Source organism: Cetorhinus maximus, chromosome 22 (assembly GCF_964194155.1).
Source record: "Cetorhinus maximus chromosome 22, sCetMax3.hap1.1, whole genome shotgun sequence".
NCBI lineage: Eukaryota > Metazoa > Chordata > Chondrichthyes > Lamniformes > Cetorhinidae > Cetorhinus > Cetorhinus maximus.
Genome location: NC_135900.1, coordinates 21,708,867 through 21,853,045, shown reverse-complemented (window position 1 = coordinate 21,853,045; position 144,179 = coordinate 21,708,867).

Below are 144,179 nucleotides of genomic sequence, written 5' to 3'. Positions count from 1 at the left end.
CCTCTCCACATCCACCCTGTCAAGACTCCTCAGAATCTTATATGCTTCAATCAAGTCACCTCTTACTCTTCTAAACTCCATCGGATACAAGCCGGGTCTGTGCAACCTTTCCTCATAAGACAACCCGTCCATTCCAGGTATTAGTCTGGTAAACCTTCTCTGAACTGTTTACAACACATTTACATCCTTCCTTAAATAAGGTGACCAATACTGTACACAAGAAGATGTGAAGCCTTCATATCTTCCCCCCCCCCGCTCCCTCAATGGTGTCACTGCAGCAAGTTGCTGCTTTGAAATCCAACCAGGGGTCTGGAACAGGCATCTGATAAGAGCTGTTAAACCCTTAGCTGCTTTTGCAGAAATGGCACTATTCTCATTAAAGTAAGATAGATGAGTAGAAGGTCTTTCCTGCTGCACCTCTGGCAATGCAGCAAGACCAGCAGAAAGTGTAGGCACAATCTTCGGCAACTTGGGTCCCAAACAGTAAAAGTTCAGAAGTACCAAGAAGAATCCTTTTTAAGTGAGAACAAATTCCCCAACTGCTATCCGTCCTGGGATAAAGCTGAAAATAATGTTTAAAGGTTTAAAAAAAAAACTAAACTATTTAATTCACAACATGAGCAACCAAGGAATCTTAACATATCAGGTAAGATTTTGGAGGCATCTATGGGCCTCAAACCCTGAAGCAAATTGTACTAGAAAGAAATCTATCTAGAGGAAGCATTGGTTATAATTATCTTTCTGTATTTTTTTTTCAGTTGAGTCATGTTCTTAGCTCAAGGCCAAGGACCTACAGAATCTTCATCACCTTTACATTACTTGGCAATGAAGGATTATCATGGATTCTGATATCTGCTCCAGCCCACAGCGTAGTATTATCTGTACTAATTATCCAGACCCACACAAGGTTCAGATTCTGTCTGTGCATGTCAGACTGTTGCTCTCCATACCCCTGATTCTCTCCTTTTGTTAAAATCCTAATGAAATAGTAAATTTAAAAAAAAATCATGCAAGACCAACCTTAATTACTTAAAGTTGTGTCAGCAAAAACTGAGGCATGTCATAATAAATTCATACAGCTATGCTGACACACCATGAAGGGTAACCTAATTGAACCCTATTAAATGAAACATCCTGATCTATCCCATTTAGAAACTCATCAACATATGAAAACCTACATAAGTTGAATCACAAGCTGTCATAGTGTTTCAACAAAGAAAAATAAAAATATTAATTTTCTAAGTCTTTCCCCACTTCTTTGCTTTTCCTTTTCACTTCCATACTGCATCGTTTTATAATTCTTTTGTCCTTAAATTCCTTTTGCTTTATCTATCTGCTTTCAGCTATCTCATTTTATTCTCTTATACCATAAATCTATGTTTTTAATCCCTCATCACTTATCTGTTGCCCCTTATGTCATCATTTTACCTTTTCTCCTTTCTCCCCATTACTCTTTGTGCTGTACTTTGATGAGGCCTGGCATCTATATTGGAGTTGCATATAGTACCTTAGCAGTTCTATTGATGGAATGCACTGCCTGAAAGTGTGCTGATGGCCACAATCAAGGCCTTAAAAAGAGAATTGGATAATTATCTGAAGGGAAATGATTTTCAGGGCTATGGGAAAAGGCAGGGGAGTGGGACTAGGTAAGCTACTCTTACAGAGAGCCACATAAACATGAATAGGATGAATGGCCTCCTTCTGTACTGTAAGCATTCTATGAATCTGTAATTCCATGTTGGCCAGAGAGGGAGAATGTTCCTCTTCACCTTACAAGGAATTTTTTTGGCCTCCCTCCCCTGATTGCTTTTGGCCACTGGTCCCACCCCATCTTACCACATAGCTGAATGCCAGGGACTGATCTTGCGAGTGTCCAGCTGTAACTTCCTACCTATGACCTTCTACTCCTGCTCATCCAGAAGTTCATCTGGCCAGGTTAGGGAGAAGCTCCAACAAAAGGTAGGGAATGAGGCCTAGTTGTTGAGATCAGTTGGGTGTTACAATTATGAGGCTTATAAGATTGCTATGTTTTGGGACTTTGTCTTTAACCCAGGTTAAAATGAAGGGAGTTTTATGACCTATTCTGAATTCTGCCTGACAACAGGCCTGAGTGACATAGCTGGTAAAGATTAAAGGGAAGCCTGGGTTGTTTTGCTGGGAATAAGGTGTAAACTGTTCACTCTTGGAACAATGGCAGCGGCATCTGTGTTTACAGTGGTTAGACTGGTTACCCCAACATCCCAGGGAGGTTTTGAAAATGTCAAGTTGTGAATGGTTAATACTTTAAACTGTCCATTTACTTCCAAGATAGAATAGAGTTGTGTCTAAAGAATAGCTAATCAACATTATTACCTGGAAACAAGACCAATGTGATTCATGTTGCCAAGGAGGTTGGTTTTGGGAGGGGAAGGGTGCAGAGGAAGCTATTGTCAGGTCAGGTGTAGGCTTTCCTAAAATATCACTGAATATCACTGCTAAAATTCATCTGCCTGGATCCGGGAGAGAGAGAGAGAGAGCAACTAGAGGCTGAAAGTCTCCATGGTTCACTGCATAGAAATGTGGCGAGAACTTGTTCTTAAATTGAAAAGATCAAAAAGTTAAAACCGGGCTAGAAGGTTTGTCTAGCTTGCACTAGAGAGATAGACAAAAAAACAAAGAAAATGAACTGGACTAGCTATATAAATACTGTGGCTACAAGAGCAGATCAGAGGCTATGAATCCAGTAGCGAGTAACTTATCTCCTGACTCCCCAAAGCCTGTCCACAAGGCATAAACCAGGAGTGTGATGGAATGCTTTCCACATGCCTGGATGAGTGCAGCTCCAACAACACTCAATAAGCGTAGCACCATCCAGTACAAAGCAGCCCAATTGATTAGCCTGCCATCCACAAACATTCACCCCCTCCACCCGACACATAGTGGCAGTGGCGTGTATCATGTACAATATGCACTGCAGGAATTCGCCAAGGCTCCTTCAGCAGCACCTTCCAAATGCACGACCACTACCATCTAGAAGTTCAAGGGCAGCAGACACATGGGAACACCACCACCTGGAAGCTCCCCTCCAAGCCACACACTATTCTGACTTGGAAATATATCGCCGTTCCTTCATTGTCGCTGGGTAAAAATCCTGAAACTCCCTTCCTAACAGCCCTGTGGGTGTACCTACACCACATGGACTGCAGCGGTTCAGGAAGGCAGCTCATCACCACCTTCTCAAGGGAAATTAGGGATGGGCAATAAATGCTGGCCTAGCCAGCGACACCCATATTCCATGAACTAATAAAGAAACCTCTCACCATGAAGGACAATTCTGGGGTTAAAAATTACCAGGCCAAGAAAGGGAAAGAACAAAGTAAACCCTGTGAAGATAAGAATCACTATGCACCAGTTCTGGGAGAATTGAATATCTCCTTAAAGGACAGCCTAATATAACCAAAAAAGTCACTTTACGAGTATGTTTTAAAAGTAAAAGGGGAAAGTTCTGTTCTAATGTAAAATGAAAACAGAAAATGCTGGAAAAGCTCAGCAGGTCTGGCAGCATCTGCGGAGAGTGAAACAGCGTTAATATTTTGAGTCCGTATGACTCCTCTTCAGAGCTGAAGAGAGGTGGAAATGTGATGGATTTTATGCTGTTTAAGAGGGGGTGGATCAGGTGGAGCAAAATAGGTGAGGGAGAGGTGGGAGCTCAGAAGAGATTTGACAACGAAGCCATGGACACATGACACATGGACATGGAAGATTTTGCTCCACCTGCTCCACCCCCTCTTAAAAAGCATTAAATCCATCGCATTTCTACTTGTCTTCAGTTCTGAAGCAGAGTCATATGGATTTGAAATGTTAACTCTGTTTCTCTCCACAGATGCTGCCAGGCCTGTTGAGTTTTTTCAGCATTTCCTGTTTTTATTTCAGATTTCCAGAATCTACAGCACTTTGCTTTTATTTTCAAGTTCTGTTCTGTAGTTTAAAGCATAAGTTGCCTACAAAAATAGTGTTTAGTCAATGGTACTTTTAGTCTGTCTGTTACAGTAGCCTTAAAACCTCTGAAATCTGGTTGTCTTATCCTTTCAGCTCTTAACTGAAAGTTTGAATTTCTTTTTAAAAGTTATCAGTCTCTATGGGGATTGTAACATGGGCCTTTTGATTCCCCGATGCATTGCCTACATCAGGGCTGACATGCACCATACCTACATCCCCCATTTCAAATGGGGGTCAATGAATTAAGTTCATATGAATCATAAACATGCTACATAAGGAATATGGGGACCTGACAACTGACTGAAAAAAGATGGCACCCAACTCGGAACCTATGCAATATCTCATTTGTGACATGCTCATGAAAAAAGTCTATGAGATGAACAGGAATTGTACAACTCCATGGATCTGATAGATCATTTTCGTGATAACATCAGTCATCACCCACTAAAGAATAGGAGTAGAATGTAATTAGTTTCAGCAGTGCTTGTGTCTTGCCTGCCTAGGTGGACTTTTAACTAGACGCATTCAATCAAAATAAGGATTGTGCGTGTGCAGTGCTAAAAGGAGACATTTAAATTGCCGGGATCGATAACCTAGGAGGTGAAGAAATGCCCAGCCTCAGGGCTTCTAATGACTGATCTGTAAAATGAAAAATATGTTCAACCACCTCATCACTCATTGTAAATTGCTGACAGGACTTCGGAAGACTTGGGTAAGACACGATGACCCACTGCAAAAGGCACAAGTTGCAAGGTGACTGAAAACCATGTGTATGCATGTCAGGATTGTCTGCCAACATAATTCCCCTTACCTTGTGAAGAAAGTTCACTGGACACCTAGTGCCAGTACTAATGCAGTTCATTTGAGAAGTTCTATTACAATGAAGCTCCAATCAGTCACTGATGAAAAATCAATCAGCTTCAGTAGCTCTCTGCTGTTTCATCATGGTAAAATGCTTAGTAAATACAGTTGCTGTTTGACAGCCATTGTGAATTTGATGGAGAGCAACGATGATATACGAGGTTGAAATGAAATCCAAAAAAGTGCAAGCTGTTTGTTTTCTTCTTTAGTGTGTTTTAGGAAGCAGTTTCTTTTCAGTGAGGACCAAAGAACTCATTAGTCCTGTACCCTCGCCGGTCTGTCTGTAATGGAGACAAATAACATCCATAACATCATCCTACTGGAATAAAATGTCAGTGGCTTGCCAGATTAATATGTAAAAATGAAATCACATTTCAGGGAATTCTGACTTACATAGTAGAAAGACAAATCTCTAAAAATGTCCTTGATATAGATTGGTTTCTGAATTACACAAGAACATTATGCAAATTTTTTTGAGTTTCTTTCTTGATGTCATTAGCTTGAAACTGAATCTTATCATTGTCTGGTATGAGACCAACATGTTGACTTTAAACCCAACCTGCAGGTGTAATAAATACTTTTATGACCGATAGAAGTCTATAAAATAGAAAGTGTATTTTGTTAGCACAGTACTGAGGGACTGCTGCACTGTCAGATATGTTCTCTTTTAGATGAGACATTAAAATGAGGTCTTGTCTGGCCTCTCAAGTGAATGTTAAAAATTCCATCTTGCTATTTTGAAAAAGAACAGGGAACATCTCCCTAGTGTCCTGGCCAACATTTATCTCTCAACCAATCCTAAAACAGATGTGATCTGGTCATTTATTTCATTGGAATTGGCTGCATACAAATTGGCTTCAGTGTTTGCTACATTACCACTGAGGCTACATTATTTTCATTCGTCCATGGGATGTGGACATCGCTGGGAAGGCACGCATTAATTACCCATCCCTGATTGTCCTTGAGAAGGTCGTGGTGAGCTGTCTTCTTGAACCACAACAATCCATATGGTGTAAGTACACCCACAGCGCTGCTAGGAAGGCAGATCCAGGATTTTGACCCGGCAACAGTGATAGAGCAACACTCTATTTCCAAATTAGGCTTAGATTGATGCTGGGTGGCCCATCCAGTTTTGAGTTTTTTTTGTAGTGGTTTGATACAACTGAGATTCAACCTCATTGCTGTGGACCTGGAGTCATAATTAGGCCAGACCAGGTAAGGACAGCAGATTTACTCCCCTAAAGGAATAAATAAACCTGATGGAGTTTTACAACAATTTAGTAGTTACAGTGCCACTATTACTGAGACTAACTTTTTATCCTCAGTTTAGTTAATTTATTGAATTTAAACTCCCCAGCTGCCATGGTGGGATTTGAACTCATGTCTCTCAAGAATTAGTCCAGTAACATAATTACTATACGACTACTTTATAAAGTATTTCATTGGTTGTAAAGAGTTTTGGAATGTCCTCAGGTGATGAAAGGCTTGATACAAAAGCAAGTCTTTCTACTTATTCCAAAAAAAAGTTAGTCCTGACATGAGCATTTCAAACTATTGGCCACCGCAGATATTATACATTTGACAAGATCCTCTGCCTGAATTGTTGAGGATATGTGTTGTCATGCGTTTTTCACAGTTTAGTTGCATTATTAGATTTCATGCAAGAGAAGAAAAATTGCTATTATCAAACAGGGAATGAACACACTGTATCACAGTTATGTGCTTTACACTAACATAAACTGACTTGGTTCTAAACAACCCACAAAGTGTAGCCAAGTACATAATTCTATATTTAAACGCTCTGTAAAGCAAACCAATAATATAATCCTGACTCTGATATAATGCCTGGCAAGCGGAGGAAACAAAAGGTGACTGCACAAACATCAAGCAGGTAACACCTGTATCAGAAACCCCGAGCTTTATTTAAGCAGGTGAGAGGTCAGCTCTTGTTTTGAGACTGATTCAAGTTGTACTGATTTTCATCTGAAGTCGATTGAAATGAAAATCAGGAAAGGTATAGAACGGGTGGATGAATTAGTAGTGCCCATCATTCAGTGTTAAATTTACCCATACTGTGGTGTCAGGAGGAGCACACTTGTTCCTCCAGGCTCCAGGTAAAGGTCAGTATATACAAGTAAATGGTGGTTCGGCTGGAGTAAATGACAGAAAACATGAGCAGGGCACGTGCCAGGCATGCTCCAATCAGCATTGACCAGTGTAGGAAAAGGGTCCTGAAATAAGTGCTTGGCCCTCTTTAACATATACAAGGTGACTAATATCTGTTTTAAGTCAGAGACACCGAGATGTCATCCAACCTAATATTGGCTCCCATGAACTCAAGTCATTCTTACCCTTACCTTATTCCCAAAAACCTGGCAAAACAGGGCCCAATTTCGTGGCCAAGGAGTTTTTTAGATGAGTTTGGTGCTGGCCATAATGTAATCCTTTGTTGATTGTGTCAGTCTTGCATAATGCAGCCATCTATTATAATGCATTTATAGTTTGATTGTTTCAAAGATTGAGCTATATTTACAATGCCAATTCCATGCAACATGGGGGAAATGTTGTTTGTAGAGCACCACTTCAAGCAATGCTACACAGACTACATTGACTCCCCGGGGTCAGACACTGCTGTGGGCCACTGCAGTGTGTCATTAATGTAACTTAAAATGGTGCGCGGCCCATACAGGTAAGAGCCTATGCAAGGTTTCCCCCAGGGAATCAACATAGTCTGCACAGTGCTACTAGAAACAGCTCTATGCAAACAAATTTGCACTCCTACTGGGCAGTAAATGCCTATGGGGGAGGGGTTGGGGGGGTGGGGGCAGTTTCATCCCTGGTGAATGTGCCAGTATGTCCCTGCTCAGGATCCTACACCCCGTTGGGGTTGGAGGGAAGTACCCTCATTCGTAAGACAAGGGAACATTTTCACCATGATCCCTGGCCCTCTGGACCACAAACTAAAAATGTAGAGTGGCTATTTGATGGAGAATCATACCCTTCATCCCATACCCCCTCCCTACCCCACCACTGGAAAGGAAAATGTGGTGCTGTCTGCCCTTCTTTCTAAAGGGGCCACTTTGAACAGCCAGAAGCAATTGTGCCAACTTTAGACCTTTGAGGTCCAGAGTATACTCCTGGAATGGATGTGCAGGTGGAGGCCAAATATATCTTTCGACAGTTTGAAAACCACTGTGGATCATGCGCTTAGCTGAAAGGAGGTCAGCAAAGCAGGAACACCTAGAATTGGGAATCCCCTCCCCTCCTTCTGCACTGTTGTAACAGGCAGGCTGAGACCTTTCTCCTTACTAGGCCCCATGGAATCCCTAACATAAAAGAAAGAATAAAATTGCATTTGTTTAGAGTCTTTCATGACTTCAGGTCACCTCATAATCAATGAAGTACTTATGATGTGTAATGACTGATAGAATGTAGGATAAACAACAGTGCACACCAAAGTCCCACAAATAACCATGAGTTAATGACAAGAAAGTCTAATTTTGTAATCCTGGCTGAGGGGTGAATGTTGGCCAGGACACCCTGCACTTCTTCAAAACAGTGCCATGAGATCTTTCACGTCTAGCTGAGTGAGATGACAGGGCCTCAGCTTAGCATTTCATCTGAAAGGTGACATACCTGACAACGCAGCATGTCTCCAGCATGGCACTGGAATGTCAGCATAGATTTTGTGCCCAAGTGTCCGGAATGGGGCTTGAACCCACAACGTTCTGACTCAGAGGCAAGATCTACCACTGAGCTACAGCTGACAGGTAGACCTGATATATCCAGATTTCGATCTACTTTCCAGTTGCCTGGTTTTCTCTCTGCAATTAGAGCAGCTGTGCTATACAGGGTCATGAAGTTTTAGCCCCACTGTATTATATATTTCTGAAAATGGTTATGACACAATATCCTGTTTCTCTTATTTTATAAGCATTCCAAATATTTCTTCCTATTTTATCATTTTAATATATTTTAATAACTGATGTTATTAATATTAATCACAATCTAAATTATTCTGATATTATTTTGTGATGAACTATGCTTAATGTTTTCCCCTAACAGACAGTGGCCCACTGTAAAATAAATGGGCTAACCTCTCTGTTAAGTAACAGAGAAATTTATTACCGATACCTAATTTCCGGGATACACATCTGTGATTAGTTTCGAGTTTTCCAGTAACGTGAAATGCACCTGCCAGTGACCTCTAGCATAAGAGGCTGTGCCCCTCATAAATCAACTGGTGTTGAGAGGAATTCAGAAAGAAATTCAGATTATATGTGGATATAATTACATTACTTACATTAATTTTAAGTGAAGCCAATTTTGATTTCTGTCATATATGTCATGCGTGTATAAAATGTCATAATAATTGGTGCTCTTATGTATATAAATATATATGTGTATTTATTACAATTGTGAGCATCTTTCCATCTATGTGCCATGATGGACATGCAGCAAATCCATTGGTGATGGGATAGTTTCATAAGGTGATGACACCAATCCATGGGAGGCAGGTTCTGTCACAAAGTGCTGCAAATGAGATTATCAGGTGTCATTGTGGGGTGCGGTTTTCAGTGTTGCTACCTGTTGTCAAACCGCTGTAGCCAGTGATTGCCATGGTTACACATGCTGTCCCACAGGTAATGTCACCATTTTCCATTGTTGTTGGCTAGTGCCTCCTACATGTAAAAATCGATGTTTAGGGCTTCCATACCATGCTTGCAAGCATCCTTAAAGCAGAGCTTTAAGTGTCTTATTGGTCTTCTGGCTCCGGCTACCTCCCCAAACGGAATACCCTTGGGAATGTGTCAGTTCTTCAATCCAAGCCAGCAAAGTCACCTCTACTTGATGAGTGCTAGCATACTTGGGAGATTTGCCTATGATAGGACTGGTGCATTCATGATTTTGCTCTTCCATGAGATGCCAAGAATGCACTACAAAATATCAAAGATGAAAATTGTTGAGCTTTCTTTCTCAAGAGCTACATGTAAGTCATCTATGCTTCATAGCCGCACAACAAGGTGAGAGCATAGGGCAAGGTGCTGGTTTAGAAACCTAAGGGTCAGCTTGATGTTTTTTACATGCATGTTTTATGAGTCGGCTATAGGTCCTTTCCTTATACGTGTATTGAGTTCTGCAGCAAAAGTTAGATTGTCTGTCACTGTGGACCCAAGATTACAGATTTGCTAACCACTTTTCCAGTGGGGTTTTATTTAGTGATCAAGGGTGGAGATGTGACAAAAACAAAAAACTACTGCGGATGCTGGAAATCCAAAACAAAAACAGAATTACCTGGAAAAACTCAGCAGGTCTGGCAGCATCGGTGGAGTTGAAGAGTCGTGAGGACTCAAAACATCCACTCTTTTCTTCACTACCGATGCTGCCAGACCTGCTGAGTTTTTCCAGGTAATTCTGTTTTTGTTTTGGAGATGTGACACGCTGTCTCATTGCCACAGTTTTCTTGACATTTATAGTCAAGGAGAACAGGTTACAGGTATGGGAGATACTAGCACCAGCATCATCAGCATAGAGGAGTTCGTTGATCAAGAAAGGTTATATTTTTGTGTTCACTTTCAATCTGGACAGTTTGAGGAGCTTGCCATCTGACCTAATATTTAGGCCAACTCCTTCTATATCTACAGGAAAGGCAAAAGACAGGATCATGGAGAAGAAAATGCCAGACAAAATGGGAGCTAGGACACAGCCATTTCACTCCATTCTTCACCCTGAAACAATCGGAAGGAGCTTCTGTGGGCTGCCAATTTTTTTCCAAAATCTTGAAGGGTGGTGCTCTGATGACCATGTTGAATGCTTTCGTAAGATCTAGGAAAACAGGGTAAATAATCACTTGTTAGTACAGAACTTGAGCCTTGCTGAAAAAAAGAGACATTTTTTGTCAAAGCATTTGTCTTACACTCATCGGGACAATTTGCAAGCAAATGCCAGTGTCAGAGGTAACAACATATTTATACTATATGAGAAGAGAGGAGAGGACCAATCAGAGTCCACTTGCCAATCAGTCAACACTCTCTTCTTATACAGCATAAATATGTTGTTTCCTCTGACCGTGTTATTTTCTTGTGAATTGTCCTGATGAGTGCAAGATGAAAAGCTTCAACAAAAAAATCTCTTTTTTCAGCGAAAGCAGGTTAGAGAGGTATGTCCTGCACCCTACATTTCTCTTGTAGCTGGCGTATGGAGAAGATCACTTATATCTTCCAGCATGGAAACCTGTGCTTCTAGATTCACTGGGTCTGCAGTTTATGGAGTCCTTTCAGTCAGGGCCTCCCCAGTGATGCTGAAGAGTGAGATGCCCCTGCAATCTCTCCTGTCACCTTTGGTTTTGTATAATGCGATGATTTGTGCATCACACTTATCCTTTGGAATGGATCCTGTCCTCCAATGGAAAATGAGGAGGACATGAAAAGTGTGGCAGTTGTTACAGCCAGGTGAGAAATGGTAAAATAGTTAATCTCACATTCCATTTCTTGGTTGACTGTAATGGGTGTTTTAATAGGGAATTTACTTACCTATACAGAGAATGTTTAAGTGCTGTGACTGTAAAAGACATGCAGACATTTTTTCTTGTAAGTTTTTAAAGAAAAGGGAATAGTATTTATTGTACTTAACACCCGGTATGTAAAGATTACTATTGAAAAATGCCCCAAGGTGCACACATACACATACACACACACACACACACATACACACACACACACACACACACACATACACACACACACATACACACACATACATGCGCGTGCGTGTACATTGCAAAGAGGGAGAAAGGAAGGTAGGTGAATGGTTTAAGAGTACCAAAAGAGTCATATATGGTTCTTGCAGCAGGATGACTTGGATGGTTTCAGGCTGGGTTTGGTGATCTTTTTGGATTCTGTGTTGAGATTATTTAAAATGTTGACGGATGATCTCTGCCTCTTCTGGAGCCCGCAGCTGCTTTGTTTATGTTAAAGAGGCATTTCTGTGATGTTTGACTGGTCAGAATATACAGGCAGGACACACTTGTAGAATGGCTGGGGAGAAAGAGGGGTGAGACTATGGCCAGAATTTTCCCGTCGGCGATTTGGGGGCGGGGCCCGCTTGCCGACGGGATAATGACTCGGGATGACATGGGGAGGAACTCCCGACATCATCCCGCCCCATTTAAATATTCAGGAAGGCAAGCGGACAGCGAAATCAGCTGTCCGCCCGCTGACCTGTCAATGGCCAATTGAGGCCATTGACAGGATAATTAAGCCAATTAAAGGCCCTGCCCGTCCAACCTTAAGGCTGGTGGGCAGGCCAGGAGCCCCAGCAGGCTTCTGAAAAAACATGAAACCTCATCCACCGGCGGGATGAGATTTCATGTCCGTTTTAAAAATCTTTATTAAACTTTATGTCATATTTATTAACATGTCCCATCTTGTGTGATATTGTCACATGAGGGGGACATGTTAATTTTTTAATTTTTCTATTTTTGAGGTTTTTTAAACTGTCACCAATCTCCCTGAGACAGCACTTCATCAGGTCATACGGACTCGAAACGTCAACTGTATCCCTCTCCGCAGATGCTGTCAGACCTGCTGAGTTTTTCCAAGTATTTTTGTTTTTGTTCTAGATTTCCAGCATCCGCAGTATTTTGCTTTTATCCACTCTGATGGCCTTGTAAATTGTTGGGTGTGGTTAAGTAAACATTCGGCTATTTTGAGACTCATTTGAGTCTTTTTAAAACATATTCTGTGGCTTCAGCCCAATCAATAAACAGTCATTTTTTGATATAAAACAGGGTCTTTCCACACGGTAGATGGAACCTGCCGTGCTTAAGCAGTTTTGGCTGAAATTCCATCCTTGCCGGGTGCCTTTCTCCTTGCAAAGGAATCATTGGCCTTTTTAACCTCAACGGATGAGGTTTCTGTGTCTATCTACTCATGAAAGGAAGTTGCGGAAGGGTTTCAAGTCCAGACTGAGAGAAGTCTGTTTCACAGGAGTACAGCTCACAATCGTGCTCAACTCAGTGGGACATCTGTTTAATTTTGTCAGTGAGCACTTTACCATCAGGTGATTTCAGAGAAACCACTTTGGTAATGGTAGGACCAATGCTTTCTTAAACTAATCATACATAGCCTGTAGATTTCCACTGTCACAGGCAGTTTGGATTCCTCGACATAGGCTGATCCAGTGTCTCCAGTTCTAATGAAAGGTAATCTCGTCCTGAGCTGTTAACTCTGTTCTCTTACACAGGTGCTCTCTGACATGCTGGGCTTTTTCAGCATTTTCTGTTTTTATTTCAGATTTCCATCATCCACAGCATTTTGCTTTTGCTTTAGTGTTGATCCAGCATCTCCCTGTGCTTTGCAAGACTGTCTTGGCTACTTTCAAGTCATGCAGTGTTCTGGCTGTTGGGTTTATGTCATGCATCAGGTAGACTTTGTGCTTTGCTTCAATGACAGATGCCAACTCTGCTGAGTAGGCCTCTAACCAGTCTTTGTTGTAGGTTCCACCTTTATTAAATGTTGCTGCTGCTGTGTCAGGGAATTTAGGAAATTCTACACTTCAATAATGTTGTAACGGACAGGAACTGGAGAGAATTGAAACCTTTGTACCTTTTTCCCTACTGTTCATAATCAGTGTGTTTTTGAAAAGGAAGATGTGTGTGTTTCTTAGCCCCCTGATTGTGTGTAATCAATTTAAATGACAGGATTAATCTTTCATATGTTTAATTAAAGAGGATTATTTATTCACACATTCACCCCAAAAATCTAAATGCTATGTCACTCATGTATGCATACGAGAAATTTACTGTTAAAGAGAATAGTGCACTTTTACAAGTTGTAAGCAAAATAATAGCTCATGGGTTTGGCTCATTGTTGGAAAAACAGTAGTTACAGGCAATGTTTCACTCCAAAATTATAGTTTAGGTTGGTTCAATAGCTGGAGTTGTATATCAGGAATATTGCAAGATTCCCTCGAAGAGGTGGATGTTCAGGAGGTCACAAAGTGAGGCAGTTGTAGTTTTGTTACTAGGAAGTCAAACGTCTGTTCTCGGGGACTTTGAAAAGAAAAGAACAGGTTGGGGTGACTTTCAAGATGTAACAGTGTCCAGGTTTTTAAAAAGATATGGATCTCACTGCCTTTGATTACTGTTGGTGTTCTCTGAAGACAGTGTTCTTGTTTAGATTGCCTGTTTCTTTCTGGTTCTTGGGATAATAGATTTGTTCCTGAAGACAGTTTTGATCACATGGTCAACTGCCATTGTCCACCCAGAATTATTTGGAAGTCGGAAGCCATTGCTACACAGTAGGAGTTAGATGATGTCCATTCATACCTACAGGTTCCTGCAGCTCTCTTTTGTTAAATTTCACACTTAGAGACATGAAATCTGGAAGCCTATTAACTTTGAGGTTTGGGTAAACCACAAACAATAGCACACATAAATTCCACAAATGAGTTCTATATGGATATGTCCTTTCAAGATCCCCAACCAAGGTTATCCAATTAGGAACTTTCCGGAGACTTGAAATACTTCTGAGGCTATGCAGAAATTGCAAAGGTCATCGGACCTTTGGCAGCCATCTTAGTCACCTTGTTTGTGTCCATTTTTAAATAAATAATTGTTCCAGAAAATGATATACTGAATGTAGTCCGTGTTTAAAGGTATGAATGTGAAATATCTTCACTCGGCATGACAATATCAACATCAACATTTCCTGGTAAGCCTTCAGAAGATGGCATTCTAATCTCTGTAAACTTGAGGTCATCTAAACCTCTGCTGTCCGTATCTTAATTCACACCAAGTCCTATTCACCTGTCACCCCTGCGCTTGCAGATGTACATTGGCTCCCAGTCGAGCAATGTCTTGATTTTAAAATTCTCATCCTTGTTTTCAAATCTCTCCACGGCCTTGCTTGCCCCTACCTGTCTAATCTCCTTCAGCCTCACAACCCTCCAAGATATCTGCGCTCCTCTAATTCTGGATTCTGGAGCATCTCTGATTTTAATCGGCCCACCAACGACGGCCGTGCCTTCAGTTGCCTAGGCCCCAAGCTCTGGAATTCCCTCCCTACACCTCTCCGTTTCTCTATCGCAGTTTCTTCCTTTCTAAAACCTACCTCTTTGACGAAGGTTTTGGCCATCTAACCTTATATTTCCTTATGTGACTCAATGCTACATTTTGCTTTAAAATGCTCCTGTGAAGCACCTTGAGAAGTTTTATGAGCTTAAAGGTGCTATATAAATATAAGTTGTTGCTGTTGTAAAACAGTAGATTATAATCTGACGTAAATTCACTGTTGTGGTTTGAAAGATAATCATGAGTTACTGTCCTTCTAGTTGATTTAGATTGGTCTGTGTGCTGATTTGAGTGGCATTACATGGAGCCAATTGTGCCTTGGATTGGACATTTAAACACAAAGCTTCTTTGTGTACGAAGAAGAGCTCTCATCTGCAAAACTGATGTGTCAATTGTGTCACTTTGTTGCTGCAAGTTATAAATTGACAACTCCTGGATGATCATTCGAAGCACGTCTAACGTAAATTACAACCGATATTGCCTTCTGCAGCAGTGTAATTAAAAAAATAATTGAACAGAAATTATGAAAGCGCCAAAGCACAGTGTGTGATCTGTTATGTTCACTATTTTCCTACAGAGATGATGTTGACAAATTGCTTGTTACTGCCTCTGATTTATAGTCCACCATCAGTGATCTCATCTGACCCATTCCTAGATCATACATTTTTAATAATGCATTCTTGGGGAAGACTGATATAGAAGTACTGAGTTTTAGTTTTTGTCTTTGAAAGGCAAGATGATGGCTGCATATGTGAGATAAGAACACTCGCTGCGTATAGGATGAGAAGACCAGTTCTCCAGTGTGTTAAAGTATATTTAGACAGTTCAGGGAATTATTTAGCCACTAAACATTTCAAAGTGACTGTTGAAAAGGAATGATCAGTTGAAAGCAGGAGAATAATGCTATGGTGCTGTCTTTCCAATCTGCTGCTCTCCTAACTTTGGTATAAGTTACATTGCTTGACATGCATTGCGACATCCAGATATTTTCTTGTGACAGGTGTTTTACCTTTCAAACAGGTCCTTGATACAGATTGCACTACATAATAACACATCTCTTCTCAGAAAACATCTAATCGGTTTAGAGTTCAGTGACATTCCAATCTTCACATTGAAAATTTTGCCATAATCTGTAGTTGGAAATTTGACTGTTATTAGGAAAGTTCTTTTTTGTTTGAATGAGGAGATAATAACAGTTGTAATTTGTCTTTGAGGGATAGCAGTGTGCAATCACTAGAAGCTAAGCATGTCATGCGGTCCAGTCTCAGTTTCACTCTGGCCTGTGAGCAGACCACAGTTGCGGCCGGTCACCGGTCAAGGTCTCCCAATTTCTTACTTTTCCAAATAGGACCCAAATTTTGTTATGCTCCTGGATGAGGAGGAATGAGCTGGCTCCCCTCCTTCATTCAACCCCCTCGGTTGGTTGCAACAATGTTAATTTAAATGGGATCGCTTCCATCGTAGATACCTTTTCCCAGTTCAAATGTTTTTTTTCAAAGGAGCCAATTTAAGTTTATTCTCACTTTGACTTGAGTCAAAGCGAGAGTAAGTTTATTAGTTACTAAAAACCCAAGAAAAATATAAAAATGCAACACGCAAACAGGGGCCCCACATAGTCCACTAACACCTTGCTGAATGGTTCCCCAAAAGCCAGCATAGGAATCATTGATGCAAGTGTTATTGCAAGCTGGGGTTCTCCCACAACTTGGCAGATGTGGCAGCTTCTGCAAAACCTTACGACATCCCAGTAAAAATGCTTGCTGCTGCAGGCTTGGGTTTTGCCTATACCAACATACCCAGCCACCGGAATTACGTGAGCTAGCCGTAATATTTCCCTACGGTACCTTGGCAGCACCACTACCTGGTGGATCACTGTCCACTCCTCGTTTGCAGATCTGTGAGGGGGTTTATATTTCCTCATTAGCACCTCATTTTTAAAGTGGTAGCATTCAGGGACTGCTTCTGCCTCAAATGGGGGCCACCAGTATATCCTCACCATCATGGATGTGGCTACCTGCTTCCCAGAGGGTTGTTGCCCTGGGAACCATATCTGCCAAAACAGTGGTGAGGGGATTAACGCAGTTCTTTACCAAGTATGGTCTGCCCACCAAGATGAAATTGGATCAGGGCTCAAATTTCATGTCCAAAATATTCCAGGAGGTCATGGGTAACCCAGCTGAAGTCTTCAGCGTATCACCCGCAGCTCCAGGCGGTGCTATAATGGCACCACCAGTCCCTAAAAACAATGATCAGGGCCACGAGTACCCCCATGACTGGGATAAAGGACTAGGTTTTCTTCTGTTCGCTACCAGCGGCTCACCTGATGAGTTCTCTAGTTTTATTCATTTGAATTAGTTTACAGGCACCGAGTGTGAGGGCCTCTGAAACTAATCAAGGAGAGGTTTTTAGAACAGAAGGATGCAGTCTGAGCTAATGTTTTTAACAGGGGGTCAGCTTGCTCGGCTGCTACCAAGGAAGGTCTGTTTATTACCTACTTAGGGTCTTATAGACGCCCGATAAAGGTTTCAGATAACCAGGTCATAGGGTGTTCTGTCTGCAATGCCACTTCAGCCTCCACTGATGGAGTTTGTCTGGCTATAGGCCACGTTACCACACAGTCAGAGAAAATGCCAGGCACTTTCTCCTGCAGCTGTTCTGTCTCCCTGACCTCAGTTGGCTTCTCTGAGACCTCTGGGGATGCTATTGCCTTGGATCAGGCCAGGTCATTGCTGAGGAGCAGGTTGACCCCATCCACAAGCAAACTGGGGATGATTCCTACAGTCACTGGTCCTGACACAAGGTCACACTCCAGATACACCCAGTATAAGGGGATAGGCATGTACCCTCCTTCAAACCCCTTTACCAATACTTTGGCACCTACTACACTCTCTGGTGAAAGGTCTTGCCTCTTCCCACCAGTAGAGCTTGGCTGGCCCCTGTAACCCTCAGTATCATGATTGGCTTAATCATCTCACCCTGGAAAATGTGTCCACCATTCATTTGGACAGAAAATCCTTGTAACTCTCAGGGATTTGTTTAACCTCACCTGCACTCTCAGGAGTGCATCTAAAGGGATTTGCAGCTGCAATCAGAGCCATAGCCTGCTCTGCTATGCTCTCTGACTGACTCCCATTCTCTGCATGGGGTGTATGTGCCCCAATAAATCCCACTGGCTTTTCCTGTGACCTCTAGCAGTTGGCCCAGAGGTGCCCTACCTTTTGGAACTTAAAACACACGGGCTTCTTGGCCTCACTTTTCCCCTCAGCACCACCCTTTCTGTCCTGAGGTGGGCCCCTAGCATTTCACTCTCTCCCATGGGTGCTCAGTTTTCTATCACTCTCTTCACCTCTATGCTTTCCTGTTGGTTGGGGGTGACTAGGGAAGGGTCTCGTCTGGGACAAAGGTTTGTGTATCTGCCCATAAACATCAGCCAATGGCCCCTGTTACCCTCTGTTCCTCTAGGTGTGTTCTTATTGGGAAGATTATGGAGTTTTTAAACTCCTCAAGGAGAATTATCTCACAGAGGTTTTTGTAAGTCGCTTCTGTTTTATGTGCCCAGACCCACAGGTCAAAAACAAGTTGTTTAAACCTTTCAAATTCCAGGTATGCCTGATCAGGCCGTTTCCTGAGGGCATGGAATTTCTGACAGTGCGCCTCCGGCAGTGACTGATACACACTTAAAATAGCCCTTTTGACTGCCTCATAGTCAGTGGCACTTCCCTCAGGCAAGAGGGAGTAAACCTCATAAGCTTTTTCCTGAAAGCTTACTCTGCAGTAGTCGGGAGCAATGTTGGACTGGGTCACTTTAGCTGCTGTGCTAACCACTTGAAAGAGATAAAGCAGCTTCCACCTCTGCTTCATCAAACCTAGGGATTAAATGAGCAAATCAGATTGCCTCAGCCTTGTGTCTTCAAGGGGCACAATAGGACCCCTGCCCCTCAGCTCGAACTATTTTAATTTAAACTCCCTTTCCCTTTCTCTGTCCTGAAATTCTCTCTCTTCTCTCTGTGTCCTCTCCTGTCTTTCCTCTTTCTCTTTTTCCTTTTCCTTTTCTCTTTCCTGAAATTCTGATTTCCCCTGCTCCAATTCTAATCTTTCTACTGCTACTCTACCTGTTTTATTGTCCTCAATTTCCACCCATAGAGCGTTGACCATCCCCTTTTTAAAATTTCGGGATTCTGACTTTCGGGTGAAATCCTAATCCTAAGTGCCTCGCTAGCTCTTTTAATTCTTCAAGGGAAAGAACTGCTAAATTTTCATTACTAACATCCCTTCTGTCTGTAAAAACACTGGCATCAGATGTGGACATTTTTACACTTTAGTAGGGCAAACTCAAGAAAACCCTTTTGCGCTTTTTAAAAATTGATTTCAAAGGAACAATTTACTTTCCCCACTCCGATTCTTAGGTTTCGTCTGCAGGAACGATTCCGGCACTGAGCCCCCAATTTGTTACGGCCGGTCCCTGGACAAGGCCCCCCAATTTGTAAACTTCCCGAATGGGAACTCCATGTTGTTATGCTCCCAGGTGAGGAGGAATGAGCTGGCTCCCCCTCTTTATTCAACCCCCTTGGTCGGTCGCAACAAGGTTAATTTAAAAGGGATCCCTTCACCCGTGGATACCTTTTCCCAGTCCAAGGGCAGAATTTTGCCTTTGATGGGCGGGCGGGCCCCATTGGCTTGGCAGCGGGCGGGCAACCGATCACCGCCGCCGAAACTGGCCCCGCCGCCATTTTAAGCGGGTTGGCCAATTAAGGCCCCGCCCAGCAGTCCGCCCAACGGGAAGCGCTATGCACACCAAAGAGCGCGCATCTCCCTGAGATTAAGTGCAGTCTCAGGGAGATTGGTGAAAGGTTTATAAACTTCAAAAATAGACAAGTAAAAAAATTATTAACATGTCCCCCTCATGTGACAATATCACACAAGATGGGACATGATAATAAAAAAGCACAGAAACTTTATTAAACTTTTTAAAAACCCGCCGGTGGATGAGGTTTCATGTTTTTTCAGAAGCCCACTGGGTCTCCTGTCCTGCCCACCAACCTTAAGGTTAGACGGGCAGGGCCTTTAATTGGTTTAACTACCCTGTCAATGGCCTCAATTGGCCATTGATAGGTCGGCGGGCGGACAGCTAATTTAGGGGGTTCCCCCCGACGTCATCCTGCATAATTTTCGCGTCGGCGAGCGGGCCCCGCCCCCAGCTCGCCAACAGAAAAATTCTGGCCCAAACGTGTCTTTTTTAGAAGGAGCCAAATTAACCTGGCTTTCTTGAGGCAATGAAGGAGTAAATTTATTTGTCACTAAAAACTCTAAGAAAAATAATAAAAATGCAACACACACATATACACAGATCAGAAACGATAAGTTTAAGAGTCCAAATAAAATTTAAAAAGATAAACAAATCAGTCTTTGGCTTGTCCATGAGATATAGATGGTGAAACATTGCAGCTGTTAAGTTTGGTGATTCCATGTAAAGCTGACTCTAGCAATTTAGCAGTTGGTTTGGAGACACTTGGTTCTGCCAGTTGTCTGAAGAAGCTGCCCTCTTTCCTCTTTGATTGTGGCTTTCCTGAGCCTTGCCTCCAGAAACAGAAAAGAGAGAGAGAGAGAGAGAAACTTCACCTGCAACTGCAGGGGTGATTAGTTGGTCTTCTTGTGCTGTCACTCTCACAGCACACCAGCACTGCTCTGGCGCTAGGTTTTTAGCCCATTTTTCCCTGTGCACTCCTGTCGGGGAAAAGAAACCATGGCTCGAATTTCTCTCTCATCGGGCGGGCTCGGCGGGAGCGGGCGGGGTGGTCACGGAGTCAATCCACTCCAAACCGCCAATTCACGTGAGCGGGCCAATTAAGGCCCACCCTGCATGGATCTGGAGCGGTAGCACTCAGCGCTACCTGTGCGGGTGGGGGGGGAGGAGGGAGAGTTGGGTCTAGCGCGCAGTTCGCGCATGCACGCGAAAGAGTGCTTCAATCTCCTTGAGGCACGGAGCTGACCCAGGGAGATTGAAGCGCTTTTTAAAAAAATACGTAAAGACATTAAAAATTTAATGAAACATGTCCCCTCATGTGACTGTGTCACATGAGATGGGACATGGTTTTATTTTCAAAATAAAGTTTTTATTTAATTTGTATTAGCTTTAGGAAACCTCATCCTACTCGTGGATGAGGTTTTCTAAAAATGTAAAGGTCGCTTGGCCTTTTTGCCTGCCCGCCAACTGTTAGGTTGGATGGGCAGGGTAATTTTCAAGCTAATTGGCTTGTTAATGGCCTTAATAGTCCTTTCAACTATCGGTGGACGCGCAGCCGACTCCAGCGCATGGCCACCGAACGAAATGTCACGCGAGTGCACAATGACGTTGGGATGCACGCCCGACGTCATCATGTGTCATTTACATTCCGGCGTGTCAGGCACACGCCCACATGCCAAAGGTAAAATTCTGGCCCATGTCTCACGTCCAGAGTCTGTTTTATTGATTTCCAACCATTTTACACATTCTGAGATATGAATCAACAGGAAAAGGACTTTAGATGAATGCTGTCTCTTTTGTCTCTGCAACCATAGGAGATTAAAGTTCAGTCTTTTGTATTTTTCCTATCTCCCTTATAAGTGTCTTTGCTTGAAGAAGGTCATGACACCTTTTCAGGTGCAAGATTCTATGTTCTCTCAGGATAGGTCTGTCAGTATAATCCACATTGGAATTTTTCCAGAAAGTGGTCACTTTATGTTATCAGCCATCTGTTGCTCAGTGTCCTTGCTTGTATTTCTTTCAAAACACACACATCTTCCTTAAAAAGTTCAATATGTCCATAAGTAATTCATGGCTGTAATCGGTTTTTCATGACAGCACACACACGCAGCTCTGCTGCTGGTGTTTTCATTCAGGTTTTCTACCTTTGTATAAGTGTTCCCATGTGCCTAGTTTAAATAAATGAACCCACAACCCCAAATTTACACAATCCTTTATGAGTGATTGGTGGCTGTATATCATTATAAAAACACAAAAGCAGCTGGATTATTTTTGCTGGGGTTATTTTTATTGTTAATTTATTGTTAATTATTTTATGACACAGGTGACAAGTTCTTCCATTTCATGTGGGAAGTGAATCCAAGCTGCCTGGAAGCAAGCTCCAGGGATGTAGCCAGCAGTCTCTCCCCTCCAGGAGAAATAGACGTCAATAACCATTTCCGTCCCACAAGGCATTTATTTTTTAGGATGGGTAGCCAACCATCTCATGAGATCCTGCCCCTCAGGTAAAACCAAGGAGTTGGTCAGAGACTAGGAATACTAAGGCAAGTAACTCACCTCGTGACTCCCCAAAGCCTGTTCACCATCTACAGGGCACAAGTCAGGATGGAATACTCTCCACTTGCCTGGATGAGTACAGCTCCAACAACACTCAAAGGGCTCGACATCATCCAGGGCAAAGTGGCCCGCTTGATTGGCAACCCATCCACAAACATTCATTCCCTCCATCACCGACACACAGTGGCAGCAGTGTGTACCATCTACAAGATACATTGCAGGAACTCACCAAGGCTCCTTCAACAGCACCTCCTAAACCCATGACCGCTACCATCTAGAAGGACAAGGGCAGCAGATGCATGGGAGCACCACCACCTGAAAGTTCCCCTCCAAGCTACACAGCATCCTCACTTGGAAATATATCGTCGTTCCTTCACCGTCACTGGGTCAAAATCCTGGAACTCCCTCCCTAACAACACTGTGGGTGTACCTACACAACATGGACTGCAACAGTTCAAGAAGGCAGCTCACCACCACTGTCTCAAGGGCAACAAGGGCTGGGCCATAAATGCTGGTCTAGCGAGCAAGGTCCAGATCCCATGATGAATAAAAAAAGCTAAAGAATAAGATTAAAAAAGGCATATTTAGAGACTCATGACAAGTACCCTATAAAGAATACTTGTGTGCATTTTCTAATCGAAGAGAATGTGCACTGATGTAATGCTTGTAATCGTTAGAGGTTGGGGGCACACTGAAAAATGGGCGATAGGCAAAGGAAAATCGATTCATTGTAAGCCGACCATACTTTAATTTAAATTTTTAGGCTGTAAAACTTTGGCGCTGAAATTCCTCAGATTTTCTGCTGTCGCCTTCCATCACTTTGTCAAAGGTGCCACAGAAACTCTGTTTACACACGTAAGCTGCAGACCCATTTGAACAATGGAGGTGGGACCCTTGGGAGTATTTCAGGCTGAGCTGATGGCCTGGAATAGCCCAAGAGTGAATTTTTTACCCCAGTTAAATCAGCCCCTCTTATAAACTCGAAATTCAGCTGTCTTCAGCCAAATCTACTGGATGGCCACCCAGGAGGTGGGCCATCGCAAATCTTTTCTGCCCATCCCCTTTACCACCCATCTTTGCAGTGTTTACACAATGTTCCAATGCCCAATGTTCATACAATCTCACACAATGTCCCAATATTGGTGCAGCGCCTACCATCATATTTCAAATGGCCTGACCCTGTGAACTCTTACAGGATTGGTCAGTGAGGAGTGGCTCCTGCTCAGCCAGCAATGGAGCAGGATCACATATTTTCAGTCAATCTATACCTGACATTTCTTATTATTCTTTCACAGGATGTTGTTGTTGCTGATTGGACAGCATTGGCTGCTCATCTCTAATAACCCTTGAGAATGTGATGGTGAGCTGTCTTCTTGAATCACTGCAGTCCATGTGCATCTGCAGTTCACTGCACATAAGGCTACTTCATAAGATAAGAGTCCATGGTGTTGGGGGTAGTATATTAGCACGGAGAGAGGATTGGTTAACTAATACAAGACAGAGAGTTGGGATAAGGCGGGCATTTTCAGGATGGCAACCTGTTAGAATGCCACAGGGATCCGTGATGGGGGTCACAATTATTTACAGTATATATTAATGATTTGGATGATGGAAGTGAATGCCAAGTTTGCGGATGACACAAAAATAGGTGGGAACGCAAGTGGTGAGGATGACACAAAGAGTCTACAGAGGGATATAGTGGTTAAGTGATTGGGAAAAGGCTTGGCAGATGGAATATAATGTGGGAAAATGTGAGGTTATGCACTTTGGCAGGAAGAGTAGAGGAGCTGAATATTATTTAAATGGAGAAAGACTGCAGAAAGCTGCAGCACAGAGGGATTTGGGGGTCATTGTGCATGGATCACAAAAAGCTAGCATATAAGTTGAGCAGGTAATAGGGAAGACAAATGGAATGTTGGCCTTTATAAAAGTAGGGAAGTCTTGCTAAAACTATACAAGGCTCTAGTTAGACCGCACCTAGAATACTGCAAACAGTTTTGGTCCCCTTGTCTAAGGAAAGATATACTGGCATTGGGGGAAGACCAGAGAAGGTTCACTAGGTTGATCCCAGGTATGGAGGGATTTTCTTATAAGGAGAGGTTGAGTAGGTTGGGCCTGTGTTCATTGGAGTTTAGAAGAATGAGAGACGACATTATTCAAACATATAAGATTCATAGAGGGCTTGACAGGGTAGATGCTAAGAGGTTGTTTCCTCTTGTGGGAGAATCTTGGACCAGAGGGAATAATCTCAGAGTAAGGGGGCGCCCATTTAAAACAGAGATGAGGATGAATTTCTTCTTTCCAGAGGGTAGTCAATCTGTGGAATTCTTTATCGCAGAGGGCTGTAGAGGCTGTGTCATTAAGTATATTCAAGGCTGAGATAGACAGATTTTTGATCAGTAATGGGACCAAGGGTTATGCAGAAAAGGCAGGAAAGTGGAGTTGAGGATTATCAGATCAGCCATGATCTCATTGAATGGCAGAGCAGAATGGCCTACTTCTGCTCCTACGTCTTATGGACTTATGTGGTGTATGTACACCCACAGTGTTGTTAGGGAAGGATTTTGACCTAGCAACAGTGAAAGAATGGTGATACAGTTCCACTTCAGGGTGGTGTGTGGCTCGGAGGGGAACTTGCAACTGGTGATGTTAACCTATATCTGCTGCCTTTTTCTTTTGGCGGTAAAGGTCGCAGGTTTAGAAGATGCTGTCGAAGGAGCCTTGGTAAGTTTCTGCAGTGCATCTTGTACATGGTACACACTGCTGCCACTGTGTGTCGGGGAGTGAATATTTAAGGTGGTGGATGGGGTGCCAGTAAAGTGGGCTGCTTTGTCCTGGATGGTGTCAGGCTTCTTGAGTGTTGTTGGAGCTTCACTCATCCAAATGAGCAGAGGGCGTTCTTTCATACTCCTGACTTGTGCCTTATAGTGAACGCCACAGAATTCCAAGCCTCTCACCTGTTCTTATTGGCCCAGTATTTCTATGGCTGGTCCAATTCAGTTTCTGGCCACAGGTAATCCCCAGGATGTTGATAGTGGGGGTTCAGCGATGGTAATGTCATTGGATGTCAAGGGGTGTCAAGGGGTGATGGTCATTGCCTGGCACTTGTGTGGCATGAATGTTACTTGCCGCTTATCAGCCCAAGCCTGAATATTTTCCAGGTCTTGCTGCATTTAGACATGGACTGCTTCTGTATCTGAGGAGACGGGAATGGTATTGAGCATTGTGCAATCATCAGCGAACATCCCCACTTCTGACCTATATGGAGGGAAGGTTATTGATCAAGTAGCTGACAATGATTGAACCTAGGACAATACTCTGAGGAACTCCTGGAGTGATGCCCTGGGACAAAGATGATTGACCTCCAACAACCATAACCATCTTCCTTTGTGCTAGGTAAGACTCCAACTAGTGGAGAGTGACTGAAAAAAGAAGAATCATCAAAATCTACCTTAAAATTTTGTACAATTTTTACTGAATAATGATTAAATTCCTCACGGTCATGTCATTTTTCTCTATTGTTACTCCAAACAAAAGGCAAAGAATCTGTCTTTGTAGTTTACCGTCTCATGTTCGACTCCTCTATGGTATAATATTCAGGTCATTGTATTGATTACTTTCAGCATAAAGCAGCAATTGTTTACACTTCATAGACAACAGCAATGAAGACCATCATTATTTAGATTTAACTCACCTCAACCAAACTAATGATTGCCCAAAAGGGCAATTCCAATTTCTCCTGGTTTTGTCTTAAAATGCACAAATGATTTCTTGAGTGTTTGTCCGCTCCGGCATGCCGAAACAAGCATTAATTTCCAAAATACATTGATCCTCAAACATTTTGCAATGTGTACCTAATTACTTGAATTTACACATTGGATCAATGTAGAAAGTAATAAAAGATAATGATGCTCTAGTGCCTCTATTTCACCCGAAAGATATTCTGCCATCAAACTATTTGCGGTTGAACTACAAAGCACTACGATTGAATGGTTACTGTTATGGCTCATTGGTACTCTATGCTGTAGTTATTGCTTAATAATGCTGTGAAAACTAGGGCCACTCTAAAAATAATGGCTCAAGTGAAATCAATGCAGGCTTGTAGCTGAAGTCGAGCAACCAGATTGTTGGAGGCAAACCTTCATTTTAGCATTGTGAACGCGTTAGATTTATATACTGCTTTGAATACAGCGAAATGTCCTGGTGCAATTCGTAGAGGCTTCATTCAAAAGGTGAACACTAAGACCATCAAGGAGATATTGGTCTGGGTTTTGCTGCAACAGGCTGACAACAACCACTGTCATTATTCCACTGAAACTGACAACAAGTCTGGGAGTTCAGACATGTGCAGAATACCGTGGAAATCCAGAAGTTGCTGTTGATGAGTGCATGCTGCTCCACAGGGTACCATGTAGAAGTTCCTGTAGACTGCCAACTGCCTTGCAATCATGGCTTGATGAGAATTTCCAGCCCAACACTGTTAGTTTCACTGTGAAAACCCGGGAAAAAGTTACTTTGTTGAATGAAGTGTAGCTGGGTTTTTAGCAGTGCACGCTTCATAAATATTGCTAAACACCCTTACTGGCCCCGAAAAGCTGATTTTATCTCTGTAGAATGTCAGGTGTCTCCACAATGCTTAAGAATTCCACATATTTTTGAACATTTTTTTTAAGCCTGTTTATTTTTATTTTAGCTTCTATCATAATAGAATCAGACATTTATTTTGCTATATGAAAATTAAATTAAAAGTGAAGGATTTTAGGTGTGTTTATCTTCCTGGTTTGTTGTGTGTGAATACTTCGATTTCACTGGTTGTCTACCTGCTTGCTGGCATCATTGCTGCTGCATGCCAAGACATCCCCTTGACTTGGTGCCAGTTTTAAACTGACTTCAGGAAAGGGAAAATTCCCGCCAGATCTTGTTGACAGCTTTCTTCGAGTTTGGTGATGAGCACCCTTACTTCACCACTGATGGGAAAATCCAGGCCATTAGAATGGGTGAAAATGGTTGGTTAGAGAGGCAGATGCTAATTAGAGTCTTTAAGGCAGGAGAAAAACGGAGAGATGGAGAGGCTGAGGGACAAAATTCTAGAGTGCAAAAACACCTGATGATTTACACTGCAAGACTGCCAAAAACAGAGTTTTAAGAAAGAGAATCGTTACTTGTCAAGAAAGGGACATTTAACGTTGTTCAATCAGATATGTATCACAGAATTCATGAAAATTTGTGTGTTATGAAAATTAATATCTGTTTTTATGAGCCAGCATGGGCAGATACTTTTCATGGACAATCAGTCCCTCGGGGAGTAAATTTTTAACATACTGCATTTTTCCTAAAGCTCTGCAAAGTCAGAAGCACCAGATGATTTACGGAACAGTCTTCAGAAATCAATGTAAGCCATCTCTATGTAAATCATCACGTTCCTTGACTTCTTGGAGCTTCAGCGGCTTTGTGGGAAGAAAATGCACTCCATGAAAAACAAGCCCTGAAACTACCTGGGGAATCTGCTGAATATCATCAGTAGCCATCAAAGCTACTGTCAACTCAGGGCCATTGTGTGTGCCTGACAAGATTGTTGTCTGCATAGAGTTCAGCACTTGATTAATTCCCTAAGGTAGCCAAGGAAAGCTTTCCCTTTCCTCACTCAAAACAGTGCGCAGTTTTACATTTAAATTCATAGATTTATTCATTAGCTATTAAAATTTCTATTGTTTAACAATGCTGTTTCTCTTACGTGACTATAAAATAAACCTGCCTGATCAGAAAGGTGGAAAGAAGATGAAGACATAGATCGAGTTCTTAATTTGATACAGCTGATCAGGATGTCACGCAGATTTATTATGCTAGGGCATTTCCATTCTCGTATTCGCAAGTATAATATGGGACCAATAATGCAGGCTGTATGCTGCCCCATTGACAAAGGCTGCCTGCTCCAGAGCACAAATAAGCTGACCGCTTGCATCTTATGGCATTCAGGTGCATTGTTAGATACCAGCCAGCTTATTCTATGCCTGGCACTTCCCTAGTATGGTTGATGGAGGGGGTTGTTGGCTGAGCTGTATCGGGCATGAATATGGAGAGTTTTTAAAAATTTGTTCATGGGGTGTGAACGTTGCTGGCTAGGCCAGCATTTATTGTCCATCCCTATTTACCCTTGTTCAGAGGGCATGGGTCTGGAGTCACTTGTGGGCCAGACAGGGTAAGGACGGCAGATTTCCTTGCCTAAAGGACGTTAGTGAACCAGATGGGTTTTTACAACAATCGGCAATGGTTTTGTGGTCATCATCAGACTTTCAATTCCAGATTTTTATAGAATTCAAATTTCACCATCTGCCTTGGTGGGATTTGGACCTGGGTCCCCAGAGCATTACCTTGGATCTCTGGACCAGTGGCAATACCTCCCCCCAGAGTTCATGCCAAAGGACAGGGATGCCTAAATCCTTTTACATACTACAGGGAAATTGTCTTACTTGCATCGAATTCAGGCACCTCTTAGACATAGATGTAATAGTTTTTTGGATTCTAAATAGGTTAGGTAATAAAGACCTGTCTGGACTGGCCTGGGTTTGAATGCAAGTTACTTAATCTGCAGGAACAGTAAGCAGGTGGTAAATTTTTGGAACAGACTCATCTGTGGCTAACTGAGGAAGTTAAAGATAGTATCATAATGGTGTATCATCTGGGATTGTTGTAAAGTCCCATCTGGTTCACTCTGGTCCTTTAGGGAAGGAAATCTATCGACCTTACCTGGTCTGACCTACATATGACTCTGGTCCCACGGCAATATGGTTGACTCTTAACTGCTCTCTGAAATGGGCAAGCAAGTAACTCAATGAATGGGCAATTAGGGATGGGGACCAAATGCTGGCCTTGCCAGGGATGCCCACATCTCATGAAAGAATGAAAAAAAAACTCTGATTGAAATTGGAGGCTTCAGATGATTCCAACTCTCTTAGCTGGATAGTTACCCGGGAAAAGTTGGAAGGATTAGAACCACTTCTAACTCCTGGGTAACAATAGTACTGCCCCCCACCCCACCTCCTCCTGACCCTCCACTGGATCCCCCCGAATACCTGCCTACCTCATTACCACACAACAATCCTTCCGCCTGCCCTCACAACCCCCCTGACTATCACCCAACTACTCTCCCGACCCCCTGGACTACCCTCCAGACACATCGACTACTCCCCCCCACCCTGTTGACTAACCCCCAACCCCCCCCCCAACTACCCTCCCAATGTTAAGATCGATGGTTTCCAGTGAGGGTGATTGCCCATCGGATGTTTAACTTTTCTGGGTAATTCCTGTGCAGTCCTTGCATAGACACTTCTGAGGAATCCCCCAGCACATCTTCTGGGGTACCTACTAGATACAACCCCCTGGAGTTTGGAAGTTCTGGGCCATTGTGTTTGTCTTCACTGTAGAAGACACAAATCCCAGAAATACTTGTAAATCAAGAGGCTGAAAAGTAGGGAGGAACACAAAGCAATTTCAATCACCATGGAAAGACTCCTGAGAAAACTATTAGATCTAAAGTTTGGCAAGTCCCCAGGACCTGACAGCCTGCACCCAAGGTTCTTAAAAGACATGACTGTGGAGATAGTAGATGCATTGATTATAATTTCCAAAAGTCCCTAGATTCCAGAAAGGTCCCATCAGGTTGGAAAATAGCAAATGTAACTCCTCTATTCAGGAAAGGAGGGAGACAGAAAACAGGAAGATACAGGCCAGTTAGCCTAACATCTGTCATAGGAAAAATGCTAGAATCTATTATGAGTGAGGTTAGAGCAGGGCACTTAGAAAATCTTAATGCATCAGGCAGAGTTAACATGGCTTTGTGAAAGGGAAATTGTGTTTGACTAATTTATTAGAGTTCTTTGAGGAAGTAACAAGCAACATGGATCAAGGAGAACCTGTGGATGTGGTGTACTTGGATTTCCAAAAGGCATTTGATAATCAAAGGTTACTACACAAAATAAGAGCTTAAGGTGTAGGGGATAAAATACTAGCGTGAATAAAGGATTGGTTAGAAAACTGGAAGCAGAGAGTTGGGATACATGGATCATTTTGGGGTTGGCAAGGTATAACTAGCAGAATGCCACAGGGATCAGTATCGGGGTTTCAACTATTGACAATCTATATCAATGACTTAGATGAAGGGACCGAATGTACGGTTTCTAAATTTACTGATGACATAAAGATAGATAGATAAAGCAGAGTAGGCTGTGAAGAGGACATAAGGAGTCTGCAAGGTATATAGATGGGGTAAGTGAGTGAGGAAAAAATGGCAGATGGAGTAATATTATGAGAAAATGTGGACTTGGTCACTTGGACAGGAAGAATAAGAAAGCAATATATTATTTAAATAGAGAGAGATTGCAGAACTCATGGTACAGAGGGATTTGGGTGTCCTGGTACATGAATCACAAAAATTTGGTGTGCAGGTGCAGCAAGTGATTAGGAAGGCAAGTGGAATGTTGGTGTTTATTGCAAGGGGAATCGAGTATAAAATTAGGGAAGTTTTTTTACAGTTGTACAGGGTGTTTATGAGACCAAGTCTGGAGTATGTGTACAGTTTTGGTCTACTTATTTGAAAAAGGTTATATAACTGCATTAGGAGCAGCTCAGAGAAGGTTCAGTTGAGTGATTCCTGGGATGAATGGGGTTATCTTACAAGGAAAGGTTAGGCTGGATTGGTTGGAGCTGCATCTATTGGAGCTCAGAGGAATGAGAGGTGGTTTCATTGAAACATATAAGAATCTGAGGTTACTTGACTGGGTGGAAGTCAAGAGGATGTTCACCCCTGTGGGAGAGACTAGAGCTAGGAGACACCATTTAAAATTTTAAGACAGAGATGAGGAGAATTTTTCTCTCTCTCAGAGGGTTGCTAGTCTGTGGAATTCTCTGCCCCAGAGACCACTGGAGGCAGGGGCATTGAATATTTTTAAGGCAGATTGAGATAGATTCCTGATTAACAAGGGAGTCAAAGGTTATAGGAGATAGGCAGGAAAGAAGGGTTGAGGCCACAATCAGATCAGCCATGGCCTTATCAAATGGCGGAGCAGGCTCAAGGGGCCAAATGGCCTACTCCTGCTCCTAGTTTCTATGCTTGATTGAAGAAGCGACAAACATTCAGATGCAAATTAAATAGTTTTATTTTTAAATAACATTTTGTAATACAGTATGTGAATAATTTGAGATATGACATGAGGTGACTAAGAAGATGATTTTGGATGTATGATTCCCAAACCTCTCCACCACTGGGGATCTCCTCTTATCACGTCTGGGTGTGTTGTAGACCAATTGATAGAGACTGATTGATATATTATTCAATAACTCTAGTCTCATTGTATCATGCGACCACTGTTTCTGACATTATAAAAGCAACTGCACTTCAAAAATACTTTAGGGGGTCCTGAGATCATGAAAGATACTATATACATGCAAGTCTTTCTTTTACCAGAATGGGAGGAGAACTAGATGGAAGGTGGTTCTTTTCTTGTCTAAATTCCTATGTTCCAAGTAACAGCTCTTACATTAGCTGCCAGCCCACTTTGTGTTCATTGCCCACAACAGTGCATACTGACCAGTCAATGCAGGCATCCTATAGAGTTCAGCGCACCATGGGCCTGCCATGGTATTATCTGCCTCCATACACTTGAAACATACTTTACTCTCGAACAGGGTTATGATTTTCAGAAGCATTTTACATTGTGAGATCCACTGAGATTTATTCACTAAACAGAGATTGTGCACAGCTTGTCCTCAGCAATTTTCAACCTCACAATAAAAACAGGGCTCACAGGGAAGGATTTTTAGGTCAGCGTGTGGGCACGATTGGGCCCTGGAGCGGCCGGGGAACGGACTGCTGCCCGCGATCAGCCCCTGACCGCGATTTCACGCTGACTGGCCAACGAATGGCCAAGCAGCGTGAAATGCACACTGAAATGCTCAGCACTGCCTGGGTGGGGGCTGGAGGAGGGCAGGTGCTGATGTAAGCGCAGGCACGGGGGTTGCACGGAATGAAAGCTCCCTGAAGCCAGGGAGCCGCCTCAGGGAGCTGAAGAATTTAAAACCAAGATATAAAGATTTTAAAAACTGGGGAAAAAATGTCCACGCATCAGAATCAGTCACCTGAACATATACATGGCCCTGAATTTGCATGCAGGGGCAGGCGTGACACACCAGCATGTAAAATGACGCACAATGACATCGGGCGTACATCCTGACGTCATCGCGCTGTCTCGCGGTGTTTCGTTCGGCAGGCATGTGCCAGAGTCGGCTGCGCGCCTGCCGATATGTAAATGGCCTATTAAGGCCAATAAGGAAGCAGGTAAGGTCATTGTTTACACTGCCCATCCAATCTTAAGGTTGGCGGGCAGGCGAAAAGGCCAAACAGCCTTCACATTTTTTAGGAAACCTCATCCACGAGCGGGGTGAGGTTTCCTAAAGCTTTTATGAATTAAATTTTTTAAATTTCTGAAATATAAAAACATGTCCCATCTCATGTAACACAGTCACATGAGGGGACATGTTTAATTAAATTTCCGATCCATTTAATTATTTCAAAAGCGCTTCAATCTCCCTGAGGCAGTTCCGTGCCCCAGGGAGATTGAAGCACGCTTTCGTAGGCATGCGCACGAAAGAGCGCTGGCCCCGACTCTCCCTCCTTCCCCTGACGCTCGCGTCTTACGCTGGGTGGGCATTAATTAGCCCGCCTGCGTAAAACGGCAGGGTGGAGCTAATTGTGGGCGGCGTTCAGCTCCACGATGGCCACCGAGCCTGCCCACCGACTGAGAAATTCAGGCCATGATGAAAATTCTGTGCATACATTTTTACAATTTTTAATTTAATGATGGAAGCCTCATCCCGCCCTTGGATGAGGATTCATCAGAAATGCAAAGTCCGCTTGGCAGATTCGCTTGTCCGCCAGCCATAAGGTTGGACGAACCATGAAAATTCAGGGACAATTGGAACGTTAATGGGCTTAATTGCCCTCTTAATTGTCGGCGGGCGCGCTTCCGACTTTTGCGCATGCCCGCCGACCGAAATATCACACAAGCGCAGGATGATGTCAGGACGCTTGCCCAACGTCATCACGCGCTATTTTACACACAAGCGGGTTGGGCGCGCGCCCACAGGCCAACCCAAAAACTCTGCCCATTGTTTTCTTGCTTCTGAGTAGACAACTCTTTCCAGTACTTTGCTAATGTATTTGCCTAGAGTGTTGCTATGTAGTGAATGGATCCCCCTCCCTGTTATGAAATCTTAACACTTGCTGCTGGAAAAAGAATTGAGATAATTACACTAAGATTTATCCCTTGGGCCTTATTCCAGTCATAAAATTAAACACAATATTATGCTTCAGTCACTGTAGCGTTTGAACCGCTGGAAGCCATCAACAAAAGACAAATTAAACAACAGCCAGGAAATTAAAATCTCTGTAAAGCACTGTTGTTACTTACCAACACTCGCAACTCTCACATTAAAATACTGCTAAATGTAAGTATATAGAAATAGATTCTTTGCGATGCACCTTGTATTTATACTATTTGACAATGCATTGAAGTCTTAATAAGACTTTTCTTCCATGATTATCTCCCTTTATAGCTCTCTCCGCTAGAATCTCATCTAAGTAGCCATAATTGACAACGGGCATTAGTGAGGACTTGGGATGAAGATTGGCGTATCCTTATTCAACCTTTCCTTTAACTTAGGTCCACTGGATAGCAACCATGGGCTTGCATATTCTTTCTTTTACTTCATTATTGTAAGAAGTGTTCAGTTAGTTTACTTGACTAGAGGATGGTGCAGCGTCATGTTAACAGCATGGGTTCAATTCCTGGACTGGTTGAGGTTATTTGTGGGGCCTACTTCCTCACCTTGCCCCATAGTGATATCATGGCTTGAGCCATTTTTAGCAACCATGGGATAATGAGGATGCTTCATGGAGAGAGATTACTGTAATATGAGTGTGTGAGCAGAAAACCTGTAGAAGAATGTGGCACAGTGAGGCAGCCATTTCCTCAGTCTAATGGTTAAACCTGTTAGTTATTTGGATGGAATACTGAACAGTGATGTGTGTGTCTGTGAAATAAGGAAAGACCACCGACGCTTTTGGAGGTGGCATGTTTGTAAAATAAAACAGTGGCCTGCCCGCTGCCTCCCAGCACCCCCTCCCACCGCTGACCTGTTTCCCATATTATAGTGAGTGAGCAAAGTATTAGACAACCTGACCATCCTTGGGCATGTTGAGGCCCTTAAGTGGCCAACTAATAGCCACTTACGGGCCTCCATCTGCCTCCATCGTCATACTACATGCAGCTGGGGAAGGCACGGGCAAGGCGAGCAGCCCAGCAGCTTTCACTGCGTGGGCTGTTGTTGGGCAGAAAGGAGGAGGTATCTGTGCCCCTTGGGGTCATATACCCCCTTTATCCCCTCCCCCCTGCCACCGCCGGCCTCTAAAACCGGAGTCCACAACCTCCTCCCTGCCAAGCAGGCCAACACTTATCTGAAGTGCAGGATCCATCACTTCTTCATCTCCGTAAACTCCCTGTATTCCCAGCTGTGGCACTATTTGGTTCTGGTGTTGCTGGGACTAGGGAGCTGGCGGTTAATCAGATTGACTGGCAGCTCTGTAGGGCAGGACTTCGTCGCAGTTGGGGCCGGAAGTCCCATTCTGATCCAGTTAAGGCTGCCCCCCCATGTATTATCACTGAGGGGCAGCTGGGTTTTTGGTTGGTGTGATGTCATCAGACTTTTCAGTCTGGGTTGGGGGTGTGGGGGTGGATAATCGGTCCCCCCATAAATTCCACTTCATCCAGTTGCAGCACCTTAGGGAGTGTGAAAGTGTTAACGTTCACACAAGCATTTGAATCTCCAAATGGAATTTGAGGACAGGATAAATACATTAAGAATAATGTGAACAGATGTATTGTAGAACAAAGAGAACACAGCTGCAAATTAACTAAAAGATGCCAATTCACTCATAGTTACTATTTGATATAAAGTATAATAGAACAGGTCAAGTTAATGATCATTGTTCTAACTGTTCAAGGTACGTTACACCTTTGAACCAGGCAGCTCTTATTCATCATAACATATATGATGAGGAGATTTTCAATTTTATTTGATGAGCTTTTCTGTTTAAGTGTTACTAACTCTCAATACATTATTTAATCTCTGGATACCAGTACTATTTCTACTCTAAAATTGGTGTCATGTTTGTACCAGGACAATCTTACAGGCTAGTCCTTTCATTTCACATCCTTGGATGTGTTTTTCCTTGTTCTTCGCTATCAGCTGATCAGATTATTGGTAAGTGGATATCATTTGAAGGCACTGTTGATGAAAACACCCCACAAACATAATTTAATTTGCTTTAGGTGTGCATATTATGGGATATGGAGCTCCTCCTCCTCTTACCATGCCTTAAGAGGGCATTGGTGACCATAGACTTCCATTGGATTGGCCCACCATTATGCTTGGCAAAATACTGCAGTGGTTTGCTGTTGCCTGCTGCTGCATGGCTGACCAGGAAACTCTCCTGCTCTTACCACCTGCCATCAGGCATATTAGGAAGCATTTACAGGCTGATAATCAACCAATTGGCCACATTATGAACACACCTTCCATGGTCATCAAGTGCTGACGTGGGACTGGAACCCAGAGCTTCTGGTCCAGAGGTAGGGATGCATCACTGGCTACAAGACCTCAAAGTGGAACTAAGACAGGTAAATGGAGTTGAGGTGCATGTTAGTTGAACTAATTGACTGGCAGAGCAGGCTCAAGGGGCTGAGTAGTGTTTTCCTGGTCCTATGTTCCTAATTGTTTGTCTCCTGGGTTCCTTGCAGCAATGCCCGGGAGGTTAATCTACTCTGGGAGATTTCCAGGACAATCTGGACAACCCTAAACTCGTACTAAAAACTGTACGTTTTTTTTTTAAAGAAAGTTCAATCATCGAATAATTATATTTAATGCACAGAACACTTTTTCAATATTTAGTTCTACACTATTAACCTGTTTTTATGATTTCGCTTTCACTGGGAAAATAAGCTTAAAATCGAATGTTTTCCTCTGTGAGCAACCATTGATTGCTGTCATTAGCAGTCTTCTGTTACCAGGTCAGCTCACTCTGTTTGCTGCTGGCTAAAATCACATGTACATTGAAGCATGCATCATGTTTTTTGACAGAATGCAGAGTAGTTAGATAAACTCCAAGGGGGGTAATTTTTTTCAGGTTCTTTAGGCGCTAATGAGTTTCCAGGATGGCGAAGATGGCATCTTAAGCTGAAACACTGGTTTAGCCCATGTTTAGCACAAGGTACCGTCTTGGTAAAAGAGTTGAAATGTTATTGGGAACAATCGCCCATAGGAGCATTTAGCAGCTGATTGTCTGCTGTTATTGGCCATTTTATAGGAGTCACTGAATGGGAGTGCTTAGTTCCCTTCATCTGCCAGAGGATTAGGAGAAGGACATGCAGCCAGCCAAAGTTGCACCAAATGCTGCGGAAAAGACAGGCAGGACAGACAGGAGGGTAAGGTAGACTTCTTCCCTTGTATAGGTACAGAATATCCCTCCTCACAGAATCACAGAATCACACAGTGCGGAAGAGGCCCTTCAGCCCATTGAGTCTGCACCGACATGTGAGAAAATTTTCCTCTCAACATCCTCCACCAGGACCTCCAGTGCTGTATCCAAGAACCTTTGCACCCTCTCACTCAGTCCTGACCTATTCTGAAACAGGTCACTGTGAGTGGACTCTCCCAGTCCCGCCAGCAGCAGGAAGCTTGGCGGGCAGGGTAACTTAATTTGGCAGGAGGCAGTTCCCGGTGGCAGGATGAACTTTAGTAATTATGTTCTCGGGACTTTAAAGGTGGGTCGAGCTTCCTGACAAACTATGTTGGAAGCCTTTATGCATGCATTAGCATGTCATGCATGGTCACTAAAACACCAGCTCAATGGAATGAAGTGCTCCCTCCAAATTTAAGTTCCCCGCCAGCGAGACATTAGAATGTTCACTTATACAACTGCACATAAGTGACGTGCACCTGGTGAGGTAGACTTCTTCCATGATTAATGGTGAGTTGCTGCTGCATTGTCCTCTTTGGGGGGCATCTGTAAATGCCAGCCTATGCTTCAGATGAGGTGGTGGCAGTGCAGGTTGTGTGGTGGATGACCAAAGAAGGGTTAGCTGGGGAGGGTGGTGCAGTGGCTGGGCAAAGATGGAAGAGATGGTGCAAGCTGTCCCGGTGCCCTGTAAATATTTAGACGCCATGACGTAGCAGCAGGGATGGCGACTTCCTGCTTGCCACCACCATGAGAAACAACAAACTCCTCGCGGATGCACATTTAATGACTTGAACAGCACAAGATTGTATGCGGCCAGCCCCCAACCCACCACTGAACTTACACCCCAGAACGGAAGAGTCCAGCCTGTCTGTCAGCCGGCACACTCCACTCCTTTATTGGAAACGGCTGCATGGAGTCCATGGGTAGGATTTTACACATTGGCAAACAAGGCGGGGGGGCAGGGCCCGCTCGCCGACACATATAATGACGTGCGGTGACATCGGGGGGAGCTCCCGACATCACCGCGCCCCAATGAAATTTTCAGCAAGGCGGGGCGCAGCGAAATCAGCTGCGCGCCCGCCGACCTGTCAATGGCCAATTGAGACCATTGACAGAGGCTATTAAGTCATTAAAGGACCTTCCCGACAGGGGGGAAAATTCAGCTCCATGTATATTGTTGCATCAACGTTGTGTCCGATAAGTGTTTGAGTGCTAAAGCTGCAGGCAGCTGTTTAAGCCAAGTCAAGTTCAAAATTATGGTACTCAACAATTAGGACTAAAATTGCATGCTAAAACCAGACTCACAAATAGGCATTACTTATTAGCACAGTATCCATTTAGCACCTGTTTTCACACTTTCACCAAAATAACCCTCATATTCTCTTTAATCTGTAGCTACTGATTCTGATTTTTATTGTATTTGTTCATGGGATGTGGGTGTTGCTGACAAAGGAAGCATTGGCTTCCCATCTCCAACTATCCTTGAGAAGGTGGTGCTGAGCCACCTTCTTGAACCACTGCAGCCCTTGTGGTGTAGGTATACACACAGTGCTCTTATGGAGGAAGTTCCAGGGTTTTGACGCGGTGATGATGAAGGAACGGTGATATAGGATCACCGGATGGTGTGCAACTTCAAGGGGGGGTTCAGATGGTGGTGTTCCCATGTGTTGTGTATTTGTTGGTTTGTTGTATACTTAATATAACTGCTTTACCTTAGAACAATGCAGAGATGACACTAGTTCTAAGTCTACAACAGGTTTATTTACAGTATGTAACAGTCACAGCATGCCTGTAAAGCTAACTGGAAAATGGACACTTTACTTTTTAAAAAAAAGACAACAGCAACAAGGAATATTGACATTGTACCTTCACAAAATGGAATCTGGAAAGTCAGGTGGTTTCTGCACATACCAAGACAGACATGATAACATTCCTCTGGGAAGTTACTTAAAATGTAAATTGCTTTCCCAGGTGCTAACTGACTTCTCCTCAGCATTTCAATGTAAGAGCTTTAAAATGACAATAGCTGCTAGACCTGACAGCCCTGTGAAGATGGGATTTCAAACAGGGTCATTCCACGAGATGATCATAGCTGGAATATTGATAGGATATCAAACATTTCCCAATTGTGTGTCAGTTACATTAACTTCACCCCATTGTGTAGGCAATGGAATACATTGATACTGCCAACACATGACTAAAACAGGCTGGAGAGGGAGCCAACATCTTATTAATCAACAGAAAATGCTGGAAAAAGTCAGCAGGCCTGACAGCATCTGTGGAGAGATAAACAGAGTTAACGTTCCAAATCAGTATGACCCTTCTTCAGAGCTCACGGTATTTTGCTTTCACCTTATTAATCAACAAGGACAACACAGAAAGGCAGTCTTGGACCAGCACCTGAGAGGGAACAGATCACCTAGCAAAAGGAAAGAACTCTGCCTCGAAAAAAACAATCACCTCAGGCAGTGAAAAGGAGTAATATTTTTTTACCTGCCAGATTATATTTCTTCACCTTAGTGGCGTGGCCATAATTTCACCATTAAACAAAAAAGAAACTTCCAACCTCCATTTGTCTTCGAGGAACCAGGAGAGAATTTTTCAGTGATGTACCATTTTCAACCATTACCTTAAGGGTTGTAAACAAGTGACCTGTTCCTTGTTACTTTTTAAGGGGCAGAGTTTAGCCCTTGTTGGGTGGGCTCGGCGGGGATGGGCGAGGGCGGGCGGGAAGCCAACTGCCATCCATGATAAGGGCTGGGCCCCGATTTCAGGTTGGTGGGTCAATCAAAGCCCATCCAGCGTGAAACGTGAGGGGCAGCGCTAAGCGCTGCCTGTGCGGGCGGTGGGGGGTGGAGTGCGAGCATGAACTTTGCGCATGCGCATGCGCATGACTGCATGCTTGCAAATCTCCTTCTCCCTGATTCACAGAGCTGCCTCAGGGAGATGAAGAGTTTTCAGAAAAATAAATAAAGGCACATAAAATGTTATAAAACATTAATAGGGTATCAAACTCTCTCACATGAGCAGGGGCATGTTATGAATTAAATTTCAAAATGTTTATTTTATTTTTATTTGCTTTTGGAAACCTCATCCTGCCCATGGATGAGGTTTCCTAAAAAGTGCAAAGGCCGCTTGGCCTTTTCGCCCACCTAATTCACATTCACGCCCGCCGACCGAAATATCGTGTGACTGCGCGTTGACGTCGGGACACACGCCTGATGTCAACATGCGGCATTTCATGCTCGAGCAGGTCAGGTGTGTGCCTACCCGCGGACGTGAAAATTCTGCCCTAGTAACCTAAGTGCTTGTGTGTCTGCATGTTTGGGGAGTGGGTGTTAGTTCCGTTTACATTTTGGGTGTTGTGAAAATAAATGTTTATCCTTTCTTTTGATTTGAAGTTACAAGAAAACCTGTTTGTGTCAGTTCTTTAAAGTCACAGCACTCAGGGGATTAAGACATTCCTTATTAAAATATACCTTGTAGCAGTCAGCTGAGAGTTGAGAAAAGAGGGGAGATTACCTCACACCTTTCCCCGTCAGTAACAAGTGCTTTAAAATATCACATCAATCACAGGATTTCCACCCACATGTTCACAGCTCAGGTTTCTCAGGTCTTTCTGGAAGCGACTGTTTACTTTAGCTCGCAATGGCTTCACCCAGGCTTAATCAATCAAGTACAGTGAACATAGATCAGTTAACAGGCTAATATAATCCAACCGAGATCAATTAAACCATTGAACATAACACCATGCGTTTACTGCTCTTGTCCTTCTAGGTGGAGAGGTTTGGAAGGTGTTGTCGAAGGAGCCTTGGCAAGTTACTGCAGTGCATCTTATAGATGGTACACACTGCTGTCACTGTGTGCCAGTGGTTGAGAGAGTGAAGGTTTAAAGTGGTGGGTTAGGAGCTTCTATTTATGTTCTTTTACTTATGAATTCTTTCCACAAATTTCCAGAGATGCCTTGTATCCAATGAATGGATCCATCTGTTGATTTGAAGAAGTTATAAGTAGCCATTTCTCACCAAATAATGAGATTCTGGTGTCACCTGCCCTTTTTCTTCCACCACATTCCCGAGCCACTGGAGTCAACGCTGCTTTGCCACATTTTCCATGCTTCCTTTCCCGTGTACTTGTCTGCTGTAACCAAATGCACATCCTCTGGGTCTCAGGTACCTCTTTTATTGCTGTAAACTCTCATTATTGCCTCTTTTTGTCACGTAATGATCGCATCTGTCATTTAATCATCTCCCATCCTCCACCTAATCCCAGACCAGTCTGTTTTGCTCTCTCACCTACGTTTTCCATGGCTCTGTTCCTCCATTATATATTGTTCATCTGCAACATCTCTTGGTCCTGACGAAAGGTCACCAACCTGATCATTAACCTTACCTTCCTCTCTCCACAGATGCTGCCATGACCTGCCAATTGTTTCTGGCATTTTCCACTTTTATTTTGTGACATCACAGTGCTTTCTACAGCTGGATAGAATACTTAAGGAAACTGTCAGGCAAACTCATAAAAGCAGGACTTTTTCCGATGCATCAGAGCAAAGCCTAGAGTTCTTTTTACATTAGTGTTCATTTAGTTCGGAACCTGGGGGATTAGCGTTCATGAGAAACCTCTCTAATTATATGTCGATAAATCTGACTCCTTATCACACAGCCAGAATCATAAACCAACAAAGAACTAGGAGCTGAGTTTTTAGCCACAGATCGAGGGGTATGAAGCCAAGCAGGCTTGAAAATTCATGCCATTGACAAACGTGTCAGTTTCTTAGATCCATCCTGCCTCAGGGGTGTGGTAGCAGCAGCACTATCACCACAAGTGATGGGCAGCCAATTAAGGCTCCTTTTATTGGATGCACAGAGTTACCCTGGCCCAAGTGGGAGTTACCATCTGAACTTCTTCAGGGCAAAGACCAGCTAATTTTCCAACCAAACTGAGCCTCTTTTCCTCCAAATCCTCACGTTTTCCTCCAGATCTTCAACATTGGAACAGGCATAAAGCATTCATCCGCTTGAACTCACTCTGCCATTCAATTAGATCATGGCTGATGTGTGTCTTAACTCCATTTACCCATTTTAATTCCACATTCTGTAATTCCCTGACCTAACAAAAGCCTATCAGTCTCAGTTTTGACATTTTCAATTGACAGCTTATTTGGGGAGAGGTTTCCAGATTACCACACCTTTCGTGTGGAGAAGTGCTACATGACATCACCCTGAATGGCCTGACTTATTTTCCGAATCAAGGGTTTGGAAGATTATGGCTAAAGCATGATTCTCTTCCTCCTTGAGAAAATTTGGCTCTTATAATTTTTTATTATGGCTGTGCTAGTTTCTTTTTGGTCACACACAATATGCCACTAAGTATATTTAGCACTTGTACAAATTAATATTTGATTCATATTTTGGCTCTAGGATCACAATTTCCATTAGATCTTTGTGTGTAACTCTGACTGACGGCATAAAAGTAACTTGTATGAGTGGATTTATCTGCAATATTACATTATTTTTACAACAGGTTCCCAATTGTGCATTTAATCAGAATAGGGTATTAGCTAAAACTATTAACAACCTTTTAAAGGAAATATATTGCAGGACTTACATGACATGCAAGTCAGGTAAATTGTCCCGTTAATAAATCTTATCAGTCCTTGATTTATTACTATATTAATTTGCTTCTCAGTGACAGGTACAGGATGAGTTTACCAAAGAAAGTATGTGAGACACTTAGCTCATCACTGCCAGATGATAGCCTGAGACTCTGCTAATTAGTACTTCTATTGTTAACAGCCAGGAATGTCTGTTTTGAAAGTGGAGAAAGCACTGCACACAGTCCCCGCAACCTCCCACTTTCCCCCGCATCCTAAGGTGTAATACTCACTGTATTATCCACTTTGAAAAGATTAAAGCCTGAGTAAACTCTATCTTGATTTAAATCCAAGATCTTGTGACTCCCAATCAAATTCATTACCTGACCATGCATCTTCCAATGGCAAAGAGGTGTCAGCTGTGGCTCAGTTCATAGCACCCTCGCCTTTGAATCAGAGGGTTGTGGGTTCATATCCCACTCCCGGAAACCAAGAACTGTGATTGTACTCGAAAGAGTTGCAATCTGTGACTGTTGATAACTCGAAAGAGTTTCCAATGGCAAATATTCAGAAATAGTGGCATTATGATAAAAAGTATTGACAACATAATTAATCTCACTGGACTAAATCTCGCTCATGTTAGATTCAGATTTTCTTTTGGACTAGTTTCCAATTGTGAACCCCTTCAAATGCCTTTTAGTCTATCTATATAGAATCAGCATCAATATCTAAGGAATAAATTAAGTTTAACATCAAGCAGAGGTTATTGGATCGATATGCAAAAGTATTTATTTGGTTAAAAAAAAAAATCCTTTTTCAGTCTCCTTTATTTCACTGTGGCACGTTCTGTATTCAGCTGTATCCAGCTAGACAAGAACATAATTTGAAATTGTGATCACATCGCTACCAACATTAGCCAGACTTAGCGTTAAAGATTTAGTCAGCAGCAAAAAATCAATTCTAGAATAAATTGCATGTGCCAGGGGGTAAAATGAATAGTAATTTTCACACATCAGAAGTTGATAGGGCCTATTTTTTCTAATCATTCCCCAGAAGGCTAGGGACTTGGTTTTGTAATTTAGCTGGAAAACCTGTCTAATAACAGACCAAATCAGGTAACAGAATGTTTTTCCTGTGAGATGGCATCCTATCACTTCTCAAGTATCACTAGCATTAGCAGAATGTATGCTGCTGATCCTCGAAAGTAATTGTCAACATATAAAAGCAGAGGGGTGCACATTTTTGAAAATATATCTTCTTCTAAGCAAGCAATGAGTTTTAACAATCTCTCTTCCTGATTATTGGGTCAGCCCTTTGCTCTCGTTTACATGACAGACAGAATATTTACCTGATTTCTGAATTCAGGAGGGCAAGAGGTTTTGGGAGTTAAGGAAAGTGATATGGCAAAGCAGAAATCATCAGACTGGATCATGGGCAAAGATCTGGATGACAAATGGAATTAGGATGCAGAACAGGGGCAGATCTGCCATGTCTCATGAAAGAATCATGAATAAAGAATTGAATAAATTTTCAAATTGATAGATTTGTCACAAGAAAATGGGGAACAGCGCCAGTTCTTATGAATATTTCATTTGGAGAGCTGATGGAGCCTACAGTCAAAAAGCGTGAGATTGGGCAAGAATTTTACAATCCATGAGAAGTTCGGTTTGCTGTACTGAAAAGTGACAGGGGACCCTCCTTCATCTTTTATGTACAAAGTTGTGTGCCCAGAATGAGGTGGATAAGGAAAAATTTCTGAGGCTGGACAGAAAATCTGCGATTAGTTTGCAAAACATGTACTACCTGGACTTAAATCAACTCTCCCTCAGTTGAAAATGGTTCTCTTCCACTGGAACTTTATAGAACTTTGGCCAGTTATAAAACACCTTGGATCCTGGCACCGTAAATGAAACCATTTCCTGACGGAGAACTGGCAAAAAGAGATTCTGATAACAGTCAGGGACACTTTAGCGAAGCACTAGGAACTGAAAATCAGAAAAGATGTTCTGCAGGAAATTCAAGAGCTGTAGCTGAGTCACCAGAAAGTTTGTCATTGCTTGCTGGATCCATTTGGCAGTATTGAATCTCAGCTGACAGCTGAGCTGAAAGATTCTCTTGCATTTTCGCTTGTACTTGATAAATCCTGCGACATTCGCAGCACTGGTCGGTTACTTGGCTGGGTACCATTCATTAAGCAAGTCTTTGAACTGAGAGAAGACCTTTTGGTGCTTGTGGGATTCAAAAACCACACATGTGGTTCTGGCATTTTGGCTGCTGTGAAACTTGTCATCACTGATGGAAGTTTGGAAATCTCTCCCACAAATAGTAGCTGATGCTAGTTCAGCTTTAATTTTCGATCTGAGATTGATAGCTTTGGGTTAATTCAGGATATGAAGGGATATGTGGCAAAGGCCACAGATCAACCATGATATCACTGAATGTGAAACGGGCTTGAGGCCTACTTCTGTTTCTCTGACCCCATGATGTTGCATCTGCCTGGACTGGCCAAAATTCTGGCTTCCTTTCACTACTGAAAATATATCTGGGTAAGGTCAGGGGCTCAGATCAGTTGTTGGTCTCCCTTCACTGTATAATTCATCTGTGTTCAGTTGATGGCTGATGATTCATAGCCTTCTCAGAAATCATGCTGATGAAGACTTGTCACAGGTGCTGGACCAAAATTTAGGGCAGAATCTTGTGGAGGTGACTGGGGTCTTGGTGCCAGCTGCAGAGCTGGTGAGAGCCCTGAGTCACAGTTTCTGGGGAAGGCCTACTGCATCTTGCACCAGTCAAGCACTTAACAGGCCAGTGGCAGGCCTTCCCTCGGGACCAAGGACCCCGGAGGCAAAGTCCCATCTGCCAAGAGCTGCCAGCCATTCAGGGGGAGGTGGTGGCTGCTGCCAGTCTGACAACCGCCCAAGGCCTCACACCGAGGAGGGACCCAGACACAGGTGAGTGATGGATGGGGGCTGTATGGGGGAGGGAGGGGAAGAGCGTCAGCAGCAAGGGCAGGGGCGTGGCTTTCACTAACTCCCCTCCTTCCCGATTGCAGAATCCCTCAATCAGGCACTGAGTACCTTTGAACGAGGAACGCCCCACGCTACCCCCCACCCCTCCCCCCGGGAGCCCACAAGCAAACAGGCCAGGGTTTGCTTGTTGTGCTCTCCACATGGCGAGCACCCCCGCCTGACTCTGGGTTAATACCAGCAGGATGAGGTCCTTAAATGGGTACTAATTTCCCACTTTAAGGGCCTTAATTGGGACAGGATGGGAAGGCCATCCAAGGGCCTTCCTGCCATGGACTTAATTGGGGTGGTGACAGGAAGATGGCATGGTCCCCACCCATGTAAATACCACACCTACCCCCAAAAACCAAAGTCTCCAGGGAGGGTACAAGATCTCAGCCTAAGAATCTTTTCCAAGACATGCTGTGTCTGATAAATTCATGCCAAAATTCCAAACTTCAGTGAAAGAGAAAGACTACATGCTTTTGCATTGAGCGGTAATAGATGTTTCTTGTCTAAATATACACAAGGAGTACATTTATCCGTATTGAGTGAGTGTAAAGCCTGTTCTAATACCGGTGCATGTGGTTAAAAAAAATACTTCGGTTGCTGGAACCAAGCCTATGGCTAGTCAGAGACATCTATTGGACAACACTGAACTAGCAAAACATCAATAAACGTTTCTGTCAACATTGAAGCTGGAATGGCTGAGAATTTGAGCCGGTGGTTACACAGTAATTAACTTCCTTGAACTCTGTTTTTTAGACCTTGGTTTTTTATTCTGGCCTTTTTAAATGCAATCTGTACGGTTAAAATTTTGGTGTCAGAAATCAACTGTTCTTACGAAGATTCAATGAATCACTTCGTTAAGATTTTTTCAGTCAAAAGAATGTAAGTGAGTAGCTTGCGCCTGTCATTGATATGAAAAAGGGACAAATGGCAGCAGTGAATGCCAGAATTAAAAGGAGCTCAAAACTCTGACATAGTGGGATCCAGTATCAGACTGTTATGGATATTAGCAAAGAAACTCAAAAGCTATAAGGACACGACTTGACAACAAATACAGAAAACCTAAACTGAGCCTGAAGAATCCCAAGATGACATGTAACAATTGATCAAACAAGCCCAGGTTGAGATTCAACAGTAAATGCTGTCCAGGTGGAAAGTAAAATTCGGCCTAAAACTCAACAAAAGATGCATAAATCTAATAAACCTTAATTAAGATTCAATGACACATGTGAATTGAAATTGGAAAGTTTGAATGATTCTTAAACTAGGGCACCATCACAGGTATATTAAACAACTTGAGAACCAAAATGTACAATCAGCAAATGAAACAACTACCGGTAAAGGAAAAACAAAAATTGTTCATGCAATGCTGTTAAGAAACTTGGAGATATTGGTGACTCTTAAGCACCTTGTGGAGCAAAAGCTAAAATACATTTCTTAGCAAAAAGCTTACAGCATCCAGATTGTATGGTTCTATCAGCCAAAGAATATGTCATAAGGCAAAAATGGTATAATCTGGCTGAATTAAATTTTACTTTGGCATAGAAGCTATGGGCAGAATTTTCCGCTTATCACTCCAAGTGTGGAGAAGGAACCGGAAGTCAACACTGAATGTTCTCCTTGGCGGGTGGGAAGAACATTTGCAATTACACGCCTCTCAGTTCATTATCTATTCATGCATGTATAAGGCAGCGAATCATGAAGTGGGATGGACAGGAAGTCAACATCACCCCCTCTACCTCATGCATTGGAAGATCTGTGCGCCATACATAAATGGCAACCGGATAGGCACTCATTGCCTGTGAGCCAAGAACTGCTCCCTTCATCGCCAAGCAGCATCTTTGGAGGTTGACCACCCCCATCACACCCCTCCTCCCCCCACCCCCACCCACTTCGCAGACATATGTCTGAAACCAGACAGCGTGTGGCCCCATGTTTTAGTGATGGCACACTGCAGGTTCTCCGTCTAGGCCATTTGGGAAAGGAAGGATATTCTCTTGCCCAGGGATGGCAGCAGGAGGCCATCCTGCCAGACCAAGGCAGCCTGACCAGAGATAACATTGCAGGCCAATGGCTGTGGGGCACACAGGAGAACCTGGCTCCAGTGCCGCAAGTGGAGTAATGAGATGCTGTGAGCCGCCAGAGTGACTGCCACTGTCTACTCAATGCAAAGTCGCACTCATTCGGGGCATGAAGCATTGTAAGTTTGAGGCTGCAGAGGGTTGTTACACAGGAGGTTGGGTGGCAGGCATCTCCATCAGATGCATCATGTGGATCTGTGCCCCGTGCACTCAGAGGCTGCCTGTCTCTGCTGGCCTCTTAGAGGAATATGACTTCAGGGAAGCACAACCTTTAGATGCATTGGGGAATTGTTAAATGCTGTGTAGGTCCTCAAATATTTCTATAAATGTAGGATGCCCCTCATACAATGGTGTTTGAGGAACATCTGCAGGATATGCAGTTTTGTCTGAAAAGTCTCCTCAGGACAGATTTCATGACGTGTCACCTCATTCGTGTATTGCCTTATGTTTCAGGTAGCTCCCCCAATGCCACAGGCTGTTGTTTCCAATGGTGCAGAAGGTCTTTGGGTATATGGCCATCATCCATCCAATGAACGTGGTCGAGCCAGTCCAGATCTCATTAGCTTATCAATGAATGCATTTTGATGGAAAAAGCATGTTCCAGGACCTCTGGGTTGGTGACCTCGGCCTGTCAAGGGATGCTGAGGATATTTCAGAGGCAGCAAAGGTGGAAACTATTCAGCCTTTTCTCCTGTCGAGTATATGTAGTCCGGATCTCAATACTGCGCTAAAGATGCAGGCTTGCAGTTTAGTGTTCACTCAGGTTGCTGTTGTTTCACCATGCTGACTTGGAAATATAGAACAGTAGAACCACAGAAATATCCCCATTCCTTCACTGTGCTTGGTTTAAAATTCTGGAACTCTGTCCCCAACAGCTCTGTGGGAGTACCTACACCACAAGGACCACAGTAGTTAAAGAAGGTGGCTCACCACCGCCTCCTCAAGAGCCGTTAGAAATGGGCAATAAATGCTGCCTTTGCCTGTGTTGCTCACATCCCATGAATGAACACGTGAAATGAAACTGACATCCTGGGGAGCATTTTAAGAGTGAAATCACGTAGCTTGATGTCAGCCGCAGTCAAAGTCTGGTGTTTGCAGAATTTGTTGTGAAAGCCTGAATTCACAGTGTTGAGGGCCATTTCCAACTTTAGATACGCTTTCAACTACTTTGGAGTTTACTCACTCTCATCTGGTGTTAATTTTGCTGCTGTTTAGCCTTCACTGCAGCAAGGCAGCACCTCATGCAGCAGTAGCCTGCACATCTGAGGGGCAGCAACACCAACTATTGATGCCTTTTCCACAGCTCACTGCCTTTCCAGAATGACAGAGAGGATGACCACAGAGCTCCAGCTCGAAGGAGGCAATGCCCCTTAGCATAGGGTAGAAGGAAGATGATCGGTTATGTATGCGCTGACCTCTTATACTCCCACCTAACTCCCTAATGTTGCCGTGGCCAAGAAGCAGAAGCCAGAGGTCATTGAAGTAAGGGTGAAAATGTAACTTTTATTGAAGCCAAAAGAACTAAACATAAACTAGTTGTAACAGAAATTAACAGTTCCTTTGAGGGCTGGAAGGCCTCTCTGCCATCGTGGGCTCAGAGCTCTGAGTGTCCCCATGTGTTCATGAAAACTCATTCAGCCTCAAATCTAGCCGCTATTAGGTTCTCACGGGCCTGTGTGCCGCGTCTCACTACTGTCCTGGTTTCTTCGGCAGCATCATCACATTCACCTCCCTTGGCATCTCTGTCGTCCTCCCCTTCCTCTTAGTCTGAGGAAACATGTGGCTCATCCATCTCCCCCTCTGGTAATTGCTTTCCCCATCGCTCAGTGAGGTTGTGAACGGTGCAGCAAATGATCACAATCCTGGCAACATAGTCTGATGGGTATTGGAGTGCATCACCTGAGCGGTCCAGGCAACAGAGCCTCATCTACAATAGACCAATTGCTTGCTCAATGATGGGCCTTGTTGAATAAAGGGCGGTGTTACAACTGCTCAGCATCAGTTTGGGGCTCCAGACTGCGGTCATTAGCCAAGTCTTCAGAGGTACCACCAGCCAGTCCTGGAAACGATGTAGGGGAGCACACAATTGCGACACCAGGGAGTTGTTTAGAATATACATGTTGTGAGAGCTCCCTGGATACTGGGCACACGTCTGCAGGAATTGTCACTTGTGATCACACACAGACTGGGCATTCTGGGAGTGAAATCCCTTCCTGTTCATGAATCTGGCTGGCTGACGCCAGGAAGTTCTGAGCATCACATGCATGTGGTCAACCACCCCTTGCATCTGAGGAAACCCAGCAATGGACACATATCCCACAGCTCGGGCAGCTTGGCTCCCTGGGTCAATGGTGAACTGCACAAACTCATGTGCTTTCATGAAAAAGGCATCTGTAAACACCCTAATTGTGGGTGGCTGCTTGGGAGATGACACACAAGTCCCCAGTTGAGCTTTAAAAGGAGCCGGCCATGAGAAGTTCAATGCTGCTGTGATCTACAGCACCACAGGCATGGCGCTGCCTCCCAATCCGTGCAGCTGCACATCTTCTTGCAGGAGGTGGCTGATGTTGCTGGTGGATTCTCTCGCCATGCGGAGATACCACTGGCATTGTCTCACAGTCATTTGCAGGTAACTACAACGCCTTCTATAGATCCTGGCGCGAAACACTGCTCGATGACATTGCTGACTCTGGTTCCACTCTTCAGGCGCTACCTGCTCCTCTGCAGCTTCAGCCCCCTGACGCTCGGACCCCTGCTCTACCTGCCCCTGGGCCTCCCTTCGCCTCCTCCTCCTCAGGCGTGCCAAAGCCAGTGCAGCTGACGGGTTCACCTGGCCAAACATTGCCACTGGAAGCGTTGATCTGTGAAGATTTCACAGGAAAGATATGGTTGGCTTTTTCCAGAAAATTCCCCCTCATTCTCATAACCTTTGCGGCTTTTTCAGCCTGTTCATATCTTTGGTGAAACCCTGCCCTGCACTGACCCCACCATGGTGAGGCCCATCGTGCAGGAGCTGAGACTGGTTCTCCTCTCCCTCATGCAGCCATGTGCAAAGAAGCTGTAGCCTCAAGCATTACACTGCAAGTCTTGTATGTGTGGCCATGCTCAATCTGACTCTTGCTGGCCTTCATTATCCCCTGTGACACATTCCTGCAACCATTGAATTGATAGCATGTATATCGCCACCATCCCATGTCAATCAGAATCATCTACCCAGGGCACTGAAGGCTCCTTGATGCCTTAGCATCGCTACAAGCACCCCACACTTCCCAACTTTACAAACTGTGAGTTGTCCTTCAGCACAGACTTCAATGCATCACCTAACCTGATTGGGATCTCAGTGTTATGGCAGGCAAGAGCCTGAACACATCATTGCAGTGTTCATTATCTAACTGAGTGCAAGTGCACTGCATTTTCCTGGTTACTGTTCGACTCTGTATTCATTTAGGAATGTGAGCAGACCAGGAACTCATGAAACCAGACCTGAGACCCCTCCCATTTTTACTGTGTAGAATCAGCGAGGGACTCCATAGTGAGCCTGCATGAGTTACAATGGTGCGCCTTACTATTTGTTTTGATTCCTTCACCCTCAGTCCTCCACCTCTGATGTACGAACTTGCTCTCATCATCATAGATGGTCTTATATTTTCTTTTACCCTCCCCTCTGTCAATCTTCAACCTTTCCCAGTCTATTTGGACCCATTCACCCTTATTCTGGATCTCAACTCCCACCCTTCTTGTCCCCCTTCCCCCTGTCTCTGTAATTGCCCCCTTGTCTTCCCAGGCCTGTGCTTGATCCCCAGGGTCCTTCTGCTGACCAAACTGACCATGCCTTTTAGTTCCATCCATGCCTGACACTCCTATCCATCCCACATTTAGCTGCACCACTGATGTTTACATAGCACCCTTCCTGCCTGCCCCAGACAGCAGTCCGGCTGGTGAGCCAGTCTCCCTGCCTCCCTTGAGCAGGCTCTTAGCCTCGGACAGGCTGCCTCCCTTGAACAGCAACCTACTCCATGCTACAACAGCCTGGTACTACCCATTCTGAATCATGGCCTTGCAATGAAGAAGTCTTCAAAAGAAGCATGAAGCAGTGTGTAGTCACCAAAACATCCAAGAAAGAGTCGACCTCACCTGGTGCACACCTCTTACATATGACCGGGTTCCTGAAGGCACACTTTTCGCACTCATTACTAACATGTACATAACACCAGCAAGCTTGGGTTTTAATGAGTATGCATGACATGCTAATGAATGCAAAAGAGCTTCACGACCCTCAGGTCGAATGACCTGAAACATTTTTATAACTCAATACCAGATGATTAACCTGCCGTCAGGAATCTGAATTTTGGCCTCCAAGCAATGAAGTTCCTCCTCCCGCCTTTCTTCCTGCTCCAAGTGGGCCCGGAAGATTACACCCACTGAATCTAATTCCGAAACCCTTTATTTATTTGGGTGGCAAGTACACTCACTTAAGCATACAGCAATAGCCAAGGAATGGAACCAGCTTCAGCACTGGAGTAATGGTCAGGGCAATACCAGATAAAAAACAACTACTAAAGTTAGTCGGTTTTTAAAAAAAAATCATGTTATTGTCAGTTTATAAAGACTTTGGCTGATATAACACGATACCTTTACAAATCAATAGGAAGAAAACCTTAAGTTTTAAGTTCAACAACTGTTATGTTTGAAAAACAGAAAACATTGGAAAAATTCAACATGTCAGACAGGAAACAGAAACAGATTTAACAGTTCAGGTTGATGAACTTTCATTAGAAATCAGGCAGATCAGAGCGGGAGTGGGATGGAGAACTAAAGTGGTAAGCCACCAGCAGCTCAGGATGATGCTGGCGGACTGAACAGATCTGCTCAGAAAACAGTCAGCCAATCTGATAAAAAGTCATCAATCTGAACCATTAATTCGGTTTCTCTCTCCATAGATGCTCCCTGACCCGCTGGATGTTTTAATTCAGACTTCAAGCATTCGCACAATCTTAGTTTTGTTTAACTGTTATGTTTCCTCTGACTTGAGTGGATATCTTTCATTATGAATAGCAAAACTATTATAGAGTTGATTTTCCAGGCAACTTTTCTTGGTGGAAACATTTGAACTTTATTTACAAGACAGCAGCAGCAGCTACATGTGCGCATCAGACTCTATAACTAAAGAAGAACTCCCCCTTAGAGGTTCCCCATGCTGCTAACTCATTGGTTTACACAGATTGTATCGTCTTATAACACAGAATTATTCTTAAAGCTACAGTCCTATGCTTATCAGAACTATAATTACTACATTCCTCCCCCTTTAATTTTTCTTTTGTATTGACAAAGATATTTATCTCATGACGTTACAATATTTACACAGTTCATGAAGTTAGTTTAGTCTTTCAGGTGGTTTCCTGATCCATGTGGAACATCGTATTTACACGACTTGCAATCCTTTAGCCAGAAACACATTCTCCGGAACTGCATTAACATCAGGTACCTCATTAGGCACAGGCAGTTCAGTGTCTTCCACTCTGACAGAGACACCAGGCATGTCTGTCCTTGGTTGAGCAACTTCAACAGGAACCACAGATTCTGCAATGATTACAGGTGGAACATCATTTTGTTGGAATATCTCCCTTCTTCTTAAATGATCCATATGCTTATGGGCGATCCAGCCCTCCACTTCCACATGGTATGACAATGGTCCAGTCACAGAGCTTACTTTACCAGGTAACAACTTAGGTCCTGCACCGAAATTCCTTACATATATTGCTTCTTCAACGGTAAATTGTTGCTCACATCTATGCAAATCATGAGTCGCTTTTTGGTTCCCTTGACTTTTCTCCACCTTCCCCTCCAAATTAGGAAGTAGCAGGCTTCATCTTGTTCGGAGACAGCACCTCATCAGTAACTCTGCAGGTGTTGCTCCTGTCGTAGTGTGGAGGTTTGCTCTGTAGTGAAATAGGAAATGAGCAAGTTTGGTTTCCAATGATTCACCTGTTAACTTTTTCATTCCCGCCTTAAAAGTTTGTATTGCTCTTTCCACCCATCCGTTAGATGACGGATGGTAACGTGCGGTCTTCACGTGGGTGATACCATTTAGGCTGACAAATCTTTGAAATTCAACATTAGTAAACGCAGTACCATTATCTGAGGTGATTACTTCAGGCAATCCATGGTTAGAAAAGCTTTGGCGTAGTTTTTCTATGGTAGCGCCTGACGTTGGTGACTTAACCTCATAAACATCTAACCACTTAGATTGAGCATCTATAATCAGTAGAAACACGGTTCTAAGAAAAGGACCAATGTAATCTATGTGCAATCTGACCCAGAGTCTATTAGGCCACTCCCATGGGTGTAATGAGGCTGCCACCGGCAACTTCTGTAGCAGTTGGTATTGCACACAGTGTTTAACCACCTTCTCAATATCGCCGTTCATTCCCGGCCACCAAAGATAACTTTGTGCTATCATCTTCATTCTTGAGATTCCCGGATGGGCACCGTGTAACTCTACTAAGAGCAGTTCCCTTCCTTCTGACTCATGCACCCCATAATAGAGTACCATCATGACTGCTCATTTCATGTCTTCGGTTGAAAAATGGCTTCAATTCAAGTACTGATTCCTGGGACCATCCATGTAACACTTGGTCTCTCACTTGAGACAGGACTGGATCATGATTCGTCCCATTTCTTATCTGCCTGGCACAGACTGAGGAGGAATCCAGGAAATTCATCACTGAGATGAGCTCTTGGGGAATTAGGACATGGTCATTGTTCTCTTGCAAAGGAAGGTGACTTAGGGCATTGGCATTGACTATATGAATCCCTGGCCTATGCACAAAGGTGTATTTATATGCCGTTAAAATTAGAGCCCTTCTTTGAATTCGTGCAGAAGCTATGGGAGGTATAGCCTTTTCCTCGCTAAACAGACCCAAAAGTGGTTTATAGTCTCATATTATCGTGAAGTGTCGCCCATGCACATATTGGTGGAATTTTTTTACACCAAAAATAATCGACAGACCTTCCTTTTCGATCTGAGAATATCCTTTTTCAGCTGCGGTAAGCATCCTGGATACATAGCCTATCGACCTCTCTGCACCGTTGTCCTTCTTATGAGATAGTACCGCTCCCACTCCATAGGAGGACACATCGCAGGTTAGCAGCAATTTCTTTGTCGGGTCGTAATGCACTAACAAATTTGAAGAGTTCAAGAGCTGTTTTCCTTTCATGAAAGCATCTTCCTGGGGTGACTTCCAAACCCAACGCTGGCTTTTCTTTAGCAGTGAAAATAGAGGGGGTGGGACTGTTGATAAATTTGGTAGAAATCAGCCATAGTAGTTTACCGTCCCTAAAAATGATTTAAGTTCAGAGATGTTCTTAGGTGCATTGGGAATAGGGTACCTGTCTAGTTTGGCTGCTTTGTTGACCATTAGTTTATAGTCCCCACGGATCCGGACAGTCTGATCCGGTTTTAGGACAGGGACTATGGATGCTGCCCACTCTGCGAACTGAACCGCTTTAATGATACCCAGCCTCCCTAGCTGGTTCAACTCAGCATCAACATTCACTTTCAGGGTATATGGCACCAGTCTTGCTTTCAAAAAGCGAGGAGTTGCTTCTGGGTCCAAGTAAATCTTGGGCTTTGATTTTTCCCAGTTCATCCTTGGAAACGGTGTCATTATTTTTAACAGCTCTGGCATTCCTCCTGCTCACAACTGGAAGATTTTGGACCAGTTTAATTTAATTTCCTTCAACCAATCACGACCTTGAAGGCTTGGTCGTTCACCTTCCACCACCATCACTGGTAGTTGTGCTGTTTGGTGTCTATAATAAACAGGTACTCTGGTGATACCTTTTACCTGGATTTCTTCATTTGTGTACGTTTTCAGCTTGGCAGAGATTTGTTCCAAATTTAATTGTTGAGCACCTTTATTTAAATATCTGAAATTGTGTTCTTCTACTACAGTGGTAGAAGCTCCTGTGTCTACTTCCATTTTTAAGGATTTACCATTCACTTGCAATGTGACAGTAATTGGCTCCGTCTTCCCAACTTTCTGAATAAGTTGAATAAGGAATAAATGTCAGAATCGGTTGTTTCTGGCTCTTTCACACTATATACTTCATTGGATGTCGTTTGTAGCCTGGAAGCCTGTTTTAATCTCACTTTGCAATGTTTCAATATGTGCCCTCTTTTGTGACAAAAACAACACTCCACCTTTTTAAATCGTCAGTCGTTAGGAGTACGATTGTTTCCATGTTGATAAAAATTAGTTTTTGAATTTGCTGCTAAGCTAAATTTTCAGTTCAAGGGGGGGGCCGAGTCCCAGCTTTTCGCGCCACTCTTGGCTGACCGTTCCCGCCCAACTAGGAAAACGGCTCCATTTTGCGCACCTTGCATCGCTTATGAATCCCTTACAGTGCTTTCTATCGCAAGTGCTATTTCTAATGCTTTCTTAAAACCAAGATCCACGTCAGCCAGCAATCTTCGCTGAATAGCATCCTCTTGCACGCCACAGACCAAACAATCCCTGAACATATCATTCTGGGTTTTACTGAAATCACAATATTCCACTAGTTGTTTTAATTTTGCCACGTAGGTAGCAATGGTCTTCTCTGGGGCTGTATTCCATGAATTGAACCTGAACCTCTGCATTGTGACTGAGGGCTTGGGTTGGAAATATCCCTTAATGAGGTCTACTAATTCACTGAAAGTCTTTGAATCAGGGGCCATCAAGCTTTGAATTAAACTGTAGGTCTTGCTCCCACAAAAACTCAGGAGAATCACTCTCCTCTTTTCCTCCCCCATGATTTCATTGGCTTGAAAGTAGAACGTAAAATGTTCGATATATCAACTGTGGCTGGCTCAAAAGGATCGATTATGCCAAACTGTGGCATCTCGGATGAGTATAACTTACTCTCTTTCTAATTATCTTAGATACTCACACTGGCTTGGCGAGGGACTGCACTGGATCTGATTTATCCTTGTCGCCGGTTTATCATTGAGTTGATTTTCTAGGCAACGTTTCTTGGTGGAAACATTGAACTTTATTTACAGGACAGCAGCAGCAGCTACATGTGCACATCTAACTCTATAACTGAAGAAGAACTCCCCCTCAGAGGTTCCCCGTGCTGCTAACTCGTCGGTTTACACAGATCATGTGATCTTACAACACTGGATTATTCTTAAAGCTACAGTCCTACATTTATCAGAACTATAATTACTACAAAAACTTTCACAAGTGCAGGCTGAGAAAAGGAGATAGCCGTTACCTAATACTTCATTTCATCCTTAACCAAGAAAGCCTGAGAATATTATGTCACCAGAAAACAGCCCTTGGCAATTGTTGCTGCAGCTCATTAACTTTCATTCATACCTCTTCGGGAGTGAGTGCTTGATAATGACAGATTATAGATCTCTGTCTTTGAAAGAAAATTTACCCTGCTTAACAAATGTTAAAACTATTGTGTTAACATACAGCATTGCAACTGAAGCTGATATAGAAAAGCCAATATAGTTTGTCACAGGGCCCGTGCATATAATTCCTGTTAAATAGCTGATAAAAGGGTACAAGAGCATGATGAAAAGCTTTCGCAAACCTAACAAGAATCGTCATTATGGTTTATCGATGCAAGGGGCTGAAATACAAAGATCACAATATACTTCTCATTAAATAGATCTATGACTAAAAATTAACAAATTCCAAAGGTGAAAAATTATTTTTCCAAAGGGTATGTGATCTTTAAGAGAAAGATGCTGAAGAAGGGTATCAATGCTGTGCTCGAATTTTGCATTAAAGTATGATTTTAAAATAATTTTCTGCACAATGAAACATGTTTCCAATCAAAAATCAATGTCCTGAATGGTCACAGCTGGTAATTTGTCACTTAAAATGTGGAAATCTGACCTTGGAATCCTTTGAAGCCTAATGTGAATTACATGATCCACAACATGATCCAGCGATAGATGAATGTATCGTCCATGTCGAAGTCTTATCAAACATACAGCAGTCCTAGTACTGGACTGCATAAGATTCAAAAACGTGATGTAAAGCTTATCACAACTTTGCAGCCGCACCCCCCACCAATACCAGGATCTCCATCCTAAGTGGACACACAGAAATGAACACTTCATGTGCCATCTAACCAGAGCTTGATCCAACTGTAGCATAACTTCCGCCCCTTTGCATTCCAGCACCCTTGAGATGAAGGTTAACATTCCATGAACCTTTTTAATTAATATTTGTACCTGCCTACTAGTTTTTTTTAAAAAAATTATCTCTTTACACAGACCCCTATAACATCTCTGCCACCCCACGGATCCTGGCTTCTCACCATTTAGAACATGTTATTCTATGAATGGAAATAGATTTGTTTAAAATTCCTCTCTCAACTATTGCAACAAAGGAGTTAATCTGTTGAGGTTTAATGCAATCAATGGCTTCAGTAAACCAGCAGAGGAAGGAATTTGATATGAATGCATTAAACATTTACATGATAACATAGCTATCAGTCATTTCCAGGGGTATACCTCTGAATTCTGATGGCTGACACATAAAAAATAATGGCTCCTTAGAGAGTTTCTTGAATCTAATTATTTGCAACAATATAGAAATCTATGTGCTTACTATGAAAAACTGGCTATCTAATGCTTGTTCAGAATCATAACATTTTATGAAGGAAGTCATTCGGCCTGTAGAGTCTTGGCCAGGTTTTTTGAAAGAGCTGTATCAATGTTGTTCTTTATTCTGCTCCTTTTACTCCCTGTTCTCCTTTAAATGCTTTCATATTTATGTAACCACTTAAGATATTATAGGCTCTGCTTCCATCACTGTATCTGGTAGGTAATTCCATACCATAGCAACCCTTTGTGTCAAATGGCTTACTTACTAATCTAAGGATCTCCAATTTTTGCTGCCCCCTTGGGAATATGTCTCTTCTGTATACCAAGTACCTCTTTTATGAAAGCTTCTCACTGTTTTTCCATTTTTTATTTCCCAATTTACCTGGACGTTTCCTTGTTACCTCACTGAATTTTTCTATTGCTCAACTACCTTTATCTTTAACTGTTTCTTCACCGTAAACAGTAGAGTTTATTTCCTAGCTATTCCCCTTACCTTTTGACTTCGTTCCCTCCCTTTCAGTATACTGGAAATTCCCAAACCTTAATTATAAGGGATAGAGTTTTCATAGGTGTTTCCAAAATTGCTCCCATAACTTCAGCAGAAACCCCAAGTTAGGGTGAAATGCTATTAACATTGTTGCTACAGCTTTTCTGCAAACTTGCATCATAGTCAACGATCTGGATAACTCCCAAGGAAAACTCAGGGGTAAATAAGTATTGCACTCTTCCTACAGCGAATTCAAAGAAAAGAAAAAGCTTGTATTTATAAAGTGCCTTATCAACCACAAGACATCCCAAAGGGCTTTAAACCAAAGGAGTACTTTTGAAGTGTAGTCTCTGTTGAAATCCAGGAAAGACAGCAGCCAGTCTGCGCACAGCAAGCTCCCACAAACAGGGATGTGTTAATGACCAGATAAACGTGATGTTGATTGAGGGATAAATAGTAGCCTGGACACCAGGCACAACTTCCCAGGTCTTCTTCAAAAATGTGCTCTAGGATCTCTCATGTCTACTTTTGAGGGCAAACAGGGCCTCAGCATAACAACCAAAAGACAACACCACCAACAGTGCAGCAGACCCTCAGTACTGCACTGGAGTGCCAGCCTTGATCTTGAGTATCAGGCTCTAGCCCTGAACCCACAACACTCTACCAGCAGAGCCACAGCTGACACGATACAGACAAGAGTAACAATGAATGTTAATGAGAGTTTTAAGGTGGAAATAAATAGCTGTAAGATACAAGAACACAAGAAATAGGAGCAGGAGTAGGCCATTGGCCCCTTGAGCCTGCTCCGCCATTTGAGAAAGTCATGGCTGATCTGATTGTGGCCTCAATTTTACTTTCCTGTCTATCCCCTATAACCTTTGACTTCCTTGTCAATCAAGAATCTATCTAACTTATCCTTAAGAATATCCAATGACCTAGCCTCCACTGCTCTCTGGGGAAGAGAATTGCACAGACTAACAACCCTTTGAGAGAAAAAAATTCTCCTCATCTCCTTCTTAAATGGGAGAACCACTATTTTAAAACTGTTCCCCTCCAATTCTAGTCTCTCCCATAAGGGAAAACATCCTCTCAGCATCCACCCTCAGAACCGTATATGTTTCAGTAAGATCACCTCTCATTCTTCTAAACTCCAATCGCCAGGAAGGTCAATTCCCAGAGTCCGACAGCAGGGCCCTGACAGCAATGCCACAAGAAATTGAATGATCTCATGGGGGTGGCCAAGTGAATGCTTTGCTACGTGGCATCTTCTATATCCACAGCACCACTGACCTCTCACGCTGCCCAAAGCATTGTAGCCCCATCACTTGTCCAGCAGCAGTCCCTGGGACTCAGGACTGGCAGCTAACACTCAGATATTGCACTTCAGCCTCACATATATTCCAGTGATTCCAGTCTCACACTCAACTCCCACTGCTTCCACATACCTCCAACTATTAAGCTGTGGCAGACATTATGCCCAAACACAGTGCAATGCTATTACTGACATTGTAATGTCACTGGACTAGTAATCCAGAGGCCTAGGCTATTGCTCTAGAAATGGGTTCAAATCCCACCGCAGCAGCTGGTAGAATTTAAATTCAATTAATAAAAATTTGGAACTGAAAGCTTGTCCCAGTAATGCTGACCATGACATCTATCATAGATTGTTGTAAAAACTCATCTGGTTCACTAATGTCCTTGGGGGATGAAAATCTGCTGTGCTTACATAGTCTGGCCTACATGTCACTCCAGACCATTGCAATGTGGTTGGCTCTTAACGACCCTCTGAAATGGCCTATCAAGCAACTCAGTTCAAGGGCAATTAGGGATGGGCAACAAATGCTGACCTTACCAGTGACCCCCCACCTCCATCCCATGAAAGAATGAAGAAAAGAAATCATGGGGCCAACTGCAACAGAGCCTGTGGTAACCAGTATCGCTGAGAATATTGAGGGTGATGGTTCATTCATGCCTTATGCCCCTTCTCAACTCTAAGTTCACCCTTATCCTGCTATCTGGCAGGGTGAGCAAGCTGCAGTTGGGCGTGACCATGAACCTCTTGCTTTCCACCCCACTCCCGCTTCTCTTACCCCAATTCCTTCCCCTTTGATTTTCTAATTTCAGACACCCATGAGCTGCCGCATGCCCAACTGCAGCAGCCTCAGAATAGAGTAGAGAGAGCACAGCACTTATGAAGAGTTCCCAAACTTGATCTGAGGGTCCCAACCACCAGCTCAGATACTAGCAGTACATGAGGCACTGCTGGAGGCGGTGCTACAGGTAAGATGGTGACCTTCGCGGTGTGTTGGGCTGTGCCTCCAGCTGATTCCAGCAAGGCTTGTTCGATGCCCCATGTTGGGCAGATCACTCACGCAGGCGGCCCCTGTGTGAGCCGGAAGCCAGAGAACTGGTGCTGCCATGACATCACTTAGCCCTGCCGGCTGATTTGATGCTCCATTTGCAAACACAGACGTCCAATCAGCATGTCACTCACCAAAGAACACAAGTTCAGCTGTGTTCAACAGGGACTCAGCACGAACATTATTTAAAGGGCCAGGCACCCAATTTGCAGATCAAGGTTAGAGGCAAGTGTCCAGTTTGGGATCTGCATGTGGTGAGTCAGTAGGCATAAGTGGGCTGCACTCAGGCCAGGGGCAAAGGATAGTTTCTGTACCAGCTCACCAGAGGATGAGATTGCAGACTGGCTCTGCTATGAGGTCTCAGATGAGAACCTTGATGGGGAAGCTTGACGGGGAACGCTGATGAGGGTGCACACCGAGATGCTGGCTGCAATGGCGGGACTGCCAGACAGCCTCCCGCCACTGTCAAGAAGCCTGGCTCCAACTTGGTAAGGGGCATCGTGCACAGCTTCCCCTCTCCGCAGCCTCTGCTCAGATGGAGACACAGAGGCACGGCAACTAATACCCTCATACCTGTTGCAGCCTTTGTGTGAACAGGTCACAAGATCATCAGCCTTCCCCAGAAGGATGCAGCAGCACCTCCTGCCAAGTACAGCAATTCACCAGAACTCCAAAAACACTTCAGAATACTTCCAGTGACTTTGCAATAGCTGAAGTTATTCTAAATTACTTCTGCTGCAAATTGGGTGCCTTTAAATAATGTTCTTGCTGAGTCCCTGTTGAACACAGCTGAACTTGTGTTCTTTGGTGAGTGACATGTTGATTGGACGTCTGTGTTTGCAAATGGAGCATCAAATGAGCCGGCAGGGCTAAGTGATGTCATGGCAGCACCAGTTCTCTGGCTTCCGGCTCACACAGGGGCCGCCTGCGCGAGTGACCTGCCCAACACGGGGCACCGAGCAAGCCTTGCTGGAATCAGCTGGAGGCACAGCCCAACACACTGCGAAGGTCACCATCTTATCCGTAGCACCGCCTCCAGCAGCGCCACAGATCCAAATTCCTATTGTGAATACATTTTTTTCCAAGCCAAGAATTGGAATGCTTGACAACAAAGATTTAAGATTGCTGAGAGCTCGCATGTTTTGGGAATGACATAAAATTACAGTTTTGAACATTGCTTCAATGTTGAAACAAAATGGATGTGAGACTTTAGCTTAGCTGTAGCATTCTGGTCTCTAAGTTAGAAGGTGACGAGTTTGAGCCCCGCTCCAAACAGCTCCAGCAAGTGGACATTAGAATACAGCCCCAAATACTAGCTTGATTGAACACAGTGGCATTCTTGGGTTGGGCCGGAGTGACCTTTCTCTCTATGGTAGTGTTCCTGCCCCTGAGTCAATAGGATTGGATTTGGGCCCCACTTCAGGGAGAACCAACAAGATAGAGACTGTATCGCTGACTATTGATTACTGGATTAATATCCAGCAGGGGTACTTGCATCCAATGGGCATGGGTGGTTCAGTCCCTGCCCCCACTGCACCTCACCATGTAAAGAATCGGTGCGCCTTGCTGGCCTTGGTTAACAGGAATTAAATAAAATAAAAAGCACAAGGAAGGCAATGGAATAACACTTCAGCTATCCTTCGCTAGTAAGCGTCTCAAGAATATCGTGCACGAGACTTGAATTAGGGTAGAACGCACAATGAATGAATTAATCCATATATGATCCGTAAGTATGCTTTTTTTGAGAAATTGAATCTATCCCAATCACTTGACAATAGTTGTGAATCTCAGGAATAGTCATATTGTGGTAAACTACATAGTCAGATTGTTATGGGATTATACATTTCTTTGTAGATCTAATTTTGTGCTTAACATATTACAGAACCAAATATGGCCATTCGTAAACATAGTCATAATATAGCTAGGAGGCTAGATAATAATGCTGAGATGAGGTAGGATAAAGGAGATCTGTTGCTGGGCAGGAAGGTGAAGTTAAGCTCTATGCTTTCAGATGTCAACAACAAAGAATCTTCGGGTCAGATATCACCAACATGATGGGCATGCCAAGTACTACTCCTCATCAATAACAAATGTAAGGGTAAAACCCAGCATTTTACAGAAGATTGAAAAGAACTAATTAATTGTGCCTGATTTTAACTTCCTCCTCCTGGAACAAAGCTGGCAGGATTGATCCTCCAGGGTCCACAAAGGTACCTTGGACTTTTCCTGTCCCAGGATTCCTCACTATCCCTGACCAGGATTCGCCTCCTAAATCTCCCTACCCCAGGGACGCCAGCAGCAGCCTCCAAGGCACGGCGCTTGCTCTAGCACTTTTCCATTGGGAGTTAAAATCGAGCCTGTGGTGTTAGATTTTGTAGTGATGATGTATTATGGCCTAAAAACTCTATGGTACCGTGCCTGTTTTTCAGGCATGAAACGGACACCTAAGCAACCAATATGGCGGGTGGGACATTCGTGGTCATTACATACCTGAAAAGCACTGCCCTCCATATTGGTGAGGGCAGAAACAGAGGCATCCAGGGCCTATACCCGAAGCAAAAACCTTTGCATATGCAAACAGGAGGCTTGATGCCAGTTTGAGGCTCCCTATGCAAAATTGGAATCAGCCCACGTCAGGTCATTTGGGTCAACCATTCTGTGTTGGTGTTCCCCCTTTATGTGGGCAAATAAGTATAATCACATTAACTTGCACTGAACCAATATTGTTTCATCCCATTTGTATATAATTTTTTAATGTCAAGCAGTGTGAAAGAAATAGTGTTGGAGGTATTATTTTGCATTCTAAGACTTTAGCAATTTATACAGCAAACTACTTCACTGATTTTGTTTCATATCTGCACATTATGTTTCTAATAATGCAACCCATAGAAATAATAATTCATTGAATTATTCATTACAACTTTTATTACATTGCTGTTCAGTGTTGTGAATACTAATATTACAAAGTTTAAAATATAGAGGTGTTGAAGCATTATTTCAATGGATTTAGAAAAATAACCGCTTCCTGATTATAAATGTGGGCTGTATTGATAGACAGCACATCAGGAAGCAGGTCCCAACTGTTCCCATTTCCTGACATACAGTTCATTTCATAATGTGGCAGCTTTGTGTTAAAAAAAACAATTTATATTCTATCACACAATCTATTGTATGTGACCCTGTCAAATGGCTTTTATAAATCAAGCCAGTTAAGAGAAATGCCAGTTATAACAATCAGAAACGTTTGTTGCTCTGGGCTGCAACACTGCTGGCTAGAAGTTGGATGACCTTGCTGTATTTGCCAGATCTGTTGCCACCTACCTCATTCCTTCAAGCTGGCAGGCTGTTTGCTCAAGATATTTTCAACTTTGCAGCTCAGCTGACACATCACTTATGAGCATGAATATATCAGTGGATGTTTCGCTGCAATAGCTCAACCCATGTGAAACATGCTGGTGTAAATTGGTTACTGTGCACTACTGCCTGTAAAAAGCTCTCTGTTCTGATTAGACTCAAGATTACATATTCTTTGCCTAGTTCACCGCAGAGAGATTCAGGGCAATTCAAACACTCTCAATAAAGTGACACATACTGTGGCTCCATGGATGGAACCTGCTCCCAGAGGATGGCAGTTTAATGCTCCATTGCACAAAGAGCACTAACAGATGAACAGCAAAAACCTGAGATAAATTGTGGACAGCTATATTTGAGTGGGTCTGTTCCAGAGCTTCTTATCTGCAGACAGTGTGTTTGTTTCACCTATATAGAGATAAAAGCAAATGGCAAGCTGCTTCACTGAGTTCCCATCAGGTGATTGCTAGCTTTCACGATAAAGAATGAAAAAGACCCTTTATTATTTAAGTGAATATGACAAACAGCAAATCATGCTGTAAAACTGTCTTCTAGAGCAGAATTCACAGCCACCAAGCTGCTTTCTGCACATTAAAGTTCCTGGCAGTCTTCTACTTTGTCTTGTGGGCAGTAATGAAATAATCATAGCTAATCCAAAGATGATACAGACACATGAGAAAGCTTTCCAAGCGGGTTATTTCTTTAAAGGCCTTCTGAATTAAAAAGGAGCCTGTGATTTTTTTTTTAGAGAGAAACCAAAGTCAAAGCATATGTGCAGCCTCAATTTCTTCTGTTTTTAACTAATCAATATATTCTCGTTTTAAAATATTATAACAAAGCATTTCTTGGGGACACATAGTAAAATGCAACCATAGAGCATCAGGGAGCATGCGCACAAAGTTATTACGGCAGTGAAGTCCATTGTTCTTCATTTTAAAAGACGATACAACACTGATAATATGTTTGGTCAAGATTTATTTCATAGCTTGTTACATTTTTAATTATTGCATCATAAATGCAAGCACTATTTCTTACCTTGTCCAGCCTCCCTCAGTCACTGCACCTGTAGTTATGAAATTATACTGGATTAGAAGTGTTGAGTAACATCTTGGAGAGTTGCAGCCTGCCTTAGGAAGAAATCGCACAAATAAATGACACTGGGCACCGACAGCTCTTGGCTAGGTTGCTGTTTATATCTTTGAGTGTGACCTTTAACAGATGACTGCCTACACCACATTCCCCAAATCAGATTCATTTTTGGCACACTTCACCCCTTAGAAGGAACCAAAGCAATTTTCATTTTGAGTGTTAGCCTTATCAACAGCCTCATTGGGTTTCCACTACAACCTAACAGTTGACACAATCACTGCCAGCACAAGAAAGCAGAGCCATTACTGTCCTGGCTAATGAACTACTGTACTTCCATATAAAAAAAAAGCTTGCTAGACAGTTTGTGACTGCTTGACGTAATAATAATCACTGCCATTTTGATTGCTACTGAACATTATTATAATGTGAAAAAAGCAAGTATGATTTGGTCAGATGTTGTCTGGAAAGGAACAGAGTACAAAAATGTAGACACAGCATAAGTGACAAAATAATATCCATCACTTAATTATATGAATATACTCTCGTTAAAAAAAAGCCATCATTAGTCAGAAGTTGTGGTCTTCTTGCTGTAGGCTTGAGGTGCAATTCCTCTGTTATGTTACGTTCTGATTTTCAGACTATTCAGCTCAAGATGTGCAATGCCTAGCCACACAATATTTCTGACAAAGTGTCACCTAGTCAAGCTTTAAATGTAGAGTTAACAAACAACATGCAGCTGCTGTGGATTTGACAACTCAAATTACAAAATTATAATGAAGACGAATAACACTGTAGACAAGGCCACACACATTTCATTCAGAGGTGAAATTACAAACTGATGAAATGCTGTGCTGTTGCTAGGCAGCCATCAGCAGGTAGGGAAAGCACTCTCCTCCATATTCTGCCTAAAATACAATCTCAAGACAAAGAGTTATATGCCCTGCCTCTTCTGGAAAAAATCCAAATATTCTGCTTTAACATTCCCACTAATTGACAAAATTGGAATGTTTGTGTGAGTTTAAAGATGTTTATTTTGGGTCATGAACAACAACAACTTGCATTTATATAGCACCTTTATCCTAGGAAAAACCCCTTCACGGAAGTACCATCAACCAAAAATTGTTACAGAGCCAAAGAATGAGATAACAGGAGGGGGGGGACAGAAAGCTTGGGCAACGAGGCAGGATTTTAGGATTGTGTTGAAGAAGCAGTTAGGAAGTGAGGTTTGGGAAGCCAATTCCAGAAGTTAGGATCTGGACAGTTGAAGACATGACTGTGAAAAGTGGGGAAAAGACAATGGCCTGAAATTTGCGCCCATCGGGCGGGCGGGTTCAGCAGGCTCGGGAGCAGACGGGGAAACGGGCCCCCGACCGCAATCGGCCCCCAACCGTGATTTCACGCTGGCTGGCCAGTCAACGGTCAGCCAGCATGAAACACGCAGTGAAAAGCTCAGCACTGCCGGTGGGGGCAGGAAGAGGGCGGGCACCGACATCTCCGCGGGCGTGGGTGAGCGCTTCCACTGAGCTCCCTGAAGGCAGACAGCTGCCTCAGGGAGCTGCAGACCCTCAGATAACAAAAGAAAGCACAAAAATGCTGCAAACAATGACCGTGCAGCACAATCAAGCACTGAAAGCGTACCTCATAAAAATGCTCCCCCCAGATACTTCTTTTTATTTTAAATCCTAATGGATGTTTCATCAAAAGCGTAAAGGCTGCCTGGCTGATTGGCCTGTCCGCCAACCCTAAGGTCGGATGGGCCATGAAAAATCGCTTATAATTGCACCATTAGGCTTAATTGCCCGCTTAATTGTCAGGAAGTGCTCTTCCGACTGCTGCAAGCGCCCGCCGAGTGAAATATCGCGCGAGTGTGCGATGATGTCGGGACGCTTGCCCAACGTCATCTCCCATGATTTTATGCCCATTCGGGTTGGGTGTACGCCCAACCATGGAACATAAAATTCTGCTCAATGTGCTATTTGTGAGAGGCCACAATTGGAGGAAGGCAAAGTTCCCGGAGGTTTGCATTCCTGGACAAGGTAACAGAGATGGGGATGGGTGAGACCATTAAAATTTGAACACAAAGACGAGAATTTTAGAATGACACATTGGTAGTCTGGTAGTCAATGTATATTAGTGACAACAGGGGTGATGGGTGAACTGGATTCAGTGCTGATCAAGACGCAGGGAACAAGAGATTTAGATGAACTCCAGTCTACAGAGGATATACAATTGGAGGGAGAGCACTGGAAGAGTTGAATCTGGAAGTGACAAAAGTATGGATAAAGGTTTCAATAGCAGGTAGCTTGTGTCGGAGACTGATTGATACTGACTGATGTTATGAAGTGGAAGCAGGCAGTCTTTGTGATGGGGCGAGGCAAAGGATTGGGAACTTAGAAGTCAGACAGGGTGGTAAAGTTGTGAACAATCTGATTCAGTCTGTGGCAGTGATCGGAGAATGGAGTGGAATTGGTTTGATGGGAATGGAGTTTGTATGGCTGGAAGAGAAAATGGTTTTGAGTTTCCCAATGTTTAATTGGAGGAAATTGCAGCTCTTCTAGGACTGGCTACAGGCAAATAGGGTTTCAACACAGAGCCAGCAGAGAGGTGGTTGCCAAGTATTTCTAGGTGTCATCGGTGTACATGTCAAATCTCTTTGGGTGATATTACCCAGGGAAACATATTAATGAGGAATAAGAGAGAGCCAAGGATAGATCTTTGGTATCTCCAGTGATAATGATCTGGGGGCAGGATAAGAGGCCATTGCTGGAGATTTGCTAGTTATGACTGAATAGTTAAAGGATAAGCCTAGTGGGGTTAGTCACACTCAACAAGAGAAGAGGCGATCAAGGGGGATGGTGTAGTCGACCATATTAAAGCCACTTGAAAGTTTAAGTAGAACAAAGAAATATAATGCACCATGAAGCTGAATTTTACAGGGCAATGCATTCCCCACCCCCGCCACCCCACTACCACCACCCTCCCAACACCCAACCAAAAAGTCCATGGTCAGCCTGCCCACTCGAAACCTGACATAGAGATCTGAAGGAGGCTTAAAGGGTGGGTTATTATCTTAGAAGTGGGGGTGTTCGATGGACACAGTGGAGCCCCAAAAGGAGGTTCCTCCTACTCCTGCAGGACAGTAGCCCATGCAGTGAATTAAAGCTGCTGGGCTACATGTTCTGCCTCCACATTCCACTTCCACAAGCAAAATAGCAGCGGAGGCAGAGTGAGGCCCTCAAGTGGTCATTAGCTGGCCACTTAATGGCCTCAATGGGCCCAAGGGTGGGCAGTCTGCCTGATAGCTTCCCCGCCCACCATAATTTTGGAGGCATGTCAAGGCTGAGTGGGCATGCTACCCATTTTACTTTACAAGCCACCCCTGCTTTCAAATATGCTGGTGACGGAGTGTGTGATGGGTGGGTGGGGGGGGGGGCAGAAAATCCAGCCTATGCTCCCAGAAGATATCCTCGGTGACTTGGATGAAAACTATTTCAATAATGTGACAGAGTTGGAAAATTGATTGATGAGTTTCCAACATGAAGAAATGGGAACGATGGGCATGTGTTTGGTAGGCAACATCGCGTTAAAGGCAGAGGAAAGAGAGGTCAGTGATGTGGCAGTAGTTTACAAGGGCAGAGTAGTCAAGGGTGGGTCTTCTGATGACAAGGTTGACTAGCAGTTTTGAAAGAGAAGGGCAGAATGTCTGAGTAGATGGAACGGATCGGAATGTCAGCAAGCATGGAAGCCAGGAAAGAAAATAAGCTGGTCAGCAGTTTAGTGGGAATAAGATCGAGAGAGGAAGTGGGTCTCACGGACAAGATGTGGTCATGGTGATATGGAGGGAGGTAAGAGACAAGATAGAGAAAGACATGAATTCAGGGATAGGGCAGGAAGAACCTTGAGAGAAATTTGCTTTGGTGAGCAGGGGAAAATGGGGACTGTGACAGAGGCAGCTGAGTGCATGGTTTCAATCTTAGTGCCAAAGAGGTCCATTGCTAGGGGCAAGGGCTGTAAAATGATAATTGGTAACAGAGCAAATAAGCCATGGTTATCTTTGCATTGAAGAAAATTCCAGGAATAGTAGAAACCTTCAACAATAGCCTCATAGTGGTTAATGTGGTTCAGCCATAATTGTTGATGAATGGCTGAACAGTTGTATGGAAGATACATTCCAGTCTGCATCCCTTGGTCTTGAGAGGCTAATTAAGGTTATACTGGCCTATGACCAGTATTTGAGTAAGGAAGGGTAACATAGAATAACAAGATGCTTAAGTCACACACTAATAAGCAAATTATTTTATTTTATTACCTTTACAATTTTTCAATCGAGATAGTAAATGATATTGTAATCTTCCAGAGTACCAGGACAATTCTTTTCTAAAAGCCAACAAAATGTAATTGGAAACCAGAAAGTGTATAATTAACCAACTATTGTTAATAAATAGAATCAGTTAGTTAATGGAGCATTAATAATTCCACCAACAGACCCTGCAAATCTAAATAATATGTTTTGGGTTCATCAAATCGCAATAAATGTCTACCGCATATTTTCTAACTTTCATAATGTTATCATTATCACTGACAATCTTGGCTATATTGTTCACTTGTTTGTATTTGTCATTAGCTGCAAGGAACAAGAGGGAGGGAAACCTCTCAATTTTTTCCTATCTAACTACCATTCTGTGATAGGGTGAGCAAGTCAGTTGGCAGTCACAAGAAGGCACATTCTTATTTTCTCTGAAATGAAAAGTTTCACTTTGTATAAAAATCCAATAAAACTAGTTCCTTATAATTAGAGTCAGTAAGTCACAAGCACAACAAGAGTAATGAGCATCATAACAGAGGATTAACTTTTAAGTATTTTACTGACAACTATGTTAGATTTTACACACTGTCAAAATGCCAATGCAGATACAAAAGACTTGAAAACATGCACAACTCTAATTGTGACATAATATCCAACAGCACAAACAAAACCAGGTGCTATAGCTAACCAAACAGATGTTATTTTTCCAACTAAATTTATGCGTTTCATTTTACAGGGTATAATGGAGTCAAGGTTATGCATTAATGATTCAATGCACCGTTATTTAATATACTGAGCTAGATCACAGAAACTGTCCCCTTTGAGTTGTTTTCTATTGTTTGAGATTCCTTCAGTCCAGCTGTGCTCGCATGCTGCTATATAGGACAGATCTCAGATTCAATTACCCATGCCAGAAGCTAACCAAAAGTCCCAGAGTTTCTGCTGAGAGTAGGATTTGACCTCTTATTAACACTAGCAACCCTGTTATTTTTTTTCTTCGAGGTGATAACTAACTACGTTCTCATGATGGCTCAGCAGATTTCCGGAGAAAAGAAAATAGATGAAATTGTCCTTGTACATAAAAGGAAACATGAGAACACAGATGAGATTTTAAAAGAAACAAGCCCCTACTTCCTTCATTTGGGTGGACTGTCTCCGTGCATGACATCTAATTGCATTTGTTTGCTTTCAAGTACTTAACAAAGGCTAATAAAATGTTTTGAATACTGAGTGGTATTTGATGCCTGCAGCAAAGAAAAATAATTCCAGCAGCTTATTAACATAAATTGATTCTATGTTGTACAGTTATTATCTTAAACATTTAAGGCAAGACCAAATGAACTGAAGCTTTCAAAGTCAATGGAACAGTTTGAAGCTCAATTACAATAACAACTTAAATGTAAACAGCTTCTCAGGGGTGAGGGGTAGGTTAAAGCGCATTACACGGAGAGAGATGAAAGTCAGGTAGGAAATTAAAGAACTTTGTGGAAGGTTGGAGAAGCAAAGGAACAGCTTTAAGAAACAGGCTTAGGTCCAATTTCCAATGACCTCAATCGACATTCGAGGGTGTCTGTAGCAAGCTGAAAACTGAGAAATCTTGGAGGAGAACTTGTTAAAGTAGTAAATTTGGCAAGATTTTATTCTGCACGATGGGGTCAAGGGAGCAAGGAAAATATATAAGACGTCAAGCTTCAAAGGAAGAAAATTCCAGAGAATCACAGGTTGTGGCAGAGATTGTTGGTGATCAGCTTTTTCTTATATCCTATCCAGGAGAGAGAAGATCCTCCCAAGATATTGGAGTGATATTTTAGTTTTGGACAGACTAAGGGCTTTGTAGGGAGTTAAAAATGTTAAGGAGAAGAGGCAATTTTAGCACAAAAGGTATCAGAGCTTTGTGGAGGCAGTTTTAACAATGGGAGATGTGGGACCTCTGTTTAAAGGATGAGGAGGTCAATAATCATGGTAAATAACGAAGCACTAAAGGAGAGCCTTGAAAAGTAAGAGGTTGGTTAGATTGACAAGGGGGTCCGTAAAGAAATGGTTGTCTTTGAAGAATGAAAGACCCTTTTCTATTGCCAATCAAGAAATGGGGAAGAGGTCAAGGTTCAATTACTCAGCTATTGATCTGTGGGATACCTGCAACTTATATGCGGGAAGGAATTTGAAACAATTTGATGAATAGAGAGTGGCATCATTGGCAAAAGAGCAAATACAGGGGGATGATAAGTGAAGGACAACATCTACGTAAAGGAGGAACAGAGCAAGAGAGAGGTAAGTGCCCTAAGAACCAATGAGCTAAGAAAAATTGATTCAGAGGGTGGGCCATCAACCAAAGAACAGGCAGAGTTTTTCAAGAGAAAAGTCTAGAGAGTCATAAATATTGTTTTGGTGAAAGACGTAACATGCTGATTCTGTGAGGGGACGAGCAGACAAAGGGAGGTAAGGAGTTCCCAAAGAGAAGAATAAGGTAGAACACAGGGAGATTGTACAGTTGCTTAGATTTTCCATTCATCAGCTCAATTTACTTGAAATCAGCCCAAATTGTGTCAAAAATTGAGGAATTTTAAAAGCAAATTATGTCCAGTATAAATCAAGCTTCCACAATCTTTAATGCTGATTTAAAAAACATGGTGCAAGAAGATGTCCCCACCGTGCACCCCCTCCCCCAAAACCAGCCATGACCCGGGCTCAAATTAATCAGCATGGCAACTTCTGCCAACTGTACCTATGTGTGGCTCTTTGAGGAGCTAATATATAGCTCATAATATTAAGCTGCTATTTTTACTGCAGGGGAACTAATAAGCACATTTTTAAAAGTTTTTAAGTATTAAAAATAATAATTTACTAAGAACTGACTAATGTACACTGATGAAACTAATAACTGATTCCATATAATTTGTTAAAGTCATTTTTAGTTATTTAAGACTGGGCGGTGAACTAGGCACTGGGATTAAAAATGCTCATTCTTGTGATAGACCAATTTTTAGTTGTATTAATAAAACTGTGCCTGGTTTCTGTTACTAAATACAGTGATGAATATGTTTTAATGCAAGGGAAGAAAAACGAACAGCTATATTCTATAATGCTGTCCGATCCCATTAATTTAGAGGAGATGGAGGCATAGTGGTAATGATGTTGGACTAGCAATCCAGGCTAATGCTCTGGGGACATGGGTTCAGTTCCCACAATGGCAGCTGGTGGAATTTGAATTGAGTTAATAAATCTGAAAGTGAAAGCTAGTCTCAATAATGGTGACATGAAACTATCATTCATTGTCATAAAAACCCATCTGGTTCACTAATGCCCTTCAGGGAAGGAAATCTGCCATTCTTACCTGATCTAACCTACATGTTACTCCAGACCCAGAGCAATGCGGTTGACTCTTAACTGTTTTCTGAAATGGCCTCACAAGGCACTCAGTTCAAGGGCAATTAGGGATGGGCAACAAATGCTAGGCTTGCCAGCAGCACCCACATCTTGTGAAAGAATAAAGAAAAAAAATGGAAGATTTTATGCTGGTGATTATGAAATTTGAACGATAACTTCACGTATCTTTATTTTTGAAAACATGATTCAAACTTTCAACTGACTGAAAATTTTGCAATTTTAAATGAGATAGAACAAACTACTTAAAAAATGCAAGGCCAGCATTCAAAGTGACTGTGGAAAAGCAACCAAGTCATCCCCAGAGGACTGTGAAGAGAGAGACATTTCCTATCATTCAGAGATCCATCGAAAACTCGTCACTATCTAAGGAAGAGACAATAAAATGCAAAGTGCTGGATATTGAAACAATGGCTGCCACAGATAGACCTAACAAAGATCTCTTGGAAATACTCAATGGGTGAAGTATAATAGGCCAGGCTGTAGCCACTGCAGAGGATTGCAAGAAAGTTTTCAGCAGAAGAGGCAGGCTGAAAGTTGGGCTGTCTCCCTCTCTCTCTTTTGGAACAAGTGTACTATTTGGTTCAGAAGTCAACTTTACTAGAAATCCACCAGCGAACCAAGATCTCGTAATAATTGCAACATCTTCTACATCTGATCGCATCCGCGAAACCAGTTAATCCAAATCAGTCACAACGTTTAAATATCTATGCCTCAAGGACAATCGAAAGGTTCTTAATCATTTTAACATTTTTTTTATTGGGCTGTAGCTTCCCTTATTTCTGATAAGTGTGTGTGTGTGATGTCACATTTATATTATCTCTTTGGCCAGGATTTCCCGGTCGGTGAGCGGGGGCGGGGCCCACTCGCCAACGCATAAAATGACGCGCGGTGACGTCGGGCGGAACTCCCGACATCACCGTGCCCCATTTAAATTTTCAGGTAGGGTAGGCAAGGCCTCAGCAGAATCAGCTGTGCACCCGCAGACCTGTCAATGGCCAACTGAGGCCATTGACAGGGTCATGAAAGTAATTAATGGACCTGCCGATCCAACCTTAAGATTGGCGGGCAGGCCGGGAGCCCTGGCAGGCATTAGAAAAAGCATGAAACCTCATCCACGGGCGGGATGAGGTTTCATGTAGGTTTTTTAAAATGTAATTAAAGTGCATTTAAAAGTGATGTACATGCCCTAACTCATGTGACAGAGGGGACATGTCAGGGAACATTTTTTTTTCTACTTTTAACATTTTTTACTGTGAAGCTGAACTTCCTGAGGCTGTACTTAGCCTCAGGGAGATGAGTGCGATCTTTTGTGCGCATGTGCGAAAGAGCGCACTGTCAGCTCAGAGAACTCTCCCCCCCTCCCCCACCGCACAGGGAGTGCATAGCGCTTCCTGGTGGACGTCATGCTGGGCAGGCCTTAATTGGCCTGCCCACATAAAATGGCGGCGCGCCCCAAATCGGGGGCGCTGATCAGAGGCACGCCTCCGCATGTCCGCTCTTCAACATCCTCCCCGACGGGAGGAAAGTTCTGCCCCTTCTCTCAGGTAGCATCACATTCGGTGGTTTTACATCTATCATGTACTTTAATGTTATATTGACTTATTTCTGTACTCTAATATAAAGGATTGGTATTAAATGTCTATATATATAATGCATATAGTGTATACACACAAACACATAAATATGTTTCTGTGTATATATATAATATATATATATTAGTGCCAGCTGTTTTGTATGTAACTAAAGCTTTGCAACTTAATCCTCACATAAACACTTTACAAAGTAACATGTGCCATGTACAATTTGATTTAATTCTATCTTTTATTATACTTCTTCTTGTTCTTCTTGGTGGGTGGTAGAGGCGTTTGATGATAATCCTGAAGTAAAGCTGTACAATTACTGTCAGTGAGATCTAGTGCTATTTTCCACTTTTGGTACAAAGGTAAATATTAGCAACCAATCAAATCGCAGTTGAATGTAAAGAAGTTAATAGGCTTAATGATCCAGAAGTCAGCTCCTTGACCTTCATAAATAAGAGCAACAGAGTTTCCCCTGGCAGATTGAGAGCAGTGAAAAATGATGCTTTTGGGGTGGGAAGTAGTAGCATTTATCCACCATTATTCCCACATGTTGCACATACTTCCAATTCAATAAGCAATATAGAAAAGATTATGAACATAGGACTTAGGAGCAGGAGTAGGCCATTCAGCCCTTCAAGCCTGATCCTCCATTCAATAAGATTATGGCTGATCTGGTTGTTGTCTCCACTCCACGTTCCCATCTGCCCTCCATAACCCTTGACTCTCTTGTCTATCAAAAATCTGTCTAACTCTGCCTTGAATAAATTCAATGACTCAGCCTCCAATGTTTTCTAGGGGTGAGAATTCCACATACTAACGACCGTCAGAGAAAAATGTCTTCTCATCTCTGTCTTAAAAGGTAGACCTCTTATTCTTAAACTGTGTCCCCCTGGTTCTAGTCCCTTCCACAAGTGGAAATATTCTCTCAGTATCCACCAAGTCCCCTCAGGATCTTATGGGCAGAACCGCCTGCGATTGCCACCTCAACACGATTTTACACGGGCAGGCCAATTAAGGCCCGTCCAGCATGGAATGTGAGCGGCAGCGCTCAACACTGCCTGTGCGGGCAGGGGGGAGTGGCGGGGAATGCGAGTGGGCCTAGCGCATTCTTCGCGCATGCGCACGAAAGAGCGCTTCAATCTCCCTGAGGCACTGAGCTGCCTTAGGGAGATGAAGCGCTGTTTAAAGAAAAAAGGAACAGAATTAAAATGTCATAAAACATGTCCCCTCATGTGACTCTGTCACATGGGCAAGGACATGTTTTTAACTGAAGTGTGAAATTTTTATTTTGTTTTCGTTTGCTTTAGGAAACCTCATCCACGCAAAGGCCACTTGGCGTTTTCGCCCGTCGGCCCACCGGAGGGTTGGACGGGCAGAGTAAATTCGAAATTAATTTCCTTTTCAATGGCCTTAACAGGCCTTTTAATTGTTGGCGGGTGCACTGCCGACTCTGGCGCGAGCCTGCCGAACAAGATATCGTGGGACTACGCAATGACATCGGGACGCTCGCCCAACGTCATCGCCCGTCATTTTACGCTCGGCCGGGTTGGATGTGCCCCCGCCCGCCAAGCTGAATATTCTGCCTGTATGATTCAATAAAATCAACTCTCACTCTTCTAAACTCCAATGGGTATAGGCCCAACCTGTTCAACCTCACTTGGTAACTCACATTAGATTGTTGTTTCCAGAGGAGCTACACGCTTGTTATACATAGTTATAATTTACCTAATAATTCTACAACTGTAATATTCCTACTTTACACCCCAAGAGGCAAACAATCTGTGCTGACTGTTTGCAGGAGGTACATGTACATAGTTGCAGACATTGGGAGCATGGAGCTGATTATGTGGTAGTGAAATTGCTGTACACAGTATTAATATCCTAATGACCTTCCCCTTGACAAGGTCAGGTTACTTAAACAATTAGATTATGTTCCCTGTTCACATTTGCCGAGGTGTAGGGGATACACTGATGGAGGCTATGGGTTATCTGATGTGATCCAGAAATCTTTAAAAAGCTGTGACCAATTAAGGATAAGTAGCTCCTTAGGGGCAAAAATTCTTCCAGCCTTCTGAAAAGATGAAAATAGGTGAAAGGTAGAATTTTACAGCACAGAAGGAAGTCATTCAGTGCTTTATGCCTGTACTGCCCCACTAAAAAGCATTTTGTGCTATTCCCTATCTTTTCTTATATTGTTTCAAAAATATCTATCAACTTACCAAATGTCACAGAAGTGGTGGTGGCCGGAAGCAAGAGAACGCAGAGGCATATAATGGATTGGAGGAGCAGCGCAGCATCCAGCATCTGCTTGATGCCTGTTGGTAGACGCACTCCTGCATGAGATGGGTGTGGGGATGTCTGCCCTGTTTGACACTCCAGGATGCCTTTGGCAAAAGACAGTGGTGTATCAAAGTACTGACAGGACTTGGGGACGGATGGAGGATGAGAGGCATACTTTAAGGAACCTGGCATGGTAGGGCAACCCAACAGTGCTACGCAGCAGCAGATGGCCTAAGATTGAGTGTCACAGAATGAACCACATTTGCTGCACCCCCATGCCAAGCCTTCACACGTCTAGTGCATCTTCATATTTCGGCAGGGCACACATTTAAACCACAAATTATAAATGAAAGCTTCATCATGCACAGATCTCCCAAGGGCTTCACACATCAAACCCTTGCAACACAAAAATACTTATTTACTGACGCAAAAACAGAAAATGCTGGAAAACCTCAGCAGGTCTAACAGTATCTGTGGAGAGAAAAATGGAGTTAACATTTTGAGTCCGTATGACTCTTCTTCAGATCTTGTCTTATTTACTGACACCAGGCATGGGCTTTAAGTTGGACATATGGCAGCTTCTTATACTTTAGAAAATTTACCATTGTGGTTACATTGAGCAGCCATTTCCTGCAATGAAATGGAAAGTGGGTAAAAGTGTTGGCCATGTTTGCCAATGTACCTGTTTGATATACTTGAAGCACATTAGTTTGATATTGCAGTGGAAATGATGGCACAGCAATTACAGGAAGCGTTGGCCTTGCCAAACACTGGCAGCACCATCCCCCCCCACCCTCCATTCTGTGAGTGGTGTTTTGGCTACAATTGGCAAGATCTGGAACTGGCTATTTGCCCGGTCCTTTGGCATTACTATGCAGGTGGTTTAAGATCTTTAAACATGATGTGGTCCAGGTTGACCTCCCTGGCATACTTTCAGGAAATGGTTAAATTCGTTATATTAACGTTAAGTGCGATTCTGTTGAAAACGTGCAGTGGAGGGATTGCAGTCAGGCATCGCATTAACTGATAAGGAAAGGCCAGAAAACTCTCAGTTAGCTCGCGGCTTGAACAGATATGCAGTATAGATCTGGAAAAATTAGGGAGCGAGTCAATTTATGGGAATTATTTTTGTTAAAAATGAAGTTATTGTGGTTAATTGTGTGAGGCAGCACTCAGATGTCGGTGGAGGTCTGAAACTCACTTCCTCAAAGAGTGGCAAAGGCAGAAACCCTCATTGTATTAAAAAAAAACTTAGATGTGGATTTGAAGTGTTGTAACGTGCACGGCTATGGGTCAAAAGCTAGAATTCAGGCTCCTTTTCACCTGACACGGGCACGGTGGGGCAAATAGCCTTCTTCTGTTCCATATATTTCGATGTTTCTTCTAGAAGCTAGGCTGGAAGAAAGATATGCAAAGAGGGGTGTTAGAATAGATACTTCAAAATTCACAAAGGCTTGGATGTCCAGTAGCCTTCAGTTTGAAATCTGTGATGGGAGGAAGTTACCAGAACTTTTATATCGTAAGTGTGGCTCCAGTGGCATTGTGGCAGCGGGAGCAGCGGTGAGGGGCCTGGAGTGGTGGTGAGGGGCCCGTAACGGTGGTGAGGGGCCCAGAATGGCAGTGAGGGGCCCAGAATGGCGGTGAGGGGCCCGGAGCGGTGGCGAGAGGCCCAGAGCGGTGGTGAGGGGCCTAGAACGGTGGTGAGGGGCCCGGAGCAGTGGTGAGGGGCCCAGAATGGCGGTGAGGGGCCCGGAGCGGTGGTGAGGGGCCCAGAACGGCGGTGAGGGGCCCAAAGCAGCGGTGAGGGGCCCAGAGAGGTGGTGAGGGGCCCAGAGCAGTGGTGAGGGGCCCAGAACGGCGGTGAGGGGCCCGGAGCAGTGGTGAGGGGCCCAGAATGGCGGTGAGGGGCCAGGAGTGGTGGTGAGGGGCCCAGAACGCCGGTGAGTGGCCCAGAGCGGTGGTGAGGGGCCCAAAGCAGTGGTGAGGGGCCCAGAGCAGTGGTGAGGGGCCCAGAATGGCAGTGAGGGGCCAGGAGTGGTGGTGAGGGGCCCAGAACAGCGGTGAGGGGCCCAGAGCGGTGGTGAGGGGCCCAGAGCAGTGGTGAGGGGCCCAGAATAGCGGTGAGGGGCCCAGAGTTGCGGTGAGGGGCCTGGAGCAGCGGTGAGGGGCCCGGAGTGTGATCACACTATCAGGTAGCCTTCATCTTCTTTCTTCCTCATGTGTTTATCAACTTCCTTGGATGTATCTATTCTAGAATCAAAGAATGGTTACAGCACAGTTCCCATAGAGCACATTGGGCAGAATTCTCCGGTCCCATTGGTGGTGAGCATCATGGTGGGCATGAGCGGACAATATGACGTTAAGGCCAAAACTCAGTTTCACGCCATCGTGAAACCAGTTTGCAATCGTCCGCTCTGCCCATCAACGGCCGCATTTCCTGCCATTCAACGTCAAGAACCTAATTTTAATGCATTTGCATCTCATTATTGTGCCCTCACACTGGAATCATCCGCCGACATCAAATTTAGCGCCCACGTCGGTCTGACTTCAGAATGGCGTGCTTCACAACTGCCTTTAAAAGGCGTGCACTTGGCAACCTGAACTTCAAAGGGGACTCGGAGGGTGAGTGCACACAACCTTGCACAGCGCCCATAAGCATCGCCCGTAGGACATCAAGGAGGAGGTGTCGCACATTCAGGGAGGAGGGGTGAGGGGGGGCAGAGGCTTGGGAGCACAAAGACAAGTCACTTTTTCCTGGCTAGCTTTCAGTGTGGTGCCAGGGCAAGGGCTTCAGTGTGGGGTTGGGGGGGTAGGTGGTGGGGAAGGTGGGGGGATGGGTGGGTGGGGTGGGGCAGGGGAGGGCAAAGCAGCACAGCCTGAAGGAATTACACAAGCTCACTCCGGGCAGTGGGGGGGCACTTGTCAAAAGTAAGAATTCCTCCATAGCTGAGTCCGTTCAACAACAGCTCCATTGACAGGCTTGGAGTTGGGACCCTGAAGCTTTTCTGCCCAATCAAGCAACGCAAAAGCATGAAAGTGCCACCAAATGCCCCAGAACTTTTCACCCCTTAGGCACAGACTGAAAATTAATGTGCGATTTATGGAGCAACAGAACAACTGTTTGACTGGGCAAGTTGTGGAATCCCCATGCGAAAGGTGGCCATGGCACAGTCACTGGTGGAGGTGCTCACAGCCCCTTGAAATGTCTTTATTAAAGTGTGGACCAGCATCCCCCATGGTTCAAGCTAACAGCGCAGCCTTGCAATGTGGGTTAGGAGAATGTCTGCGCCTGAGCTGAGAGCACAGCATGCAGTCCGGTGGGCAAAGCTGCTGCCAATCAGTCAAATGGAGCGGGACGGAGGTAGGTGGGGTTTTGGGCAGCCATGAAGTGCACTACACACTGGCCATCCAAGTGGTGGCCAGCACTCTCCTGTATGTGTGAAGTGGCCTTCAGACTGAACCAATAGGGATTTTTAGGACACATATGCTAACCCATGCATCTTTCCCTTTAATCCTGCAGGAGAACATCAGGATCATGGAACCTGGTGATTTAGGGGTATGACTCATGGCTTAGAGGAAGCAGAGAAGAAGAAGAAGAAAGCACCTGGAGGCACCTGGCTCGGCAAAGGGAGGAGCACCTCCCTCAAGATGAAAGGGAGGCAGGGCCTGCTGTACACGCAGCTAAAGACCCACAGAGAGCCATCGCTCGTAGGCGTTTCGCTAACCCAGGGTCTATAGATGGCGCTTGTCAGTCCTGCAGATGACTGAGAACCAGCATCACCACAGGTTGCACATGCCTAGGGAACTGGTCAGTCACATATGCCACCTACTGCAGCATTTGGCACCACAAGGACATGGAGGGCATCGACTGCCAGTGGCCATGAGAATGACTGAAGCACTCAATTTTTACACCAGTGGCTCCTTCTAGGGCTCCACAGGTGGTCTGTGCAGGATCCTGCAAGCCTCCAGGCACAAGTGTATCCAGGAGGTCACAGACCCCATCTTAACGAAGGCGCAGACTTTGTGTACTTCTCCCGGGATCAGGAAAGCCAGGAAGCAAGAGCGCTGGGATTTGCGCAGATCTCAGGTTTTCCACAGCTGCAGCGTGACATCGAATGCACTCATGTGGTGCTTAGATCTCCATGGCAACAAGCAGTCAACTACGTCAATCGCAAGGCTTCCACTCACTGAATGTTCAGCTGGTGTGCGACCACAACAAATACATCCTACAGGTCTGCACACGGTTCCCAGGGACAGTCCACGGCTCCTGCATCCTTAGCAGGTCTCAGATCCCTGACATCTTCCAGGGTCCACAGAGGCTGCAGGGTTGGCTCCTTCGGGACAGGGTCTACCCACAAAGGACGTGGCCGATGACACCTGTGTGGCGGCCTCAGGCTGCAGCAGAGCAACGGTGTGACGAGGGTCATGCTGCGACCCAGACTTTGGTGGAACAAACAAGAGGCATTTTGAAAGTGAGGTTCCGGTGCCTCGACAGGTCCAGTGAAGCTCTGCAATACAGCCCCCAGACAGCGTCATGCATCATCACCGTCTGCTGTGCGCTACACTCTCTGGCGCTTCAATGGGGAGGAGGACCTGGCTGAGGAGGAGATGGAAGATCTGCGTGTCTCCTCCAATAAGGGGATGTCTGTGATGAGGTCCTCGAAGGTAAAGATGCCAGCGGTGAGGCCATCACACTACTGGCCACTCGAGGCAGGCCCGCTCAGGAGGCCCTCAGAGCCACAAGATTCGTTGAGGATGATGATGAGATGCAGCGAGGACAGTCCTGACATCCTCACCTTGCACCTGTGAATATTTGATTCCTGTGTGGTTGATGGCAGCGCACATACACTCAGTGCTCAGGCTCATATCATGGAGACGCAGCGGAGGCCCTAATAGTCGCTAGATTCCAGGAGGATGATGACACCATCCAGTGAGGACACTCGATAGATCTTCACATTGCCTCTGTGAAAGTCTGACTTCTGTGTGGCTGAAGGGCCTCGTGCTTGCGCTCTGTGATCAGGGTCATATCATATCAGGGTCATATCATAGAGATGCAGCCCTGAAACTTTAAATGCACCTGATCCTTTGGCAGCCTTCCGTACCTGTCCCCTTCAGGAGCACAGCGTCACCAGACACAGATGCTGAAGAGATGGGGGGGTAATCCCACCTCAAAGGTGCTGAGAGCACACAGAGAGAATGACAGAACTCTGTGATGCCTGCCCACTACATTCTGGCAGCAACGCACTATCGAGGTGCAGGCATCAGGAATGTGTCCAGTGATTGTGAGGCTGGACCATCACTTTGTTCTGAAGGTTACACAAAGCACAGGGACTGAGACACCTGCCTTTATCTTGTTCCAGAATCAAGATTTCACATCTGAGTGATGCGAACGCTCCTCATCATAACAAGGAGCCATAGGCAAGGGGACATCGTTGCGGGTTTAGTTATAATAGTGAACATTAAGTACAAATGATTAACACCTGTGCCCAGGCTGTGCAATTACATCTTCTTAACAACGAGGTGTCAGCTGTGGCTCAGTTCATAGCACCCTCGCCTTTGAATCAGAGGGTTGTGGGTTCATGTCCCACTGCCGGAAAACCAAGAACTGTGAATGTACTCGAAAGAGTTACATGCGAACTGTTGATAACTCGAAAGATTTACATCTTCTTAACCCTCCTAACCCTGCCACTACGTCTTGGTGCTCCCCCGACATCCACAGCGGAGGTGGAGACAGCCTGCTGACTGCAACGCCCTGTCTGTGATGATTTTGGCGGGCGCCCTATGGAGGGCCGGGACCTGGAGGACACCAGCCTGCTTTTGGGGTCCTGCTGTGTGGCAGTGGCACCCTCCTCGGCCTGTGGAGCTGGAGCTGCTGGGGTCACAGGAAGAGGAGAATTGGATCGGCCAGCCATTCCCAGAGTGACCCAGGTGGATGGCTCCGGGCTGGCGAGCTGCTGGCCCTCTCCCGATAGGTGTCCCAGGGCCCCTGGCTGACTCCTTGAGGAGAAGGGGAAGCTGGAGTGACATCAAGCTGCCCTGCAACCCTCTCGTTTTGACAATGTTGGAGGCCAACTATAGCATCAGCGATGGAGTGCAAACAACGCAACAATGCAGAACCGATGTCCTGGACCAAGGTCTCTATGGCTACCGCCATCCTGCCAGTGTTGACCTCGGTGTGTCGGCATGCCTGTGCTATCACCTTGGACTGAAGACAGACGGAGTCCTCTATCGTCCCTTGCAAACTGGGGAGCGCACCAGACATCCCTTCCTGAGGTACCTGTGATTGTTTTTGCAGCTTCACCAACTGATTGAGGACCGAGTCCAGAGGCTCATCATCTGACTCGGACTCAGCAGATTCCTCGCCTCCTGCAGTCCAAATGCCGGTGACCCTGCCCCCACCTGCTGTGGGACCGATTGTGTACTGCACTCACCAGATTGTGACCCCGGGGCAATGCTAGAATTCAGTCCCACCGAGGCGTGTGGTGCTGCGCTGGTGGAGGGTGTGGGTAAGCACTGTGATGGGTCTTCAACAGTGCTGCCCTCGGGGTCCTCATCTGAGGTCCTCTCAGCGTGGACATCAGGATCAAGGCTACCTGAGGATGACGTGGCAGATGTGCCTCGGACAGGAAGTGGAGATTATTAGTGCTTGGCAGCCACTTTGAACACAGAACAGTGGACTCAGGGTAGCGTCGAGAGAGGAATGATGTGGTGCAGGATCCTCACGTGTGTTCACCACTAACCTCACCATCGCCACAGGAACGATCCATGTCATATCCAGCCAGCTCCAACACACAACTCTCGAACGGATTGAGGACGTTGATGTCCGGCACTCCACCCCCGATCTGGGACCTCTCCCGTTGATTGTGCACGACCTTGTTTTGCATAAAGACAGATGGAGCGAGTGTGAGGAAGGTGCATGCCAGGCCAAATGAGAAGGATGCCAGGCAGGCATGTATGTTAAGTGGAGCAATGGACGGGATGTGGAGGCAGTCTCCAGAGGAGATGAGGCCAGATGGAGATGTGAGGGTGTGTGTGAGAGAGTGAGTGGTGATGTCCTTTGAGCTGGCAGTGAGTGAGAGGCCAGGGAATGTTTGACAGGCTTGTGAGTGAATGAGTTTAAAGCGATGAGATGGTTGACTTACCCCGGTGGCATGGTTGAGATCATTCATCTGTTTTTTGCACTGGATGGCCAACCTCTTGTGCGCAGCGTTGGCACTGACGACCTCTGCCATCGCCTCCCAAGCCAGAGTGGTGAGACTGATGGTCCTCCGCGGCCAGGGTGGGGTTAGAGGACATCGCAGTGGGCCTCCAAGGCATCCAGAAGGTGTCCCAGGGATGCATCGTTGAATCAGGGTGGGGGGCTGCACTTTTCTTGGCTTTTGGGGCAGTCTTCACTGGAGCAGGCCTGGGCTGCAAGCATGGAGAACTGTACATGCGTCTGCAATTTAAATATGGCGCCCGGCATGAGGAAGAAGCAAGGTCATGGTGTGGTGGGTAAATCGGAGGTCGTCCGCCGGCGATCCAGCGTGTTTCCCGTGACTTCATAATTTATGAGGTGGGAAGGGGATGATATGGTGTGAAAACCCGCCATTGCGGCCGGTGGGTAAAATGTCTTTTGTCACGCTGGTTACTGCATTTAGTACAAATGTGGGACAATTCCGCCCTTTATGTCAGTTCTCTGCAACAGCAACTCAGCTCATCCCACTCCTTGACCTTTTCACTGTAGCCCAGTAAAATCTTTTCTCTTCAGATAATTATCCAGTTCCCTTTCGAAACTGGAATTGAATCTGTCTCTGCCACATCCTCAGACAGTGCATTCCAGGTCCAAACCACTTGTTGCATAAAGAAGTTTCTCCTCATGTCACCTCTCGTTCTTTTGTTAATCACCTTGGGGTTCTCAACCTTTTGCCAATGGGAACAGTTTCTCCCCATTTACGCTCTCCAGGCCCCTCATGATTTTGAACACTCAGTCTTCTCTTCTCCAAGGAGAACAGCCCCATCTTCACCAGTCTATCCACATAACTGAAGTGTCTCATCCTCAGAGCCATTCTTGTAAAACTTTTCTGCAGCCTTTCTAAAACCTTCGCATCCTCCCCATTGAGGCTGAACCATTCATAGTCATAGAGTCATAGGGCAGAATTTTCTGTCTGTCGGGCGGGTGGGCCCGACCCAATCTCCGGCAGGCGGGGAGCTGATCCATTTTACGTGGGCGGGCCAATGAAGGCCCGCCCAGCATGACGTCCGGCGGGAAGCGCTATGCGCTTCCTGTGCAGGCGGGGTGAGGGGGGGGAATCCCCAAAAGCGAGATTGCGCTCATGTGAATGAAAGAGCGCACATCTCCCTGAGGCTAAGTGCAGCCTCAGGGAGATAGCTGACACTTTCAAAAATATGAAAAATAGTGAAAAAAAAATTCCCTAACATGTCCCCCTCAAGTGACAGTGTCACATGAGATGGGATATGTTCATAATTTACACTAAAACTTTATTAAACTTTTTGAAATCCTACATGAAACCTCATCCTGCCGGTGGGGCTGGGGCTCCTGGCCTGCCCACCAACCTTAAGGTTGGACGGGCAGATCCTTTAATTGATCCTGTCAATGGCCTCAATTGGCCATTGACAGGTCAGCGGGTCTGCAGCAAAATCAGCTGCGGGCCCGCCTTCCTGAACAAATGGACCGGGATGATGTCAGGGGTTTCCGCCTGACATCATCCCATGTCATTTTACGCGTCGGCGAGCGGGCCCCATAAAGGTCTACAGCACAGAAAAAGGCCCTTTGGCCCATCGAGTCTGCGCCGGTCAAACAAGTACCTAACTATTCTAATCCCATTTTGCAGCACTAGTCCCATAGCCTTGTATGCCATAGCTTAGTAAATGCACATTCAAATACTTCTTAAATGTTATGAGGGTTTCTGCCTCTACCACCCTTTCAGGCAGTGAAACCTCTGGGTGAAAAAATTCTTCCTCACATCCCCTCTAAACCTCCTGCCCCTTACCTCAAATCTATGCCCCCTGGTTATTGATCCCTCCGCCAAGGAGAAAAATTCCTTCCTGTCTACCCTAACTATGCCCCTCATAATTTTGTACACCTCAATCATGCCCCTCCTCAATCTCCTCTGCTCCAAGGAAAATAACCCCAGTCTATCCAATCTCTCCTCAACTAAAACTCTCCAGCCTAGGCAACATCCTGGTAAATATCCTCTGCACTCCCTCCAGTGCAATCACATCCTTCCTATAATGCAAATTCCAGAACTGCACGCAATACTCTAGCTGTGGCCTAACCAGCATTTTATACAGTTCCAGCATAACCTCCCTGCTCTTATAATCTATGCCTCGGCTAATAAAGGCAAGTATCCCATATGCCTTCTTAACCACCTTATCTACCTGTCCTGCTACTTTAAGGGACTGGTGGACATGCACTACGTCAAATGCATTGCCCTCATCTGCACACCTGGTCACCTCTTCGAAAAATTCAATCGAATTGGTCAGACATGACCTCCCCTTAATAAAACCATGCTGACTGTCCTTGATTAATCCCTGCCTCTCCAAGTGTAGATCAATTCTGTCCCTCAGAATTGCTCCCAATAGTTTCCCCACCACTGAGGTTTTATGAAGGTTCATAGGTTTTATGAAGGTTCATAACTTACTTGCTTTTGTATTCTGTGCCCCTATTTATAAAACCCAGGATTCAGTATAATTTATTAACTTCTTTCTCAACCTACCCTGCCACCTTCAATAATTTATGCACATAAACACCCAGGTCCCTCAGCTCCTGCATTTCCTTTCGAATTGTACTCTTTGTTTTATGTCACCTCTCCTCGTTCTTCTGACCAAAATGTATCACTTCACACTTCTCTACATTAAATTTCAACTGCCTTGTGTCTGCCCATCCCACCAGCCTATCTATATCCTCTTGAAGTCTATCCCCATCTTCCTCACAGTTCACAATACTTCCAAGCCTTGCATCATCTTCAAATTTTGAAATTGTGCCCTGTACACCCAGGTCTAGGTTATTAATATAAATCAAGAAAATCAGTGACTCCTCTGTACACCATCCCCCAGTTAGAAGTAAATAAAGCTTTCTGTAATGCATATTTTAATAGAATTGAATTAAATGATTAAACTGTTGCATAGTGAAATTCTAGCCAGGCTAAAAACTAATTTTTCAAAATAACACACGTCTGAAATAAAATGCCTACTTGACACTAGTATTTTTCACTTAAAAAGCCTAGCTTTACTGACATTTGGGGACTAAAATGATTAATTTAGGAAAACAATGTAATAGTAGATTTAAAAATGATATGGCCAACACATTTTCTTAGTGCTACTGCACATCAAAATTTCCCACTACACCACTGTGTGGCTCTGAGTATATGTGTAATTATTAATAATGGTTATCATTATATGCGTAATCATTATGAGCATGCTTAATTCCTATCAAAGTCAATAAATGTCTTTGGACCCTATCTTGGAGAATAACTTATCAGTGAGTACATTCATTCCCGAACAATACCTTGTTTCATCATCTCAAACATGAAATATCTGCAAGCACCTCAAAAAACAATTTACCTTAAGGAGTAAAAAGGACCACCAAACATATTCTCATATTGTTTATAAAAAGTCAGAGATGTTTAATTGGAGACATTATGCTAAAAAGGTACAGAAAACATCACAAATACATGAAAATGTGATTCATTTTAAGACCTCCTTCATGCATAGATCACACAATACTTTCATTCCAAATAGGAATGCTAAATAAGCCTGGGTGAAATCCTACAGAACTCTGCTGTCGTTGTTGAAAAAATGTTTGCATTAGATCGAGGGCTGAAAAGGCTAAGTCAGATAACAGGTGCAAGCACTCTAGCATACAAAATGCAGAAGACTGCAGAATTTCAATCCTGTGGAAATGGGCACAGGATCTTGCTCTCCCAATTCTGCAATCCCCCTGTGTTTCTAGCACATCTGTTCTCTCAATGCAATGCTACTCCTATAAGGATCTATGTCTAACAGGTATCTCTGGCACCCTCCGCCTGATTTTCTCAAGATAAGGCCTGGCCACCTATTCATTAGCATGTTTGGATGCAACACTTGCAACAGTTGGCGAAACTTGTTTATTAAAACAGAGCAATGGGTTAACCAAGTAACAGAGTCAGCTTCATTACACAGAGTCAAGGCTCAAGGTTTAAATCAAACAAAAGTTACAATCAGGCAAATTTCAACTTTCAAACATACTAACATTTTCAATTCCTGGAGTCACATGTTATTTGTCCATTAGCCATTTCCAGAGAGGTTTATGTGGACCAAAACTCTGGTATAGACCGGTAAGGCCGAATGGTTTGTTTCTGTATCGTAGATTCCATGTAATGTTTTCATACGCTCTTCACATTTCAGCATTGTTATATCTCCTAACACATGGAATACTATATTATATGTGATGTTACAAAGATAGAAAGAGGAGAATAAGTTCAGTGGAAGAGAGTTTCCAGATTGCTTCCAGTCATATCCATGGCTGTGATCAGGGATCACGATCAAAATCCACGAGGACTTCCCACAGTGCCTTAATAACGATTCTGTCTGTGCCCCGATGGGGGCTGCAGGAGTTGCTCTTATCAATATTTATTTTCAGGGACCAATATGAGCAATTGTTCCAAAGGCTAAGGCAGGAGTGGCTCTGAAGCATTTTGAAATCCAATTGGAACTGACATTATGCTGTGCGATATTAATAAGGGAAAAATGTAAATCCTGCAAACGTTTCTGAAGCAAGGTTTTCGCAACATGACGCAGTCCAAAGGAGCTAAAGTGTTGGACCTAGAAGACTACGTGGTGGAGACTGCAACTTGCTGACCTTATCATGGCATTATTTTTGAACTCCAGATTACCCTCCATTCACTTCTGAACCCAAAGTTAAAAAATAGTACTAGACATGAATGAAATAAGGGAAAAATTGTTTGAAGCATGCAATGTCTCATTTAGTAGCATTAAGTAAGCAACTGTCAGCAGTCCCTGTGGTGCAGAACCATGAAAGATTGAGCTGGCCTGCTCCAGAAATAAAAAATGTTACAAATTTCTGCCTGTGGAGCTGAAATCCTCAACGTACAAAGCACTGTTGTATCTGGTTGTTATTAGACTATTGGAGAAAATAACTTGTGGATGACTAGTATCGAGGGTGTTGTTTGCATTCAAATGGGCGGAGATTGTGCTGCGAAATATTAATATCAAATGCATTCAGACCACCATCTCCAATTTTGTTGTCTAACAAATGCTCAAACCTGTAAATGAGTTACAATATTGGAGAAAAGAATTTCAGATGAATATAATGAGTTTGTTGCTAATATCATGTAACCAATGCAACCCCTTTGCTTATCACAGCCTCCATGCTTTGTTCAAATGCAACACTCCTTATTTTTTAGTGTTTTAATGAGACTAAGGGCAGAATTTTCTGCCTGTCGGGCGGGCGGGCCCGACCCAATCTCCGGCGGGCGGGGACCGATCCCTGCCGGAGAAGCGGGCCCCGCTGCCATTTTAAGTGGGCAGGCCAATTAAGGCCCACCTAGCGTGACGCCCGGCGGGAAGCACTATGCGCTTCCTGTGCGGGCAGGGGGGGGATTCCCCAAATGTGAGAGTGTGCTCTTTCACGCATGCGCACGAAAAAGAGCACATCTCCCTGAGGCTAAGTGCAGCCTCAGGGAGATCACTGACAGTTGTATAAACATTAAAGATAGAGAAAAAAAAATCCTTAACATGTCCCCCTCATGTGACAATGCCACACGAAATGGGACGTGTTAATAAACTTCATTAAAACTTTATTCAACTTTTTAAATCCCTACAAGAAACCTCACCCCACCGGTGGATGAGGTTTCATGTTTTTTCTATTTTTCTATTTTCTGCCCGCCAACCTTAATGATCCTGTCAATGGCCTCAATTGGCCATTGACAGGTCAGCGGGCCCGTAGCTGATTTTGCTGCGCCCCCACCTTCCTGAAAATTTAAATGGGCCGGGATGAAGCAGCTGAAGATGGTTGGGCCGAGGACACTATCCTGAGGAACTCCTGCAGTGATGTCCTGGAGCTGAGATGACTGACCTCCAACAAACATCTTCCTTTGTGATAGGTATGACTCCAACTGCTGGAGAGTTTTCCCTCTGATTCCCATTGACTCCAGTTTTGCTAGTGCTCCTTGATGCCACACTCGGTCAAATGCTGCCTTGATGTCAAGGGCAGTCACTCTCACCTCGAGTTCAGCTCTTTTGTCCATGTTTGAATCAAGGCTGTAATGAGGTCAGGAACTGAGTGGCCCTGGCGGAACCCAAACTGGGCGTCAATGAGCAGGTTATTGCTAAGCAAGTGCCAGTTGATAACACTGTTGATGACCCCTTCCATTACTTTACTGATGATCAAGAGTAGACAGATGGGACGGTAATTGACCAGGTTGGATTTGTCCTCCTTTTTGTGTACAGGACATACCTGGGCAATTTTCCACATAGCCGGGTAGATGCTAGTGTTGTAGCTGTACTGGAACAGCTTGGCTAGGAGCATGGCAAGTTCTGGAGCACAAGTCTTCAGTACTATTGCCAGAATATTGTCAGGGCCCATAGCCTTTGCAGTATCTAGTGCCTTCAGCCATTTCTTTATATTACATGGAGTGAATTGAATTGGCTGAAGACTGGCATCTGTGATGCTGAGGACCTCTGAAGGAGGCCAGGATGGATCACCCACTTGGCACTTCTGGCCGAAGCTTGTAGAAAATGCTTCAGCCTTATCTTTTGCACTGATGATGCCCATCAACACAGCAAAACTGATTATGATAGCAGAAAAAAATAAGACCAGTTAACATTTTGCATTAATAATAGTTCCTGTGACTGTTGTCATAGTGTTGGGCAGGATGAACCCATTGTTATGATCTAGACATTTGGGGATCTAACCAATGGTTTAAGAGGCCACTGCAGAGGATTCCAAAAAGGGGACAGAAATCATGGTGCCATTGAATATTTTGTGGGGGCATGAATACTGCCCCCAGTCCCACAAGTATCTTCCCACCCTCTGTCAATCTCTCAGTGGCCCCTTCTCTGGATTGCCTCCCCAGTTCTTTAACATTTAGTTCCTAGCCCTCCCACTTCTTGATCAGTGAGGTGTCTGTTGTTACAGGTCGTGCTCAATGGTCTAACTTAACTTAGGCCTAACCATGAAAATGGATCAGGCCTCTCGCTAGTGCAACCAAGCAACTAGTGCAGTTGCTCCACCCACCACATGTCACACTTGAAAAATCAGTCCCAATGCATACCTGCAAGCAAATAATCCAGCCAATATTTTCATTGCTTGATTTCCTTTTTTTAAATATTCATTCGCAGGATGTGGGCCCATCCCTACTTGCCCTTGAGAAGATGGTGGCGCACTCTAATAGCTTAGCTAATCAAAAAAGAGAAATGTAAGTATCAAAAAGAGTCAAGCTGATGTATGGATTGATCTCATAGACGTCAAGATAGGTTCTCTACTGATTATAGTTATTATGGCCGGGATTTTCCAGCCCTCCTGTGGCAGCACCCATGGGGGGAGATTCGGCGGCTCAGCCAAAAGCCCATTGATTTTCGGCTGGACTGGACGATCCTGGTGGCAGTGAGGGGGTGGGGGTGGGTGGGGGGTGGGGGTGGGTGGGGGGTGGGGTGGGGGGTGGTGGGGGGTGCGGGTGGATGGTGCAGGGGGATGGGGGGCGCGGAAAGTCCTTATGTCAGGTTTTTCTAGTTAAGCTTATTTTATGCTCTTTGTGAACTTAATGACAATTTTCTGGCCTATCGATTATTTACAGCACAAAATCAAACACTGGTGCAATTGTGTGTTTTTAATTGGTGCATTGTACATGCATATTTATATGATATATACATATAATTTTTCTTTGATAGCTTGACCAGCTGGGTATTTCTAGTTATAGGAGACGTTCACATGTTGACTCATTGATGAACGAAAGGTGTGAGAGAACTCTCAGCTTTTACCGTTGCAGGGATTAAACTGAATGTGGCTCTTTTTTAATCTTGAGAAAAAGCAAGGGGACTGGTGCTCAGTAATAAAAGTACTGAATAATAATGCTTTAGCTTTTGTTAATAAGAAAATGAGAAGTGAGAAAATATGAAAGGTAAAGTGACTCATCTGATCTCCCACTATAGCTTGGACGAAATGAAATAAACAGAGGTTGAAGCCCCTTGTTTTGAGGATTTTCCCTGATTTTCTGCCAAAGTTGCAGCGGGGGATCCAGGAAAACCCTGATGGAAATTTTACCCCAGCTGCTCTATTAAACCTGTTCCTTCTAGAGCTCATTGTTCAATTTGCCATGTTTGAAACTGTATATTTAATCTCCTGAGAGGGATGACTTACAACAGATGACATTTCCAAGGAGATAAAGCTCTTCAAAATTTCGTCCTAACCTGATAAAATTCTCAGTTTATCAACATAACTCAGTAAACTACGCTCATCAGTACTGACCATTTAAATTTTATCAATCATGTTTCCATGGTCCCAGCAGAGTAGGAACAATCGTCTTTCCACTGAGCATTTAATCAACTACATCGAAACACATTCTTACAACCCACTGCCCCACTCTTAATCGATTTTTCCTTCAACCATTGTTAAAAGAACTTAACTGACCAAGCATTAATTCCATTTTCAGAGTATTCTGCATACCTACTGTTCTGCAGAGAAAAAAAAATCTAATATCTAACCTCACGCAGCGGTTTGTTAACTGTATCCCAAAAACCAGTAATGCGATCACAATCTAAGCTAATTAGCCTTCGTACATATAAATTGTCCATGCTGTTACAAAAATGTAGCATATAGTTTATGGTCAAATCTTTTTTTTTCATATGGTTTATGGGCACTTCATGGAAGTTGCATTTCTCAGCTTAAAAAAATGAGTAAAAATTCCATGAGGGTTTCTCCCGGTCTCCCGCCATCGCTTCCGTGGAAGATGGAGGGAAAACCCTATAGAAACCTAGTAAATAGTCATTCCTTGACCGCCTGCTGAAATTATGGAGGGAGACTGGGAGAACCTCCATGGATATTCTACTCCCAGTTCTTTTGAAGAAAAATACTACCCTAAAAACAGATTCTGGAATTTAGGCAATTATTCATTTGCCTCCTTCTTGAAGCACATCAGAAAGAAACCAGTCACGTGAACACTGTTGGCTCCTCCTCACCTCGAAAAACAACCAGCCCCATGGCAATCAATTACAGTGCATGGTACTAAACTATGATACAACCTGATCAGGGTAGCTGCAGCAGAAACAGCATCTTGCAGATGCCACAAGCAGCCAGCAGCAAAACTATGTGCACTTGGAGTCGAGGTGCATTGTCCATCTAAAGTATCTTGGTAGAATGATTTCTGAAAGGTGTGATTGTATTTTAAAGATCTTTATGGGTGGAAGGGTCAAACACTTTCATATAACACTTGGTGCCAGTTTTTACCTAGTCTCCATAGCAACAGAGACAAAACATGGAAAAGATGCCTTTGTAGTCCTGAGAAAGACTAGAGCTGCTAGAAATATAACGGCTACTCCCATCAAAGGGCTGATTAGTTGAAAAGATTTTTATATTGGCTGATCAACCGCAAATCCTTTTATTTTTCCACCTTGTTTCCAAATTGTACCTCGGCATGAATTTCTTTGAAAATTCTTAAGATGGGTTGTATGGACTCGAAACGTCAACACTGTCACTCTCTCCACAGATGCTGTCAGACCTGCTGAGCTTTTCCAGCATTTTCTGTTTTTATTGCTAAATTAAATATTGATCTTAATGTTCAATTCCAAAAATCAAATTTCTTCACAATTATTGGTCCAAATTTAGGGCAGAATTTTCCCCCCATCGGCGGTGGGAAGATGATGGGCTGGCGCGTGCGGGCGTGCTTCCAATTGGCGCCCCCAATCGGAGGCGCGGCGCCATTTTACGTGGGCGGGCCAATTATTTTTTTGCTGCCTGTCCAAACTTAAGGTTGGCGGGCAGGCGAAGAGCCCAGGCAGCCTACGCATTTTTCATGGAACCTCATCCGCGGGCGGGATGAGGTTTCATGAAGCGTTTATAAATTGAATAAAATTTTTTATAAAAATTCATTGACATGTCCCAGCTCAGGTGACCACTGTCACACGAGGGGACATGTCTTAATTTTTTTTCGTTTCTTTATTTAGCTTTTTAGAACTTAAACTAACCTTCCTGCTGTGCCTCAGGGAGATTTCTGCGCTCTTTCGCGTGCATGCGGAAATGTATTTAAAATTTAAATTTATTAAAATTCACACCCACCCCCACTCACCCCCACACAACCTCCCCAGCGAGGGGGAGAATTCTCCCCTAGGAAAGATTGAACAGATTGGTTTTTTTTTCCTCTTCAAGACAGAAAATACTTTCGACAGGGCCATTATGGCAACAACGGCTTGAATTTTATCAATCCTGGGGTGATGGCTTGGAGGTGGGCGGGGCAGTAAATGTCAGGCAGCCATGTCGGGAAAGCTCTCCAATACAGGCACGGCATTGGCGGCGTTTCCCAGGAGCAGGCTAAATGCTGCAGTGGCTGCTCGCCAAATTGAGCCAGGCAGCCAATTTAAATAATTAATAGCTAATTAAGTGCCATTTTCCCAGGCCGCCAGGATTTTGCCAGTGGAGAGGCCCCCACCACACCGCTGCCCACCACCACCCCTGCCCCTGCCCCCAACACATGGAGAGGCTGCCAGCTGCATTGAGGTGGCCTCCCAACACCTTCCTGGGGAGGGCAGGTTCTATGAAAAGAAAGGGGCCACAGGCAGGGAAGGCAGCCCACGTGCCCCCCCCCCCCCCCCCCCCCCACCCCACCCATACCAGGTTTCCCAGAGAGGTTTGCACTCCAACCCTGGGCCCCATGATTTTGTTTTTTCACTTACCTGATGAGGGCCCAAAGTCTCCAACCTGCCACAGCAGCAACCTCCTCTCCCTGCGGCGCCGCTGAGGTTTCAGAGCTGCAGGCCCTCTGATTGGGTCGGCAGCAAGGAGATCCCACCCACAATCTTGGTTAGATGGTGAGCCCAGTAGTGGCCAATTCGGAGGCCGCCTCTGGAACGATTTACGATGTGGTCCCGTTGCTCACCTGCACGTGTCGGGATATCCTCCGCCTGCAATAAAATTCCACCCAATATTTCTACGTGCCCAGGAATCCAAAACAAGGGGCAATAAATGCAAAATAGTTACTAATAAATCCAACTGGGAAATAAGGGGAAAAAAAATCTTTACTAATAGGATGAATGGAATATGGAATTGTTACAATAGGAAGTAATTGAGGCAAATAGTTTGGATGCCTCTAAAGGAAGCTAGCAATAAAGAAAAAAGAGAAAAGAAAGATACACTGAGAGGCTGAAATGAGATGAATCCAATGGGAGGAGGCTTGTGTGGAGTAAAAGCATCAATACCAACTAGTCGGGCTGAATGGCCTGTTTCTTTGTAATTCCATTATTTGTGCAATAGGGGCAGAAATTCAATTTGCACCAAAAATAAAAAAAAAAGTTGCAAAATGGGCCTAACCAGTCCTGTCAGCTCACTGATTTCTGGAGGATTGGGAGTCAGGCTGCAATTAGGACCTGAGCTTCTCAGTAGTGACTGAAAAGTGAAGATGGCGGCTAAAACATGTTTTATAAGACACTTCAATTTTCAGCTGCCTTTCTGGAACTCTGCATGACTGCAGGCGAGAGCTGTTCTTTTCAGCTGATAGGAGAAGAGCATATAGCCCAATGTGAGCAGATGTGGCAGAGCAGGTCAATGCCGGTTGCGTTCAGGAACTGGCATCAATGCCACTTTAATTCAATGAACTCACCAGAGCTGCTGAGACTTCTACCCACATTTCCCTTATTCTGTCCGGCACCCTGCACCGCCTGCAGCTCCCGAGTCTTTACTCCATTTCCCATTCGAACCATAGAAAAGTTACGGCACAGAAAGAGACCATTCAGCCCATCGTGTCTGTGCTGGCTGAAAGAATTAGCCGCCCATTCTAATTCTACCTTCCAGCACCTGAGTCCATAGCCTTGCAGGTTACAGCCCTCCACGTGCAGATCCAGGTTCCTTTTAAATGAGTTGAGGGTTTCTGCCTCAACCACCCTTCTGGGCAACGAATTTCAGACACCTACCTGGTGAAAAGGCCCATAAGCATCCTAAAATGGCCAACCAGAGTGCTGTCTGAAAGCAGCTCTGCATCCCTTTAAATTGCGCAGGGGCAGCCTCCTTCCAACTGGTGCTGCATCGGATTTGTAGGCGTGCTGTAGAATGAATGAATGTAATATTCCCAAAGGCCAATTTGACAGAAGTGCCCCAAACAGGTGCAGAACCTTAGGCCAGAAATTTCCCCCCGTTGGGGGGGTTGGACGCGAACCCGATCGACGCCCCCGATCGGGGACATGCCGCCATTTTATGTGTGTGGGCCACGGAGGTGCCTCAGGGAAATTTGTTTCAGTGCTAAAGTTTTAAATAAAGGTTTTTAACACTTTTAAAACATGTCCCCTCATGTGACACTTTCACATGAGCTGGGACATGTCAAAGAATAAATGTATAAATTTTTCTTAGATTTTAAAACACTTCATGAAACCTCATCCCTCCCGTGGATGAGGCTTCATGAAAAATGTGACAGCTGCCTGGGCTCTTCACCTGCCCCCCGCCAACCTTAAGGTTGAACGGGCAGCTCATTAAATTGAATTAATTAGGTTTTAAATGACCTTAATAGGCCTTTGACTGTGTCGAGTCTGCTGCGCGCCTGCAGAATTGAAAATCTAAATGATGCCGGGACGCCCGCCTGATGTCACCGCGCGTCATTTTACACATCGGCGAGCAGGCCCCGCCTCCGCTCGCCGACCACGGAATTCTGCCCATAATCTACATACATTTATTAGCTCCCACGCTGTTTCCAGGAGGGTGCAATTGACTAAAGGCTACCTGACTCAATATGGTGCCCAGTAAATTGCGATGCAGTTTGGGTTGTGGCAAATCGCATTGTGAAACGTGGACATTTGCCTGAATGTGAGGAAAATAGATGGCTGCAAATTGCAGTAATTGCAGGTTTTAATAATTAAATGTAATGTTCTGTTTTTGATGCCATGCCAACAAAGCACCATTTACAAAAGAAAAATGAATAATGGGGTCAGAATAAACCACGACTTGCTCATTGCCTATTTCATTTCAACAACAACTTATATTTATATAGCACCTTTAACATAGTAAAACATCCCAAAGCACTTCACAAGAGCATTATAAGACACAATATGATACCAAGCTACATATGAAGATATTAGGATTGGATGCCGAAAAGCTTGGTAAAGACATAGGTTTTCAGGAGGCTCTTAAGGGAGGAAACTGAGGTCGAGAGGCAAAGGGTTAGGGAGGAGCTTAGGGCCTAGGCAACTCTAGGCATGACCAACAATGGTGGAGTGATTAACATTGGGGATGCTCAATAGGCCAGAGTTAGAGGAGAATCTCGGAGGGTTGTGGAGGTGGAGGAGATTAAAGAGGTAGAGAGGAGTGAGGCCATGGAGGGATTTGAAAACAAGGAACAGAATCTTAAAATCAAGAGATTGTTTGACCAGGAGCCACTGTAGGTAAGTGAGCAGAGGGAGATAGGAGAACAGGACTTGATGCGAGTTAGGACATGGGCAGCAGAGTTTTCGAGGGATTCAGACATTGAGTTCCAAGAAAGATGAGAAAGTATTTGGGAGGTGACAACATATTCAAAGACTTTTCATCAGGCTTTGCACCAGAAACTGCTGAAAGAAGGAGATGGAGGTGGTGCGGTACTCTCCCCGGGGCATCTGTGTGAGCAGGGAAAGCAACAAAATTTTGTAACCCCCAAAAACGGATGCGGGGTTCCTGCAAATAAGCCATGCTCATTCATTCTGATGCAGGCAGTATGCAAATTCTGTGCTGCCTGTTCATTTATATGATTGCAACATGCAGTCAGCACTAAATGTGCTATTGAGTGGCTACATGTCTGAGCAGGGGGAGCAAAATTGTGAGAGGCTAACATGAGGTCAAACTAGCCTGCTTTACTTAAAACCAATCTGCACCTTTGAAAAGAGAGGCACATTTCTATTGGAGCAGGTGTTAGAAGTCATCCCGAGAGTGAGGTTGACCTGGGGAAGACACACAAGAATGGCAGAACATGACAGAGCATAGGCTCCAAGGTTCTCCAATGCAACTCTTGCTGCAAGGGGTGGACAGAAGGAGAGAGGTCCTGTAAAAAGGGGAACAGGAGGGCCTCAAGATAGACACTGCAAAGGCAGTGGGAGCAAATGGCCATTGCAGTTAATGCCAGCTGGAGCAAGTGGTCTGAGGAGAACCTTTGAAGTGAGAACAGAAGCCTTCACCACGTGCCACATCACTCCTCCTACACTTCAACTTTAAGTAGCAATGCAAACCTCCAAGCCCCTCTAATAACTCAGCAATAGCCTATGGAAATTATTCAGCAACTAACCTGAAAATGCTTGATGATCCATTTAAATAGCGGTCTTTCCTGCTGCTGAACATGTATTCAGCTGCATATGATTAAGATTTAATGGGAGCATTAAATTAAAAAATGCACCAAAAAGTCAAATAACGTTACACGATGAATCACACCATGATCTGCTTACGCTGTATACTTCAGCGCATGCTCCCAGCGCTCATGCTAATAACCTACCCAAAATGGCATTCAGTGCTGCCCGCACGAGAAGTGTGCAGGGGTGGCACAGACACCATTTTGGACCTTCAGGACCTGAATATAGGTGCTATGCAATTGAATTTTGCAGCCTGTACCTCCTTAACCAATCATATTAAAGTGTTCCAAAATAAACAGCACAAGGACTGAGAAGGATGCTTAAGTTAGGATGATGAAAACAATGACAGATCAAGTACAGAAAATGATATAAGGAGACGGAAAGAAAGATTGGATTAAGAGAGGGAGATAAAAAGAAAAGAAGGTTGTAAAATATGCTGTTTAAATTACTTTTTTTTTTGGTTCTCCAACAACAATTACAAACTGAAGGAATGAATTCCTCGGGTGCAATAATTAATTTTCAGTGCTAGAGAGGTCAATTGATGGTAATTAAAAACTTATCACACTGTTTAAAAAGGGTACTGAGACTGAAATGTCAATTTACTTCGTATCGCCATACAAATCCAGCAACTTCACGTTGTTCAGTGCTTTTCAATAGTCAGCCAGCAAAGCTGACGACTAAGTCAGCAACTTGTAGAGTTTTTCCTTTAACCAGACATGTGTATTCTCTTGAAGTTTCTGCATGATTTCTGCATAAATAATGGAGAGTGCCATTGGCCTCACCCATAATTTGACAGGAAACTCTGGCTCGATATTACAAACAGAATATCAGCAAGTCTCTCTATTAATAGCTCTGGAGGATAAGATGATCTACCTGCAAGTGCTCGATTCCTTTGGGAGGTGATTTTTCCAAAACCTCACATAGGTTGCTGCAACGCTTATCAAATTTGCTTTACTTTTTTTGTAATGTCTGCCCTTTTTTGAAGCCCGTGAAAGACTGCAGCATGTCTCCTGCAACAGCCTTGTGCTTCCCAGTCAACAGATCCCCTCCAGCAGAGACTTAATGTATCTGATTTGTCAATGTCATCACCACTGCTAATCTCTTCCCAACCCACATCAGCTTTGAAGTCTGAAAACTATTCATTCTGTAATACGTTTGCAGTTTGAAACTGCTAGCTGGGGACAGAAATTCATTTGGAAATAATGGAGAGAAAGCATTTACTTTCAGTTCAGATGGCAAGAGAAATAAACTGCATTCTTTCTTAAAAAATGATATAATTCTCCGATATTTGGTTGGATGGCCAATTGCAAAGCAATTTCGAAAAAGAATGAATGAATAGCTCTCAAAAAAAGTAAATATTGTATTGTTCAACATTCAAAATATGTTATATCATTGTGTAATAAATGATTCATTCAAGAAATGTGATGAAGACTTTTGGAGGAATTACAAGTAGTGACATTGGAGGATAATCTAGGACAGTATATAAATGAGTACTGCATAGATTGTCAGCTAGTTTACTTTCGTCCCTTGAGCAATGAAGCTAAATTTAGAATTTCAGCAATCGGCATGTATTTTTTTTTCTCTGCTGCACATTCAATCAGAGTTTAAAATTGTACCTGGGTCCAGAAGCTAGGGTATTACCATTTTGTCTTGGGCACCTGAATTCAAATCTCATGTTTGACCGGCATTCAATCTTAGTTTTCTTGCTGGAGTTCACTTCCCCATATCTTTCAGAGGAAGGAGAGAAATCTAGCTTGAGTTAGGCAAGGTCTTCTTCTGCACTAAGCAACTGAGGATTGCATTGAAACCCCCTCTGGAAATGTCACCAGCTGCACAGAGCTATCCTTCCAACAGCAGAAGAGGGGGAATGCAGGCAGGAGAAGAAATACATAATCATTAACAATTTTTAAAAAGCTATTTGACATTGGTGAATTGATAAGGTTAGGGAACATGCCTCAACATATTTCAATCCTCCTAGTTACATGGGCAAGTTATCTTATTCTGGAGTGATAGTAATGCCCTTGCTGTGCATGACTCACTTACAATATTAATATTTTTTTATTCATACTTGGGATGTGGGCTTCGCTGGCTGGGCCAACATTTATTACCCATCCCTAGTTGCCCTTGAGAAGGTGGTGGTGAGCTGCCTTCTTGAACTGCTGCAGTCCATGTGGTGTAAGTACACCCACAGTGCTGTTAGGAAATGGAGTTCCAGGATTTTGACCCAACGTTGCAGTTAGATGCTGTAACACATGATAAGGATTGGCCTGGTTGATTACATGCTGTGAACATGTTTATCTTTACAATTAATACACATAATTCACATAATTGGCAGAAATTATGGCCTATGTACATGGTTTTTGATCAGACATCATAAGGTTAATTTGAACCTAACTTGCTGGGCAGAAAACTGACATGATCAGATCAGCTGCCCGTTTTACATTTCACCCAACCTTACTTTCCCATGATGTGTTTGGCTGGCCAAGTTAAGTTACCATGATCCCCACCCATCAAGTTTGCTATTTTGGATCCATACAAGGGCCATAAAGCGAAAAATGTTTATGAAAAAGTGAGATTCCCAAAGAATTACCTCCTTTTCATTTTTCTTCATATATCACTTTGCTTGTTCAACATTCTGTGTTTGCAAATGTACCTTCCGTTAAAAGTCATTTTTTTTTGTATTTGTTTATGGGATGTGGGCGTCGCTGGCTAGGCCAGCCTTTATTGCCCATCCCTAACTGCCCTTGAGAAGGTGGTGATGAGCTGGGTGCAACAAAAAGTTACATATGATTAAATGATAAAGTGATGCAGAAGGGCAAAAGGAGGGAACTGAGGGATAAGTTGCTCATCATACACCAGTTCAATTTTTCCTTCCATAAACTTTGATGGAAAGGTAAATCAGGCCATGTATATAACTGATGGTCAATCCACTACAGCCAGTTTTTCACGTCTTCTGATCTTGAAATTTGCTGTTGTCATATGCCTTTAAGGCATATCGGCATGACATCATTAGAAATATGTCATTTGATCCAGACTTAGTATCACTTTTGCTTTGAGCAGGGCACACACACACAGCTCTGATACCTTCAAGCTTTATACCTATGTATAACTGTTCTCATGTGCCTAGCCTTAATAAATGAACCCACAACATGTTTACCCAATCCCTTATGAGCAATTGGTGCCTTGTGTCTTGTATAGTAACTAAGGTCAAGGTATTACATCATTATAACAACATGACAGTTACCACTTAAGTGTTTAAATGTGTTTCATATTAAGTTAATTTTAAGCTGTTTGCTTTTTGTAGTATAGGGTTAATATTACAGTAATAAGATTACTCCTCATATGCACAAAGTTATTGTCAGTTCCATAATCAATGTGCCACCTAAAATCGTTTCTGATCTGTGAAAACCAGTTTCCGTGCACCTGTAAGCAGTCTAAAGGTTAACTCATTTTCAAAATAAAATAATCAATCAATTAAAATAATTATATTAGTAATTATTGTTTAAAAAAATAAAGCATTGTGTATTGCTAAATGTTTAGAACAATTGTTATTTTGACAAACAAAACTGTTTTGCTTTAACAAGATGAATGGTTATATCCAATGTGCCTCAACTTATCAACATATAAACTGCAGAGTAAAGTAACTCCTCACCTATCTATATATTTCTTACCAGATTTGATTATGATGTTCATGTTCATTACTTGTGCCATCTCCAATTTGGAATTCAGTCCATTTTAAAATGGAAGAGAAGGAGCTTTATTCAGGCAGAATGTTGGCAGGAGTTAATAAAATAGAATGCAAAAATATGTGCAAATTTTATCAACTTGTCATCAGTAATAAAGATAAATGTTGTGTGGAGAAATCCACTATCTGTAAATCTTATAATCCTTCCCTTCACATTCCACAGCGGCAGAAACTGCTGAACTATCACAAAATAAAGCTATTCAATCTTGTGTATGTAATACAATAGAAGACTGAAATATGCACACTTGGTGAAATAAAAATGTTCAGTTTTACTGGCAGGATTTGCGATTTTAAGTGAGCTGTCTTTTATCAAGTAGACACAAATTCACATGAGGCATATAAATTGGGTTTGGAATCAAACATTTACATAGCGCACCCGTCTGCATATGAATGTGCTTTTTTTTTAAGTAGAGATAAGAAGAAATATTACAAACGCTGGAAATCTGACAACGCACAGCAGGTCAATTAGCACCTGAAAGAGTAGAGGTCAATGTTGCATGTACAACCTTCACTGGGACCTTCATCAGTTCTGATTAAAGGTCAGTGTTGAAATGTTGACCTACCTGTTTCTTTTAAATGTTGGTTGGCCTGCTGTGCATTTCCAGCACTTCTTCGTTCTGACTGCACATCTGTAGCTTTGTGCTTGTATCCTCTTCTTGGAAGGCTTATATTTTGGATTCATTGAAAGATGTGTGTTAAAAAAAAAGTCAGTTTGATTTGACTTCAGAAAACAATGGGAAAAAAATTTGTTCCTCGCACTGAGCAGATAAAAAAGATGAGGCTGCTGGCACCAGGCAGTGCATACACCTCATCTGCATCCGTGTGTCACTAGAAAGTTCCCACTGGGGAGATGTCACATGTTTTGAAATCAATTAGTCACTACATTTTTCCCTTTAAATTACTTAGAGAAAAGATGGGAAACAATTAAAAATGAGGCTAGCTGCTTACCAACAGACTTTTAGTAACAGAGGACAAACTCCCAAGCAGACAATAATTCAAAAAGGAATAATTCAAGAAAATAGTTGTTGTCAGCTATTATCAACCCAGAAAAACTGAGCTTCTATCTACTCCATTTTCTGATCTCCCATTGGAAAACCCGAATAACCCTTCTGAGGCCATGGGACAATTCAATTTTTGTATGTGTATCTATCTGGTCCCAAGTTATGGTCAGGCAAAGTTTTTTTCCCCCATATACTTTTAAAACAAGTGTGGTAATCTGATGTGTAATATACCTTTAAGAAGAATTTTACCATGGATGATCACATGATCTTAGTATCCAATAGCAGAGTAGCGCGGGCTACCTCTGTAGTTAGTAGTCTATAGTCGGTAGTTAGTAGTTAGAATAGTGTAGAGATAGAGTTTGAAGTGTAAACACATGTTTAGTTGCTGCTGTGTACCTTTGTAAATAAACACAGTGGACAGAATTTTACAGCCCTTTTCAGCAGGGATGGGGCCATAAAATGTGGCGAGCCATTTTAATCCCCATTGACTTCAGCGGGAACGTAAAATCCCACTGCCGTAAAATTCTGCCCAGAGTTTCTGCCTATGAAGTGTCTGCTACTCAACTCTATCATTGGCACCAAATCGGCCACCCCATACAACAAGTATGCAAACAGGATCCAACAAACTGGCGACGAGGATTAAACAAGTTAAACAGAAGCAAACAAGAGAAACAAATTCGGCACTACACCTCGGCACAGCAATTGTAAGTAAAAGTTCCATTCAAATCGTTGAAGTAACCCCCTCACAGCATGCCGCAATTCGGAAGAATTGATCCTTTTAATCCAGCAACAGATGATTGGTCCCACTACATGGAGTGTCTCTTGTTCTTTTTCCAAGCAAATGACATTTCGAGGGAAGAGCAGAGGCAGACGATCCTCTTAAGTACATGTGGGAATAAGACTTATGGCTTGACTCGAAGTTTGATGGCACCCAGTGCCCCAGGCTTGAGAAATTCGGATGAATTAGTGGACCTGGTGAAGGGCCATTACCAACCAAAGCCCTCAGTAACGATGCAAAGGTTCAAGTTTAATTCAGAATTAGAGCCCTGGGAGAGACAGTTGCGAGCTATGTGGCAAGTTTGAAACAATTAACGGAGCACTGTGAATTTGGTACATCCTTAAATGATATGCTTAGAGATCGTTTAGTGTGCAGTGTGAATGAGAACGTGATTCAGTAGTGATTGTTATCTGAAGCAAATTTGGATTTTATGAAGGCGCTCGAGATTGCACTGGCCATGGAAAGTGCAGTTCGAGATTCGAAAGCCATACAGGGCACACAAAATGGCGCCGTCCTCGACATCAGGGTGGGAAGCCCCAGCCAAAAAGGGCACGAAAGTGCAATACTCTACTAAGAGGCAGCAAACAGCCCCTGCCAGCAGGAACATGAGAAAAGAAAAAGACAAGGAGTAATATCAATAGAGGTGGAAACAAACAATCTTTTAACAATTGGCACTTTAAAAAAGTAGAATGTTTTATTGTCATAAAAATTGTCAGATAATGAGACAGTGTAAGGAAAGAATCAAGCAGACTTTTGAACAAAAGAAATATAAGCGAGATTCTCAATGTAGAAGGGCCTGAAGCAACAAATTCTGATATTTATTCATTGTATAACTTGAAGGCTGGAAGAACAGAACCAATCTATGCCACAGTGAAAGTGAATGGTAGACCTGTTCAAATGGAAGTGGACACAGGAGCTTCCACTACAGTAATTGGGGAACATACCATCAAATATCTGAGTAATGGAGAACATCTACTAAATTTGGAAGAAACAATTGCCCAATTAAAACATAAACGGGTGAAGACATCTGAGGCAAAGGCGTAAGTAGTGTAACTGTTAATTATGGGAGCCAATCAGTAAAGCTACCCTTGATGGTAATAGCAAGCGGGGGGCCAAGCCTCCCAGAACGAAACTGGCTAAAAGAAATCAAGTTGAAATTTTCCAATTGAGAGTACGTGGGTTACCAGAGCTACTACAAAAGCATGCAACAGTCTTTAGGGACGAACTTGGGAAGATCTAGGGGCCGCAGGCAAAAATTCATGTAGATCCAGAGGTCACCCCCCTGATTCATAAAGGCCAGACCAGTACCTTATACGTTGAGAGAAAAGCTCAATACCAAATTGGACAGACTAGAAAAACTGGGCGTTACACAACTTGTGCAGTTCTCAGAATGGGTAGTTCCCATAGTACCCATCCTTAAATTCGACCAGAGTGTCCATATTTGTGGAGACTACAAATTAATGGTTAATAAAGTAGCTAAGCTAGACAGACACCCCATATCAAAAATTGTAGACCTATATGCCATGCTGGCAGACGGAACCACCTACACGAAGCTTGATATGAGTCATGCTTATTAACAGTTAGGGTTAGATAATGCTTCCTGGAAATTTATCACAATTAATACCCACAAAGGGTTGTACCAGCACACTGAATTGCCTTTTGGCATCTCCACAGCTTGAGCCAACTTCCAGAGAACAATGGAAAGTTTACTGCAGGGACTGCACCAGGTTGTAGTCTATTTAGATGATGCCAGGGTTCACTGAAAAAGGGCACATGGCAAACTTAGAAGAAATATTAAAACATTTCTTGCAGGCTGGAGTGCATTTAAAAAAAAGAAAAGTGCACATTCCAAGCGAGGGAGGTAATCTATCTGGGTCACGGGGTCGATTCACAGGGCCTCCACCCGGTTGAGGAGAAAGTAAGAGCCATAAGAGAGGCACCTGCACCAAAGAACGCCTCAGAGCTCAAATCATTCCTAGGAATGATCAATTATTATGGACGGTTCTTACCCAATTTATCTACAGAACTAGCACCCCTGAATTATCTACTTAAGCAGAGCCAACGTTGGTCTTGGGAGGCCCCCTAGAGAGAAGCTTTCAAGAAAGACAAACAATTGTCGCACTCATCCAACCTATTAGTACATTATGACTAGAGGAAAGAATTAGTGTTGACTTGTAACACATCCTCCTATAGAGTGGGAGCAGTGCTCTCCCATCGGATGGACGATGGCACAGAATGACCTATTGGTTACATATCAAGAATACTCACCAAAGCGGAAAAGGGATACTCGCAGATAGAAAAAGGCCTGTCAATCATCTTTGGTGTTAAGAACGTAGCCGCCATTTTACTATCTTTTCAGACCACAAGCCCTTGCAAATATTGTTCAGTGAAGACAGGGCTATACCACCCATAGCCTCGGCAAGAATACAACGGTGGGCTTTAATCCTGGCAGCATACGAGTATACTTTGATACATAGAGCTGGTAGTCAAATTGCAAACACCAATGCACTTAGTTGTTTGCCTTTACAAGAGAAGGATGTGGGAGTCCTAGTTCCACAAGAACTTATTTTGTTGTTACATTTCTTAGATTCATCACCAGTATGTGCTCAACAGATCAGAGGCTGAACAAGTAAGGACCTATTCCTATCACAAGTACGAGACCAAGTACTTCATGGTTGGTCACAGGAGCCCGGATCTGTCTAAATGAAACCGTCCTTCAACAGGAGGCATGAAATAACCAGCCAGGATAGTATCTTCTTGTGGGAAGCATGAGTGATAGTACCTCCAAAGGGTAGAGAGCCATTGTTAATTGAACTACACTGCGCATATCCAAGAATATCCCAAATGAAGACCATAGCATGCAGCTACCTATGGGGGCCTGGGATGGATGGTGAAAAGAGAGTTTAGTGAAGAATTGTGTGCAATGTCAGCAACTGCAAAAGTTACCATCAACAGCTCTGTTACACCCTTGGGAATGGCCAGGAAGACCATGGGTGCGGTTACACATTGACTTTTTGGATCTTTCATGGGAACAATGTTTCTGCCCATTGTTGATGCCCACTCAAAATGGATGGACATATATGAGGTGAAATCACCAATGTCTTCTGCTACAATTGAGGAGCTACGTCAAGGTTTTACCATTAACGGACTACCAGATAATGGCACGGCATTTATGAGTGCTAAGTCTCAGCGGTTTATCAGCCTCAACAGTATCACTCATGTAAAAATGTCACCGTACCACCCTTCCACAAATGGACTGGCTGGAAGGGCGGTTCAAACATTCAAGGCTGGCATGAAGAAATTAACTGGAGGTTCCTAAACAACCAAGCTAGCACGCTTTCTTTTCCATTATAGGACCACTCCTCACACAACAACAGGTATCACACCTGTGAAACTATTGATGAAACGCCATCTCAGGATGAGATTGAGTTTAATAAGGCCAAATTTAGGGGGAGAAGGTGGAAAGGAGTCAGGGAAGTCAGAAAACTAGACACGACTGGCATAGTCGCAAGAGGAAACTTACCTTGGGAGAGACGATATACGTGAAGAACTTTGGAGAAGGACCAAAGTGGTTACCGGGTGAAATTAGTGCAATGACTGGACCTCTATCTTGCCACGTGGAGGTAGAAGGCTGAGTCATACGGAAACATGTGGATCATCTAAGGAAGAGAGAAACTATGCACCAAGAAATGATTCCGCCAGTGTTCATGACCAGATTAGCATTTCCTGTTGAGAGAACTCAACCCAGTACGCACACATCTGTTGTTCCTTCAAGAGTGGAGGATATAGATCTGCAGAAGCCCGCCAAAGCACCTGATGTTCAGACATCCCTGGAAAAGGAAGTTCCTGACAAGGCATCTGAAGTTTGTAAATTACTTATCAGTGTAAATATTTTGCTATTTTGAGAAAATTGTAATTGTAAATATAAAATGTATTTATGAGTAAAGGGGGAGGGATGTGGTAATCTGATGTGTAATATACCTTTAAGAGGAATGTTATAATTGAAGATCACATGATATTAGTATCCAATAGCAGAGTAGCAGGGGCTACTTCTGTAGTTAGTAGTCTGTAGTCAGTAGTTAGCAGTTAGAGTAGTGTAAGCACATGTTTAGTTGCTGTGGAGTACCTTTGTAAATAGACACAGAGCTTCTACCTATGGAGTGTCTGCTATTCAACTCTACCATTAGTACCAAATCGACCACCCTTTATAGCAAAGATCCAACAAGCTAGTGACTTGGATTCAATAAACTGACGACAAGGATTTAACAAGAATCACAGGTGTTCATATAAATGTCTGAAACTGTTGCCATAGAAACTAGACACATAGCTTATTAAATTCCACTCATACCCTGCATGCTGTTTACACTCTGTGGCTCACAACTACCAATGTTGGAAGCATATTTTAGAACTGTAAAACAGTGAAAACCCTGTCCTGCTAATCTGCTGCTGACTGCGCACTTACTTATCATCAGCTGCTCTGTCTTCTGAATGACTTGTATATCTCCTGCATGAACTTTTTTTTGTTCATCTTTCCCTCTTCATTCTCATTTTCAATCCTGACTTGACCATTCCTTTCTATTCTGCTCTCATTTTATGGAGCTGTCCAATGTGAATTACTCAAGTAATCAGTAACTGAACTTTCAGTAGAATTGACCACCACTGACCAATAGCAGCACAAGTCCATACTCCACTTCTCAACTCTACAAAAACCTTTGAAAAGACAATTGATATTACGCTCACATTACAGCTGCAAGGCCAGTGCTTACTTTGCTTCAAATTAACACTAAGAGGTTGTTTTGCGTGCCCAGAGTCAAACCCAACCCACTTCCAAAGTGAAATCGAAAGTCACTTTGCTGGGATTCAATTATACATTTCCTTTTCTTTATTCTTTCATGGGATGTGGGTGCCACTGGCACGACCAGCATTTGTTGCCCATCCCTAATTGTCCTTAAACTGAACATTTCAGAGTCAACCATATTGCTATGGGACTGGAGCCCATGTGGCCAGACCAGGTAAGGACAGCAGATTTCCTTCCCCAAAAGACATTAGTGAACCAGATGGGCCTTTACAACAATCAATAATAGCTTCATGGTCACTTCCTGAATTAACTTTTTATTTATTTTCTGGACATTTTTACATGATGCCTCATAGGATTTCATCCTTTGATTCTGAATAACTGTATGGATCAATTTTACCCATTCCCTGGACAATTTTAGAAACTTCTATGAGGTTGTTTCAAAGTTATATGTTTTCCAACAAAAATAGGGCTAATATTTGTTAGTATAGCTGACATAGCTCAGTCGCATTCTCAGAGGTTCGGAACAATGAAACCCAATATCAAACTCATGATTTGGCTTCTATAAAATGCTCAACTTTTGTTATACTTTCTTCATTTAGAGATGTAATTTATGGACTGATCTTTGTAATTGGTCATTACATTATAACGTGCTTTATCTGATAACACTCCTGTGAAATGTTTTCTGTCATCTTTACTGTGTTAAAGGCACTGGAGCTCCTGCAAGGTTGGTCTTTTTCAGTGTAATTCACCCAAAATTGACTTCGCCAATGCTAAAGATCAATAAACTTGAAGCACAAATTACGTGCAGTACCAATCGAGTTTCTGCTGTCTTTCTTGCTTGTTATGCTGGAAGAGGGGCTCACCACCAAAAATGGCCATGACTCCAGACCAAAGTAACTCTCATATGAATTTCTGCTATTTGCATCCATATTCAAGCCTGTTAAAATTAAGATAATATTTTTAGATGCAAGGCTGGTGATAACTTTTAAAAGCTTTGGCTTTTTAAAAATTTACTGAGAAACTGGCTGCACCAATATGCACTAGGCACCTGACTAATAAATGGTTCAGCACATCTTTTAAAAGTGATTTTCAGCTATTTAAACTTGTGTGTTGGAATATAGTTGCTCGGGTTAAAATGCTTAATTTTTGTGATTAACCCATTTTTAGCTGGATAAGTTACCACTCTTAACCAAATCTGGGAATATTTTTAAAGCAATTCTTTTTTTTTAAAAAAGAAGTCCTGAAACATTGCCTGATTACGCAGGTTCATGTAAGATTTTGTGTTTGGCGATATGCAAATGAATGAATGAGTGGAAACTTGAGCCAAAAAAAAACGCTTCTGCAAACAAGCACGATTTGTGACCAGATTACTGATTGCACCCAAAATGGAAACTCTTGGCCACTGTATAAATGCAAGTTTTTCCAACATGCTGTTTAACATCTTTCTCTGTTCTGTTATAATGCAGATACAATTCTAAGTTCTGTCTGTTGTACAGTGCCTTCTAATAAATGTTTTTCACATTTATCATGTGACATGGGATCCCTCTGTTTTCTCCCCACACCCTCCGCAGTTGCTCTCCCCAAAGCACACAATGCTTAACAGAATTAACCTGACAACGAAAAAGGTTAATCCAGCACTGGTGCAATGATTACTGCCTAAGGAGCAGTCAAGCAAACTACTCCAAAGCTTTTGCCAAACTTTCCTAAAGCACCAACTACGAAGTGAATAAAAGGCAGCTCATGATTGTTTTATTTTGCCCCCTTTTCCAGTTGTAAAGTTGAGACCAAGAACAGTGGAGCAGCTGGGGTGAGACAATCAAGCCTGTAAACCATCATGCCACATGTTGGAGTTCCAATGTGCCACATAATTGACAGTTCTGATGATTATTTTATGGTTTTGTTAATATTCACCTTGAGCAGTATTTACCTCATGTGTGCTTCATTCAATAAGTATCACACTAGTGGGAGATGAAACAAAAGTAAGCCAAATTGTGGCAAATAGAAAAGATAGGCCAGCACTGTGCTGAATCATTTTGCACAAGCTGCAAATGTGAGTTTATGTGAGTGCATGGGTTAAAACCAAAGAAAATGTACTAGCTTAACTGTTCAATAGGATAAAACAGTGTAAAATCTCCAACCTTTTGCATTTTTTGAGTTATTGTGATCTGGAATGCCCTGCCTGAAAGGGTGGCAGAAGCAGATTTAGTGGTAACTTTCCAAAGAGGAGTGGACAAATACTTGAAAGGAAAACAATTGGTCAAAGACCAGACATGAAAGCCGCATCACCTCCTTCTGTGCTATCTCATTCAATGATGCTATGATATCACTGCTGTATTTCAGCCCTGTGCAGAGCTGTCATTGTAGACCTCCTCTCACACCAGGAACTCCCACATTGACATCAGTCATGCGTGTGTTAGAAGAAACTCATTAGAGAATTCTGCTGTTTGGCATCTAGACCCAGACTGGATGATTTAGAAATGTTTGAGTCAGAAAACATTAATATGGATCAAACATAAAGCATCTACCAGCATTCTTAGCCTCTCTGCCCTTCAGTACAATGTATTTTCTTTGGTAAATCTGCTCAGTTTTTTCTGTCATGCCCAACTCATTATTTTTCCCAAATTTTAACTGCAATGAAGCTCAAACTTATTTCAGCATTATTCTCATATCTGTGAGTTTTTTCTAGCATTTCTCTTGTACTTCTGAATAGGATTTATAAAAACCTTATCACCTGATCAGTTATCCCTCTCTTCCCTTTTCCGTCAGAGTTCTGACTCTGCAACAACTTTCCAGTGCCTATCCATTGTATCAGCACTGCTATGATCTGTGTTCCTTCTTCTAAGCTGCAAAAATATGATGCTATACATGTCCCTGTATCATCACCACGTTGACAATGAGACTGATCAGCTTATCCTTAATGCATTCTTTCCCCAAACTATTAAACTTTGTATCTTCCTCAGCCTTTCCTTCCTTCTACAGTTGCCAAGCTTTAAAAACCTAGCTCGATCGGCCCAGTCACTGTTTCCTGATTTACCTCCTCTCATTTACCTTTGTATTTTCCTCCACTGTGGGCCTTGACTTTTTCGGCTAAAGTGGTCAACATTTAGTTTTCAAAGTCAGCTTTTCCTGCATCTGTGCCATTTCTGAATGTTCATTTCCAGGGTTCTCTATGGACTTTTCTTTGGTGCACCCATGACATCAGCAGAGAAAGGAAAATAAAATGATAAAACGAGTCTATTTTTATCATATATTTGCTATATCAATTTATTTCATATACTATAACCTTAAATTAAATTATTTGAGAATTATAACCATGAAAGGTAACCACAAGGGCAGAGCTTCAGGTGGATTTTAATGCAGGAGACGGGAGGGAAAGTTTTTTCCCAGGGGCAAAACAAACAAATATGAGGTTGGAAGAGGTTAAAGTGGGGTGGGTGGTGGGGAATACAAGCTTATTTTCATAGATGGCCTTGTCTGTGATTAAGGCCAGGACAGAATAGAGGCGGTGGGAGATAATACAGTTAAAGGGGTGGCTGTGAATATTGGTCAGAGAATTTAAGGCCAGAGAGCAGTGAGATCACAGTAATGAGGGAAAGGTGAGTTAAGATGGAAAATGGAATCTTGGAGGATGAGGTAGTTGCTCACTTTGAAAGCTGAAGGATGAAATGAGGAAGTGTGTCTCAAAGATGGGATTCAGGATGGGACTAAGGGAGATAATAGAAATTAAAGTTTTTGAAAGGAGAGGTAGGGGTGGGGGTGTGTGTGGTGGGGGCAGACAGTGGCCGAACAAGGTAAGGTACTCAAAGGAGAAGAAGGTGCCAGGGTGTAAGGGAGATACAAAGGGTATTTTGGTGGTAAGGACCACATCACAGTCACAGCAGTTTGGATGGGGCAAGTGGTGGATAATTTAGCCATTTGAGAACCTTCATTAAGGGACAAGTTGTCAAAATGTCTGAGACATTGATCTACAATGAGGGGAATGGCATAATAATGGCAAGTGTAAGTAGCAGCAAATGAATGGCAGCGCGATGCACCAGGTTCTCATGCTGAACATGCAAGTGAGAATTAAATGTAGAGAGAAGGAAGGGAAGAGGCACAAGCACTCTGCTCTGGATGGCCTTCAGTCTCACCACCTGCAATGCTGGATACTCCCTTTCTGCTCATTATGCCGATGGCAGCCTCCTCCATTGGCATGAGCAAGTACACTTCAGGAGGGACCTACTTCTCTTGTAATCTCCCTCCTGCTGTGCCCCAGTTTGTCCTGCAAGAAGGGCGTGTGCCTTGTTGAAGGGTTTTGAAGATGTGTGCAACAGCCTAGCATATTGTGCATATGATGACAGGAGAACCTTTGGGTGTGGCAAAGCGGCAGATGTAGTTATGAGGGTGGTAAGAGCTGCTGAAATACAATCAGAAGGCAGTACAATGAAGTGTCCTGTTGTGATTGGAGGACAGGGAGGAAAAGTGGGGAAGAGAAAGATTGCTAGGTCTAAGATTAAAGTAGGGTGCTGCCAGTCTGCATAGAAAATCAGTGATGTGAAAGAGAATCTTACCTGTCCTGGTGAGGTAATCACATTTTTCCCTGCGTTGTTATGAGGTATAATGTTACTGGCAGTAATATTTTCTACCACGTCTCTCTTATAGTTGGTAAATTTGATTGGACACTCAGCCCCACTCAGAGGAGAATAGGACTTCTCTCCTGCTGCTCAGTGTGAGCGCTCCCATGGCACAATCAGAAAATTTGGGGTCCTGAACAAAGGCATTTTCTAGCTCTTTCAGGAAATTAATTTCTACCAGCCAGCATTGAAGGCCCCTCTCCTTTAAAAGGTACCACAGGTCGCCTTATAGCAGTGGGTCCACTGGATCTCCTGTTCTTCTGTTCAGTGCGTTTCCAACAAAATCGATTTCCTGTGTGACACAGATTCAGTGTGCTACATCACCTTGCACTGCTCCCCTCATAATCTAGTTGTTATTTCTTGAAAAGCCCTAGTTTCCACCACTCTGAGAAATAAGATTACATACTTGCATGTCTGCTCAAAGCTAAAGATAAAAATAAGGCACTTTGCACAAAGCAGATCTGTTCGGTTTAACTGACATGTGAGGAACTTAGAATGGTGAATTAACATAAGCTAAAGGGTGACTGCAATGACAATGCCTTATTGTCTTTAATATTAGTACTTTATTTAATCAAATAAAGTGGTATACTATAGCTTTCAAAATCAAAAGCTGCTGCGTTCCAGCACTGTTAATTCTTATTATAACAAGCATCTAAACTCCTTGAAGGCAAACATGTCATAATTGATTATACTTCAATGATTCCATATACAATACTCTTGCATACGGCAACTCTAGAGGCATCTGCACTGCTGCCCAAATGACAGTTGTCCTAGGGCCAGTCAGAATCATTCCTGTGTGTGAATGCTAAGAGACCTCAGGCTTCAATTACAACAGACTACCTTGCTTCTACACAGGTCATTGGATATTCTGCGACAATGCCTACCAGCCACAGGCATGGTTTGGAGTGTGGCAGATTGTCTCTCTCAAGACAATGCTATAGTCAGTATAGTCAGACCATTCAATGACCCCCCCACCCCAAACCACCCCTGCACAACTGATGGTAGATGTGCCCGAAAGTTGCAGGCCCAGTTGTGGCAGAGATAATTGTAGGACTAGCTCATCACCCAGTACAAGGTGATATAAAGACATCCAAATCCCAAGCAAGTCCCACAGAAACCCTGCAGCCAGATTAATGCATTTACTCCCTTCATTGGAAATCACTTTGAGGAAACCACAGGTTAAGAGTTAGAACTTGTATACAGCATGCCAGCACTAACACCATGGGAAAAGATACCATTACGCATGACACAAAGTAGATGAGTAATCAGGTTGTACCTTATTTGACCTGTTTCTTTTTCCCTTGTGCAGAATAGAGTAGCAGTTCAGTAAAGGATGACATTTATCAGAATTGATGTACTAGCAAGGCTAATTTGGTGGGGAAGGTATTTTGCAACATTTGACTGAGTATTCTAAAAAGCCAGCTCAGTCACCAAGATGAATATGCCTTGTATGAGTGCCTGGTACAAGGTTTTTCCTGGTTGCATAAGTGGGTCTGTAGGGACTTCTACATTCAGTGCATGCATCCTGCTCTGACCTTGATAACCAGTTGGCTTCCCCTTCTCCCATGATGGAGTCTGTTGGAAAAGTAAAGTTATGCAGCACTTAAACAAAGGTGATGGTGGAAACTATACCTTAAAGAGTTCCCTAATCTGTCAAGACTTCTGACATGATCTTCCAATGCCTTTATAGTATGCTCTATAGTGATCTTGGTAGACAAATGTTTTTATCTATGCTTAGCTTGTGGACATGTCTGGCACAAGGGTTAACTGGGCAAAATTTTGCCCTTGGTGGGTGAGCGGGCCCCGCCCCCAAATCGCTGAGGGGAAAATCCTTCAGCATGTGTGAGTTGAATAGCCTTGAACTCCAAGCAGCTAAAAACTTAGAAGTAATGAGGCCCTGACACATTCTAGCTGAGAGCGGGGATTGCTGGTGGACACCCAGGTGTGTACAATTTCCAATGTTCTGTTATTTGATTTGGACCCAATGGCTATCCTCAATATCCCATCCACTTGCCCTCTTGAGACACATTTATCAGGTTGCGCCCACACTTTTGCCCCATTGACCAGGTCCCTCACAGCTGTACACTGTCACAGCACAACTGTGTGACTAAGAGGGACCAGTGGGGCTGTCAGTGTTCACGGAACACAGCATTCTATCTTGGAGTCACGGGCACAACATGTGTGGCACCAAGCATTTTAAGAGTCATGCTGTCCACCAAACCTTACCAGTAATCATTGATGATATGATGAAAATGGTTAGTTCATCTAAGCACACCAAAGTGAATGAGAGTATTGTAATCTGAATGGCTTGAATTGTATGCAAGGGCAATGTCTTAGCAGGAAAGGGTGCAAGTCTCCCTCAGTAGCCTGGATCAGTCTGCTCAGAGTATGAGTGCTAAGTATGAGTGAAATACCCTGAACAGGATGGTTACACTGTTGGCACAGCCCTCACTGCTGGAATGGACGACTGCTGTGCATTAGCAGCCAACCCCATCAACCCTACCTGAAGGCCACTCCAGGGCTGTGCAGGTCACTGAGGAAGGTGAAAGTACCCAGAGCTCCACAGCACCCTCATCTTCCTCCACCTCCCCAGCCCCTCCACCACAGCCTTCGTTGACTGCACATGTGTCAGTAATCACAGCTGCTCATGCAGAGATGCAGAGGCCAGTCTGAAGGAGATCCCCAATGGCTGCTTGCATGATGAGGCAGGCCACAACATTCCTCATTGCTGTATAGTCAGGGACGTGGTCAGCCTGCCTCTACCTCCTCCGAGACAACACAGGGGGCACTTTGTAGGAGTGTGTGTGAGCACAAGGCATTGTCTCACCTACAGCACTCATGGGTTCACTGTGGTTACACTTTTTACATTGTATAAAGCATAGCTGAGCAATTCTTTAATATCTCTACTTACACTTGTACATGGCTCCGTGTGCGTTTGTACATTAGAGAGCTCAAAAAGAATGGTAAAATTATGAAGGTGATTCTTACCGGTAATAATGAGGGCAACATGCTGAGGTCCACCTAGACATGTCGTCAACAGGATCAAGGTTGTCGGCTGATTTGTGATGCTTTGAATGGCTGCTTCTTTCTCTGCTGTAGCACATAAGATTCCAGAAGAAGCACTGAGATACTTCTTAATTGCGTCTTTCATTGTCCATCCAAGCTTGACTTTAAGAGAGGCTCAGTGATCAGACTTCATGAACGGATGCTGGGCGGTAGGTGAATCTCAAGCATGAGTGCTGGGTGCAAGACCCTCATTCACACTGCAGTGTTACACATTGGCCGAGGTGTAGGCATTGCAGCTTGAGAGACCATATATTGTTCAGGTAATATTGGTCGACTGATGTGCCCATGACTTTGATTGCATTAGCATTCCAGGTGTCACAGGATGTGCTTTATGCAGTAACCAGATTTTTTTTTAATTCATTCATGGGATGTGTGTGTCACTGGCTGGGCCAGCATTTATTGCCCATCTCTAGTTGCCCCTGAGAAGGTGGTGGTGAGCTGCCTTCTTGAATCGCTACAGCCCATCTGGTGCAGGTGCACCCACCGTGCTGTTAGGGAGGGAGCTCCAGGATTTTGACCCAGCCAGGAACGTTGCATGTGGCACCCACATCAGACCCTGGTGTGCAAGTTCTTTCAAAGAGCTGTTGTTGTACAGCTATGGGCTTCTCATGCATGAGATGCCTTACTTGCATGTATGCTACAACATACAGTCCTATCAGCATGCATTAGGTTTGAAGTTTGATGTCGTGTCACTCTCAGCATTGTGGGCGTTGTTTGATTATGTTTGCAATATGATGAGGCCCTTGGTTATGAGGGTGAGAGTTCCATCCATTGGATATGACTGAGTCAAACATATTAATGTTTATTCTCTCCCTTGTGGAGGACGAGCAGTCTCTTGGATAATTGTGGAGTTAATATACAAGGTTCATTAGGAGGAAGTATGTCACCAGGGACTGGCTGATGGCAATTGTGATATCGGAGGACCTTTTGAGAATCTACTTTACACAAGGGCTTGTCTGGAAATGATGCCCTCTTGCACAGAGTCAGCTCTGGCTTCATTGTCATGCCTAACTCCCAGCTTTTCTGTCACTGGTGACTTCCTCTTCCAAATTAGTTCTGGAATCTCCCAAATGGCCAGGGGCTTCCTCCTCCTTCTCATCTTTCTCATCTTCAAAATATTGAGCTCTGCCCATGGCATCATCGTCATCGACTTATAGGCCCCTCCGCTGCGCAATATTGTGCAACATGAGGCACACCACTAATATTCGTGATACCTTTTTTGGGGCACATTGCAAAGCTCCACCTAAGTGATCAAGGCACCTGGAGCCCATCTTTAAAATGCCGATTGCCTGCTCGACAGTACTCCCTGTGATGACAAGGCTGCTGTTGTAGTTGTGCTTTGCCTCCATTAACAGGTTCCTAAAGGAGGTCATTATCCAATTTCTTGTCCTTTAGAAGTAACCGCGGATCTGCTTTGGTGGTTGTAACAGCTGAGGGATTTGGGAATTCCTTAGTATGAAAGAGTCATGGCAACTGCTGGGGAACCTTGCACACACATGAAGGGAGATCTTGTGGTGGTCACAATCCACCTGGACATAGATTGAGTGGAAGGACTTCTAGTTGACAATGGTGTCCGCATGTTGAGTTGGGGTATTTATGGCAACAGGGGTGTAATCAATAACACCCTGCACCTGAGGGAAGCCTGCTAATTGGGCAAAGGCCATTCCTCTCTGTGCCAAATCTATAGGGAAATAAATGTGCTCTGCCACATGAGAAGACAGGGCATTAGTTGCAACCTTAATGCAGCTGTGTGCTGCTGACTGGAATATACCAGACAGGTCTCCTGATGATCCCTGGAAAGATCCTGAGGCATAGAAGTTGCAAGTGACAGTTAGCTTCACAGTCACTGGCAGGGTATGGAGGTTAATGGATTGTTGCTCGAGTTACTGCTGGACCATGCGATATATGTCTGTTACCACTTCACGTCTTAGACTCAGTCACCTTCAACGCTGGTTCTCTGTCATATTGAGGTATGTTGTCCTAGGTCTGTAAATCCTTCCCACATGGTAGTGCCTGGTTGGCCTGCCTCTCCTCTTCCTCCTTCCTGGTGTGCGGGTAGCAGCCTCTTCCTCCTGACCTTCTGCCCTCCCCCTGGCCTCTGGCTGCTCACTGTGACTGGCTGCTATGGCCTCTATGTGCAAGGGTGCCATACCCATACTCTATGTCCTATTGCACAAAGCACTATGCGCCCTTCTTCAGCACAAAGTTCTTCCTGGGTGCATGAGTCAGTAGGAGCAAAAACAATTGCCCTGCGACACCAGGAGTCCCACCCTCCTACTCCCTTGGGTTAAGGTAAGACTGTTGGAATTTGTTCTGGATCACTTCTGAGGCTGTGAACAAAATCTTAAGCAAATTTAACAGGGGTACCCTACTTCTCCAAAGGGGTCTCCTGGCTTTCCAAAGAAATGTGCAAAGTTCAGACCTGCTCTTGCCAGGTCTAATTGCAAACTTCAGGCTCCACACTCCTAGGCTACCAAAACCCAGCTAGAGTGGATGCAGCTGATGGCCAGCTGCCTCCATAAAACACATACGCACGAAACACACCCCATCCCTATTCCTGCCCCTGTGGAAATAGTAAATGCTCATGGGTAGAACTTAGGATTTTTAGGTAGTTCTGCTATTTTCACTCTCTGTCATGGCAAAAAATCTGGGTGTGATTGCCTGTCTGTGGAAGTTAAGTGCTAAAACTCTTAATTGCATGTGCCCTCATTGTCTCCTCTGCTACACCTGTCCTTTGCCACCCCTGTTGATGGTAATCTTTTTCATTCATGTCTTGAGCTGTGTTAAGGAAAGACCTCTTCCTGATCTTATACTCTCCTTTCTATTGCCAGCTCCTACAGCAAGAAAAGTGAAAGTAGTTTAGCCTGTGTCCTGTTGAAAACTCTTCTTACAATGTACAAGGCAACTTGGTATATAGTGTGAATGATGACAAGCCAAAGAAACAAATGCGGTCAAGGTAGAGAAATAGCTGTGAGGGCAATGGCAGGTTTTGAGGATGTGTGCACAAGTAAAAAGAAATGCATTGAAGTGGCCTGAACTGACAGGAGGAAGGAATGCAAAGCAGGGAAGGAAAGAATTGCTAGACCTGAGGCTAAATTAGATTGAAGCAATGTAATACAGAAAATGAGAGAGATGCAAATGGAGTCTTACCTTGACAGGGCTGATGCGGCCTATAAATTTTCTTATCCATTGCAGCCATTTCCTGAGAAGCATGTTTGTGGCCTTTACACATTCTGCTATTTCACCAATTACTACTTGAGAAGTTTGTATGGGCCTCCATTGCCAATCAAAGCAGAAGATTGATTTCTTGCTGCTGCTGACTTAATTCATGAGCACCTCCCTCACTGCACTAGACAATTCGAGGTTCCTGATTGAAGTCATGTTGCCTGCTATTCCAGAATATAGCTATCTACTATACACTAATTGAAAAGAGCCTTGTACTTTTAAAGTGCTGTAGTTTGCCTTTACACAGTGGTCAACCAACCAGATTCCTGCCCTCCCAGTTGGTGAGGCACAAACAGGGAGCACAATCAGCACAGGCAGCTCATGATTCCATTGAAGTTCGGGCTGACCACCAAAATGGCATATCTCCTTCACCAACTCTATTGGGTGAGTGACGAACACACCATGACTACTGCCTGCCTGATATACAAAATGTTCCCATAGTGTCAAATGGACAAAACTGAAATAACTTCTGATAGTTATAGGTTATTGTACCTACCAATAATTTGGTGCAAATCTGTTGGATTTCGCAGTTTCAACAAAACATGCTCAAAAAGAATTGAAATTATCATAGATAAGATACAGTCTTTCTAAAGTTAGTTTGGGTGGTATTTCTACAGCAGTTTATGAAGCATTACTGTGCATACTATGAAATCACCAATAGACCCAATCTGTCCAGCACTGAATGCACTCTCTTGCGATGCCCGTTGTGCTGGACAGAACATGTATCACGCATTGGAGATGCCAGAGTGCCAAATGCAGTGCTTTATGGTGAACTATGCCTTGGTATGTGATGCTGTGGTGCACCTCGCAAACACTTCAAAGACCAGCTGAAAAGACAACTCTCTCTAGCTGGCATTAACCAATGGGTGTGGGAGCAGGGAACTGCTGACAGAGACAGATGGCATCCAACAACTAGAAAAGAAACCTACAAGTTCGGAACAAACAGACACGAGGCTACTGAGGGAAGGCACGGGCAACGGAAGGAGTCTGTTTCTAGCAGAGCACCACCAAGCCAGGAATGCCTGTGCCCCAAATGCTCAAGAGCTGCAAATCAAGCATTGGCCTCTCCAATCACCAGCGATCATGCCAACTACCACAGTGCCAGGCCTTCCCATGATCTTTGCCTGCCATCATCATCAGCATCATCACTGTTCTGAGGTATCACCACTTAGCAAGAGCAGCAAATGTAAATCTTTCCTTCACTTCCTTTCCAAATTGTTCATTATAGTTAGGTATAACATAAAGGGAATGGAGATTGCTTCCCTTTTCTCAGTTGCAGGTGCAGAATGACACTGATCAGATGCAACATTGTACCTTCACTCCATTACCATAACATTCCTATTTCCCAGCTCTTTTTCCACTATGGCTTCTCAAAACAAGTTGATCAAATTAGTGGAGTTTTATGTCTTAATTAAATTGGGCCTTTCGAATAGGCAGGAAAAATTTTATCAGTGATTAGAGAGAGGAAATTACATTCTCATTCTATGGCTAGATTTAAATCTAAAGCTGATTGTGATACAATGTAATACATTCCTTTCAACCACAAACAAAAATGAGTAAAATAATATTGCAATAGACACATATTTAACACCTGGAATAAACAATAGAGTTTATCAGATGGCATCATCCTTAGTGCAAAGCCAGTGGTTTGTCAACAAAAATACCCCTCCAGGACAATTGTCTTAATGGAATAAAGCAGAACTCGAAACAAAGAATCTCAGGCACCTGCTGATACTTGTGTGCCAAATTTGTCATGAGGTGCAAATATATATATTTCCTGTAGGTCAGAATCACATGTGTGGATGAGCCCAAGGGAAAAAAAATCCAATTGTGACCTGCAGCAAAAACACTCACCCTTCGCTGCTGGTTTTGTCTGGTACTGTGTACTGAAGATTCAAGTCAGGCAAGTATAGACGGCTGAAGAGAATCCTGCAGATTTCAGCTATTAATCAAGAGTCAGTGCATGCGTTGGACAGGTAATTTAATACCTCCTGGTGCATGAACTGACTCGGGGCAGCCCTTCATATATAAACCCTAGAGATTCACAATCAGTTTGGGTCATCCAGACCCAAAGTTGTCTGTATTCCCTCTGGGGCCTTGCTGTGAATGGTGCTTCAAAGGTGAAATATAGGGAGCACTGCCTGCTCTCTATAATATTTGCTTACATTAACCTTTTTGGTATTGAGTTTTTTTCACCTTAAAATAACATCTTTTTTTTTCCCCGAACAGTCAGACTAAAACCAAATGCATTCAACTGCTTTTTTTTGATGCTTTAGATTTTTCATACAGTAATTTCTCCCCAATCCCCAAGATAATGCATGCCAGCCATATAATTATTCTGATATTAGTTCATTATACAATTACCTTTTGAGAATGGATTTATTGGAAAACAACATCATGATGACACTGAGATAGCAGGATGTTGAAGACATATTTGATAACAATGTAATATGTGGGTCAACTGTAAGGTACTGAATCTCAGAAATACAATTCAACAAGGGAAATTTTTTTTAATGTACTATGTGGCTTACATTAAAAAAGTAAAACTAAAAGGAAAACAGTGCATTGAATAGAATCCTCAAATTAACTGCATTACATTCATTTGTTTCTAAGCAGAACTTGGAATGAAACTGCGTTACATGGTAAATATTTAGTTAAATCTACTTCATGTGTTAACATAACAGGTTCTTTAATATCAATTCCAACTAAAGGCCCTACATGTACATAGTTAAATAAAATCAATTATCAGGCATCACAGTGGTAGAAATTAGAACCTGTATTTCATTGCATTTAATCACTTCATTTTTTAAAATTTAAATAAAATATTTTGGATGTCATTTTGCAATAAATGAAATCATCTATTGGCAACTTCAGATATGATCTGCGAACTTAAAAGTAAATGCAGAACTACAGGCTTTAAATATTAATAACAAAATATGAATACATCTGTATAAATGTAGCTGAACATTTGCAGAAGTATTAGTTTTGTACAATTCCTTCAATAGTTCTGAAAACAAGTTGATTGCTTCTAGTAATTTATTCAACAATCTTGAAATTTGACCTAGAATTTTCTAGCTATAAATAATCTTCTGCTCCTTTACGTCTTTCTCTCCAAAAGGTTTCTAAAATTAATCTAAGTGGGTTGACAATTGTCATGTGTTTATCTTTTGTTACCAACAGTCACAATAACTCTAGGGGTATTACAATAGCGATTTCCCTCTGCTACATGTGATTCCCAGTACAACTCTGTGAAAGAAAGAGGAGAATAAAAAGGAAGAAAATGTTCATCTTACCTGTCCAAAGAAAATTTCTGCTCATAGACATTTTCCTCAGCTACTCCATTTCTGAATGCACTGTTGCTTTATACGAGCCACCAATGTGAACAAATCATCAGGCCTCCCACAAAAAAGATAATTGGCTCTCGATGAAGTGCTGTAAACATTCATCATAATGGCACTCGCATGCTGAAGCCAGCAGCTACCTCAGCTGACTCTTTTACTTAGGTATAGCTAATGCTTCCTGTGCACACACTTGCGTTCTGCTGTTTCCTTCTTCCTTATCTCATGTATGAATGAGATACAGACCAATGCTACCACCAACCCTGATTCTCCACACACACACACACACACACATACACACGCAGCATAAGACAGCCAGAATGACACGTGTGTTCAGCTGGACTAATTAAGCACTAGTTGTATTTTACCCTGAAGATACTGGTTAATAAATAATTCAGCAGCTAAAAGGCAAAAATTAAATAAGGAAAAGTGCAAATGAGATGCTAATCTCCAAAAGGTGTCAGCAGCAATATAGCAGATGTTTTAAGTTTAACAATCATTATGGCACATAATACATTTTTATTATAGTGGTGCTTTGATAGATCTTACAGTTCAAGTATTTTGTACCATTACAACCGTACGCATATGGTACGGCCCACATTTTCTAACTTGACTCTGAAGTTCAATTAAGGACAGAAAGCAATTTAACTTTAATTCAAAGTGGAGTTTTTGCATGGTGGGGGGTGGGTGGGTGGGCAGGTGGGGTGGGGAGTGGTTCGGGAACTGGGAGGTAAACCTGAAAGTATGAAAACTTGCAAGGCATGGTTCATTTTACCTGCCGGGCCTCATTTTACTATCCAAAATCAGGGTACCTGCTGAGGTCAGGAGGAATGACACCAAAGTGGGCTGACAGGAGTGGGAATTGGGGCAGGATACTGCCTTTGTTGGGGACTCAAGATTACAAGCCCCAGTGTAAACTTGGGTAAGAGTGATGCGGAGGTGGAGTACCAAAAAATGCCTGCCGAGATAGTACTGGGACAGGGGAGGCCCAACGATTCCTTCCAGGTCCTAAAGGAGCCCTCCTACACCCACCTCTCCTCACAGCTTCCTCCTGGGGAATGACATTTTTTACTTACCTTGGCATCTTCTGGCTGCGTCCCTGCATGCTGCCGAGTTTTTCTGGCAGGTTTCTCACTGCATTTGCCTACCCCTCGCAATCCACTAACCACACCGCCCTTCCAAGTTTTCATTAAAATAGCGTTGAGGAGCCAACAGCATAGTTGGGTTGTGACTTTTGGATTTAAATTAGCCCCCACTTGCTCGCAGCAGGCACCTCTATCAACTACAAAATTGGGAACAGTGCAGCCTCATGCCAGTCAGCCGACTTGACCGATTTTAACCTCTCCCACGCACCAGTCCAATTTAAAATCAAGCCCCAAGTTTTGCGGTTTAAATTTCTTTCTGCCTGATAGCTCAATACCTATTGACTGCAAGTAAAGATAAGACTTACTGCTTAACAACATATCTTTCAGACTGCGAAAACTGTAGCTCCGCTCAGAAAGTACCCAAAATAATTTTCCAAATGATTCTCAATACAAAGATTACCTTAATTTAGCACTTAGCTAACTTGCTGTATTTTTTTCTAAAGGGATGAATTAATTCTGAACATTTCTTCTGAGATTTCAGGCAGCTGAACTCTAGCAGCTTGCTATCCCTGAAGGAATTGGATGGTGATAAATCTGCCAGTAATTGCTAAACTCTCTCTTTCTCTCCATGGGCAGGAAATTTCTTGATTAAACAACAAAAAAAAACAGATAAATAAAGAGACAGAATAATGTAAGAGACTTTATATTCAGAGAGACTCCTTTGGATAACTAAAGGTGGATGGGTTTTGGAACTTCCATAATCTTTGGGGGCAATTAAATATTTTTATTTGTTGGTACCGATGAGCAGGATGATGTATTCTTCAACATGGGTTTTGCAGCCTTATCCTGAATTAATCATCTGTTTAAAACATAAGGCACGATTGGCACTTGGTAAAGAGAGGAGACAAACAATCTTTTGAAATGATGTAGAATATCCAATTGTTAAAACTAACTGCAATACGTTTGAGAAGTTTTGGTTTGTATATTGGCTATGGTGCATGTTTCCCACGATCCAGTTTGACAAAGAAAATACTCCACTGAGATTCCATGCTTGTTAGAAATACTATTGCAGATATATTGGTCTCTCCATTTAAGGTAAACAAAAAAGGTTTCCAGAACACTTTGACTATTATTATTGAAAGGACATTGGCCTGAAACATTAACTCTGGCCAGAATTTTCCGCTCCCATTGGCGGCGGGCATCATGGCGGGCATAAGCGGACAATATGGCAGGAAGGCTAAGAATCGGTTTTACGCCGTTGTGAAACCAGTTTGCGATTGTCGACTCTGCCCATCAATGACGGGCCACATTTCCCGCCACCTAGTGCGGGAACTTAATTTTAACGCATTTGCATCTCATCATTGTGACCGCAAACCGGAATCATCCCCCCCAAGTCAAAAGTACCTCCCACGTCGGCGTGACTTCAGAACAGCGTGAGTTACGACTGCCCTTAAAAGGTGTGCACCTGGTGAGCTGAAATGCGAGGGGAACTCGGAGGTGAGTGCACACAGCCTTGTGTAGAGCTTGCAAGGATCGCATATAGGTCATTAAAGGAGTGGAGTTGCGCATTCGGTGTGGGCACAGGCAACTCGTTTTTTCTCAGCTGGCTTTCAGCACGGTTCCAGGGCAGGGGCTCTAGTCTGGGTGGGGCCAGGGCGGGGGTTGGTGCAAGGCAGCACAGACTGAAGGAAGTACACAAGCAAATGCCGGGGTGGGGGGATAGACGGTGAGGGAAGCAGCCACACACTTGGAAAAACTTGTCAAAAGTGAGCATTGTCCTGCAGCTGAGACCATTCAACAGGAGCTCCATTGACATGCTGGGAGTTGAGCCTCTGAAGCAATTCTGACCGCTCAAGCAATGCAAAATCGTGAATATGCCACCAAAGACTCCGGAACTTTTCATCTCCTGGGTGCAGATTGGAAACTATGCGTGTTTTAGGCGGCTGCAGGACATTTGGCTGATTGGGCAAGTTGTACAATCCCCTTGCAAAAGGTGGCCATGGCGCTGTCACTGCTGGAGGTGCTCACAGCCCCTTGCAATGCCTTTATTAAGGTTTGGACCAGGATCCATCATGGTTCAAGCCCAAGTGTGGGTTAGGAGAATGCCTGTGCCTGAGCTGAGAGCACAGCATGCAGCAATTGTTCAAGCGGAGTGGGGCAGAGGTGGGTGGGGTTTTGGACAGCCATGAAACACACTACACACTGGCCATCCAAGTGGTGGCCAACCCTCTCCGGCATGCATGAAGGGGCCTTCAGACTTAACCAAGAGAGGCTCTTAGTACACCCATGCTAACTTACACATCTCTCTCTTTGATGAAGCGAGGGGAACATCAGGATTAGGGAGCCTGGTGATCTAGCGATAAGCCTCATGGTTAATAGGGAGCAGAGAAGAAGGAGAAGAGTGCGATGGAGGCATCTGGCTTGGCAATGGGAGGAGCACCTCCCTCAAGATGAAGGCGCAACAGGGCCTCCAGTGCACACAGCTGAAGATCCACAGTGAGCCATCACTCATAGGCACCTCATTAGCCCCAGGGTCTATAGACGGCGCTTGTCATTCCTGCAGATGACTGAGAACCAGTGTCAAAGGCTGCGCATGCCTAGGGAACTGGTTGGTCATATGTGCCGCCTGCAGCGCCATGGTTTGGCGCCATGGAGACATGGAAGACATCCACTGCCAGTGGCCATGAAAGTAATTGCGGTGCTCAATTTTTATGCCAGTGGCTCCTTCCAGGGTTCCACAGGTGACCCGTGCAGGATCCTGCAAGCCTCCAGGCACAAGTGTATCCAGGAGGTCACAGACGCCACCTTTGCAAAGGCACAGAACTTTGTGTATTTCGCCCAGGATCAGGAAAGCCAGGAAGCAAGAGCACTGGGATTTGAAGCGACCTTTGGTTTCCCACAGGTGCAGGGTGCCATAGACTGCACTCACATGGCACTTAGATCCCCCTGGGAACAAGCAGCCCTGTACTTCAACCGCAAGGGTTTCCACTTGCTGAGTGTTCAGCTGGTCTGCGACCACCATGAGCACATCCTCCAGGTCTGCATACGATTCCCAGGGAGTGTCCACGACTCCTACATCCTTAGCAGGTCTCAGATCCCTGACATCTTCCAGGGTCCACGTAGGCTGTAGGGTTGGCTCCTTCAGGACAAGGGCTACCCAGATAGGATGTGGCTAATGATGCCTGTGTGGCGGCCTCAGACTGCAGCAGAGCGACGGTGTAACGAGGCTCATGCCGCAACCCGGACTTCATTGGAGCAAATGATAGGCATATTGAAAATGAGGTTTCGGTGCCTCGACGGGTCTGGTGGAGCAATGCAACACAGCCCCCAGAGGGTGACACCCATCATCGTAGCTTGCTGCGCGCTACACAACCTGGCACTGCAATCGGGGTAGGACCTGCCTGAGGAGGAGATGGAAGAGTTGCATGTCACCTCCGATGAGGAGGATGTCGAAGGGGATGAGAGTGATGAGATCCTCGAAAGTGAGGATGCCGGCGATGAGGCCATCGCACTGGCCAGATGAGGCAGGCGCGCTCAGGAGGCCCTCATAGCAGCAAGATTCGTGGAAGATGATGACGAGATGCAGTGAGGACAGTCCTGACATCCTTACATTACATCTGTGAGCGTTTGGCTCCTGTGTGGCTGAGGGCAGCTTGTTTGCACTTAGTGATCAGGGTCACTTCATGGAGATACAACCTTGAAACTTTACATACACCTGATCCTTTGTCCACCTTCAGCATCTGTCTCCTGCAGGACCACACTGTCACCGATCACAGATGCTGAAGAGATGGGGGGCCAGCCCCACCTCAAAGTTGCTGAGGGCACACAGAGAGAATGATGGAACTCTGTGAAACCTGCCCATGACATTCTGGCAGCAACGGCAACATCATCGAGGTGCAGGCATCACTTATGTGAAGCCGGAACACCACTTTGCTCTGAATATTATACACTGCACAGGGAAGAGGCCCTGGACTGCAGCACCTGTCTTTATCTTGTACAGGAACCAAGGTTTCACACCTGAGTGACACAAACACTGCTCATTATAACAAGAAGCCATAGATATGGAGACATTCTTGGGAGTTTATTGATAAGAGTGAACAGTATGTACAAGTGATTAACACCCGTGCCCAGGCTGTGCAACTATATCTTTTTAACCTTCCTAACCCTGCCTCTATGGCTTGGCACTCCCCGACATCCACAATGGAGGTGAAGGCAGCCTGTTGATTGCTTCGCACCATCTATGATGACTTTGGTAGACATCCTCAGGAGGGCCGAGGCCTGGAGGACCCCGGCCTGTTTTGGACATCCTGCTCTGGGCCAGCTGCACCCTCCTCGATTCCTGGAGCTGGAGATGATGGGGTCACGGGAAGAGGGGTTTGCATCAGCTGGGACATTCCCGGAGTCACCTGGGTGAATGGTCCCGAGGCGTTGAGCTGCTGGTCCTTCTCCCTATAGCTGCCTGATGGCCCCTGGCTGACTCCATGAGGAGAAGGGGAAGCTGGAGTGAGATCGAGCTGCCTTCATCCCTCTCACGTTGACACTTTTGAGGCCAACTATGGCATTGGCGATGGAGTTCAGCCCTCGCAGCAGTGCAGAACCGATGTCCTGGACTAAGACCTCCATGACGACCACCATTCTGCTGATGTTGACCTCGGTGCATGAGCATGTTGGTACTATCACCTCAGACTGAAGGTGGACGGATTCATCCACCGTCTCATACAATCTGAGGAGTGCACCAGACATCTCTTCCTGATGTTCCCATGATTGTCTTTGCAGCTGAAACAACTGATTGAGGACCGAGTCCAGTGGTTCATCATCTGACTTGATCTCAGCAGATTCATTGCCTCCAGCAGTCCTCTAGGTGCCAGCAGCCAAGAATGTCCCTGCCTCCACCTGCTGTGGAACAGACTATATGCTGTGCTCACCAGATTGTAACCCCGAGGCTACTCTACATCTAGATCCCACCAAGGTGTGTGTCGCTGTGCTGATGGCGGGTATGGGAGAGTGCGTGATGAGTCTTCAACAGCTCTTGGCACTGGGACTGGAGTCACGGTTGCCTGAGGGCGACATGGCAGTTGTGCCTAGGAGGGAAAGTGAAGATTATTAGTGCTTGGCAGCCATGCTACACACAGAACAGTGGAGCAGAGCAGCATTGACAGAGGGATGACATGGTGCAGCATCCTCACGCAGGTGCTTGCCGCCGACCTCACCGTCAAGAGCAAATGGTCCATGTCCTCTACGGCCATTTCCAACGTGTGACTCTTGCACAGATTGAGGACCTTGATGCCTGGCACCCCACCCTCCAATCTGGGACCTCTCCCGCTGATTGTGCGTGATAGAGTCCTGCATAAAGACAGATGGAGAGAGTGTGAGCAGGGCACATGCCAGGCCAAATGTGAAGGATGCCAGGCGTGCATTTGGAGCCATGGATGGGATGAGGATGCAGTCTCCAGCGGAGATAAAGCCAGATGGAGATGAGAGGGTGTGTGTGAGAAAATGAGTGTTGATGTCACTTGGGCTGGCAGTGAATGATATGCCAATGAATGTGTGATGGACCCATGAGTGGGTGAGTTGAGAGTGATGAGATGGTTGACTTATCCTGGTGGTATGGATGAGATCATTCATCCATTTTCTGCACTGGATGCCTCACCTCTTCTGTGCAGCATTAGCACTGACCACCACTGCCACTGCCTCCCAAGTTGGAGTGGTGAGACTGATGGGCCTCCTGCAGCCAGAGCGGGGGTAGAGGACATCATTTTTTGAGAATGTAATACTAGGGTCAATAAAGGGGCACCAGTAGATATAGCATACTTAGATTTCCAAAACACATTCAAATGGGACCACACAAAAGGTTGATACACAAGATAAAGGCTGATGGAGTTGGAGGTGATATATTAGCATGGATAGGCGATTGGTTAATGGACATGCAGAAGAGAGTAGGGATAAATGGGGCATTTTCAATTTGTCAGGCTGAGTGCCACTAGGATCAGTGCTGGGGCCTCAGCTATTTCTAATCTATATTAATGACTTAGACAAAGTGACAGAGAGTAATGTATCTAAGCTTGTTGATACAAAGCTAGGTGGGAATGCAAGTCATGAGGAGGAAACAGAGAGGCTGCAAAGGGACATAGACAGGTTAAGTGAGTGGGCAACAAGGTGGCAGGTGGAGTTTAATGTGGGGGAGTGTGAGGTTATTCACTTTGGTCATAAGAATAGAAAAAGAGAATGTTTTTTTAAAAGGCTTGAAACTTGTAACCATTGATATTTAGAGAAACTTGGGTGTACTTGTACAAAGAACACAAAAGTTAGCATACAGGTGCAGCAAGCAGTTAGGAAAGCAAATGGCATGTTGGCCTTTATTGCAAAGGGATTAGAGTACAAGAATAAAGAATTCTTGCTACAGTTGTACAGGACTTTGGTGAGACAACACCTGGAATACTGTATGCAACTTTGGTCTCCAGATTTAAGGAAGGATATACTTGCATTGGAGGTAGTACAGCTAAGGTTCACTAGATTGGCCTCTGGAATGAGATGGTTTTCCTATAATGAAAGGCTGCATAACTTGGATCTATATTCTCTGGAGTTTAGGAAAATGAGAGGTGATCTCACTGAAACATTCAGGATTATGATAGGGCTTGACAGGGTATGCACTGAGAAGTGGTTTCCCCTGGCTAGGAAGTCCAGAGTAAGGGGGCACAGTTTCAGGATAAGGGGCTGATGATTTAGGACTGAGGTGAAGAGAAATTTCTTCACGCAAAAGGTTGTGCATCTTTGGAATCCTCTAACCAAGAGGATTGTGGGTGAGCTATTGGCTATATTGATGGCTGAGAAAGACAGGTTTTGGTCTCTCAGGAAATCACGGAATATGGGGAGTGGGCGGGAAGTGGTATTGAAGCCCAATAATAACCATTGAATGGTGGCACAGTTGCAAGGGCCATATGGTCTACTCCTGTTCCTATTTCTTATGTTCTTATGTTCCAGCATTTCCTGTTTTCATATCTATTCTTATTTGCATTCCCAGGTCTGAATGCATTCCAGAGTAAGCATCTATTAATTACTTCAAATGAATTAATTTCAATACTACCCTACTGTAATAGTGACCATTAAGTCACAGGTTTCGCAGTCCCACTTACAATAACCTCTTGGCTGAGGATGTGCAGAATATAGTAAATTGGATCTTGTTACACCTATTTCACATGAGTAACATGCCCCATATATGCCCCAAAGGTATCTCAAAATAGCTGCCCCAAATATGCATCAGGCCATTTTTCACATTTCTGGGACTGCCACCTAATCCTTTGCAAATGCTATGAGGGGCCTAGCATATATTTTAGGACCCATCTGCCAAATTGACCTGCCCTAAATCTAGCAGGCCTAGATGTGGCCTAGCAAATGCCCATCACCAATAAAGCTAAGTAGCTTTTTTTACACTCATGTGAGCCAGGAAGAGCAGGATAGCTCCTCCCAGCTCCACTGCACTCCAAATGGCACTAGCAGCCATGATCTGACACACACAGCCCCTATTCCATTGTCATCTCCTGCCATTCCAGGGCACTCATCTGAGGGTCACTGCCAATGAGGCAAGTGGCCTAAAATTAGATTAGAGATATGGTAAAGTTGCTTGTGGAGGCCCAATGGGCAGCAGCAGCAAATCCATATGGTTGAAAGAGGCACAAGGCCCAATTTTGGGCTAGACTTGGTTCTCCTGGTTGAGGCCTAGATGCTTTTTTAAATTCCATTTTGTGTTTTAACAAAAGTTATTCTTCTAAAATTGAGGTAGAAGCATATCTTTGTAATTCTTTTCTACTAGGCCATATCACACCTCATACCAGCATCCTTCACCATAGCGAACACAAGAATGAATGCAAAATGTCAGATTATCATACAGTTCATCTGACGATTAGCTAATTCTGCCCTTCAAAACAAAACCACTTACATCTGCTATCCTTTGTGAGAATTGTAATAAATGTTATTCAATCAGTCAAAGATCTTTATATGAACACTTCCCATTCGTACTTCAATTGTGAACACTGTGCTTATTACAAGTAAAATAATGTTTATAGTTAGAATGGGAATGAGTAATAGTACAGGAAATTCATCTTTCTTCTATCTAAATACTATTTATCTACTGTGTCTTTGAAGTTGAGTTTAGAATTTGTGCCTATGACTGGCTTTGATGATGTTATTAAAGCTTCATGTGTTAAATCTACAAGTGTGAGTGAAGATTTAATCATCTGTATGAAGCCAAAGGTGTTTTGATGGAATAGAGGTGATGTCATTGACCTGTTTTATATTCATATCTTGCTACATCTAGTCCACTAATTAGGAGTAAGCTTACAATAACAACAACTTGTCTTTATATGGCACCCTTAACTTAGTAAAATGTCCCAAGGCGCTTCACAGGAGTGTTAGCAAACAAAATCCGACACTGGGTCATGTTAGGGCATGTTAGAGCAGATGACCAAAAGTTTGGCCAAAGAGGTAGGTTTTAAGGAGCATTTTAAAGGAGGAAAGAGAGGAAGGGAGGCAGAGAGAGTTAGGAAGGGCCTAGGCAGCTGAAGGCACAGCCACCAATGGTGGAGTAATTAAAATTGGAGTGCTCAAGAGGCCAGAATTGGAGGAGTGCAGGTGTTTTAGAGTGTTGTAGTGATGCAGGATATTATAGAATAGGGAGGGGCAAGGCCAAGGAGTGATTGGAAAATAAGCATGAGAATTTTAAAATTGAGGCATTGATGCTTCAGGGAGTTAATTTAGGTCATTATGCACGGGATGACGGGAGAAGCTTGCAAAAAAATGTATCGAGAGAGATCTGAACTGGAGATTTTCAACTTGTGGAGCGCAGCTCCATCAATATTTAGAAAGCTTAACATTATCCAGGACGAAACAGCCCACTTAACTGGCACCCCACCCACCCACCTTTCAGATTCACTCCCTCCACCACTGGTGCATGGTGGCATCCCTACAAGATGCACTGCAACAACTTGACAAGATTTCTTCTCCAAAACCTTACAAGCCTAGGACCTCCACCACCTAGAAGGACAAGAACAGCAGGTGCATGGGAACACCATCACCTGCCAATCCCCCTCCAAGTCACGCACCATCCCGATTTAAAATATATCACCATTCCTCCTTCATTGCTAGGTCAAAAACCTGGAACTCCCTCCCCAACATCACTGTAGGTGTACCCATACCACATTGACTGCAGCAGTTTAAGAAGGCAGCTCACCACCACCTTCTTAATGGTACTTAAGGATGGGCAACAAATGCTGGCTTGCTGGCAATGCCCACATCCCTTGAATAATAAATAAGAAAAATCAAATAACGGGCAAACACGGTGATTAATGCAGTCTAGTCTAGTTTTAAACATTTTTATTTTCTTTATCCTCTATTTCATCCAGATCTTTAAAGTAGGTTCCTGCATCCCCTTGTAGGGAGATGAGGAGTGGGATAAATTTAGGTTTGGATTTGAATTTGGGCACTAAAACATTGTAATGGTAAAACTTGTATATAAGTGGTCTAACCAAATTGGGTAGGAAAAATGGGAGACAAAGGAATTGATTAAAATCTAAACATTTTAAAAAAATCTCTGTTCAGAGGGGAGTTCTTGAGTCATTTCATGTTTATCCTGCATTTAGCTCCTCACTAGGCCTTCTCACTCCTGAAACTATTCAATGCTCTGTTCCCATCTTCATCATTTATTTTGCTCAAGTGCATATATAATTGCCTCTTAATGTTGTGATTTACTTAACTTCATTAGCGACTTGTGCTAAAGCATTCCATGTCCTAATGATCTTTTGCATGAGAAGGTACTTCTAGTGTTTTCCAATATAAGTTTACATCTGCTTGCTACTATTTTACAGACTAATTGAAACAATCTTTTACTCTTCTTGCTCTTTTGAGAGCCCCTACTCGATCTTCGTAAAGTTCTCACACCAGTGAATAAAATATTAGGGGGGAATCGTCTGGTCCCGTTGGTGGCGGGCGGGGGGTGGGGGTAGGGGCAATTTGGCGCGAGGGGCAGAAATTGGTTTCATGCCGGTGTGAAAACATAGCGGGATCACCTGATGGCGTCCATCATGGCGGAACGTGAATCCCACAGGAGGCTGGCGTAAGGCCCGACCAGAATTGTCCACCCCCCGCCACGCCCAATTTACTGTTACGCTGGTGGGAAAACACGTTGGCCCAGAACACGCCTGGACAAGCGAGACATGCAGAAATCGGGGATTACCTTTAGGGCCTTGCTCATATCGCGGATATCTGAGAAGCAGAAGCTGTTGGAGCCCTACAGCTACCGGACCCTGGAGGAACACATGCATGGCATGCTGGGTAGATTCTCGTGGACAAGGCTTCGCCATGAAGCAGATCTCAGAAGGTGGAGAGATCTCCGTTGATGTCTAGGGTATGCTTCAGAACATCACAATCTTGGTCATGGGCTGCTATGAATGATCAGCTAGGGCAGGAAAGTCCAGCTGTGAGTGGGAGAGGGAAGTGTACGGGGGTGGGGTGAGGTTTGGAGGGGGGGGAACGAAGCTGTTAGTGGGGGTGTGAGGTTGGGATGGGGGAAACGAAGGTGTCGGAGGCGAGGTTGTGGGGGGAGGAGGGTGTAAGGGATGGAGCTTGGAGGCAGAAGATGTCCTAGGGGGAGGGAGGAGGAGGGGGGAGGTGTCCAGGGGATGGAGGGAGCAAGGGTGGAGGAGGTAGCCGGTGTGGGGGTGGTAGGATGTCCAGTTAAACGAGCAAAGGCGGGGTCTGTGGAGTAAATGACTGCCACCTGGGGAGCAAACTGAGGGTGGGCGTGGTAGAAGGGAATGGTGAATGTGAGAGGAGGCAGAGAGGGCCGGTAGGATGGGAGGGTGAGGGTGCATCGGTAATGGTATAAGGGAGGGCATGGCTGGGGACTCAGAGGTTGACACGGACCCTGGGGATGGGAAGGATGAGATCGGGGAGGTCAATGTGGATGGGGGTGGGCTTTCAGGAAAGAAGGGAACGTGCACGTTCATGTAGACATCCTGGAAGGAAAGGGGTTCTGATTGGCAGATTACATTGGGGAGGTGGAAGGTGATGCCAGGGAGTGGACAGTGATGGGGGAGAGGACATGGGTCATTGGGGGAGTGGAAAGGACAGGGGAGCTGATCCAAAACTTCACTACGAACGTTAAATATGGCACCCAGAGCGAGGAAGCACTGAGGTCACAGCAAGGCTGGCAAATTCGAGCCCTCCCGCTAGTGATCCAACATGTTTTCCGTAAATGCATTATTAATGAGGTGGAATGCGCCAGGAAGGGGACGATACAGCACGAAAGCCCACCTTTGCGGCCGGTGGGTAAAATGACTTCTCTTGCACCTGTCCATTCTCGGTATCAGCCGAGTTTAATTTACATTGCTAATTTTTTGTTTTGACTCCACTATTTTAACTGTGGCCTTTCCTTTCTATGCGGTGCCAGGACCTTTGTCTTTTTCTCTATCTTCCAATTCCACTTTTCAAGATATGTAACCAAACTTTCTGTTTCTCAAATCCATTGAAAATGTTACTGTTTCATGGACAATGTCATTATCATACGTTTTTCCATATTGTAGTTATCTAGGCTGAACTGTTTATGCCACATATTTGCCCATTCAACAAAACCGCTTATATTTAATTGTAGTTCACCACGTTTCCCCACTTTGTTAAGTACCTAATTCAGTATTGCCAGCAAATTTTGACCCTGTATCTTTACTACTTTGTCCTAAACATTATCATTAATGGTGTGCAACAGAGGATGCAAAATAAATCTAAGTTTTAGCCAAATGAAACCTGTTGTAAGTGTTGGTTCTGCCACCATAGAGATTTTAACAATGACTATGTGGAACACAGAAGGATCAAAACCTACAGGGGTTGCACTGGTCTCCCACTTCAGCAGAATAATAGCAGAATGAATGATAGAGACACAGGTGCATGAACAAGGTGGGCACCAGAGGAACCTATAATTGCCATTTCCAGGTGTTTCCTATTCTCCTTCTATCTCTATCTCTATCCATCTCTATGATGGCTCTATCCACCCTTTACAATGCAACTATGACTGGGGGAAGAACAAGGATGCAGCCTCCTGATCTATTGGTTCATTCAGGGCATGCTATATTTCAGTCCATCTGAGGACAAAAGGCATACTGTATTCAAGTTGGAAGAAAGTGGAATTCACTGATAGAGTCCAGGTCAGGGAAATGACTTGGACCATTGATGATTAAAGAAACATTTAAATAAAAGATCAGTTGAGAAGATCATGGCAGCAGTGGGGGTTGATGGTGAAATCTTACCCAAGTGGTAAACAGACAGTGGAGTTGTATGGATCAGAAGGATGCCAGAGATATGCCTATCGTAGTGCTTGTGTCCATCAGTCCATACAAATTAGGTGCCCTCGTACCCATCCTGCCTAGTTACAGGGATTGTCCCTTGCACAGGTACAGGTTTGAATATTTAGTGGTTCAGAGGACAGACTGGATGCGCTAATGACAAAGTTGAAATGTCATGTTACAAGTGCACAAAATTGTCAATGCAGGTCCTGTGCATTCGTAGAACGGCAAGTGTAGTACTGCTTATCTGCAAGATGGGGACTATATTATACAGGCACATGAGCAATTTCTGGCCAGAATGATTAATGAGGAACCTTAACTGGAGCAAATGGTGAACATGGAATCATGCAAAATATATACAGAATGGGAGCTAGGACGCACATATTTTGGAGTAAGTGAAAGGGCTTGTGCCAAATATTGCACAAAATGTTTTCAACTATTGCACTACATTTGCATAGTAATGTTTGTGATCACCATTAATATGATGTAACCACCCAAATTCAGATTCACTTCGAATTTTAGCTTAGTTGGCTCTTAGCTTTCCCCTTCTATAGCCAGGGAAGTAGATGAAGAAGCGAGTGATCTTTCAGCGATTTTTATTCCTACTGCCATCCTATCATCCAAGAAAAGGAATGCAAAGGTCCCATGAAGAGATAACCGTTCTTTCTCCAAGGTCTGAAGGCTTGCCCATCAAACTTGTTAAAACACAATGGCCAGAATCTTCGGGTCAGTGAGCGGAGGCGGGGCCCACTCGCCGACAGGTAAAATGACACGCGGTAATGTCGGGTATGCGTCCCGAGGTCACTGCATGTCAATAAGATCTTCAGTTCGGCGGGCGCGTGGCAGAGTCAGCTGCGCGCCCGCCAAACTGTCAAAGACCTATTAAGGCCATTTAAATAGCAATCTAAATAATTAACATAGCTGCCCGTCCAACAATAAGGTTGGCAGGGGGCAGGCAAAGAGCCCAGGCGGCCTTCGCATTTATCACGGAACCTCATTCACAGGCGAGATGAGGTTTCATGAATAATTTATAAATTAAATAAGTTTTTTAATTAAAATTCATTGACATGTCCCAGCTCATGTGACACTGTCACATGAGCAGGGACATGTCTGAATTATTATTTTTTTCTTTATTTAAGTTTTTCATAATGAAACTAATCTCCCTGAGGCAGCTCTGTGCCTCAGGGAGGTTTCTGCACTCTTTCACGTGCGTGCGCGAAAGAGCGCAGGCCCTGACTCAGCCTCCATCCCCGCCCCCACACAGGCAGCGCTCAGCTTAATTGGCCCGTCCACATAACATGGCGGCACGCAGCCGATCGCAAGCGACGATCGGCTGCCCGCCCACCCACACCCGCTCAGCCCCCCTGATGGGGATAAAATTCTCCCCAATATTATGAATAGGTAACAGCAATCGCTGTGATATCTTTATAGTAAACCTGATGTATGCACAATGAGGAATGTTGTGAACCTGTGGCAAATACTAAAGTTAATCATATTCTTATCTAATGAGGTGTAAACACTAATTAACACTACTCCCTAATCACAACAGATAAACCATTGATCACGCATATTGATTCCAATGCTGAACTGATGTAGATAAATGCTTAGGCCTGAAGGTCTGTTGTTTATATCACTGAAGGCATGGGAAGAGGTTTGGACTAATCATTCACGTGAAAAAGTGTTCTGTGCTACCAGTATAAAACAAAAATATTTTTACAGTAATGTGAGTTCCATCTATTGGAGTATAGGTGTGAAGCTTGGATACATTTATCTTCTGCACAGCCAAACAGCATGTTCTTTCAAAAGAGAAACTGCTCATAGACTATGTGAACAGGCAATCATCAGGTAAATGTATCAATGGGACATATGTTTTAGAGATGAAAGGTGAGTTTCAGTTCTGTATTGCTAAGGAAAATAACATTGAACTGAAATTTATGGTTGCACATGAAAGGATGGGGATTTTAGACAATGAAAGAAAATGTTTTTGAGAAATATATAGTTATCTGGCTAAATTTCCCCTTCGCAACCTTAACCCACGCCTTTTTGTCCTGTTGTCCTGACATGTTTGAATGTATTGTTTCTGGTTTATTTTCTCTGTCATACTCAAGATACTTAATACATATGTTAGGAAGTGTTTCTTTACATAAGTAAGGATCAACAGCTTGAATCTATTTCCAGGATTGATGGTTGAAGCCAAGGCATGGAAGATTAGAGAAACAGCCAAATGTTTTATTTGAAAATAGCAGGCAGGGTTTTCATGGAATTGGGGTTGTGTGGGTTGGTTTGGGTTGCGAGCCAGCACCCTGCATTCCCATCCTGGCAACCTCCATTGCGGGCTAGGCATGTCCTCATCCTCTGCAATGTTCATCGAGTCAGGCCAGCTTTTCAGAGTCATGGCTCATGGCAACAGTCTAATGGATACCTGGGCTCTCAGCCAGAATGCATAATGAGGCTTGGCTGAGAGCCCAGGTATCCATTAGTCTGTTTTAACAGCTATGCCCCAGCAAGAGCATTGCTTGATTGACAGTTCTTTCTCTGAGATCTATTCTGTCAATTGCACAATGTTTATTTATGCAGAATGTGTCAATTGCCTGCAGTTTCTGCTATTGAAGCGTTAAAGGATCTGGATGATTGACACTTTTATAGGTAGTAAAAGGAGTTTTTTTCAGAAAGTTATAAATGAATGACTGGCCTTTTAAAGTTTTTTCACACATGCTATTGTTAGTATCGCGTTTATTGGTTCGGTACATAGTATATACCGATTGGATGAGCATGGAAGTGCAGCAGGTTGGCAAGGAGGGTATGATGGGCCATGGGCAGGTTGGGTAGGTGGAGGTGCATGAGGTTGGCAAGGGGGCATGGGTAAGACATTTTGAACCTACCTTTCAAAAGGCTCCCTCATGCACACTATGATTCACAACACCTCTGAGGGGCCACCATGACTCCTTGAAAAGCTGGTCAAACTGCATGAAAATTGCGAGGGACTAGGAGATGGCTATCCCCACACTGGAGCTGGCCAGGTCAGGAGTGCAGGGCCGGTTCACCCTTACCCACTCTGGTGAAACTTGGCGGCACCAGGAATCCCAGAATCAAGTCCCACCCACCACTTGCAAAGGTTCGCGGAGTCCCCCTCACTCCGTGAAAATCCAACATTGTATGTCCACCTGAGAGAGCAGACAGGGCCTCAATTTAACCTCACACCTAAAAGATGGCATCTCTGACATTGCAGCACCCTCTCGTCACTGCAGTGGAATATCAACCTGGATTGATGCTCGAATTTTGGGGTGGGATTGAGCTCATGCCTACAGACACAAAGGTGAGACTGTTAAAAACAGAGCACTGGCTGACCTGAATTGGTAGACACAGGAAAATTGGGAGCTAAGACTTCACTGCCCCAATGCACCACCTCATTAACACTAGCCTGAATTTGTCCCTCATTGTTGCACGCAATCGGCAGGCCCGGAAGCGGACGAGAAACGGGCCCCTGACCGCAATCGGCCCCCCGACTGCGATTTCACGCTGGCTGGCCAATTAACGGTCAGCCAGCATGAAAAGTGCGCTGAAAAGCTCAGCGCTACCTGGATGGGGGCTGGAAAAGGGCGGGTGGCCACACCACTGCAGGCGAGCGCTTCCACTGAGCTCCCTGAAGGCAGACAACTGCCCCAGGCGGCTGCAGACCTCCAAATAATGAAATAAAGCACAAAAATGCTGCAAAAAAATATCCATGCAGCACAATCAAGCACCTGAAAGCATACCTCATGAAAATGCCGTCCCCAGATATTTACTTTTATTTTCTTTCCTAACTGAGATTTCATCCCACCTTTGGTGGCGGTTTCTTGAAAAACGTGAAGGCTGCCTTGGCCGATTGGCCTGTCCGCCGACCGTAAAATTGGATGGGCCACGAAAAATCGTGTTCAATTGCGCCATTAATGGGCTTAATTGTCGCCTGATGTCATCTCGCGTGATTTTATGCCCGATCGGGTCAGGCACGCACCCACCCTCGGGACGTCAAATTCTGGCCGCTTTCTCTGAATTTTTTGTGTGACGTTTCTGGTGACTGCGATGAAAGGTGGCAGAGTAATGCAAATTACATGCAAACCAAATGTTGGGTAGCTCTGCACACAGATTTCCCGTGATAGCATTGGGTGCAGATCAAGCACAGGCCATTCCCACAAAAAACAAGTGGTGCCTCTTCTGGACTGGACATTTAGGTGCTAAGCAGCTTAAGGGCCTGGGTGGTCTTGTTAAGAATTGTACTTGTTTTTAACGTTACGAATTAAAGGAAAGTAGATTTGCAAATTTAACCCATTCCCCACCACGCACAGTGGATGCATCAGAGTCCATGCAATTTGCCTGTTCTAAGGGGTGAATGAGACAATTAAATGCATGATAATTAAAGAGTCCTTTGGTGCAAAAGAGTACTTGGCCATTAGAAATCCTGGAGGTGCCAGGGGGTGTGGGACAATAAGATGTCATGCATCATCCCATGCAATAATGAAGAGTTTAACAAGCTGGAAAGAAGATGCGACAGGACTTTGAGGGGACTGGAGGAGGCCCGTTGCTTTTGCCTGAGTGCAAGCTGTTTCAATTACAGCCAGAGGGTGAGTTAAATCTGAGAATTAAATATGAGGGAAATGTAGGAATAATAGGACCGTAAAGAAAGAGATTGTGTAAATTGCTGCATGAAATACCCAAAATAGATGGTGCACTTCTGTATAGTGGACACCTCTATGGTAGTAGGATAAGTAGGGATGGTGTAATTTTTGGGGTCTGCACTTGCTGCAAACTACTGTTAGTCTTCTACACTGGAGGACGTGTTTAATATTGTATCGCTCCTCTTGACTTTATACCCATGGGCTCCCTTGGCTATTGCTGAAGTTATTTGTCTAACCTTCTCCTGAGCTTCTAGTAACTCTTGTTTTGCCACAGAACAAATGCTCCCTCCTCTGCTAACATATTTCACTCTAACTTGTGGGTCATCCACCAAATGTGTTACACCATGTGTACTGATGTCTATCCATTGCATCATATTAAAGGAACATTGTATGCAAATTCAGACAGCCCGACAGATCTGGTTTCTAGTGGGCCACTCCTGGCATATATGTTAGCAGATTCCATGGTGGGGTTACTTAACATATCCAAAGTTGTGCCCTTTAAAAATAATTGAGGGGTGGGACAATTTCTGGCTTGTGACCCACCCTAGCTGTCAGGACACTCACCTGGGAGATCTTCCCAGTGGTAGCCAATTAAGATGCCGCTGCCACTTCCGCCATCCAATTAAGGATGGCAGGTGGGCCCCTGAGGCTCCAGGTACAATCAGAGGGCCGACAGGTTTTGAAGGACAGCAGCCTCACTGGCAGAGGTGGACACTGCCACTGCAGGATGGGGACTACGAAGCATCTCCTTCCTGAAGTGGCTGCTGGAGAGGCAAAATCAGGCTACAGCTACCAGGCCACCGCTATGGAGGGGAAACCCCTCCACAAAATGGCCTCCAGCCATTGCTGTGACTGGCCAATCAATGCTGCTCCGAATGGAGTGGCGGTGTTAGAACAGGAGGACTCATGGGCACCCCAGCCAACCACTAGCAAGCCACCTCCAGGCATTTGCCATACTTGACCTCAGGGGGAGACCCATCCGCTGCAGGGAAGATGCCAAGCATCCACAAATGGGCATTAATTATTCAAATTGGAGCCAGTGATGATCCAACTCCTGGAAGGGTGCCCAGAGGCTAGAACGCATCAGCCTGCTGACCCAACATTGAATTTCCTCTCAGCCCCAGCTTCAAGTCCATCTCCATGGGACTAGGGTGACTCCGCCCCATAAGTCAAATGATGTGCTGTGGAGAACCATCTCATGTTACATAAAGTGTATTATTCTGCTGCTAATGCAAAGTTATGTCAATTTATGGTCACAATGTCTAATTGCTGCCTAAGAGAGTACTCAATCTGAGCTTAATTACAGATTGGTTGATAACTATTAACTTCAGGATCTAAGTCAATGTTGTTTTATTTTAAAGAGTGTGACACCAGATACCACATATATAGAGGGTGACACTGGGATTCAAGGGTACCAGGGAGATCTGGTTGCAGTCGTGCCGAATGGGGCCTCGGAATCCAGCAACATTTTAGAGTGGGAGATAGTCGCAGGAGAACTGTGGAAGCACAGGAGAAGGCAGGTCCTAGGATCTCATAGCCCAGAGATCTGTTAAATTACAGAGAGGGCGGTCTTGGATCTAGGAACATTGTGACTGATTCTTGGATCAGGGAATCCTGGGAATTTGCTATAGGCATTTGTGAGCATTGATATGGGTTCCAAAATCTAGGATTGGTGGGAGAGGGGGCCAGGGAATTTCTAGGGGCTGCATGTCAGTATTGGGATTTGCATGGATTTGTTAATACCAGCAGAGAGCAGTCTAAGATGGGAGGGAGAAAAACCAGATCCATCTACCCTTAGCTTTCAGTCTCACTATTATATTTCTGATTAACCACATCCCCTGTATGCTTCTCCTTTTGCAGCCTCCAGTCTCCTCAACACCACAGCCCCATTACCCAACCTTAATCTTCCTCACTTATAGTACTCAAGGGTAACATTTCTGAACTAGAAAATTACGAGCAATACTTGTAAATTTGCCCTACCTGTTCAACTGGCATGCATTAGGGGCTGAGAAGGACCATTTATGTGGACCATTAATGAGTTTGCTGAGCTACACAGTCCCTAATAACCACATTTCTATAAGCAAACAAAAATAATTTTAATAGACTCACAAATTCATTTTTATACCAACTCCAGGTTTTTAAATAGCAAAAGCATCCTGGAGCCTCAGAAATTATTCAAAAGAGAGAGATGTTTGGCAACTGAATTATCAATGGCAATAAAATGACAAGTGAGTGATGAAAAGAATCTATTCTTGAGAAACCATCTGTCTTTTCAAATGTTTGCAAATGAACCAGAAGCGAAGGTGCTCCTTATCACACACACTTCCCGGGGGCTAATTGCAGGTTATGTTTGCCTGGTAGTGTTTGTGAAGAAATGCAAGGCTTGCCTGAACTAAAGCTGCGAGGATTTAACCTCCAGTTTCTTTCAAAGCCTTTGGGAGAAATCCAAAACAAAACTCTCAAATCTTCACGGGATGAAGGCAAAGTCATATACCCTAAAAATGCACCGGGCCGCCTAAATCTGAATGTGGCACTTTGGTCTGCTGATCCGCTCCATTATCAATCCTGCTGCAATTTGCCTGTTTAATTCATTTAAATGTCTATTGGCAGCTCAGTAACACAACTTTTATGCAGCTTGGAGGGCTTGGAAATTCGGAGGGTGTTAATCCCCCCTGGCAGTAACTGGGCAGGAGCGTAATTAAAAATGAGTGGGCTCCCTCTACACGGGGATTTTGGCAGCGAAATTGGTCTCTACCAGCAGTGTCAAATAAGCTCATAATGAATCAACGGCCATTTTGCATCAGGCGGAATCGCCCGGTCCCCGTTGGCAGCAGGCGTCATGGCAGGCATGAGCGGACAATTAGGCGAGAAGGCCAAACACAGTTTTTAAGCCGCCATGAAACCAGTTTTGGGATCGTCCGTTCCACCCGTCAATGGCAGGTCGCGTTTTTCACCACTGCACATCGGGAACCTAATTTCAATACTTTAGCATCTCGTTTTAAACCATGCTCACTGGAATCAATCCCCCCGCGCTGGATTATCCGGGCACGCGGCATGTTTCACAACTGTACATAAGTGACATGCACCTGGCGAGCTGCACTTCACTCAGG